This window comes from Oryzias latipes, chromosome 2 (assembly GCF_053564925.1).
Source record: "Oryzias latipes strain Hd-rR chromosome 2, Olatipes_Hd-rR_3.1".
Classification (NCBI taxonomy): domain Eukaryota; kingdom Metazoa; phylum Chordata; class Actinopteri; order Beloniformes; family Adrianichthyidae; genus Oryzias; species Oryzias latipes.
The window spans coordinates 4,417,948-4,541,749 of NC_136238.1; the positions used below are offsets into that span (position 1 = coordinate 4,417,948).

Here is a 123,802-nt window from a genome sequence, read left to right on the forward strand (position 1 = left end):
CAACAGAAACTCATCACTGATAGTTCCAGGTTGAACTTCTGCCACAAGTTCACTTCAAATCTCTTTATTTTTTTTAAAATATTTTTCTTAACACAGATTACAGCTGTTCCTGTAAGAACAAAAGCAAAGAAAAACTAACAAAAAAAGAACAAAGACAGACATGAGTAGCGGGGACCAACTAAGACATTGTTTCAAGTCCGGTCAGAGGGAGCAGAATATTGTGTCCATTTCTTCCATCGATCTTCCAGTTTTTGTGCATCTAGCCTTAAGTAATGCGTTATCTTCTCCATGGAGAAAATGTCCTCCATAATGTCTCTCCATTGCTGCCGTGTCGGCATTTCACTTCTCAGCCAGTTTCTTGTATCATCACCTTGAACAGGTTCTTGTCTTCTGGTCGAATGACGTCCGTCGTTAGGCCAAAGTACAGTATCTGTGGGTCCATATCTCACATCCTAGGAAATCTGAAAGGTTTTGACCATATTTTCCCAGAAAGGAGAAATATTTCCACATGACCAGAAAATGTGTGAATGGTTAACGTTAAAGTCCCCACACAGCCTCCAGCATTGTTGTGAGGTTCCCAGCTGTTTACTCTTTATGTGAGGACTAATAAAAACCCTTGTCAAGTTTTTCCATCCAAATTGTCTCATTTTCTAGAACATGTGGAGCTATGCTGTAGTCCACAGATTGAATGCCATTCATCTTCTGACAGTGAAAATTGGAATTCTGATTCCCACTTTTGTTTTATATACAGAGAGTTATATCCATTACAGTTTAACAAGCATCTGTACAGTTTGGAAACAACCTTTGAGTGTAGCTTCTTATAAGACCCCGTCAGCATTTCTATTAACTTGCTTCCGTCTTGACGAAGATATTTTTTAATCTCGGTATTGTAGAAGTGCCTTAAATGGAAATACCTGAATAGGTCAGCCGTATCCAGCTGATCCTCCTCTTTGAGCCTTCCAAAGGACTTGAACAGTTTTCTAACTGTTAACATGCACACTGCCGTCAATTCTCTGTCACTCCATTTCTTAAAGGTATTGTCCGTCTGTCCCATTCTGAATTTTTGAGCTTGTGAGGGCCAGATAAGTAGTTTGTAATCTCCACCTATGTTGTATTTATTGACCATGCTCCACCAGATCTTTAGTGTCGTTTCAATAATAGGGTTTTGTTCTATGATTTCTATTTGTATTTTCTCCCCCAGTCTTGCTTGTGGTGGACATTTACTGTAGGTCAGCTCCATTTGTTTCCATTTGCAGTGATATTCTGTTGGACACCAACATACTATGTATCTTAACTGGGCTGCTAAATTGTATTCTCTAAAGCTAGGGAGGCCTAATCCTCCTCTTTCTGTTTCTAGTTGGAGTGTTTTCAATTTCACTCTTGGTTTTTTCCCTTCCCAAATAAATCTACTCACTTGTTTGTCCCATTTTATAAATTGATCCTCTGAGATCTGCATTGGTAATGATGAGAAAAGATATAACAATCTGGGTGGCACATTCATTTTTATAACCTCTATTTTGGAGCTAAGGTCCATGAACAGACTGGTCCATTTTGTTGAATCTTTTTGTATTGAATTAGTCATCCTATTATAATTAATCTCATAAAGTTCATCAAGTTTTGCCGTCAGAAAAACTCCTAAATATTTAATATTTACTGCATCCCATTTCAATTTATATCTTTGTCTAATTGAATCTGCTGGTTTATAATTTATGCAGAGTAATTGAGTTTTAGAAATATTTAATTTGTATCCGGATTTACTTCCAAAGTCCTTGAGAATCGTTCTGGGCTCTGCAGATAAATAGTAATATCATCTGCAAAGAGCCCTATTTTTTGTTCTTCCTTTCCTATCGTCACCCCTTTAAACTCGTCACACTGTCAGATATACTGAGCTAGAGGCTCAATGAACAGAGCAAAGAGAGCAGGGCTCAGACAGCATCCTTGTCGTGTTCCAGTGAACAGCTCAAACTTCTCTGTCGAGTTTCCATTTATTTTAATTCTGGCTGTCGACTTATGATATAATGCTTGAATACATTTAATGAAGGGGGGGCTGAAGCCCATTCTCCTCAGGAAAGCGACTAGGAAGCACCAGCCGACTCTATCAAAGGCCTTCTCAGCGTCTAAACTTATTAAGACTGCAGGAACATTGACTTTATTGGCCTCGTTTATGACATTCAACGTGCATCCTATGTTGTCCTGTGTCTGTCGTCCTTTTATCAAACCTGCCTGGTCCTCATCTATCAGATCAAGGAGAAAAGATTCCAGTCGTCTTATTATTGATGTGAGTAATTTATAATCAACTTTTTAAACAGAGATTGGTTGATTATTTTTCTCTTCTTTTAGTAGGACAGAGATAACTGCTTTCTTTCTACGATGGCGGAGTCCTGGCATTTTTAAGTGTCCAGTTAAATGAATCTTGTAGAAGAGGAGCTAGATCTTCTTTAAAGACTTTATACCACTCACCAAAATCTTTGTTGCTTTGGGGCCTGATTCATAAAAATGTGTTTTGTGAATCTTAATTTTTTCTGGAACTCTTGTTCTGATATACTGGACAGCTGTTCTTTAACCTCTTTTATACTTTTCGTCAGATCGTTACTTCTGAGTGTTGCTGTTTCTCTAGCCATCTTAACTGTCGTTCAAGCTTAGTCTGTAGTCATTCTCTTTTTTATAAGTTACGACATCCTTGATATCAGGTTCCCTCGCATCACTGCTTTGACAGTGTCCCGTATTATTATCTGATCATCTTTATTGAGGGTAATGCAGTCTGCAATTTCTATTTTAATTTTTTGCACTTGAGATTCATTATTGAGGATGCTAGTGTTCATTTTCCAAATAGTTCTTCTTTGTCGGTTATCTAAATGTACTGTTAAATATACAGAGTTATGGTCAGATATGTCTGCTGTCCCTATATTACAGTTTACGACCCTGTGTCTGTCCCGGTTATCGATCAGAAAGACATCTATTCTTGAGTGGACCTCCAGAGTAGTGTGTCTAATCTCTCTCTGAGGGGTGTAATACTCTCCACACATCGCATAGACCTGTTTCATTGACAAGAGAGACGACATTTTCTGATTTTATATTCTTATATTTTTTAAGGCTTGTTGTGTCTTCAGATGTGTTTAAGATTGTATTCCAATCCCCTCCACAAATCAAGATTCCTTCATTTATAATAAGAATTTTATCGAATAGTGATTTAAAGAAATTTGGACCCCCTTCTGGAGGGGCGTACACGTTAACACGTTAATGTGACTAGGATACTATTGATTCTTCCTTTAACGATAACATATCTCCCATCTTTGTCTCTATTTTCCTCAATCATTTCAAAATTTACATTATTCGATATTAATGTTAGTACACCCTTCCTTCTACTATTTTTATAAGAGCTGAAAAAACAATTTGTATACCCTAATTTAACAAATTTCCCATGTTCTTCTTTGGCAGATGAGTTTCTTGCATAAATATCACTTGTGCTTTATCTTTCTTAAGTTTTGTTAACACTTTACTTCTTTTAATGGGATTACCAAGGCCATTCACATTTATTGAGAGTCTTTTATAATTTCCTTGCTCACTCATTTCCGTCAAACATAATAACAGTAAACCCCGCTGAAAAACTAAAAAAAAACTGTGAAAAAGCACAACATAAGCCGGTGAATAAGAAAAGCATAAACATTACAAGTACATAAAGGGTACCTGAGACTTCCACGCAGTGGGGGAAGTGTTTCTCCCACCTGGGCCCCGCTGGCAGGTCTACAGTTGTCTCTCCCAGAGGGAGAGGGCCCTATGGAGGATTTGGGGCAACAAAGAGACCCTTCCATCCTTATTGTCCAGCGTTGAAATCCTCACCTGTGCTTCTGGTGCCACCCCGTTAATCCACTGAATTTGAGGAGGCGTGGTTATTAACGTCTTCCAATTATATCACTAATCTTCGTTTCTGGCAAACTCTCTCAGCTTTTCCTTTACTCTTTGCCTGGTGGGGGTCTGCTCTCCGGTAGTGGGGGAGCTGCTAGTTGCCATCCTAGTATCTCCTGCAGACGGGACCCCCCCCCCCTCGTCTTCTGTTGTCGAGACCGGCACTTGCACATCGAAACCCCATCTGCGCAGCTCGAGGCTGGCTGCGTGAGCGCCGCTGTACACCTGAACGCCGTCCTTCCAGTGGATCCGAATACTTAGCGGCTGGGTGGCTCGGTTGGTAAGGTGGGAGGCTACCATGCAGGAATCCAGGGTTCAATTCCCGGAGGGGATAAACAATGGTACTGGGTCAATTACCAAATCAATGGCGAGCAATGAACATCACCCAGTGGGGGTTCTTAGGCAAGACCTTTAACGCTACTGCCTCCCGAGCGCGGTTAGGCTACAGCTCACCGCTCCCCCAGGAGATGGGTCAAAATGCGGAGAAGAATTTCCCCATTGTGGGATCATAAAGTATCAATTATTATTATTATTACTTGTTTGGAACCGTATGCTGCTGTTCTTCAGAGCTTTCTTGATCGCTTGGTATTCTTTGCTCTTCTGGAGAACCTCAGGTGCGTAATCATGATCAAAATAAATGTTTCTGCCTTTTATCTGAATCTGTCCCTTTTTCCAAGCTTCTCTCAATACCTGCTCTTTGGCGGTGAATTCTTGAAAGTTGATGATGATTGGTCTAGAGGGAGCGTTGGGTCCTGGCTTGCGTATGGGGGTTCGGTGAGCCCGCTGGATTTTTAGATCCAGGTCTGAGGGTAATGGTAGCTCCCGTCTGAAGAGATCGATAATGAATTGGAGTACGGACTTCTCTTCCACTCCTTCCTGCACTCCGACCAATCTAATGTTGTTTCTCCTGGATCTTGATTTGAGGTCGGTTAGTTTATTTTGAATGATCCTTTGGCGTTTAATACACTGAAGAAGTATGCCAGTTAGCTCCGTTGATACTTCCTCGACTTCCCCCACGCGAGTCTCCTCTTCGTCCACTCTCTCCGTTAGTCACTGCATTTCTTTACTTATACTATCAAGTTTACTTCTCATCTCTTGACGTGACGAGTTTATGTCTTTTCCTATGCCGTCATTATCCTCTTTCAACTCGAACATGAGTGTTTCTATGGCTCTCAGTAAGTGGCTCGGCGTTACATTAGCGTCTGCGTTCGGATTAGCTTGTTCGGCTGCGTTACTGGTCTTTGGATCTAAACTGCTCTTCTCTTGCGCTTTTAGCATTGTCGGGTCTTGCTTGCCTCTCGTATTTACTCGTTCCCACCCGGTAACGCGTTCAGGGTTTGAAACTGTTGCTGTGTATGAGTTCTGAGTGGGTAGTTTTAATGGTTATTTAAGGAGTGGCCACCTGACACGTCCGTCCTCTGGTTCTACTTCATACAATGTCCCCAAATCTCATGTTAAACTACTTTATTTTTAGGTTTTTGAATCCAAAATATGAACATTTTCCAAAAATTTACAGAAGATTTAATTTTTCAAAAACTTTTCAAGGATCTAGAAATTACATTTTCAGAACTTTTCCAGGTTTTCATGACCGTATGAACCCCATTTAAAGCTGAACTTCACATTCTACTTTATACAGTGGTATGAGAAGGTTTGCCCCCCTGATAATTTTCCAGATTTTTCTTCATAAATCATTGGTTGTTGGCATCATCAATTTCAGTTAAATCTATCATCTAGCGGATGAACATAGTGATATTTGAGAAGTGAAATGAAGTTTATTGGATTTAAGAAACTGTGCAATAATTACTTCAACAAAAATAGGTAAGTGCGTGAACATGAGAAATAAAGAAAACAAACACTAAAACATCTTAAAACACAGGATTTGATTTGATATAGAGAGATAAAAACAATCAAACCAGTACAACAAGACAGCAATAACAGAAGTCTCATGTTGTATTAAAAGCCAGAGCAAATAAATGGGTTTTCAGGTGGGTTTTAATAATGAGCAGTGATGGAGCTTCTCTGATGGACAGAGACAGAGAGTTTCAAAGCTTTGGAGCAGCGACAGCAAAAGCTCTGTCACCTCTGAGCTTCATATGGACCTCGGTACCTCCAGAAGCAGCTGATCAGCTGATAGGAGGTACCGAGGTGGTGAGTAAGGAGAGAGAAGTTCAGGGAGGTACAGCAGGGCAAGATCATGTAAAGATTTAAAAACAAGTAAAAGAATCTTAAAGTGAACTCTAACATGCTCAGGCAGCCAGTGGAGCTGTGCTACAATTGGCGTGATGTGGTCTCTCTTACGACCTCCAACCAGAAGACGGGCAGCTGCATTTGGAACACGTTGGAGACGTGAGAGAGACGACTGGCTGAGTCCAACATACAGAGAATTACAGTAATCCAGCCGGGACGTGATGAACGCCTGGATTACTGTTTCAAAATGTGCAGCTGTTAAAAAAGGTTTTACCTTAGCTAGTTGGTGAAGATGAAAAAAGCTTGACTGCACCACTGAGCTTATCTGCTGATCCAGTTTAACATGAATGTCCAGTTTAAAACCCAGATTGGAGACATTTGGTTTTAAAAAGTTAGTCAAGGGACCCAAATCAACTTGGGACGGTTCACTGAAATCATCCAGACCAAAAACGAAAACGTCCATTTTATTTTCATTAAAACTCCAAAAGCTAAGGGCCGACCAGTCCTTCATGTCCTGAAGACATGACAGGAGCTGCTTCATGGAGACATCATCCTTCTTTTTTTACGGCAGATAGATCTGGCTGTGATCTGCATACAAATGAAAAGAAATGCAGTTCCTCAAGATTGACCCTAAGGGTAACAGATACAGAGAGAACAAGAGTGGCCCTAGAACCGATCCTTGTGGAACCCCATAAGAAACCTGAGTTGTGGTAGATTCAAAACACCCAAGATGACACACATGGTTCTTTCTGCCATGTAAGACTTAAACCAGTCCAGTGCTGTACCTCAGATCCCCACAGAGTTCTGGAGCCTAGATATTAGAGTACTGTGGTCTACTGTGTCAAATGCTGCTGTTAGATCCAGCAGAACCAGGACGACATAGTCTCCAGCATCATTAGCCAGTAGAATGTCGTTGCTGACTCTTAGTAATGCTGACTCTGTACTGTGCAAGGGCCTAAAACCAGACTGGAAGACTCAAAGAATTTGATGTTGGCTTAGGAAGTCCTTTAGCTGCGAGTAGACCACTTTCTCCAGGAGTTTAGAGATGTAGGGCATCTTGGTCTGAAATTAGCTAACAGAGTACTGTCCAGGCTGGGTTTTTTAAGTAGAGGCTGGACTGTTGTATGTTTAAATCAACTTCTTTTTTATTCCCTCTGCACCATATGGGTATAGTGACCCCCCCCAGGTGCCTCCCATTACATCATGATGAACTAAACAAAGTTATAACAGACGTAACATATCTGGAAGAGAATTCAACATTTAATCCTTTCATGACATTATTTCTGATTTATATAAAAATATTCTTCAGTGTTTTTTCTCTATTCAAGTTGATACTAAATGTAGAGTCCTGGCTTTCAGAGTATTTTGTGAATTAGTGACATACGGCGTGAAAGGGTTAAATGATGAAGGTCTTAGTGTAACTATTGATCATCCGCTAGTTAACATCAATAATCAGAGCTAAATAGCTTTTGTCTGTGTAATGAGGTTCAGAGGACTCAATGTTTCCTTCATTCATGACATTTCTGAACATTTTTTATTGACCAACAAAACCAGATTCAAAGTCTTGTAGAGGACCTTAAAATAAAACCTAAGGACTCTAAGGACATTAGAACATTCAGACAAGTCCAGACGAGGACATAATAGTTGGTGTCCTTCAGTTACTGAGAGAAAAGCTCAAAGGTCAAATAAATAACTGGAATACACTATATACAATACATTATATTTAGAAAACACCAGTTTTATGAAGGTTGTGTCTTAAAGTTGGGCGCCGCTGAAGTTAGCGGTTGCTGGAATCCACTTTGACATTAAAGGAAAATCTTCATCACAATGTCTAAATTTAATTAGACTTAATTAATTTTATTTGACAGAGAATAAAGATTAAATCAAAGAAAGTTTCCAACTTGCTGAAAATGTTTCTGATCAGAGGAAACTTGTAAAAAGGACATTTAGAGATTTTTGCTACAGAAAGACTGAATTCAGCAGGAATTTTCCAGTTTAGAGATGTGACCCGACAGACAGGAATATGTCAAAGATTCTTCTGAGGAGGAGTTTGATTTGTGGAAGAAGCTGATGAGGGCTGTGGATCCTCCTTTATCTAGGAACTTGGTGATGACAGCAGCTGGTAGTGTTGCTGATAAATAATAATAATACATTTTATTGATAAGGCGCCTTTCTGGGCACTCAAGGTCGCCGCACAGCATGTATACAGTATAGAATACAATAAACAGTTAAAACAACAACAACAACAATTTAAATACAAAATTAAATAAAAAATATATAAAAAGGTGAAAAGGTTAATGTTAAAGTGAAGGCCATTTGGAAAAGATGAGTTGTTAGCTTTGATTTGAAATGTGGGAGTGTGTCAGTGTTACGGAGGTCAGGGGGGGGTGAGTTCCAAAGCCGGGGAGCAGAGCAACTGAAAGCCCGGCTCCCCATGGTGACAAGACGGGCAGAAGGGACAGAAAACTAGAAAAAAAGGAGCGGGGGGAGCGAGCAGGTGTGGAGATATGAAGGTCAGAGAGAAATGGAGGTGCAAGGATGTGAAAGGCTTTGAATGTGTAGAGCAAGATTTTGTATTGAATGCGGAATGGGATGGGGAGCCAGTGAAGCTGTTGAAGAATCGGTGTGATATGGTTTATGGAGGGAGTGCGTGTGATGATACCAGCAGCTGAATTCTGAACCAGTTGAAGTTTATGGAGGGTTTTTTGTGGTAGACCAAATAGAAGAGAGTTACAATAGTCCAGGCGGGAAGTAACAAGACTATGTACCAGTACAGCAGTGGACTGAGTAGTGAGGGAGGGACGTAGACGTTGGATGTTGCGTAGATGGATGTAAGCTGATCTGGTGACGCTGTTTATGTGAGAAGTGAAAGAGAGACTACTGTCGAGGATGACACCCAAACTCTTTACCTGAGGGGAGGGAGAGATGGTGGAGCCGTCAATGGAAAGAGAGAAATGGTTGGCCTTGCTCAGGGTGGATTTGGTGCCTATCAGAAGAAGTTCAGTTTTATTGCTTTTGAGTTTTAAAAAGTTTGAGGTGAACCATGATTTGACTTCATTGATGCAGTCAACCAGCGCTAATGGAGGCAGTGTGGAGTTGGGTTGGCTGGAAAGATAGAGCTGGGTGTCATCCGCATAGCAATGAAAATGGATGTGGTGTTTTTGGAAAATATGACCAAGCGGGAGAAGGTAGATAATAAAGAGGAGTGGACCGAGGACAGGACCCTGAGGGGACACCAGTTGTGATGGGGACAGAATGAGAAGTGAAAGATTTCAGTTGGATAAACTGAGTACGGTCAGACAGGTAGGAATGAAACCAGGAGAGGACGGTGCCAGAGATGCCAATGGAAGAGAGTCTGTTCAAGAGGATAGAATGAGAAATGGTGTCAAAAGCTGAACTGATATCAAGCAAAAGGAGGATGGATAATAAACCACAGTCAACAGAGAGGAGAAGGTCATTAGTGATTTATAGAAGAGCAGTTTCAGTACTATGAAGGGGACGGAAGGCAGATTGGAAAAGTTCATACAGATTATTGGAGGACAGATGAGATTGAAGCTGAGCAGATACTGTTTTCTCAAGAATTTTTGAAATGAATGGAAGGTTGGAAATGGGACGGTAATTATTGAGGTCTGTGGGATCTGCACCCAATTTTTTAAGTATGGGAGTGACAGCAGCAGTTTTCAGTGCAGGAGGAACTACTCCAGAGGAGAGGGAAGCATGGATTATGTTGGTGATGAAGGGAAAAAGAGAGGGAGCTGTAGCTTTATCAAGGATGGTGGGCAGTGGGTCAAGCTGGCATGTGGAAGGTTTGGATTTTTTAATTAATGTAGAGATTTGACTAACTGTGGGTAGGGTAAATGAAGAAAACGAATCATCAGACGTAAAAGATGGAATGGAAGATAGAAATGGAGCAGAGTAGGGGGTGAGCTGTTGATGGATAAGGTGGATTTTTGTGGTGAAAAATGAAGCCAAGGGGTTGCAGAAATCAGTTGAATAGAGATGTGATGGAAGGGAGTCAGGAGGTTTGATGATGCTAGAGATGAGGGAGAAAAGAATCTTTGAATTTTCTTTATTTGAATTGATGAGATTGGAGTAGTGGGCAGATTTGGTTTTGGAGATGCACTCTTTATAGTGGAGAATGTGCTGTGTGTACATGTCTTTGTGGATAGTTAGTCCGGTTTTGGTGTAGAGTCTTTCAAGTTGGCGGCCTTTTGCTTTTAACTGTCTTAGAGAGGGGGTGTACCAGGGTGCAGTGTAGGTGAATGAGACAGATCTGGATTTTAGTGGAGCAAGTGTGTTGAGGATGTGGTGCAGGTGTGTGTTGTAGTGTGAAACAAGTTGATCTGGAGCTGTAAAACTGTCTGTATTTGGGAGTTCACTGATCAGGGCAGATAAATTCTCCAGGTTGATATCCTTAGCATTACGGAAGGTAATATTGCGTGACAGCTTGTGTTTGGAAAGAAACAAATTGACATTAAATGTCACAAGCATATGGTCGGGAAACGGGATGAAGTTTGATTTACAGTCCATGGGTATGATACCTGAGCAGCAGATTAAGTCCAGAATGTGTCCTTTTGAGTGAGTGGGAAAATCAACAAATTGTTGAAAACCAAAACTGTCCAAACAGGATAGGAAATCATTAGTAAGTGAATTGTTAACATTATCCAGGTGAATATTTAGGTCTTCTAGTAATAAAACACTTGGTGAAAGTGCAGAGATATATGTTAGAAAAGTTGAGAAGTCTGACATAAAATCCTTGTTTGGATTTGGTGGTCTGTAAATAGTGGCAATGATGGTCGGGGTGGATCCAGAAAGCTGACATGCAGTGGCCTCAAATGACTGGAAGGTAGGAACTGTTATAGGAGCTGCTCTCAAACACTCACGGAAAATTAATGCAAGACCACCACCACGACCAGTGACACGTGGTTGGGAGAAATAAACAAACCCTGTTGGAGTGGCATCGTTCAGATCCATGAAGACATTCTTCTGCTGCCACGTTTCAGTCAGGCATAAAAAGTCTAATTTACCGTCCACCACCAAATCCTGGATGAGAAGGCCTTTTTTGGTGAGAGAGCGGGTGTTCAGTAGACCAAAGTTTACTTTTGAGCTGCTGCCGGTGGTTGTGTTCGACGTTCTTGGGACTCGCACCAGGACACGTTCAGCCCGGCGACCCGTGTTTCTCTTTAAGGTGCGAGTAGTGGACCAAAAAGAAGGGATGGAGCTGGAGTTGTCATATTGAAAGTTCCGATGACTGCCCCGATGAATGGGTCTGCGGCGGAAAATGTAGGGAAGATCCAGTCGCTGGAGGAAAGCAGGTGCATTATGTAGGGGTATGTGGAGCTTAGCCTCAGAGGCAGGGTGCTGGAACAGGGCTTTCACTAGGTGGCGAGCAACCCACAGGATGAACCAAAGGAGTACCAGCCACACACAGTTAATCCACATCGCTGTTTAAACTGGTTGCCACTCAAAAGTAAGCAAGCAGTGCAGGCCGGGCTGGTGCTGGAGGTTAGCAGTGCTGGGCACAATCTTGTCGACAGCTCTATGCTCATAGGCAGGAGATGCCTCCTGAAAAGTGAAGTGGACTGAAGCAGCAGCAGGTTAGCAGAGTAGCAGATGTGTGTGTGTGTGTGTGTGTGTGTGGGGGGGGGGGAGTTACTTGTGTTTTATGTTATGAGACATTAAATACGGTCCAAAAGTTTTCAATTGTATGAATTCATCTGGGGTGAGAGTTGTATATTAATGACACGCAGATTTGCCACCAATCCTCAGCTACTAAAAATATTTAGACATCAGTTTTTTTTAACTTCAAGACCTTTTTTCTAACTGGACCTCTTTAAATTTGAGTTGAAGACCCCTGTTATAAACCACCTCATCCCAGAGGGAATCAGCCCCCCCCACCCCCCCCCCACCCCAGTGCAGTCTCCACCGTAAATGTACCAACAGTAGCCGCGTTTACATGGGCAAAAGTAATCAGAATGAACGTCTGATCGGATAGAAAATGCGTCATGTAAACGCGCCGTTCGGAATACTCTGCCCTGATCAGACTCATTCGGATCAGAATTTCTTTCCGACGGAGATAGGTGGGTTATACCGATCGTTTATCCGATCGTGGAGCATGTAAACGGTCATTCCGATCGTGTGTCACTTCTGCTCTGGTTTACGTCACGCATAGACGGTGTTTCACTGAGAGAAAGCTTTGGAGCGCATACAGGACCGACCAGCTGCTCTGCAGACGCCCCGTGAAGTGAAGTGGACTGAAGCAGGTCCCGCAAACCGTTTTTTTTTGTTTTGTTATGTGTGGGAGAATTCAGACTGCGAGCCGTCCCGCCGCTCTGGGTTAGCGGCTGCAGGACTCAGGAGAGCCGCCAGCTCACGCAGCGAGTTTGGGGAAGCAGAAATAAATGCAGCTCAGTCCTTAGAAACTGTTCAAACAATCATGTGGATCTATGTTTCCAGTTGTGTCCCGACAAAATAAAAGCTGATGTTATTCCCAGACATTTACGTGCAGCCAGGATGCAGATTGCAGCGTTTCATGGTCCTGGATTTTGTGTCCATCAGGCTAATGTTAGCCTGTGTTTATAGCCTGTCCTAACCCTTCTTCCAGCACTGATCACACGGATTAAATAAAACGATGAGCGAACAGGCGCTTCATAATATTCATGACATTAATAAAAGCACGTTTGGAAGATCGTCTCGTATATTACCGAGCTGCTGCATAAATGTCTGTGGCAGCTGTTTGTTTACAACGGGACCTATTTCCTCATCCGGGTGATTTTACACTACTGCGCATGCCCAAATGATTCATTCCGACCAAAAAAGTGAGCCATGGGAACGTTTATTCTAATCGGAAAAAGGTTTTCTGATCCCATGTGCACGGGTGAATTTTAACCCGACCATTGAGCTCATCAAGATATTCTGCCCATGTAACCACGGCTAGTGTTGTTCTGGTGTGTGGGTCTGCAGTTGTGTCTGTAGAGGCTGTAGATCAGGGGTCTCAGACTCAGTTTACCTTGGGGCCCCTGAAGGCAGAGTCTGGCTGAGGCTGGACCCTCAGCACACATGCACATGTTTGCAGCTGGTGGGTTTTTGGGAGCCAATTTGAATGAAAAAATCCAGTATTATCAATATATATACATATGTGGGGACAAAGCAGTAATATACATTCTGACTGCTGGTAAATACATGTGAACAACATCAGCCTTTTTTTTTTCTGGACATGATTTTTTCCACGGTTTCACAGGAATGCTTGAAACATCATTTCTGCATTCCTAAGCCGTCCCTGGAGCTCAAACACCGTACTGAAGCCACTTTTCTGCTCCTCTGTTCTCCTGGGAGAGAGTTCTCTGGACTCAGGCAGCTCGCTATGACTGGAGTAGCCAGAAGTCCACAAGTGTCTCTATTGGTTTGTTAGGGAGGATGGTGTTAAACGCTGAGCTACAGTCCACAAAGAGCATCCCTGTTAGCTCTCCTCTAGCTCTAGGTGGGACAGAGCATCATGGAGGGCTGTGGTCACAGAGTCCTCTGTGGATGGACTGCCTCTTTAGGAAAACTGCTCAGAATCCAGACATGGGGGCAGCAGAGACATGAATCCAGCCTTTGGCTCCAAGACAGTCTAGACACTTCAGTGACTCTGTAGACATGGACAGAGAGGTGTTGATATGATCCATTGGTTTGCTGTTCTCCATCTGAACTGTGAACTAGAACATTCTAGCTGTGACATGACTCTAGTTAGTTTGGTTTCAGACAGAATGGAGGTGATTGCTGCTGATTCTCCACAGACTGGACCAGCAGAGCTCAGAGACTCCCAGTGGTCCGTCTGTCCAGCAGCATCAAACACAGCTGGACTCCATCTTTCTGGTCTGTACATGAACAACAACTACTTTCCATCATTCTGTCCACAGTCGTCTCCATGCTGCACTTTGCAGACCAGTGGATTGTCAGAGTGTCCAACATGGAGCTGATGTTTGGCTCCATGACTTCACTCTGATTGGCTCATTCATCTGGAATTCTGTTGCAGCTGCTGGAGGACAACATTGTCACTTTTGTCAAGAAGGAGCTGAAGAAGATCCAGAAGCTTCTGAGTCACAGGGAGGAAGAGGAGGAGCTAGAGGCTGAAGATGAAGAGCAGAGGAGCAGCAGAGAGTCAGTGATGAAGATCACAGTGAACTTTCTGAGGAGGATGAAGCAGGAGGAGCTGGCTGATGGACTGCAGAGCAGTAAGAAGATTTCTCTGAAGGTTTCAGCTGCTGAGAAATGAAGATTTCCTGATGTCTCAACAGGGATTCAAACCCTCATCATTCAGGGCTGCAGAGACTTGATTTACTGTTTGTTGTCTTCATTCAGGATCTGCTGCTGCAGTTTGTCGACATGAAGTCCAATCTGGTCTGAAGAAGAAGTTCCAGTGTGTGTTTGAGGGGATGGCTAAAGCAGGAAGCCCAACCCTTCTGAATGAGATCTACACAGAGCTCTTCATCACAGAGGGAGGAAGAGGAGAGCTGAATGAAGAACATGAGGTCAGACAGATTGAAGCAGCATCCAGGAAAGCAGACAGAGCAGAAACAAGCATCAGACAAGAAGAGCTCTTCCAACTCCCAGCTGGAAGACCAGAACCAATCAGAACCGTGATGACTAAGGGAGTGGCTGGCATCGGGAAAACAGTCTTAACACAGAAGTTCACTCTGGACTGGGCTGAAGGCAAAGCCCACCAGAACCTCCACTTCACATTTCCATTCACTTTCAGAGAGCTGAATGTGCTGAAAGAGGAGAAGTTCAGCTTGGTGGAACTTGTTCATCACTTCTTCCCTGAAACCAAACAAGCAGGAATCTGCAGCTTTGAATACTTCCAGGTCCTCTTCATCTTTGATGGTCTGGATGAGAGTCGACTTCCTCTGGACTTCCACAAGACTCAGATCCTGAAGGACCCTAGAAAGTCCACCTCAGTGGCTGATCTGCTGACAAACCTCATCAGGGGGAACCTGCTTCCCTCTGCTCTCCTCTGGATAACCACACGACCTGCAGCAGCCAATCAGATCCCTGCTGAGTGTGTCGACATGGTGACAGAGGTCAGAGGGTTCAATGATCCACAGAAGGAGGAGTACTTCAGGAAGAGGTTCAGAGATGAAGAGCAGGCCAGCAGGATCATCTCCCACATCCAGAGATCCAGAAGCCTCCACATCATGTGCCACATCCCAGTCTTCTGCTGGATCACTGCTACAGTTCTGGAGGATCTGCTGAAGAGCAGAGGAAGAGGAGAGCTGCCCAAGAGCCTGACTGAGATGTTCATCCACTTCCTGGTGGTTCAGGCCAAAGTCAAGAAGGTCAAGTATGATGGAGGAGCTGAGACAGATCCTCACTGGAGTCCAGAGAGCAGGAAGATGATGGAGTCTCTGGGAAAACTGGCTTTTGATCAGCTGCAGAAAGGAAACCTGATTTTCTATGAATCCGACCTGACAGAGTGTGGCATCGATATCAGAGCAGCCTCAGTGTACTCAGGAGTGTTCACACAGGTCTTTAGAGAGGAGAGAGGCCTGTACCAGGACAAGGTCTTCTGCTTCATCCATCTGAGTGTTCAGGAGTTTCTGGCTGCTCTTCATGTCCACCTGACCTTCATCACCTCCAAACTCAACCTCATGGAGGAAGAACAATCACAGATCTCTCAGCCTGAACAGAGCAGTCCAGTCCAGTTCTACCAGAGTGCTGTGGAGAAGGCCTTACAGAGTCCAAACGGACACCTGGACTTGTTCCTCCGCTTCCTCCTGGGTCTTTCACTGCAGACCAATCAGAGTCTCCTACGAGGTCTGCTGACTCAGACAGGAAGTAGCTCACAGACCAATCAGGAAACAGTCCAGTTCATCAAGAAGAAGATCAGTGAGGATCTGCCTGCAGAGAGAAGCATCAACCTGTTCCACTGTCTGAATGAACTGAATGATGGATCTCTAGTGGAGGAGATCCAACAGGTCCTGAAGTCAGGACGTCTCTCCACAGATAAACTGTCTCCTGCTCAGTGGTCTGCTCTGGTCTTCATCTTACTGTCATCAGGAGAAGATCTGGAAGAGTTTGACCTGCAGAAATACTCTGGTTCAGAGGAGGCTCTTCTGAGGCTGCTGCCAGTGGTCAAAGCCTCCAACAAAGCTCTGTAAGAACTCTCATGAAAATCACCTTCAGTGAACAAATGAATCTGATGGAAACATGAAAGATTCAATAACTGCTGTCTGTCTTTGTTTTCTTCAGACTGAGAGACTGTAATCTGTCAAAGAGAAGCTGTGCAGCTCTGTCCTCAGTTCTCAGCTCTCAGTCCTCCAGACTCAGACTTCTGGACCTGAGTCTAAACTTTCTGAAGGATTCAGGGGTGAAGCTACTGTCAGCCGGACTGGAGAGTCCAGACTGTAAACTGGAGACTCTCAGGTCAGCTTTCATTCAAATGTTGATTCTCTACAGTGTTTTTCAACCAGTGTGCCGTTGGAGATGATCAGATGTGCTGCTGGAAATGACTAATTTTTACTGATCTAAAACATTTACATCACCAGAATATCAGCTCCATGTTCATCAAATAGGTCCATGTTTCACTCTGACGCTTTTGTGGAGCTCTTTGTAGTAGAAATACACTGGATCTCTCAGCATCTTCCATGTCTTTCATGAGGAGACAGAGAAAAACTTTTGACTGTAGCTCCTCCCATACGAGGCAGTAGCTCCTCCCACATGCGGCGGGATTTCCTCCCACATGCAGCGGGAGCTCCTCCCACATGCGGCAGGAGGTTCTCCACATGTGGCAGGAGCTCCTCCCACACGTCACGGTAGCTCCTCACACACGTCACGGTAGCTCCTCCCACACGTCACGGTAGCTCCTCCCACACACGGCGGGAGCGTCAGAATTAGAAACCCACTTTTGGAGGAACGTCCAGCAGCTACTTGGATTGGTGGACGTGAATCTGATGCGGTTAAAGCAAAAGTGGAGGACATGAATGAAGGGGGAAGATGGAGAGGGGGGGACCATGGCACAAATCTGTGTAGAACTGGGACTAAGTTCTGTGTTCTTTAAATAAAACAGGAATCCATCCCAGAAGTGCAGATTTCAATGGACAAACAGTTGCAGCAGATTTCTGAGCCACAGAGCAGCAGCTCCTCATGCAGAGATATGAAGAGGTCAACCTGCAGCAGACTGACAGGTCTTTCCCACAGACCTGGTTCTGGTTCTTCTTCAGAACCCAGCCTGGATCAAAACCAGCTCTTTCATTAGACTGGTTTCTGGTTCTTGTTCCTGGTGCTTAAACAGACACTAAATCTTTGCTGGAGAGCCTCTACAGGTAGTTTCTGGATGAGGCTGGGGGCGGGGCTACCTGGCCAGAGAGGTTTAAACCAGAGGTCAGCAACGTTTGTGACATGAAGTGTCAGTTTGACATTTTCTCCAGAACAACTGTGCCGTCACCAACAAAAATATGAACTCTGATACAAATAAACACAGAAACATTTCCAATAGATCTGACATTTACTGTCATTCACAAACAGCAGGTCAAAAATGTTTGAAAGGTATTTTGGCATTAACTCTAAAAAGTACTTTCATAACAATATCCCACAAGGAAAATAGGTCAAAGTTGAAATAGTACTGCAACTATGTTTGAAACCCAAAGTACTGCATTTGTGTCTATCAGACCTACAGCAATAGGATTGGATACTTCAGAACAAAATAACAATATTTTAAAAACTTCACAACCATTACCATGAAAAAATATGATTATTTAGATGGAGCATCACTGCTCCTGAACACACTTTTCTGTCTCATTGCAGGTTGGAGTTCTGCAGTTTGTCAGAGATCAGCTGTAAAGTTCTGGTCTCAGCTCTGAAGAAAAACCCGTCCAATCTGACAGAACTGGACCTGAGCAGGAACCAGAACCTGCAGGATCCAGGAGTTCTTCATCTGTGTGGTTTTCTGGAGAGTCCAGACTGCAGACTGCAGACTCTGAGGTCAGACTCCATGTTTCAGTTGTGTTCACATCAATATGATCAGTTCAGATGACTGACTGATGCCATGACTACAGAGTGATGACTGACCCCCCCATTCCCACATTACAGAATAATGCAGAAGTTGAATTCTTCAGAGCTTGTTGTGAGTGTGTGTCGAGTCTTTTGGTCTCCCCCAGCTCCTGTGTGACTCGATAGACCATGTTTTCCAAAGGACAGGGAAACAACTCAATCACACATCTACTTTGCTTTGCCTTTGTATTTATTTTGGCAGGTAGCTCTCTGATTTTAGATGGTGATAGGTTGAAAACCTTAAAAGACATAAATCCAAATTTAAATTTAACATTGCAAAACTTAACATGTCAAAAACATCAAAATGGTCAAGAAATTCAAATTATAACCAATAACCAGCATTCAACATAAAATAGATTCTTAATTTAATATCAGTCCAACCAGTTGTGTCTTTGGCTTGGTTTCTGGAGCTGGAGTGGGATTAGACCAAACAAAGATGCAGGTTTAAGTTTTTTCAGTAACGAATGAGTTGAGTTGAGTGTTTTATGTTGACATGGGCATATCTGGCCCGGGTGGAGACTGTAGGTTGGCCCGGGTGCAGACATTCCCAATAACTTTGATGTTGAACATGACAGTATGACCTTTACACACACTCCAATATTGCATTGCTCTGTCATTTCTCTCCATCAAATGTGCCGTTAACTATCTGAACTAGTTCAGCAGCAGTCCTGGTCATGAGTTCTTCAGGGCCAAACCGCTAATCCCAGTTCTTTTGGAAATCTGGACTCATTGTGGATTTCTCTGGAACACAGAGGAGGATTTCCTGTTCTAAAGGTTCTGAACAGGGTTCTGTTCATTTAACTTTGCTGTTGGAAAATTCTACAATGTCTCTTTGACAAGTTTACATGAACCAGCAACTTTGTTTTCATGAATCAGCAACTTTGTTTTCATGAATCAGCAACTTTGTTTTCATGAACCAGCAACTTTGTTTTCATGAACCAGCAACTTTGTTTTCACAAATAAGCAACTTTATTTTCATGAATCAGCAACTTTGTTTTCATGAATCCGCAACTTTGTTTTCATGAATCAGCAACTTTGTTTTCATGGATCAGCAACTTTGTTTTCATGAATCTTCATTCTCTGTAAAATATCTGCAGGGGGTTTAAACTTTCTATTTTCTCTTGATTTGTGTCAGATCCATTAAAATGAATCAGAATCAGAATCTTTTATTATCATTCTGCAGAGCACAATGAAATTTTTTCCAGCAACTCTCGATATAAAAAGGTAGAATAAAATAAAATAAGAATAATGAGCTATATAAGGCATAAATACTTAAATACTGTACAGCAGAGTGGGGTGAATATTGCACGAGTGGGTATTCCACATTAGAATGGATATTGCACATACAGCATGAATATTGCACACATAGTTTAAAATACAGTCAGAGCATTGTCAGCTGTGTGCTGACAGGGGTTAGTGGGTTATGTTAAGTCTGGGGGGAGGGGGCGGTTTCGTTGACCCAGTTGTGTGATGTGGGGGGGGGGGGGGGTGGATGGACCTCACTGCTCTTGGGAAGAAGCTGTTCCTCAGTCTGTTTGTGTGAGTTCTGATGCTCCTGTATCTCTTCCCAGAGGGAAGAGGTACAAACAGGTTATGTCCTGGGTGGGTGGGGTCTGAAGCTATACGACCGGCCTTCCGTTGGACCCGGCTGTCGTACACTGAGTCGAGTTGTGGGAGAGGTCCTCCCACAATCTCCTGTGCGGTTTTCACCACCCGGGCCAAGTCCTTCCCGTCTTGAGCGGTGCAGCTCCCGTACCACACCGTAGCACTCAGACAGAGGATGCTCTCTATGGTTGCCTTGTAGAAGTTCCCCAGAAGTTGTGATGAAAGTCCTGTCCTTTTAAGCTTCCTGAGAAAGAAGAGTCTCTGCTGAGCCTTCTTCACCAGGTGGGATGTGTGCAGCGACCAGGTGAGGTCAGATGTGATGTGGATTCCCAGGAACATGATGTGGTCCACCTGCTCCACCTCCTCCCCGTTAATGAGGAGGGGGGTGTGTGCCACCTTTCTAGTCCTTCTAAAATCCACAATGATCTCTTTGGTCTTGGAGGTGTTCAGGATGAGGTTGTTGTCAGCGCACCATCCTGTCAGGTGCTGAACTTCCTCTCTGTAGTGAGTCTCATCATTGTTGGATATGAGACCCACTACGGTGGTGTCATCGGCGAACTTTAAAACCATGTTTGTGGAATGAATGGCGGAGCAGTCGTGGGTGAACAGAGTGAAGAGGGCGGGACTGAGGACACACCCCTGTGGTGTTCCTGTGCTCAGGATCAGAGTGGATGATGCTGAGTCCCCGATTCTCACCACTTGGGGCCTGTTGATGAGAAAGTCTTTGATCCAGAGGCACAGGGAGGCAGGCAGACCCAGGTTGTGGAGCTTCAGTGTCAGCTTGTCCGGGATCACCGTGTTAAAGGCTGAACTGAAGTCCACAAATAACATCCTGACATAGGTGTCAGGATGCTCCAGGTGGGACAGGGTAGCATGCAGGGCTAGTGAGACTGCGTCCTCTGTCGATCGGTTCTCCCTGTAAGCGAACTGATGACTGTCCAGAGTAGCAGGGATGATGTCCTTGATGTGGTTCAGGATGATCCTCTCAAAGCACTTCATGATCACCGGTGTCAGAGCGACCGGCCGGTAATCATTGAGGCACGAGACGGATGATTTTTTTGGCACCGGCACGATGATGGAGGACTTGAGGCACACGGGAACTGAGGTGAGCTGCAGGGACCAATTGAAGATGTCCAGGAGAACTCCAGCTAGCTGATGTGCGCACAGCTTCAGAACCCGACCTGACACCTTATCTGGTCCTGCGGCTTTGCTGGTGTCGATCCTCCTCAGAGTGGAGCTCACCTGATGTAGCTGCAGGACGAGAGGCTGGGACTGTTCCTCCAGCTGTAATAGAGGACCAGGGTCTCTGCTGCTGCCGGGCGTCTCGAAGAGTGCAAAGAAGGTGTTTAGAGTGTCAGGCAGGGTGGGGTCAAATGTGATCCAGATTTTCCTATTGAAGATGTTTTTTTCCCCCTAATTCAAAGCGATCTTCAATTCTCAATGAACAATTCACTTCAGAATGTGATGATGTCATTTGAAAATGCATTGTACAATTTAGGATTCAAGATGAAGTAATACTTTTCAATTTGACATTTTTTAAATCAAAGCTTTAAATCAAAGTAAAATATATTGGATTTTAAACTCTTATTGTTTTTGTTTCATAATTAAAAATAAAATTCAGCTTAAAATTCAACTTACAATAGTAAGCTTCATTTCATTTTAAAGTTATTTCAAATCAGCTACATTTTTTAATTCACCTTCATGTTTTTTAATTCACCTTCATGGTTTACCAAGTTCCTGGACCTCCAGCTGCATCACTGCTCCTGAACACACTTTTCTGTCTCATTGCAGGTTGCAGTTCTGCAGTTTGTCAGAGATCAGCTGTAAAGTTCTGGTCTCAGCTCTGAAGAAAAACCCGTCCAATCTGACAGAACTGGACCTGAGCGGGAACCAGAACCTGCAGGATCCAGGAGTTCTTGATCTGTGTGGTTTTCTGAAGAGTCCAGACTGCAGACTGCAGACTCTGAGGTCAGACTCCATGTTTCAGTTGTGTTCACATCAATATGAGTCCAGATGACTGACTGACTGACATGACTACAGAGTGATGACTGACCCCCCCATTCCCACCTTACCGTATGCTGCTGCTGAGACTCTGAGGCTCCTTTTTCTCTTTTTTCAGAGGTTCTCATGTAGATCTAGTCTGACAATAATCCTGTCCACAGAGGAATGTTTACAGTCTAACTTTGAATGTAGAAACTGAGTCGGCCTCTCTTCCATGAGCTGGGAGTTTATTCCATAAAACAGGGGCTTGGTGGCTGAACGCTCTACCTCCAAATGTACTTTGACTAATTCTAGGAACCACAAGCAGTCCTGCATTTAGTGAGTGAAGTGTTCTGATTGGATGGTAAGGCACTATGAGGTCTTTGATATAGGACGGGGCCATTCCATGTAAGGCCTTATAGGTTAACAGGAGGATCTTGAACTTGATTCTAGAATCAACTGGGATCCAGTGAAGTGAAACTAACACAGGAGTGATGTGATCTCTTCTGCTAGTTCCTGCTAACAATCTAGCTGCTGCGTTCTGAACAAGCTGGAGACTTCTTCAGGAACTCTTAGGACACGCTGCTAACAAGGAGTTACAGTAATCCAGTCTAGACGTAACAAACGCATGGATGAGTTTTTCAGCATCACTCAGTAGATTTCTGATCTTAGCTATATTGAACAGCTGAAAAAATACAGTTTTCCACGTCTGAGATCTGTGAGCCTTAAATGATAAATCCTGGTCAAATCAAAGCTCTTCAGAACTTCTCACTGGGTAAATGGTCTGGCTGAAGCGCTGATCTCCTCTGCCATCATCAAACTTGCTTCACTTTGTGATTCTTGTTTCCGTCCCATCCGGCCTTCACAGATTCAGGATTTCCAAAAATGAAATGTGCAGTTGGGAAATAAAAAGACACACTAGAGTCTGCATGAATGTTCAAACCTTTAGCCAAAGGGGGGAGGTGGAAAAACACGACCTGTTAGGCTGTATGGCTGTCCACTCTCTCTGTCCTCAAGGCAAAAAGCAAAGCTTTTTTTATTATTCAGTAAGGGAAGATGAAAACATCCTAAATACGTCATTAGAATGGTGTGTTTGTGTCTAGTCTGCATTGCAGGTGTCGTGGTTCCATAAACACTCCAGTACAGAGAGAAAAAACAGGCCTACTGGTGACCTCTGTACATATTATTTGTCACTGAAGGCAGGAATCCAGCATATTTTTGTAATACAATAGACATGCAGTGGCGGTTTTTGATATGGGCGTAGTGGGCGACACCCAATAGGGGGCGGCATTTTCCGTGCCTGAGGTATCTCTCATTAGGTAGAACTTATTCACTGTAAACCCGAACGTTCAGAGTAATTAAATACAATGAGTAGCTAATACTCAAAATTAAAAAAAAACTCTTCTAACTCAATCATATGAAGTTTGCTCAACACATCCCCTGTTTTGAGTATATGTAACTAATAATTTTTAATTTAAAATAAAATATGTTTAAATTAAGTAAATTAAACTTAAAACATAATTAAAGTGTAATATGTAGATTTAAGTATTGCATCCTGGATTTCTTATCTCTCTTGTTTCAGGTGGATTAAACAATTCCTTGCCCCGCATGCTCTCAAATTTTTATTTTCATTTTTCTAAATATTGTAGCAACCTCCAGCCCCGCCTTCAGCCCCTAAGACTCATGGGAAGTGGGAAATCTTGGTGTGAAAACCATGAGTGAGAGGGCTGGAAGCAGAAGTCACATGCATGCTGTTTGGCTGTTTGTGTGTGTTCAAATAAATGGAAGAAGTAGGCAGATGTGAAGGTTCTTTTGTACAACAAAATATGTTGTTTAACAATGTAATTCTTGTAAGAGTAAAATTTACATATGAATTTAAAAGTTTATACCTTTTATAAATTCACAAATATAGAGAAAAGTACTTTCATTAGTTTTATTTATGCATTGCACAGAAAGGAGTGAGTCATTAACATTGTTAGGCAGGTGTTTACAACATTTTGCTGTACAATCTAAAAAGAGGTTTTGGGCTGTAGTTGGAAAGATTAACTTTTTTCCGTTGTTCTATCTTAATTATTTGGTTTCGTGAAAATAAATCATTTTTTGAGTTCATTCAACTTAAAAATGACATGTAGTTGTCTGATGTAGTTATTTCACTTTCAATCAACTTAATTGAATTAAGTTGGTGTAACTTTTGTGTAAATGCACCATGATGTCCTAACGTAAGGCAGCTCAAGGAATTATGGGATACCATTTTCTTTGCCAAACTGGGCAGATTGGGGTTTAAGTGTGCGTTTTTGTCCTTTGTTTTTGTTGTGTAGCTGTTTTACTCTGTTTGAACTAGTAAATTAAACTGTTATTTTTATTTCTTTCTGCACCGTAAGTTAGAGTTTGGTAGACGATGATGACCAACCCCGTAGAGCAGAAAACATAGTATGTCCCATAAATGAAGACCAAGTTCTCAACACCCGAGCTCCTGTCTTGAACTATGAGACATTGCTGGGTCATTCATGTCTTTGATGTGAATAGTTCAAGGTCCAATAGTTGAAACTTTAGAAAAGTGTGCCTATTTAAATTGTTGAAGCAAAATTTATAACATGTTTTTCAGTTAGACCAACTTATCAATTTGAGTTAATTTGCCATAAAAAACTGAGTTGCATGAACTCAATTCAATTAGGTGTTACCAACTGAAGTAATTCAATTAAGTTGGATCAACTTTTTTTCTTTTTAGAGTGTTTTAAGTTACTATTACTCTATTTTTTTAGGCAATCATTTGCCTAAAGAAAATAAGTTTTGAAAAGCATGGTTTTGAGTTTACTGACTCAAACAAATTGATTATCCCTGTACAAGAAGGTAACTAATATATATCGAGTTCTGTCAAGATAAAATTGTTGTTTTTCCCTATGTTTTTAAGTTATGCAAACTTATTCCTGTGGCTTTAAAACTCAAAACTGCGAGTCATTGTAACTGATGACAATTAAGTTGTCTTAATGTGTAAATGTAAGTTATATTTAATGCCAATATTTGACTTGCACAAATTGACACTTTTAATTTAACTGTTATGAAGAAATACAAGTAGCACACAATTAAATCTTTTATGTTATGGAAAACTCAGACTTTTTAGTTAATCAACTCAAAAAAATTGTGACAAATGATTGCCTTAATTTTTTTAAGTTCTGGTAACTTGTTCGGGTTTACAGTGTTCAATGCGGGGCGTCTGCTTTTATTTTGACATGCCTACAGCAGCCTGCATTTCGCGCCTCTACTTTTCCACATCTGACACTGAACATCCACCCATCTCATCATCCTCTCCCCCCTCCACACTTATGGTGCAAAAAAAAGGATGAAATAACTCGGAGTGAAACAACATAAAACAGCCCCATGAAAAGGAATCAGGCGGAAGAAAAACCCAAGCTCAACCCAATTTAGACCAAAGCAGGCAGAGGGGATTATTTCCCATAATTCCACGCTCCAACACAGCAGACCTGACGTGAACGTGACCACCGCCCTCTGCTGCAAGACACTTGTACCCCCACTTCTTTGAGGTGGTCTATGGAACATAAAAAGTAAAAAAATTCAAGAGGGGGGGCAGCTCACCAGTGGCTGGAAGAATCTCACCAACAGGTAATTAGCTGCGTTTACATGGGCAAAAGTAATCAGAATGAACGTCTGATCGGATAGAAAATGCGTCATGTAAACGCGCCGTTCGGAATACTCTGCCCTGATCAGACTCATTCGGATCAGAATTTCTTTCCGAGGAGATAGGTGGGTTATATCGATCGTTTATCCAATCGTGGAGCATGTAAACGGTCATTCTGATCGTGTGTCACTGCTGCTCTGGGTTACGTCACGCATAGACGGTGTTTCACTGAGAGAAAGCTTTGAAGAGCATACGGGACCAACCAGCTGCTCTGCAGACGCCCCGTGAAAAGTTACGCTCCACTCTCGCCCCGCTGGCTCTCCCCTCTTTCACCCCTCATGAGGGAGATGCGGGGCAGGAGGAGCGCTTCGTGCCCCCCGACGCTCACTCGGTCCACTGGCACCTGAGTGAGCAGAGCAGCTAGATTAATAACATTGTGTCTGAGGGGGGGAGGATGCTTGTTACGTGTGCGTTTTGTTGTTTTGTTATGTGTGGGAGAATTCAGACTGCCAGCCGTCCCGCCGCTCTGGGTTAGCGGCTGCAGGACTCAGGAGATCCGCCAGCTCACTGCGGCTTTGGGACGGTCTGTGTGAACCTTTCAGAGCAGAAATGTCGCTCAGTCCTTAGAAACTGTTCAAATAATCACATGGATTTGTGTTTCCAGTTGTGTCCCGGCTAAATAAAGGCTGTTGTTATTCCCACACATTTACGTGCAGCCAAGATGCAGATTGCAGCGTTTCTCGTGTGATCCTGGTTTTTGTGTCCATCAGGCTAATGATGTTAGCCCGTGTTAGCCTGTCCTAAGCTTTCGTCCATCTTAATTCTTCCACAAAACAGCACTGACCACACAGATTAAATAAAACGATGAGCAAACAGGCACTTCATAACATTCATAACATTAATAAAAGCACGTTTGGAAGATCGTCTCATATATTACAGAGCTGCTGCATAAATGTTCGTGGCAGTTGTTTGTTTACAACTGGACTTATTTCCTCATCCAGGTTTTTTTAACACTACTGCGCATGCCCAGATGATTCATTCTGACCGAGTCATGGGAACATTTGTTCTAATCTGAAAAAGGTTTTCTGATCCCATGTGCACGGGTGAATTTTAACACCACCATTGATCCCATCAAGATATTCTGCCCATGTAACCGCGGCTACTGTGAGTCTTTATGTCTAACAATCATCTGAAGGCCGCAGCTGCACCCCCCCTCACAGAGACGGAGTCTGTCAGAAGAAAGGGGGGGGGGGGGCACATATGGCAGGCCATTTTAACATTAAAAAGCTAAGTTTGACTGTCCAGAATGAACATTGTAGAAATCACCAACGTATTTCTGACTAGTGGTAATTCCATTTTGGATAGTTGGAATTGTAATTCTGGATATCTGTGACGTCATTGTGACGAGTGGAAACGACCCATAGAGATATCTATCATGCAGTTTTGACGAGGCCAAAGTGAATGACAGTTACAGATATCTCAAACGTCATCATCACTAGCTCCTCCTCTCCTGCACGGCCTGCAGCATTAAAAAGACGATTAAAAATCGCTTCACCCGCTGGCTGCTCTACGACAGAGATTAAGGGCCACCAAAAAAGGAAAATTACAAGATTTTAAGTCGTAAATTTATGAGGAAAAACTGGTAAATTTACGATATTAAGTGGAAGTGAGCATGCTGAGCAGCAGGTGAACGCCACACAGCAGCAGCAGACCGACTAAACTTTGTTGAAGAGGTGAGCTGAATGTTTATTGATAACGTTCTAAATGTTTGGAAATTCGTTAGTTTGATTTATGATTTATTCATGTTTTATTCATTGATGGGTGGTTTGCAGGATCTCTGCAGCCCGATGAAGCCGTCAGTGTCCCTGCAGATGTCCACCTGAATCCTTTCTTTCTCCATTAAAGACCAGATCTCTACGTTTCTGTGACGCTTCCGTCCGAGGAGAAGCACTTTTTGGCATTTTCAACGTTGTAATGCTAATATAACAGACTATTTTCATTCCTCTTTATTGTTTTATGTTGGATCGGGACGCTTCATCTGGAGGAGAGGTGTATGTAACACTGTTTACTTCAGCATTGGTGTTGGGATGACAGGTTCATGACATAAGGTGACAGATGAACTCTTATCCAGATGAACTTATCTCCTAAATTTACGAGATAAAAGTTGTAATTAAAGAAAACAAGACTTGTTTTTTGTAAACTGGTCCTAAAACCCCGTCGTACTGCTGCAACATGGTGCTAATCAGTGCTAATTACACGTTAGCTGGTGCTATTTGAATGATTAGAACAACACGCTCTGCTCCTCCCCTAAAGTGCGATGCAGACCTAATTTGCATACAGATATCTGTGACGTCATTTCGTCGAAACTCTAATTCAAGATATCTGTAATTACATTTTCCTGAATGAACATTAGAGATATCTAAAGTTTCAGATATCTCTATTCAAATTTCATTTCAAGATATCTGTAACTTGATTATAGATATCTACAATTAAATGACTATTCCTAACTCCAGTTTGAGATATCTACGTCATTTTGACTAGTCATAATTCCAGTTACAGATATCTACATTGTCATGGGAATAATATGTTTGAGGATATCTGAGATTACGATTATGGATAGGAAGAATGTAGTTGCAGATATCTGAAATGTTCTTTTTGACTAGGCAAAACTCAAATAAAGATATCTGCAACACACATCCAGTCTAGCTTTTTAATGTTAAAACGGCCTGCCATAGGCACAGACAGAGGAGCTCAGCCTCCATTACGCAACACCTGGATATCACTGCTGTAAGATCACTCAGCAGCTCATGTCAATGATGTCATTATTTACTAACCATTGTAGATATTTTTGAGACATGTCTTTTCTGTGGTTTAGTTGGGGTCAGTGTTTGATATAAAGACAGCAGGAAAACAGCTGCACTTTATGACATCATAAATAAACTATAAATCATTTTTTATGAATGTATTGAGGTTTTTTTGGAGGATTTCTACTGTTGGTGTTGCACAAAGTTAGGAAAATGCCAAATATTTTTGGAGTAATCCCACTGATGAGTGCTATGATTTAGTTTATAATGTTTGATAAAACCTAAAAATAATATTCACAATAATTTTTTTTTTAGATCCAATCCCTCTGATATGTTTCACAAAGACTCACACAGGACGTCCCACACCAAGAAATTATTGTCCAGCTCTAAAAAATGATAAAATAACAAAGAAAACTGAATGATTTGATTTGTAATTTGTTATTATGAATATTTCAAGGTTTGTTTGTTTTGTTCTGCAGCATCTTCATATTTGTATCATTTTGACAGAATATAATTTTATGGAGAGCAAAATATGACACGTTATGTAAGGCTTAACTTGAGTTATTCCAGATGTTCCTGTTTAGTTTTATTCATATTTATGTTCAGAAAAAGATAAAAGATAAGGAACACAAAAGGATGTTGTCAAATTTTGTATATTTTCCGGGGGGGGGGGCGCGCTGGTGGAGTTACTCGCCCAGCGCGCAAGTTAGTGTAAAACTGCCACTGTAGACATGTATATATAGAATCTATTAAATGCATAATGAAAAGATCATAGAAAATATAATAGAACCCCTGTTCCCCTCCATAACACCCCTGTCTGGATCTCCTAAGACATGTCAAACTCAGGCCCCGGGCTAATTTTGGCTACTACAATTATATTTGGCCCGCGAGATGATTTCAAATATGTATTACATCTGGCCCGCCGGCCCGTTATACAGCGCACGTACCGCTAATACTAAAATTCCCACAATTCTGTCCTTCTTCCCCCACTTCTTGTGTTGACGCTCATTAGCAAACCTGCTACGAAGCACAGGCTCAAATCCAGATCTTGGTGGTAGTAGCAAATATTCAAAGGAGAACTTTGAAGGCCGAAGTGGAGAAGGGTTCCATGTGAACAGCAGTTGAACATGGGTCAGTGGGTCCTAAGGGCTGATGGCCAAACGAGAAATAGAAAACAGAAGCTTTCAAGACAGATGGGAGACCGACTACATGTTCATCGTGGTAAAGGACAAACCTGTCTGTCTTGTATGTGGCGCCAACATGTCTGTCTCAAAAGAATATAACATACGACGACACTATGAAACCAGACCCCATGACAAGTATAAGGATCTGAATGCAAATGAGAGACTAAAGAGGTGGAAGAGATGAAAAAAGGTCTGATGTCACGGCAAACTATGTTCACCAAAGCAAAATCCCAAAGTGAGGCTGCAGTACAGGCTAGTTTTATTGTGGCGCAGGAGATCGCCAAATCAGCCCGGCCCTTTAATGAGGGAGAGTTTGTAAAAATGTGCATGGTCAAAATTTGCGAGGTCGTTTGCCGGAATAAAAACAGGCATTTATAAATGTAAGCCTGAGCAGAAATACTGTAGCCGAGCGTGAATGTGAACTTGCCACCAATCTACAAGAACAGCTGATGAGAAAGGGAGAAGATTTTGTTACATACTCACTTGCTGTGGACGAGAGCAGCCACACCTCCGATACAGCCCAGCTGTCAAGTTTATTCGTGGAGTGGACTCCAATCTTTGCGTTACAGAGGAACTTTTAGGACTAAAATCCATGCATGGCACAACGACAGGAAAAGACATCTTTGAGGAGGTCGATGGAATGAAGCTGCCTTGGGATAAGCTTGTGGGACTGAGCACTGATGGAGCAGCCGCGATGTGTGGTCAAAAGAGTGGATTGGTCAGCAGGATGTGAGAGAAGATGCGGGAAAAGCAGGCAGGCGAGCTTACAGTTTACCACTGTATCATACACCAAGAGGCCTTGTGTGGCAAAGCCTTGAAAATGGATCACATTATGAGCTCTGAATCACCGTCAGTTCAAGTCTTTCCTAGAGGAGTTGGGTGCAGACCAGTGACATGCCCCATCACTCAGAGGTGAGGTGTCTGAGCCGAGGAAAAGTTGTGAAGAGATGCTTTGAGCTGCGGGAGGAAATTTGTCTGTTCATGGAAAGCAAAGGGAAAGACACAACAGAGCTCAGGGATGAAAAGTTTCAATGTGAGCTTGCATTTCTATGTGACATCATGAATCATCTGGACGCGCTCAATCTGCAGCTTCAGGGGCGCCCACGTCATCACAGACGTGTACGACGCCGTGAGGGCTTTTAGAACCAAGTTGGGCTTGTGGGAGAGTCAGATGCAGCAGGGAAACCTGGCTCACTATGTGCTGCCAAGTCATGAAAGAGCAGACCGCTACCGCCGTGACGCCTTTTGCACAGTTCGCTGAAAAACTCATTCTACCTGAGTTTACCCGACGATTTGTCGACTTTGAAGCCCAAAAATGTAGATTTGAACTTTTTAGCAACCCCTTTGTGTTTGATGTGAATACCGCACCAAGCAATCTCCAAATGGAGCTTATTGAGCTACAGTGTAATGACACGCTCAAGTCAAAGTATGACTCTGTCGGTGCTGAGCAAATGCTCTCTATGTTCGGCAGCACATATCTGTGCGAGCAACTGTTTTCATGAATGAAAATGAACAAAACACCACATAGGAGTCGTCTGATTGATGAACACCTTCATTCAGTCCTGAGGATTTCTGACTCCAGAAATTGATGCACTTGCATGTAAAAAGCGATGCCAAGTATCTGGCTTGGACCCATGTGCATCATCAGAGTAAAGGGACAGTGAAAAAAACTGAACTGGATGAATATTATTTTATTTACTGCAGGCATGCTCTGTTCAAAGTTGAAAGAGTGTTGGCCTTGATGGCCTGTGGTGAAAAGATTTAGGTTACAATTAAAATGAATAAAGTTAAAGATATAGAGGCCTGATTTTTATTTCAGTTTTTGTTTTTATTATTTTCTTAAACCTGTTCTGGGTTCAGTATTCAAGCAAAAATTCAATTGTCATATATTAAAATGGTTAGTACAGTAGTTTACTGTATCTCAAAGATAATAAAAACATAAATAAATGAATAAGAAATTGGTTTGGCCCTCGTCAATGTTCTTCTTTTTAATTTTGGCCCTCTGTGAATTTGAGTTTGACACCCCTGTCCTAAGAGATCCAAAAACAAAAATGAAAAACCTAAAAGTAGAAACCCCACCGCACAATAACAACACACACAAACAAACCAACAGAGGGACAAAACAATACACACACAGTACCACCAGTACCACCACATCCCCCTCACCCCCCACCACCACCAAACCCCAGATCCCCCTGCTGCCAACAAGGTCATCATTCCCGTCAATGGAGGAGGAAAGGAGGGGGACGACAAGTGAACCAACAAACTACAACCAAACACACAACAACGAAACAAACACAAAAATCCCAACAGACATCAGGGGGGTATTCCAGAAAGCAGGTTATGCTAGCTCCCACGATAAGTTTGAGGCTAAGGAAGTTGATAACCTCAGCTTTCAGTTCCAGAAATGGAGGTACGTTTCAGGGTAGGTCAAGTTGCCATAGCAACTCATGCTCTGAACATAACCTGGTCTGGAGCAGGTTTAGTTGAAGGTTAGTTTGTTTACAGAGAGGTGAAGCAGCATGGCGTGTCCATTTGAAGATGATTTAGTGGATGAAGAAGCTCAGATAATACTTTTTCCACCATGAGAGGGTGATAAGACCACATATGGATGTTGGAAAGAGAAACTTTTTTTACATTGTTGATCTAGCTTAATTATTTGCTTCAGTTAAGATAAATCATTTTATTTAAGTCAGTTTAAAAATAACACGTAGTTTTCAGACAGTTATTTTCCTTTCATTCAAATTAATTCAATGAAGTAGGTGTAACTTTGGTGCTGCTGTTAGATCGGCACGCAAGGGATTGTGGGATACCATTCCCTTTGCCTGTCTGGATGGATTTGGGTTTAAGTGTGGTTTTTTGACCAAATGTGTTTAGTTATTTAGCTGTTTTACTGTGTTTCACTGAGTTATTTTGTCCTACTGTGCTTAAGTCTCTGCACCATGAGTGAGAGGGAGGGAGAGGATGATGAGTTTATGTAGCACCTTTACAAGCACTTTCTGTAATTACAGTGATGGAAAAATCTTTAATGAATATTTGCACTCCATGCATTGTTTTTCTGTCCTTTTTATTGTTATAAAAATGAGAATATCTGCCGGCTCAAACTTAGACATTTGAGAGTTCAAGAAATATCATTAATTAAGATGGAAAAAATATTAACGGAGCAATATGACATTTAGTTAGATAAATATGTAAATTTGAGTTGTATAAACAATTATTGAGTTTTATAAGTATATAAATATATATTTATAAACTATAATATATACATGATTCAAAGAGGTTCATTGTGTCTATCAAATTATACTGCGTATTTAATTTATTTTTTATCAGACGCTGGTTTGTTTTGTAGCGTAAAACCTTCATCCACCTTTATCAGGGTCGTCATCAGATGGTGGTGTGTGACGTCTTTAAAAACAGCTGATTGTGACTGAGGCGGAGTCACCTGTCAAACTTTGACAAGTGACTCCGCCCCTCGATGTCCGTTTTTTGCTGGAGGATGTTGCTCCAGGTATGAGAGAGCAGGAAGGCCCCCTCATCCCTGTTCATGGAAGTGTCATGTCACACCTGCAATAAAACGTACATCGGAGAAACAGGACGCACCTTCATCACAAGAAAAATAGAACATCAAAAAGAATGTGAAAAGGAAACAAATAAAATACTAACAAGAGCCAGACGACAACAGGCAGTACAAGAAAATATGAAATCAGCCATAACGGACCACTGCAAGCAGGAAAACCACATCATGGACTGGGAAAAGGCCAAAGTCCTCCGCACTGAAGACAACAGACACCACAGATGGATCATGGAGGCGGTGGAGATCCAGAAGTGAGCCCACACCTCCATGAACAGGGATGAGGGGGCCTTCCTGCTCTCTCACACCTGGAGCAAATGAGAAGATGTCTACACTCAGGATGTAGAGGCAGACAGAAAAAAGAAAACACATCAGTGAGGTCAATGCATGTAAACCAGGAGTGGGAGTGGTCCAGTTCAGCCAGGGCTACGTATGGATTAGGATCAGAAACGGTTGAACAGCTCCAAATGTTATATTCAGCGGGTAAATTGGTGGGTAATTTACCGACCCATCATCTGTGGTGCCCTTAGCCCACAGATGAGGTGTCTGTCAGTCAATTAAGGCCTTCATCAGGCGATGGTCAGTCTGTACACGACCATGACGGAGAGTTATCTGAACGTGTTCTAGGGGGGCTGTGTCCTCCCCCAACCATGATGTGATAAGTCTCTGCTATGGGAGAAAACCAGACTTGGGACATCTGGCGCGTTTTAACACTCCACCAAATTCTTTAGACTGATGTTTGGGACGCACTGTGAGGGAGGGGGGGTACTCTATCAGCTGACATCAGAAACCACGCCCTGTGAGGGGGTGTGAGCTGCGCTTCTCCTGTTAATGTCCTTCTGTTAGGTGTAAATGACCTCTAGATTCAGGCTATTACAGTTTTATTTTTGTAAGTCTCTCTTTTTGTATAACGTGGTTTTGGCTTTTATTTTGAAGGAAGTGCTAAACCGGAAGTCGTCAGGCAAGTGAACGTGAAGGCTGCACGTGCTTCATGTCAGCCAAAACGGTTAAAATAGTGTCAAAGTTTAAAAGAAACCATAGTTTACAGCATTCCATAGCACCTGGTTGATGAGGGAACAAGGTTTGTAATATTTTATGTTTTGGTGATTTAGGTCTGTGTTTTCACATCATTTTACATTGTCAGCACATTTTATTTGCCCACTAGGTGGCGCTGTAATGTCAAGCTAATGCTGAATCAGTTTGAAATGAATGCTAATATTAGGATTTATTTTGTTTATACAGAAGAAAACATCATTTTATTGTTAAATAGTTCTGTTAAAAATACAGTTACATTAGTTGATTAGCATCAAAGGTTAAAAATCTTAGAGGAATAAATTAATGTTTTAAAGTAATGAATAAAACTAAAGTCTTGAAATGGTGAATAAACGGTAAGAGATGTAAAATACATTTGTATATTTTGTAGCTTTACGGTGTGTTCACACACACACGGTGAAATAAAGGCTTGTGGACCATCAGTCTGAGAAACCATCTTTTCAACCAGGGGGGGCTACATTAGGGCCTTCCTACCAGGTTTACTCATTTCTATCTGTAAAGAAAAATCACCTGAGGGGGGGTCAGACGGGGAGATGAATGTAAACATTGTCTGTCCAAGCCTTAAAATCTATTTTTTTTGTTTTGTTTAGTCTTATCATAACTATTCATGTGTCTGGAAAAGCTGGGTGTGAACTAACAGCATTTCTCTGCAGTGATTCCAGAAAAAGTTTCCTAACAAATATCAAATTTCTCAGCAGAAATGAAATCATCTGTTGTAGAATCAGAGATTCAGGAGCCTCTAAAACTGCAGCTGTGTGTGTGTGTGTGTGTGTGTGGGGGGGGGGGTCCATCATCCTGTTCTATCAGCAGTTCCCAGACAAACCTGCTTTGTCACACCTCCCTGTCCTAAGTGCATCTCATTGTCCTGTTTTTCTGCCCCCCCCCCCCCCCCCCCCCCCAGAGGGAAGACGTTGTCTTTCTTCACTGCTCTGTCCTGTCAGACATCATCAGATCCTCCTTGCTGCGTTTCATTTGCTTTAGCATACACTGCTTCCCCAATCCCCTTGACCTCCAGCTGTCCCCAGAGACCCCGCTTCTCTTTTTCTACCTTTAGCCATGTCACCAACACAACTCCAACTAAACACAAACACACAATTCACACACACAACCACAAATGGTTTGTTAAAACGCAGACAAAGCAAAGGACAACAGTCCATCACTTTGAACACGATAAAACTTCTACACAAAAGCACAAACTACACAACACAACACTTAAATATCTTAACCCCTAAACAAATAAACTATCTCACTGAAATGAATCCATTAGTATTTTCACCTCCAAATTCTGCACGGCTGAAAAGCGTCTGAAGTGTCTGATTCTTCATCTCTTCTGCTTTCTGGATCTTCTACTCTGACAGAAGAGGGATTGACAGAAAATGCTCTTTGTTCCTAATTCTGCCTCCAAGTGATTCTTTGTTGTGTTGTATGGTGTGCGCTTGTGTAGCTTGCTAGCTGCTATTTTCATCTGTTGTTGTGAGAAGTGGGCAGTGTGTCATCAGGGCGGGTCCCACCTGACTGAATGGACCAAGTTCCTGGACCTCCAGCTGCATCACTGCTCCTGAACACACTTTTCTGTCTGATTGCAGGTTGAGGCTCTGCAGTTTGTCAGAGATCAGCTGTGAAGTTCTGGTCTCAGCTCTGAAGAAAAACCCGTCTAATCTGACAGAACTGGACCTGAGCTGGAACCAGAACCTGCAGGATCCAGGAGTTCTTGATCTGTGTGGTTTTCTGGAGAGTCCAGACTGCAGACTGCAGACTCTGAGGTCAGACTCCATGTTTCAGTTGTGTTCACATCAATATGATGACAAAGTTGTGTTAGGACTGAACTGCAGACATGAGGCTTTGGTCCAAGAGACTCCTTTAAAGCGCGTGCAGAAGCAGCAGCCTCACGTGCACGCTCACATGCACTCTGAGTCCTGCTGTGTTTCAGCAGATGCAGCTGAGAGTCCAAAGGGTTAGGGTGACAGAGTCCTGCTGCAGCTGGATGCTGCTCTGACAGACACATCCTCCACAAACATCCTCACCTTTTCATCCACAAACATCATCACATCATCCATCAAAGCTCCCAGCAGCTTCTGACTCTTCATTCAGAGCTGAAGTCATGCTTGATCAGGGATCAATGTCCAACATTTGCTGCTGACTCTTCCTCATCACTTCCTTCTTCTCTCTGCTTTGATCTGTTGGAGCTGAAAGTCTCTGCTTGAAGGGCTGCAGCAGAGAAGGACTGGAAGATCATCTCCTGAAAACTGGGAGGAAGACTTTCCAGCATCCTGCTGCTGAAATTCTCCCATGATTCAGTGCTGTTTGGAGAAGAGCTGAGCAGAAAGAGGAAGTGGACTTTTTCTGCTGTTGCTGCAGAAACATCAGTTGGTTTGGATGCAGCCACAGGCTGATGTTTGACTTTCACACATCTGGACTTCTTTCCTGAAGCAGCTGCATGTTGTCCTGAATGTTCCTGAATGTTCTTCTTCTCTGCTTCTGCTGGACTCTTCTGATCTGCTGCTGTTGCTTCACATCTTTGGACTTTTTCTAAACTTTCTGATCTTCTTCAGCTCTGAACTCTTTATAAAGAAGTGAAGGATGAAAAACAGGAACTTTGTCTTTAAACTCAACTCTTTCTTCTGGATTCAGGTTGAGGACCTGCAGTTTGTCAAAGACCAGCATTCCTGCTCTGGTCTCAGCCCTGAAGTCCAACCCGTCCCACCTGACAGAACTGGACCTCTGGAACAACAACCTGCAGTCTTCAGATGTTCAGCAGCTCCAGGATCTGGTGGAGAGTCCAAACTCCAAACTGCAGACTCTGAGGTCAGTAGAGGGTTGGAGTCAGTCCAGCTGCTTCCAGATGTTTGGTCCTAAAGTTAGTCTGAGAGCAAAGATGCAGAGTTTCCTGTGAAGCTGCAGCTTCTCAGTGAAGCTCTGAGGAGAATGATGACAGGCTTCAGGACAACAGTCAGCCAATCAGAGCAGCAGAAGCTCCAACAGGTGAAGATGACAGGAAGCTGCTGCTCTGAACAGGACTGAAGCTCCTGCTGCTCTTTCTGCTGCTGTGCTGCATCAAAGACTGACAGACCAGGATCAGGAGACACTCCTTCATCTCTGTCTCTCTACTTTCTCTCTGCAGGTGGAGGTGAGTCTGATGTTCCTCCTGGAGGAGCAGAGAGGAGCAGCAGCAGCAGCTGGTCTGCAGAGATGTGGTGACTGGACGGTGTTCCTGGGAGGTGGAGAGCAGAGTGATGGAGGAATCAGAGGAAGTGGAGATGAGTGTCAGAGCTGCAGCAGGAACTGATCTGAGATCAGCTCCACTGTTTCTCAGTTATGGTGCTGCAGCTCCCCCAGTGGACTGATGGAGAACTGCACTTCCTCTAATTCTAACTTCTCAAACGTCACTATGGGGTCAAATTGTGAAGTTTGGTCTTTTCCTGCAAATAAACTCTGATATGAATTTGTAACAACAACCAGTAAATAGCTGGTAAACTAACCTGGCTCCAGTTAGTTTCCATTTTAAATAAAAAAGTTTCCTCTTGGTTCAAAGTAAACCTGGACGGTTTCTCTAAACTGATGTGGATGGAGGCCCTAGCTCTAGCTGGAAACACTGCTACAACGTGAAGGGGATTGTCATGGATGGTTACCTCTCAGGTTGGACACGCCCCTGACCAGGTGCCAGAGGTTGTATTGATGATTGAGGATCAGATAGAAGAGTTGGAGCAGCATAGCAGCCCCAGTCTGCAGTCTAACAGTGGTGACATCAGGCTGGGCTCATGGGCTGATTTGGAAGAGACAGAAACTGTCAACTTTGTAGGGGAGAGCTGCCATTTTCTGTCAAATCCTTGTTCTCCTGTTTCTTTTAGTGGTCAGACAGTCAGCATGTAGGTTTGGGACTTTTATTTTGTAGGATCTGAGGGAAGTTTGTTTCTCCGTTTACTAGAGGTGTGTTCTGTTTGTTGTGTTCGCCTTGGCTCTCCCTGAATTTAAGATGCTCCTAGAATAAATTCCAGTTATTTTTTATCTCCACTTCTTTGTTTTTTCTACACATTTATCTGAATTATTTCACTTATTTACGTTTTCTAAAGTCATGTGATGCTGCAGCTACTAAATCTGATGGATATAAACCAGAAATCCACAAAAACCAACAGAATCAAACAATAAAAATGTACAAATGTATCTGAAATAGACATAAAAACTAGTTTGAATGATGTTTTTCTGCGTTAAATGAAGGAGTCACCAACGTGAAAAGAGGAAAAGTTGATTGAATCAGTGATGAACAGAAGCACAAATACAGAAAGACATCCTCAGCGGGGGGGTTACCAGCAAACAGCACCTTTAGCCAAAATAGATCCAGATGTGAGAATCAAACACTCCTCTACACACTGAAGCAAGCAGCTCTACAAAAGGTTCTGGTTCTGTTTGGAAGAGGAAAAATCCCAGCAGAACTTTAGTCATCAACAAGTTTAGGAAAACGTCTCTGCTGCAGAACACAGGAGAACCAAACCAACTCATGTGTCTGTGTGGGACTGGAAGTTCAGAAAAGTCCTCATGGCTTTGAGATGCTTTTTGGGAACAAACAGATCCCAGAGTGGAAAGCCCACACCATGACAGCGCCGCCTCCTTTAAGGCTGGAAGCTACATCTCCAAAATACACTTTGGTGGCTGTTTTGGAGCAGATGAGAACTTTTTCAAACGCTAAAAACGTCTGCAGTTAGGAAAGTACAACTCTGTTGGACAACATGCTTTTATTTTGAAAATGACAATGACTTGGTTTCATTTAAAGTAGATTTATACATGTGTGTATTTGTTATTTACAATGATGTTCTTACTGCAAACCTGAAAGTGAATCCTTGAAAATGACATCATGTGAAATAAAGTTTGAATGATTGAATAAATAATTAATAATCAACACAGAGCGCTGTGTGTCTGCGGGATGTTTGTGTGCATTTATACATGCCAACATATCCCAGAATTCCCTGGTTTAAGCACCATCATGTTTTAAAAACAACTTTATTCCACAAAAAAGGAAATAAATCCAGTAGAAAACATCAAACTAAAGCTTGGTGGGTGATGCTAAAGCTGCTGACGCCCTCTTTTTATATTTGATTATTATTGAAATATAATCATTACAAACTCTCAGACACAACCACACAATGATGCAAGGCACAGCTCTACACACACAAAACAACGTATACATGTCTAAAAATCTAGAAATCTTTCAGCATCAATGACATTTCAAGGCATTTAACAATCTGGACTCTAGATCAGTAACTATTCTGGAGCAGATTTCCAAATGTCATCAATAAAGGATTTGAGTTCTGAATCCATTCAATGAGGAGAAATACAGTCTGACTTCAATTTCAAACACAGTCAATTCAGATGATCTGTTTTCATTTGGATGCATTTCTTTCATTTTGGGGACTACGGGCCATTTGATGAATTTCCATAGTTGATCACCTGATGTGTCTGTTATTTTAGATTGATGATACTTTACTGTTAAAGTCATGGTAGAATTGACCTTTAAAGGATTTGTTTACATATTTATCATCACATTTTTTCAGTGAGTTTTATTTCATCTATGACTAAATTTGGTAGTTTAATTTTAACATTGGAAGACAATATTCTATTTCTTCTTAAATGGATTAAAGCAATTGGAATTTCTCTGCAGGTTTTCTGAAATTCCTTGGTTGAACATTAAATATCAAATGGACTTTTGAAGTCTCTTCATTGAAGAATTTCTCCATTTGAATCCAGAACATCGTTTCCAAAATGATCTTGAGGTCAAACCAATTCTGATGAAACATTGTCTTCCTGTTTGTGGTCATTACTCTGTTGTTCCACAGGGGGGCGCAGTGAGGCCAAAACTAGGACTACATAGCATTTTCCACTGGAAAAGTACTTGTTGGGGAAATTCTGAAATCTTTAGAGGAAGTTTGGAAATTTCAAAGTCACATCAACCAAAAATCTAATCCACCGACTTTTTTGAAGATGTTTTTGGGAAAATTAAACCAGAATGAGTCAGGATTAGCTAGAAAGTCTTGAAACATTTGATTCTGAAAGTTCCAACCATTGATTCTAAATCAATCGTCTTCACACCTCCCTAATTATATTCCTGAATTAGTGGAGATTTTCTGATGAAATTGGTCTTAATTCTCCAAATAAATGTATAAATAATTGAGTATTTTTTTTATTCTTTGCATTAATGTAGAGAGATTGTCACGGATATATTAATGTTGAAATTCCTTCTGATTTGGAGAACAAGTTTCCTCCAAAAATGGTTCAATCTCTGATAAACTGCAGCAGCAGATCACAGCAGCAGGTGGCAGACATTACCCATAATAAGCAAACTGAGAAGAGGAGACTTTTTGACGTGGGATTCCAAAGCAGATTTTGGTAGAACGTTTCTATTTCTGAATATTTCAGTGTTTTTAAGCTCAGCAATCACTCTTTTATTCTCAAACACAGTCAGTGTTATTTTAATAAACCACACAAGCCTTCTAAAGCTAAAACATCAAGGAGAATACACACCATGATAGCACCACCACCATGCTTTCACAGAGAATGCTTCTGGAAAGAGACGATGAAGCTTCTCCTTCGTCCTGTTGACTCATTCAAGATTCAAGAACAACTTTATTAATCCCCGAAGGGAAATTTAGTTGCAGTAGCAGCACTAAGGAAAAGGGGGGATAAAGACAAGCACAGACACAAAATATACAGGGAAGAAAGAGGAAAAAATTTGAATAAAATAATAATAGAATAACTGTACACTCTGTAACTCTAGATCTCTCATGTACATCCAAGTCTGCCAGAAGAATTGTGGAGCCTAATGGCTGATGGCAGGAATGACTTCTTGTATCATTCTCTGGCACAGCGGGGGTGTATAAGTCTGCCGCTGAAACTGCTTCTCAGGTTGTCCACCTCCCTAAAGAAAGGATGGATGGAATGTCCATGATGGTCCCCAGTTTAGCCAGTAGTCTGTCCCCCACTACCTCCTCCAGATTGGCAGGCTTGGAGCCAATAACAGACCCTGCTTTTCTAATGACTTTGTTCAGTCTGTTGGCGTCCTTTGCTTTGATGCCAGCACCTGCAGCAAAGAAGATGGTGCTCGCCATGACAGACTGGTAGAACATGTGGAGCATCCTGCTGCAGACATTGAAGGACCTGAGTCTCCTCAGGAAGTAAAGTGTTAGTGTTTGTGGACCAGTCCAGTTTATCGTTTAGATGTACACCCAGGAACATGTAGGACGAGACAATTTCTACATCCGTCCCACCGATGCAGACTGGGGAGGGCGGAGACTTTCTCCTGCTAAAGTCAATCGCCATCTCTTATGTCTTGGCCACGTTTAGCTGCAGGTAATTTTCCCCAGACCACCTGACAAAACGCTCCACGAGGCTCCTGTACTCCTCTTCCTGTCCATCTTTCACACACCTGACCACAGCTGTGTCATCAGAGTACTTCTGGAGGTGACAGAGCTCAGAGTGGTGTCGGCCCCCACCCTTGCCAAATGGGGGGGCCTACTAGATGAAGACTGCAAAAGGTTCAGGACCAGGGGAAGAGCACCACACAGCAAACGCCAGAAAGGATTCAAGGGTTCAATTGCAATTTAATCAAGTAAAAACCATGCAAATCACAGCAAGCCCAGTAAAACACTTAAATCCACAGCAATTCGTTTAAAAAGGAAAAAAAACAATTAAAACCCAATAAAAGAGAACCCTACAAAATTGTGTTGACAAAAATAAAAATGAATGGAAAAACTGTCCATCAAACACCAGGGGGAGGCAGATCCTGCAGGAGGCCACAGTCCTCTCTTGGTCTTCCTGAGCCACCAAAGTCCACTCAAAGGTGCAGCAGGTTAGTCCTTAAAACAGCCACCTGCAATATAAAAAAAGATCCTGCCAGCATCCACGTACTTTGAAGGAGACCCAGCCAAACTTTATGTTACTTTGGGGTGCCACAAGACAGGAGGGCGGTACTCACACTCTGGCAGAGCTGAGGGGCTCCTGTGTTGCTTATCAGGGTGTCAGACACACATGGCAGCTTCTGAAACATTTCTCATCCAAGTGATGGAGATTGATGATCTTCACTTCCTGAAATGACTCCAAACTCCATCCTTTTTGTTTAAGGATGATCTAATTTAGGTTCTCTATACTTTCAATTTTCATTGATTGATGAATATTTGTAGCCTAATAGCATCTTTTTGTTGTCTTTCTGAAAACCTTTTTACTGCTTAACTTCATGCAGCTAAACTGTTAAAGTCCATCAATCATTCATCTTCTTTTGACATTTAACCCTTGCTATCCCAGGATTTATGGTTTAGCTCCTTAGATTTAAAGTTTGTGGAAACAAAACATTTAAAATAGTTTCATGGAGTTGATATGATGGAGTAAATCCTTTGATATTTGTCCATTTTCAAACAGAACATCCTGTGGAAATGTTCTTTCACGTTTTCCTGACATTGTAAAAATGTCTTGTTCTGGGTAAATCAGTGTTTTCTCTGATAACGGTAGTTTACTGCCACTGTTCAACCTTTATTGTTAGAACATTGATCACAAACAAGCAAAGAGGAAATCTGAGGGTTATTGGGACTTGAGGCATGGATTCAAACATTCTGTGGAGTTTACCACTAACCAGAAAAATGGCCTCGTGGGTAAACATTTCTCATCTGTTTGTCTTTTCTCTGAATGAACGCTGACTTTAACAGCTTGGAGGAGCTTGGCTTGTGGTCAATTTCACCTCCAGGATCTTGGTCTGGCTGGTATTTTAAGGGTGAAGATCAGTCTGGTGGTCTTCCTGAAGCAGGGATAGAACAAGGCATAGATGAGGGGATTCATGCAGGAGTTCAGCAGCATGACCCAAGATAATACCACAGCTTTGTGGGGGGGTCTTGGCCTGCCAGGGAAGGGTAGTAGTACGGGCAGAAGCACATGAGAAACACTGCCATCACCATGCCCAGGGTCCGGGCTGCTTTCCACTCCCACCTCTTCACCGTGGGAACAGAAGGGACAGACCTGAGACACGGCCCCCACCAACACCCGGGCGTACAGCACCAGCATGACAGAGCGGGGGCCGACCAACGGTTGTAGAAGCCTTGACTCAGACCGACTCGGACCAATCAGTGCTACGACTTGGAGCAGGAAGTGAACCATCTTCCATGGTGATGTCACACTCTGAAAGCTCTTCATGAACACTTCAAATCATTTCTTGGAGGAAACATTGAAGATCAGGATCATTTCTCCCAAACATGACTCTTCTTGACTCCTCCTTTCTGGCAGAGAATTGGCAGCGCTCCTCCTCCTCCTCCTCCTCCTCCTCCTCTTCCTCTTCCTCTTCCTCTTCCTCCTCCTCCTCCTCCTCCTCTTCCTCCTCCTCCTCCTCCTCCTCCTCTTCCTCCTCCTCCTCCTCCTCCTCCTCCTCCTCCTCTTCCTCTTCCTCCTTTTTCAAAGTTTTCTTGATCTGTGGAGAGCGACGGACACCCATGAACCTGTTTACTGGTCAACATGTTTACTGTCCAGCTGCAGATTCTCCTCTAATATTGCATCATGGATGTCTTTCACTCCTCACATTGATCTGGGACCGGAGGAGTTCCAGGCCAACTAAGCAGTTTTTCCTGATGAGGAGCTCCTCTCAGCCGCTGAGCATCATGGGAGTCCTTCCTGTTGGGTGAGGAGCAATCATTTGATCTGAAAGGGATCACTGTTTAGTTTTAGGACAATGTCTGCGTTCTTTCTGACAATAATAACAGTCATTCATAGATGAATGAATCTTTTTCTGAATCAGAATAAACCAAATTAGTAGAGTTTGACCTTAGTTTAGATTTATGCTAATTCATTCATTTAACCTTAGAAAAGGCACATTTCTAAGACTGTACCATTAATATTTATGGACTATACTATACAATTCATCAAACTAACATAGAATGATTGTTTCATTATTCAGATCATTTTGCTTTTGATTGACAGGCTTCCAAACACAAAGAACTTTGATCAACAGCCGCTTGATGAGAGTTCATAGAGAAAGAAACAAAAATGTCTTGAAAATGTGACATCACAAAGGGAAACCCGTTTAAAAAAGGTGTTTTTTTTACTACATTACAAAAATCTATACCATTTGTTGTAAAAGGGAAAAAAAACATTAAAAAATCTGTTTTTCTGGATGAAAAATGTGCTGAATATGAAGATGAATAAACCAAAATCTCATGTTTGTTGAATGATTCTTCTTGCTTGGTAGATGCTTCTACTGGCTGTGTCTCTTTTGCCTTTGGGTCAAAGCAGAAATCCTTTTCTGTCAGAAACATTGAACCAGCTAGGGTTAAGTTTCCATTGACTTGAGACTTTTTCCAGATCCTGAGATCAGTGAACTGATCCATGTCCTTTGGTTGATGTTTCTCCAAATGTTGAACTGTTGTCTTCACAGCTTTCATTTTAGACCCAAGGCTTTCAATGGAAACAACTGTTGTTTGAAACATTTAGGAAGTTGGTTACCGTTTTCATTAAAGACTGTGACATCAGCAAGTCGCTTTCATTGAATTCTTTGAGATTTTCTAAATGACATTTTTGAAACAAACCTACTTTATTCCTTTCTGAACTGGGAATCTTAGGGACGTTCTTTGTGGAAGGACGGTACTATTGGGAACAAAAACCAAAACAGAAACTGAATTCATTCTATTATTAAATGTTTACCAAATCCCAGAAACTCTAATGTACCAAATATAAACTCCTGTTCAATCAGATCAAAGGCTCAATAGAGTCAATGAACCCCCCTTCTTTCAATTCTATTCAATTTGATTGATGTAGTCCAATATTCCAACAATAGTCGTCTCAATTCTACCGGTAATTGTAGAATAAACACAAAATCCTAAAGAACATGAAGTCATCCAATTCAATAGGTAATGGCTAAACTAAATGGAACAGACTAAAGTGACCTTTGACCCTCCTTCTCATCCAGTCCCAAACCAGTTCCCCTCTGGAGATCCAGGATGTAGACGAGTCGGCTCAGGACGCGTTCACCAGGTTCCACTCAGTTTTTGGAACCATCTGATGTCAAGTGTTCTCTAAAAACCAACAGTGGAATTTACCAATTCATTCAGACCAAAGGCAGTAGAGAAATTGCTGCCTTTTATTGTCTGGATGCATTTTTTTTTTTCAAATATCTTCTGTTTTTACCGTCTCTATGTTGTTTTTTTTCTCTTCAATTGGTGGTGACTCATCACCATGGAAACACGTTGCTGTATTTGTGCATCAATACAAAGTGTTGTCTGGTTCAAATCCCATCAGTGTCTCCAATGTTCATCCAAAAAGCCTTTACTAGGGTTTGAACACTGATTTAGCAATGGTTTTCCATAAGCTGCCACTGAATTTCCCAATCTAAAAAGAAACTCATTTCATGCAGACTGTTGGAGACGGTGCTGCTAATTCAAACCACATATTGATACTAGTGCTGTCATGCCATCCATTTATTAATCAGGACCTAGAATGATTTCATCTGTTTGGAATCTAACCTCATATTTGCTGTGAAAAGCCTCATTTGTAGCTATTTTTGTTCAGATTTGTGAGATTGTTCCAAATACAACAAAAAAGTGTCTTTATGAAGTTTTCATTGGATCACACTTCCAACTTTGAATTTGATAGCAAGTTCAGAAAAAAACAACAGAAATCAGAAATAATAGTGAAAATGAGAAAAAACTTAGACCAAAAAAACAGCAAAATGTAGAAAATGAATATAGTGAAAATGAGATTTTTGAAACCAAAATTAGAAAGACATTGCAGAGAAAAATCTTTGATAAACTCTGGTTGACCACACTTAGAACGTGAGCATCCAGCAGGTCACCCACACACTTTGCTGCTTTGTGCACAATATTGTTGTGGGGGTTGACTCCCAAACAAAAATGAAGAATAAAACTGCTCATAATTGTCAATATTGAAGACTTTCCCAACATTTTGCTGTGTCATGTTTGTGGATAAAGTGAGGAAGAAGAACCAAACAGACTGGTGATAGTTGGAAATGAGTTTTTGGGATTCTGCACAGGAGCGTGGTTCCTCTTCCTCACCACCTCCCGCTGGTTTGCCGTCCGGCTCCATGGGATCTGCGTCATCTTCATCCCCATCACCACCTTTGGCGTCCTGCTGCTCCCAAACCCTGAGAAACACTGCTGGTCTCCACCAGAGGGCGCCACAACTTCTCCTTTCTGTTTCCTCCTCAGAACTGGACGTGCCACTGACCTACGCCGTCACGCTGATGGGCGTGTTCCAGTGGGGCGTGAGGCAGAGCGCCCAGATGGAGAACATGGTGAGGAGCAGCGCAGACGGCTGCACAAGCATCTGCAGACGTTTGGCTCCGCCTGTGTTTGCAGATGACCTCTGTGGAAAGAGGACACCCATCTCCAGAGCGAGCCCCCCCCCCGGAAACCCAGAAGCAAAGGTTTGGTGACCTTTGACCAGGTCAGCTTCACCTACAGTGAGGACAGCCGGCCAGTGCTGGTTTCTTTTGGATTTCATTGGTAATCTGAGATTAGAAGAATAATCTGGCCCAATAAAACAGAGCTGCTGTTTTACAAAAAGAAGAGGTTTTTCATGGTGGCGTTAATCCACTGAAGATGAAGATTGACACCTGGGAGGATCCAACATGTGGAAAGGCTTTGAATGAAGAAATTCCAAAATAAAAGCTTCTGTCTCCACGGGAACTATGAGGAAGAACCTGGATCCTTTCCACCAACACTCAGATGAAGCTCTGTGGAACGCTCTAGACCAGGTCAGAGGTCAGAGGCAGCTGCTGTGTTTGAGGAAGAACCGCATCGTCATCATGGGCGAGGCCGCTGCCAACGTGGACCCGAGGTGCAGCGGGACTCCGGGTCCATTTGTCCAAAGGCGGCCCACCTGCTCCTCACCGTAAGCGCTCTGTGTCCCCGCAGGACGGACCAGCTGATCCAGAAAAGCATCCGGGAGAAGTTCAGAGAGTCACGGTGCTCGCCATCACTCACCGCCTCAACGCCATCAGCCACCGCAGACTGGTGAGCGCCGGCCCATCCAAACGGCGCCAGACGGCTCATGAAGTTCTGGACTTTAGGCTTTCTTCCTATTTTCCAGAACTGTTAACTTTTCAGTCCAAAGTCAGAAAGTGAGAATCTGGACTGAAACAAACGGGATTCTGGGTAATTTCTCTGGAAACTGTTGCTAAATTCCCTGAAACTGTGTGTTTGCGTGTGTGAACATGAGTTGGATGGTGGACATGCCGACTTGTCTGGATGTGAACATTTTTGGAGCCAACAGGTATGTTTCCAACGTTTGAGTATGTGTGGACAAGCCCCGCCCCTTCTAGATCTGGATTAACCCTTGTGCTATCTTAGATGACCCCCCCTTCCATTGACGTGTTCTCCCTACCATGACAAAGGTGGATAAAGGTGGAAAGATTTCATGGAATCCATGGACACCAGTGAAGATCACAAATCATTGAAGAAAAAAGGTTCAGCCACAAAGGAGGAAATGAGAGGAAGAACACAAATGTGGTCAGTTTCCAAAGGGAGCATGGGGGAGAAGATGGGAGGAGATAGAGGGAGGTGTGTTGAGAAAGTTTATAACCTTCCCCCCCAACCCAGATATGTTTTAGTTTATTCTAAAAGCTAAATCTGCTCTTATTCTTGTACCTTTTTTCCCTTTCTTTAGCCTGTGTCTTCCTCTCTCTTCCTCCCCCCAGAGGGGCTGGTCACATGTTTCTGTTGTTTTCCATGTTTCTTTTCTGTGACCAGCCCCTCATCCTTCCTCCTTCACTCCATCTGTGCTGCTCTTCTCTATCCTCCAACCTTTTCTAGCATCTGCTGCTGCTTTCTCCCATTTCCTTGACCTTTGCCAACCAGACAAACTCCACTGACCTTGATTGACCTTCAGTCTGACAGAGGGAAGTTACTGCCTCTGTCCCAAGTCTGGAATTGAACCCTGCACTCCCACCCATAATAGCCTCTTCTCTACCACTGTGCTATACTTCCTAGACCAGAACTGCAGCTCCTCGTTCTGATGAGGTGAAGATGTTAGACTCTCTGAAAAAACTTGGAGGGTTTCTTTCCAAATCCATGCGGTGGGATTTGAACCCTCACTCATCTGCTTGTTAGATCAACTCTACAACGCTGAGCTGTTCTGCTTGTGTCAAATCAGCAGCTGGTCTCTCATTTAAGGTGAAGATGTTCTCCACTTTGAAGAAAATGACAGAGATACTCAGTGGGATTTGAACCCTCACAGTTGGGAATTGAGGTCAGGCATCATTTCCCTGAAGCCATCAGTCTGTCTTAGAGGAGCGGCTGGTGGTTCTGATGAGAGAAGATGTTCCACACTCTGAGAAATGTTTGAGATGAAAGTTGGGATTTGAACCATCAAGCTGGTGTTTAATGGTCAGGTGTGTTTTTCCTGAATCCTATTGTCTGAACCAGACCTGCAGCTGGTGGTTCTGATGAGGTGAAGATGTTCCACTCTGAGAAAAAATGATGATCTTCTGAACAAAGACTCTCAGTGGGATTTGAACCCTCACCCTTCTGCCTGTAGATCAAGTCACTAACACTGAGCTGTTCTGTCTGCATCACATCACTGCAGAAAAAGCAGCAATGATCATTTTAGAGTCCAGAAAAGCACATTTACTGATTCATAGCTGAGAAAAAAACTTCTACTGTCAAAAATACCAACAGAATCAAAACATGAAGTCTGTGACAGAGATGAAAATATTTGGGTCTAAAACAAACAAAAATACTCCAAGTTTCTACTTTACAGAGTTTTTGGGGCTCACTACAAACTTGTGCAGGTTGGTGGCCATTTTGACATCTTTTCTGTCCAAAGCTTCATATTTGGAAAAAATAAGTCATAAAAAAGGATTTGGATAAATGGTTAAAACATAGAAGCAGAAATACATGACTTAACATCAAACATTTGAACAAACATTTGAACTCCCACATTTTCATGTCATGTCCACCTGCTGCCTCTCCTCCTCGTTCTCCAGAAGCCCCCCATAGGTGGCGATCTCCAGGTCCAGGCCACAGTGACTTCATTGATGTTGATGTGTGACAGACCTCATCCTTTTCTTCCTCACCTTCTTCCTGTTCAGCTGATCTACTTCCTGCTTGCTGCGATCTGCTATTTCTGCATAATGAGCCTCAAGGGATTTGATGATGTTCTCCAGGTCCAGGGAGCGTGTGTTGTGTCAGAGATAACCCTCTTCTCATTCTGGACCTGAGACTCCAGCTCCTTGAGTTCCTGAAGGTCAGACGCACAGAAAGGTCATCTGGGGGAACGTCTTTGTTCTACAGAAGCAGGAATGGAACCTCTCTGTACCTCATCAAATCCAGCTCTGAGGAAGTTCAGCTTATTGTTCAGAATCCTCTTTTCCACCATCCAGTCAGCTTTTGTCAGCCATTCATGCTCTAAAGCCTGTTGCATTTTTTGAAACATTAGATTAGGCACAAACAATTCAGGATGTTGGTTTGACCTTCTTGCTGGTGAGAAGTGTGTTCTCCTCTTTAGATCTTTTATTCTTCTCTTCCTTGTACCTGCAAGCGTTTCCATGGTTACCGTGCTGCCAAACACTCAGAGCTTCAGAACCAGAACCTCTGCTGACCTCCTCCTGGCGTCCTCCACCTCCTTCTTCTGCACGGACAGCTCCTCCTTCAGCTTCTCCTGGTCTCTGAGGAAAACTTGAAGCTGCTGTTCCAGCTCTTTCTCTGCTCTCCTCACAATCTCTTCCACCTTCCAGGTGTGGACGTCCCTCCACTTGAGGATCTTCAGTTTGTCTTCCAGCTTTCTGTTCTCAGTCTCACATTGAATCACCTGGAACACACAGACACAATTGAATTCAATTCAATTTTATTTGTATAGCCCAAAATCACAACAACAGTCGTCTCGATGGGATTCGAAGTAAAACATGAAATCAAAAGGATCACGAATAAAAAGAGTTCAATAGGAAAATACTAAAATGAACTAACAAACTGACTAAGCTATACTGGCATCCCTGCCCTTTGACACCCCTTCGCGGTAAGGAAAAACTCCTAAAAAAAACGGATTCCGGAAAAAACGAAGAAACCTCAGGGGTGTCCACATGAAGGAGGGATCCTCCCCCAGGACGGACAGGCGATTTACCAGAACTCTTAGAGAAGAATTAACTTATCTAAATCTACAACTACATATATAAAAGTCCAGCAGACGAGCTTCATCCAGCCGTGGTTGTGGGGACAGTCAAAGGCGCGAGTCGAGCCAGAGGCAGGAACCACAGCCAGGTGTAGGAGCAGGAGCAAAGGCGAGGTAAACGGTCAGGAACTGGAGCACGGATGAAACAACTGGAGTCTGGAAGCACTCAAACCCCCCAGGAGGGGAGAGGAAAAGAGGGACAATACATGAATGACTGCACCAAACAGAGGCATGGAGAACTAAATGATAAATTATGATCAAGAATAGAGGAGAGGAAGGGTAGAAGTAGAAAAGAAAAGAGGACAGAACCCCAGAGCACCATAGTTACCCCAGCTTCAACTTCTAGCAGCCTTTTAAAAGAAATAGTTATTAAGTTTAATTTAAACAAATTAACATTAAGTTAAATAATCTCTGAATACTAACTAGTCTGACAATAATCCTGTCCAAAGAGGAACGTTTTCAGTCTAACTTTGAATGTAGAAACTGAGTCGGCCTCTCTTCCATGAGCTGGGAGTTTATTCCATAAAACGGGCGTGGTGACTAAACGCTCTACCTCCAACCGTACTTTTACTAATTCTAGGAACCACAAGCAGTCCTGCATTTAGTGAGTGAAGTGTTCTCATTGGATGGTAAGGGACTATGAGGTCCTTAATATAGGACGGGGCCAGTCCATGTAAGAACATCTACCTGGAAGAACATCCACCTGGAAGAACATCTACCTGGAAGAATATCCACCTGGAAGAACATCTACCTGGAAGAACATCCACCTGGAAGAACATCCACCTAGAAGAACATCCACCTGGAAGAACATCCACCTGGAAGAACATCCACCTGGAAGCATTTCCTCCAATCCAATGGATGACACCCCCCCCCCCCCCAATAAAAGGTTGCTTTACAAACAGCTCTTTTCATTTTATTTACTTCTCCAGGTGAGAGAGAAAAACAAAACACAGAATGGAACCACATAGAACCGCTCTGTTAGATTTCACATGTGGAGACCTCCAGCCGTGGAACCTGCAACCCAGCTGCAGCTGGACGCTGTTCTGGGAACTCCACCGGGGTTCCACCTCTAACCAGATCAGCAGATGAGAGTTTGGGGGAACTGCTGGTTACCATGGCAACAGGACAGGAAACTGCTTCATTCTGGTTTAGTGAGATAGATGGAAATGTTTTAGAATCTTTTACATCCACTGATTACTACAGGAATACTCCACCAGGGGGCGCACCACTCCAACAAAGGATGTTTCTGTGTCTGATAGACAGACAGGTGCTTCTTGTATGCCTGCCTGCCTGCCTGCCTGCCTGCCTGCCTGCCTGCCTGCCTGCCTGCCTGCCTGCCTGCCTGCCTGCCTGCCTGCCTGCCTGCCTGCCTGCCTGCCTGCCTGCCTGAATGATGAAGCTTCCCTTCGCTGTCTGGCAGCTCAGAATCTGGCTGATTGGGCCAAACATCTAGTCTGGATTGAGTATGCCCACAACTCCCATGCTTCCGCATCATTGATGGAGCTCCGGCGTTCACTGTCTCCCGTATCTTGGATATCTGTTGCCGTGGCCGAGACGGGCACGCGCAGTTGAAGAGACGGCGGATCGCAGGTTTTAGGCTGTTATAAACTCTGTGAAATAATAGATGATAGTTAATTGATAGTGGTGCAGATTTATTTTCTCCAAGCACCACTACTACCACCCATCCCCCTTGGCATCGCATCGCACCTGAGAAGGACTGGTCTAATGAAAAAAAAGCATAATTAAACATTTGTCTGCGAGCCACATGTGACCCTCAAAAGAGCCATATATGGCTCGCGAGCCATAGGTTCCCGACCCCTGTTCTAGAGGCTTTTCTAATGTCAGACGGCATTTATTCAAACCCATTTAGAGCTGAAAGTTCTCCTCTATGCTGATGACTCTTTGCTGTCTTCAGCTAAAGTCATCAATCATGGAGACTGGGAGAAGGTCCTCTGTCTTTCATCTGGAATGAGGAGATCAGGAGACTTGGTGGTGGAATGAAGACGTTCAGGAGTGTGAAAAAGTGAGAGAGGACAGAAGACATGTGTCCTCTTCACAAACAAACTCAAACTCTCACAGATCAGACGTTTCTTCTAGTCGTCCTCCAGGTTTGCTCACATCTCAGGAGGATCTTCTTCTTCTTCTTCTCAGATCTTCTTCATGGTTTCATGGAGACTGTGATCAGATGGGTGGAGAAAGTCGTCTCCACCCTCCTGGAGGAGAAGCTGCAGAACCCGTGCTGTGATCCTAGAACCTCCAACAGACTCCCAGCTGATGAAACAGAGAGCAGAACGTTGATCTGATCTGTTGGAACCCACTCCATCCTGAAGCTGCATTGCTCAGTTCCTGTCCACCAGGGGGCAGCACTCCTTCATTCCAGCTGCAGGAAACCTTGATGTTCTGAAGAATCTGCAGCCGTTCAAACACTTCCTGTTACTGAGGAACAAAGACGTCATTCAGGATTGTGTTTCTGAGAAACACCTGAAGATCCTGATCCTTGGAGGGAAAACAGAGATTTGGAGCTTTGGAGAGATCAGTGGGACTCTTTTTCTAAACTTCCTGCAGTCATCAAAGTGTCAAACTAAAGTGTTTTTCTGCTCCTCACATCTTTCTCTCTGTTGGAATCTGTCAGAGTTTTTCCTGGAAGCTCTGACAGATCTGGAAGATCCACACTCTTTCACTTTGAGGTTTTTTTTGGGATCAAATCTCTGCCTTCAACAGCTGTTACGACTTGTTGATCAGAAGGAGCTGTTTCAGGAAATAGTCAGGCCCCTCCCTTCAGCTCCATCAGGAGTTTTTGCTTTAGAGTCAGTAGATGACAGATGAGGGGGGGTCATGCACGTCTGGAAGGAGGAGAACAGAAAGCAGAAGGTCACATGACCTTCACTGACATCAACTATCTGTCAATCTGACAGCTTGAAGCTCCGCCCCTCCTCCCAGTGACTAGCAGGATTCTGGCTGAACTTGTTTCTGTCTTTAGTTTGTCTAAACATCCTGCTGTGTTCATGTGATGTTTCTTCCTCCATCTTCATCTTCTTAAAATTCTCAGGTCACTTTGTAAACATCCTGCAGCTCCTGACAGTCATTTCACCTCCAACAAGAAGTCCCGCCCCCTTTTTCCTGTCCACGGTGTTGATGAGTGTCAGGATAAAACCTGATCAGATCCAAGGGGGTGTTCCAGAAAGCAGGTTCTGCTAGCTCCCACGATAAGTTTGAGGCTAAGGAAGTTGATAACCTCAGCTTTCGGTTCCAGAAACACAGGTATGTTTCAGAGTAGGTCAAGTTGCCATGGCAACTCATGCTCTGAACATAACCTGGTCTGGAGCAGGTTTAGTTGAAGGTTAGTTTGTTTATAGAGAGGTGAAGCAGCATGGCGTGTCCATTCGAAGATGATTTAGTGGATGAAGAAGCTCAGATAATACTTTTCCACCATTAGAGGGTGATAAGACCATGTATGGATGTTGGAAAGTTTTGTTGGAAACTTTTTTACTTTAATCTAACTTCATTATTTGCTTCAGTTAAGATAAATATTTTTTGTTATGGTCACCTTAAAATTAACACGTAGATTTCAGACAATTATTTTCCTTTCATTCAAATTAATTCAATAAGTAGGTGTAACTTTGGTGCTACTGTTAGATCGGCACCGCAAGAGATTCTGGGATATCATTCCCTTTTTCTGTCTGGACGGATTTGGGTTTAAGTGTGAGTTTTTGACTAAATATGTTTAGTTGTTTAGCTGTTTACTGTGTTTTGCCGAGTTTTGCCGAGTTATTTTTTCCTACTATGCTTAAGTCTCCGCACCATGAGTGAGAGTGAAGGAGAGGATGATGAGTTTTTATAGCACCCTTTCAAGGTAGTACTGTACTGTCAATGATGGAAAGTTCTTGAATGCATTTTTGAACTCTGTGCATTTTTTTCCGTCCTTTTTATTGTTCTAAAAATGAGCATATCTGCCGGCTCAAACTTAGACAAATGAGAGTTCAAGACATATAAGTAATTAAAATGGAAAAAGGATTAATGGAGTAATGTGACATTTAGTTAGATAAACACGTAAATTTGAGTTGTATAAACAATTATTTAGTTTGAATAAATGTAACTACATTATTTGTTACCAATAGAAGTAATTCATTTAAGTTTACAAGGGAAATAGAAACAAGATCAGAAACTCTTGCGTTTACTTTGTCTGTTATTTTTCTCCAAGCAGAAACTCTTTCTTTTATGATGCAGCCGTGTTACTTTTATGATGGACGTATAATCTTTATACGCCATCATTAAAATCTCAGACTCCGTCTCACTTCCGTCTCAAGTGTCGCGCTCTCTTTTTTTTTTCTCCACGCGTTTCCATGGTGACTCCAGAAATGGGCGATCCATTGAGAATGTCTTTATGTACTTGCTGTGCACGTGCATTAACCAAGTGGAGCGTAATTACACTAACTCATATCCGGTCTTTTGGAACCGACATACCCAGAGTAAGCAAGTTCAGGCGGATTTCAGCCAGAGTTCAGGCTTAAAGTCAGGCTAGTTTAAACATGCTTCCTGGAATACCTCTGGCTGTGGTGCAGTGGGTGTCCACTTGGTAGACAACAGGCAGGTTGAGGGTTTGATTCCAGGAAGGCTGCTCCACCTGCTGCCCCGCCCACCTGTGCTGCCCCGCCTCCATCCAGGTGGACTCTTCCTGGTTGTGAGTCAGTGATCAGTGCTGCAGCTGCGTTGACACGGTGAGGGAGACTCTTCTTCCTCTTCATCTCTTTGCAGAAACTGAAGTGAGTTTGTTTCTGGAACTTTGTCTTCACTAACTTGACTGTTTGTTTCTGAATGTTTGGAGAAGATCTTCTTCTTTCTCTGCAAACTCTCCTCCCTCTGCTGTTTCCAAAGCTTCATCATTGTTGGATCAACAACATGGAGGACTCTTCTTCATCACCTCAACAACAATCAGCTGATGCTTGTTGGCTTTTTTCATTTCTGACTCCAAACCTTCCTGTTCTCCTCCGTCCAGTCTGTGGGAGAACTCCTTCCTAAAGTAATAGATTACAGTTCCAGGTAACAGAGTCCTATTTCCTCCTTCCATGTTCAGGAACTCTGGGATTCCATCAGACCAACAAGCTAGAATAGAAATGTTTGGAGCAGAGAGACCATGAGGCCTTAGTGGATGAAAACAAAGATTTTTCTGCTTTTCTTCAACTATCAATTCTATTTTTCAGATCATCTTCAATGATTTTGCTGTTAGTCTTCATAGACTCTAAACTTTAGTTGTTGTCTTCCTCATGGTGTGTTTTGTGTGTTTTTGGACAGAGTTGTGTGTCTAGTTTTTCTAGTTCAGTCATTTGAACTTTAGGACAGAGAATTGGAGCCACCATCAAAATAACAAAGAAATACATTTATCAGGATTATGGGTAATAGAGTCAACATTTTAGAATAAAAGTTATAATTTCATAAGTTATGAGTTGAGAATGAAAGTCTTCATTTATAAAACAATAGTCTGTTCACTAAGAACAGTCTAGGTGACAAACAGGAACCAGTTTGGTGACAGACGAAGAGCTTTTGTCTGTCATTCAGAATCAGTTTCACTGATAAGGAAATAAACTCTGGGGGGTATTCCAGGAAGCATGTTTAAACTAGCCTGACTTTAACCCTGAACTCTGGCTGAAATCGCCTGAACTTGTTTACTCTGGGTATGTCGGTTCCAACAGACCGGATATGAGTTGGCGTAATTATGCTCCACTTGGTAACCCTGGGTTAATACACGCAGACACATAAAGACATTCTCAATAGATCGCTGATTTCTGGAGTCACCATGGAAACGCGTGGAAAAAAGAAAGCACTATACTTCGGTGAAAGAGTCTGAGATTTTATTGACGGCGTATGAAGATTATACGTCCATCAAAAAAGTAATATAGCTGCATCATCAAAAGAAAGAGTTTCTGCTTGTAAGAACAGAAAAGGAAACGCACAAGTTTCTGATCTTATTTTCTTTGTGACGCATATATATATATATATAACTTATCCAATTTTGCCATCTTAAATGAATTACTTCTATTGGTAACAAATAATTTAGTTAAATTTAATCAACCTAATTTCTTACGTCCATAAAACTCAATAATTGTTTATACAACTCAAATTTATGTATTTATCTAACTAAATTTCATACTACTCCAATTCAATTAATATTTTTTCCATCTTAATTAATTATATTTCTTGATCTCTCATATGTCTAAGTATGAGCCGGCAGATATGCTCATTTTATAACAATAAAAAGGACGGGGAAAAAATGCACGTTGCACACAGATTCAATAAAGAATTTTCTGTCGTAGACATAGCAGAAATACCTTGAAGGGGAGCTATATAAACGCATCATCCTCTCCTTCACTCTCACTCATGGTGCAGAGACATAAGCACAGTATGACAAAATAACTCAGTAAAACAGCTAAACAACTAAACACATTTGGTCAAAAAGCCACAATTTAACCAAAATACGTCCAGACAGGCAACGGGAATGATATCCCAGAATCCTGTCTGAAAAGAAGTCTGAAAACTGCGTGTTATTTCTAAACTGACTTAACAAACAAATGATTTTATTTAACTGAAGCAAATAATAATAGCTTATTAAAGCTTATTAAATAATAATAAGTGTGAGGAAACTGGATTCTCTAGAAAGGACTGTATTAAATTTTAGTTCGTAACCCCGTCAGTTTCTTACACACAGAAATAATGAATAACGACTCAGAGACAGTTACTTAGCTTTTGTGGAGGTTTTACTTCGCACAAACACGAAGGGGACAGACATATGAACATGGTACATTCAAAGTCCGAACCAACGAGCTCAGGGATGGGCTTTGGTATAAAAACCCTGCATTTGCATATTCAGAAGATCGTCCGATGGACCTCGTGTGAAAATCACGCCCACAGGTTACTGCTGGAGAGAACCTCCAAGGCTAAAGTGAAGATAAGTCTGAGGCCTGCTCAGCAGAAAACATATGCACAGAAAAGAGGGAGTATGGGAAGAAACTGTTAGAACAATAGCTTGGCTGTGCTTTCTTCAAATGTAATATAATTTTGAGATGACAATACATGCTCAGTGAATTAAGTTTAAACCATTAGTGTAATAAAGGTTAAAGGCAGTTTCTAAATATTCTTCACATACCCCCCTGTTTGTCATATCAAAATTATATATGGAAAGTCAGCAGAACTCCTGTCATCATCAACCAAACACCAATTCACGAAGACTTTCAGTATAGGCAGCATATCGGCACTGCATCGAAAACAAAAGTGTAGAGGTACATGTAAATACAAAAGAAAACATAAAACCAACGTGAATAAATGAGCACATCAGAGGTGGTAGGTGATACATGAGTGTTGATGCGAAAACCTCCAGGGCTAAACTTATACCATCTGTGTGAGACATTCATTGAGCAGTCAGGGAGGGCAAAACTCATCAACGGCTCTGTGCCCCTCAGCAGTCATCACTAAGGATACGCATGCATCACCAGTCCAGACCTCGGCACAATTTCGTTAATTAAAGTTACATACTACAAGAAACATATTAAGAAATAAAGAAAATAAACAAATTGAAATCAAACAAAAGAAAAACAATAAAATAAATCTGTAAAGACCAGTTTCAACCACGAGCGGATGCGAATTAGGTTAAGTGTAGGCATAATGCTGATAGAGTCGGCCTGACAGCGATCATTCATTTGACACATGGAATCAAACAGGTGACGAATAGAAAAAAGAAAAACAACACACAGAGGACCGGAGTGACTAGTTTTATCAGTACACTCCACCAGAAGTAAACCAATAAAGTGGGGACCCAGACCAGTAGGTGTCAGTCATCTGAGAAGAAATGTGTGATTTAAGGGCCTTGACCTCACTGATGATGTGAGTGAGATTTCCAGAGGAAAAGGGAATAAAAGTACAAGATGAAACCACGAGCAACAGCTGGACCCATGTTAGCTGGTTCGAAGCTCACTGTAGCTGGAAGAGAGCAGCGCTAGAGGAAACACACCAGGGAACGCTCCTCTCGCCAGGAGCAGTGTCACACTGCGGCGGCTCCGTAGTTGGACTTCAACCAGGGGTGCGTCTCAAACTGTCAGTCTCATAGGCTCACAGCAATTTACAGTGGCTTACGTGAATCCAGGAGGGTCGTTCAGCAATGTGTACTGCGGTTGGCATGGTGAGGAGAACCTTGAAGGGTCCTGTCCACCTGGGTGTGACCAATCAGTCCGTTAAATGGTCTTCAGGGTAAAGCAGGTCACCGACAGAGGCCTTCTGGTCGGGATTCAGAGTCTGTGGGGAGGAGAGAGATGGAGGCAGACTCAATGTTTCCTTTGTTCTCACAGCTTTCTTCAAACAATCATGTAAATCATCAATGGTGTCAGTAGAGCCAGGCATGAGAGTAAAAAAAAAAAAAAATCAGGAAAAAAAATAAAATAAATAAAAATTAAAAAATAAAAATTGTGAAAAAACACATTGAAAGTGAAACAGACAAGAACTGCGTCTCATTTCAACAGCAGCATGAACAGGCTGATAACAGTTTGACTAATGGTAATGCTTGGACGGAAGGGAGTGGAGCACACTGCATGTGATTCTGGAGAATTCGCACAAGAGAATCACAGGTGACATTGTTTCAACTATCAGCCGCACAAGCAGCTGCAGCTTACAGCGAGTGAGTAAAGGTGGGGGGCTGATCAGATAAGGTGGTGAGGTCCAGGGAGAGAAATAATTTTTGCTAGAAACAGAAACTAAATGTCCCAAAAAATTTAACCTGTGCTTGGGCCAGCTGGAGTTTAGTTTTACCACACTTATTGCCCTGAGAGTTAAAACTTAGAAAGATTAGCAGACATGTCCAAAAAAAAAAAAAAATGTAAGGACGAGTTAGTGAACCAGAGATCCTCAGGAATGCTTTTAAGGGGTCAATCCTGATTTACAAGCAGAAATGCAGGGACCTGATAAGTGGGGTCAGCAGGCTGCAATCAAACTTTTTTATGAGCAGGGGAAAGTGAACTAAAAAAAGGGAAGGCTGCACCAGCCATCCGAGTCTGATCATGTTTATACAAGTGGGAGGTGTGTCCTGCACAAACAGATCCACATCTACTTTGTAAGAAATGATAATTTCTATAGCTTTTTCTGAACATCTACCCTTGTCCATGTCCTAAACACCAAAATACACACTAAAACACGTCCTATCATTATTCGGAGAGCAGAGAAAGCTGTTATATCTGCTTACAACAGAGAAATCACCCCTCCTTTCTGCGAGTTCTCATCAGCCTGTCTGCAGGCTCGGGCACGCGCACTCTGATCTGTGAAGCTGTTCCCCCCTCCTTCTGCTCTGTCCTGCACTTTGAGGCTGCTTAACTTTCCATGAAATCCATAATCTTTAACCAATTTATCCAAATACTTGATTAATGTCTGATCCTGACTTTCCACATACTTCCAAACTTTATGAAAAGCTTTCTGGACCTGAGCAATGTGCCTTCTTACTTTTTAGTGAGATTTTGTGAATGAGCCCCACCCATCTTTTTGAGGTTTTTGATCGACGATCAGCCACAACGTTCTCAATTTCAATCACAAACCAGAGTTCCCACCCAAATAACCCGTTTTATGGATTCTCCAGCGCTGAATCTAATCAGCAGAAAAAGCTTAGAGAATCAGAAAAGAAACCTAATTATTTGTCAACTGAGTAACTATTTTGTTTTAGAACGCGGCATTAATCAAAGCGAGCACACACCACAGGAGCTGTCGAAGAGAGCACACTCAGACACAGACAGAGAGGCATGAGAAGCATCACACACACATAGTTTCCCCGGAGCTCCGTTTATTCCCTGTGCGGCCCACACAGGACCTTCAGCACAAAATTTTGGACACACAGTCCTTTCGTTGGACACACAGTCCTTTAGTTGGACACACAGTCCGTCCTTCGTCTACACAAGACGTTTAGCGCAAAATTTGTGGACACACAGTCCCTTCGTTGGATGGACACACAGTCCTTCCTTCGTCTACACAAGACGTTTAGCGCAAAATTTGTGGACACACAGTCCCTTCGTTGGACACACAGTCCTTCCTTCGTCTACACAAGACGTTTAGCGCAAAATTTGTGGACACACAGTCCCTTCATTGGATGGACACACAGTCCTTCCTTCGTCTACACAAGACGTTTAGCGCAAAATTTGTGGACACACAGTCCTTTCGTTGGACACACAGTCCTGTCGTTGGACACACAGTCCTTTTTTTTTTTTTCGGACACACAGTCCTTTCTTTGGACACACAGTCCTGTCGTTGGACACACAGTCCTTTTTTTTTTTTTCGGACACACAGTCCCTTCGTTGGACACACAGTCCTTCCTTCGTCTACACAAGACGTTTAGCCTACAGAAGGCTCTATTAGTCGGTACACGCGGCGGTACCTACACTTCAGACTCGGGCACGCGCAGCACCCTGACTGCAAGCGCTGCTCTGTTCAGCGTGCCCGCGCAGCAGTCAGGCTGCAGCCGTGTCTCTATTCTTCCCCCAAAGTTGATGCACGCACACACAAAGACACAGACACAGTCAAAGTAAGGCCCTAACAAGTAAAGAGAGGACAGACTTTCTGTGTGGCATACTCACTTCAAGCAATGAACCTCGTTATTTGCTGAGGGTCTGACGACGCCGGGGGCACCACCGGATCCAAAGGGCGAGGGCCGCTGATCCTGAAGGCGGATGTGTCAATGCTGAGGCTGTGATCTCAGACCGCTAGCGGTTTTCAGGCAACCCCCCCCCCAGGGGCTCCAGCGATGTCCAGGGCGCGCGCCGGCCGGCTCAGAAGGACCAAATGTGAAGAAACTGGATTTTCTAGAAAGGACTGTAAAATAGGAATATTTTTAGGTTCGTTACCCCGTCAGTTTCTTGCACACAGAAATAATGAATAACGACTCAGAGACAAAACTTATCTTTTGTGGAGGTTTTACTTCGCACAAACACGAAGGGGACAGACATGAACATGGTACATTCAAAGTCCGAACCAACGAGCTCAGGGATGGGCTTTGGTATAAAAACCCTGCATTTGCATATTCAGAATATCGTCCGATGGACCTCGTGTGAAAATCACGCCCACAGGTTACTGCTGGAGAGAAGTTCCAAGGCTAAAGTGAAGATAAGTCTGAGGCCTGCTCAGCAGATCACACATGCACAGAAAAGAGGGAGTATGGGAAGAAACTGTTAGAACAATAGCTTGGCTGTGCTTTCTTCAAATGTAATATAATTTTGAGATGACAATACATGCTCAGTGAATTAAGTTTAAACCATTAGTGTAATAAAGGTTAAAGGCAGTTTCTAAATATTCTTCACAATAAGTTAGATCAAAGTATAAAGTTTCTCTTTCCAACATCCATATGTGATCTTATCATCCTCTCACGGTGGAAAAAGTTTTATCTGAGCTTCGTCATCCACTAAATCATCTTCAAATGGACACGCCATGCTGCTTCACCTCTCTGACAACAAACTAACCTTCAACTAAACCTGCTCCAGACCAGGTTATGTTCAGAGCATGAGTTGCCATGGTAACTTGACCTACCCTGAAACATACCTCCATTTCTGGAACCGAAAGCTGAGGTTATCAACTTCCTTGGCCTCAAACTTACCGTGGGAGCTAGCATAACCTGCTTTCTGGAATACAACTCAGGACTCATGTTACAGTTTTCAGAGAGTAATCCTGCAAGGTAATGGATTGCTTTAGAAAAATTACGCTGTAACTCTTTCCAGTTCAGAGGTTCAACAGTGGAATCAAAGTCTCTGTTGGAGCTTTGAGAGGAAGAATTCATGTCTTTCTTTCTTTTCTCCTCATTCTTTGATTTCTGTCTGTTTTTCTTGATTCTTCATGTTTCCTGAAGTGTAGAAACAGGAAGTTTGTTGTTTCTGTGTCAAAGTGACTGAATGGAAATGTTGCTGCTGCAGCTCCATGTCTCCACCTGCTGGAGGGAGAGCAGAAGTGCAGCAGCTGATGGCAGCTTCCTCTGATGATGAGGAGGGTTTCCTCTGCAGGTGAAGGTGTGTGTGAGCTGATGTGGATCCAGTGAATCCAGCAGCATGGGCCAGGGGGAGGAGCCACAGGAGGGAGCCCCTCCCTCTAAAAGCAGAGATGGTAACCATGACAACCAGAGCAAAGCTCAGAGGTGAGATGAACATCTGCAACTGTCCATGATCTTCTCCATGTCAGAGCTCAGGACTCACACCAGCAACCTGCATTCTTCACAGGAACCAACCTGGACCTGGACTTGGATCTGGATCCAGCAGTGTTTCTTTCAAGAGTGACAGATCAAAGCATCTTAATCCGAACTTCAAGGACATCCATCCAGGACTGGAACAGTAAGTGTTTGTCAGAGTTAAAGGATTCTGGATTCTAGTTCAGATGATCTGTAGTTTTCAGATGAAGGACTTGAGGTCTGGTTCAGTTCTGGATCTCTCTGATCAGACTCACTTGGAGCATCATGTGTGTGATGAGATCTTTTCAGTTGAGTCTTCTGAGAGTCTCTGAGAGACATCAGAGATGTTGGAGAAGAAAACATGTTGACTGCTGACTCTGACTGACAGCAGCTCCAGTCTGATTCCAACCAAATCAGGAGAAAAGTTCCAGTTTTCTCTGCTTTGCTAGATTTTCTTGGTGAAAATGTCTGACTTTGGTTTCATAGTGTGGCTGATTTCTCCAAGTCTGACAATTCCACTGGTTTCTTTTTCTGGAGAAGATTCAGATGAACATGTTCTCCTCAGTCCAGAAATGCTTGAAGAATCTTTTTTTCTCTGTAGAAAAACCTCCTCATAAATGTAGCTGCTGTGCTCCAACAGCTAAACCGTGTTGATCTCCATGAATTAGATCAAGTGTTCAGATGTTTCAGACTAAATCTAACCTTTCTGGATCTAGATCTAGTCTGCTTTGGAAAAACCTCATTCTGATGATGAACTAAACAAAGTTAGAACAGAAATGACATTTCTGGAAGTGAATTCAACATTTACTCCTTTCATGCCTGACATTATTTCTAATGATATAAAATATTCTACAGTGTTTTTTCTATTCAAGTTGATACTAAATGGAGTTCTGGATTTCAGAGTATTTTGTGAATTAGTGACATATGGCATGAAAGGGTTAAATGATGAAGGTCTTAGTGTAACTATTGATCATCTGCTAGTTAACATCAATAATCAGAGCTAAACAGCTTTTGTCTGTGTAATGAGGTTCAGAGGACTCAATGTTTCCTTCATTCATGACATTTCTGTACTTTTTTTATTGAACAACAAAAACCAGATTCAAAGTCTTGTAGAGGACTTTAACATACAACCTAATCTGCTCTAAGGACAGTAAAACATTCAGACAAGTCCAGACGTGGACAACATAGTTGGTCTCCTTCAGTTACTGAGAGAAAAGCTCACAAAGGTCAAAGAAATAACTGGAATCTGACAGAAGTCCTAAGAAATCAAGTTTCTCTAAATCAGTGTTTTTCAACCAGTGTGCTGCGGCACACTAGTGTGCCGTGGAAAATTGTCCTCATTAACTGATCTAAAAACATTTCCCATCTCCAGGATATCAGCTCTTTGTTCATCCAAACAGGTCCTGAGAAAACACTGAGTAGTTAGGAATATGAAAGATCATAAAATACTTTTTTCTTTGTGTTTATTTGATTCTATTAAAGACATTTTGATAAGAATGACGGTACCACGATTTAGCTGCAGCTATAACATCATAACTAAATAAGTAAATCCAGCAGCAGTTTCAACAGTCCTAAACTGTGTCATTCTATAGTCTACTGTTGTTGGGACAAAGGACCTCCTGTAGTAAATTATATATCAAAACAACCAAAGTTTATTTTATTTTTTAGAAAAATTCATTTCTACACATTCAAAACTCACTTGTGCTCCCTCTAATGAAGTTACTTCATCAATATGGTATGGAGGCCATCAGCCTGTGGCTCTGTGAAAATGAAATGAAAGCTCAAGTTGCTATGAAGTTCATTAGAATACTGAAGAAGTTTTGAGCATTAAAAACTTTTTTTAAATATTTAATTTTTCTGAGGTACATAACTTTTCCCCCTGTAAAATAAAGTCTTCTGCTGTGGTACAGAGGTGAGAGGTTGACCCCTTATTGGAAAAGTTTAGAATTTAGAGTTTAAACTAAATCCTTACATTGTCAAGAAAAAGTCTTAAGTTTTTTTTTTTTTGATTTGAAATGGTTTATTTCAAGCAATCAAATAGATGTTATACACAGCAATATAATCATCAGTTATACATTCATACAGTAACTAATCAAACTTAGGATAATTAGACATAATTAATAAATATTGCTTGAAAGGGAGTGGAAGGAAGCGAACTTATATAATTCCACCCCGTTATACTATAACCATTTTATTACATGATTTATCAATATCCGGTTCCTAGGTTTTATCAGACAGAATTAAGAATCATGACTTTTTGAGTTCTTCATATTCCTGGGGTTTCTTCGGGGGCATGGTCAGCTCTCTTTTTTGGAGAAAAATCAACTTTTTAAGTAATTTGATGATAGTTGTAATCGCAGAGAGGCACGCCACGCGTCCTGCTGCTGTAACCCGGAACCGGAAGTTCTCATGTGTCTTTTGAGATGAGATATTTGACTAAAACTTTTCTTACATTCTTTACACGAAAAGGGCTTTTCTCCTGTGTGAGTTCTCATGTGTCTTTTGAGACTAGATCTGCGACTAAAGCTTTTATTACATTCCTTACAAGAAAATCGCTTATCTTGAATTATTTTTGAGATTTTACCAGACCTGATAGAGGAAAGTCTCTCTTCTTTTGGAGATTTTTTGTATTTCTTACCCAGATTAGTCTTCTTGGGATTTTTTCTAACATCTGTGTCACACTGACTTTCTGACATGTGAGAGCATGTCCACACTTTGGACATGTCTTCTGTCTCTTCTCTTCCTCTGATCTATGTTCTGTGGGTCTGTCTCTTCATCTGTAGTTGATTTTGATTCTGTCTCTTCATCTGTAGTTGATGTTGATTCTGTCTCTCCATCTGTAGTTGATGTTGATTCTTCATGTTGGTTTCCTTCTTCATCCTGACTATCAGTTACATTAAAGCTTTGCTGATTGTTTGGATCTGCTTCACTGTTCTCATCTTCCTCATAAGTAGGAATCTCCATCAAGGTATCAGTCTCCTGCTTCAGATTAAGCTGCTCTTCATCCTGACTGATGCAAAGTTCCCCTGCTCCCCTTTAATCTGTGGATGTTCCGGTTCCTCATGTTCCACTCTGAAGTTCCTCTGCTGGATGCAGAGATCTTCCTCTTTAGTCATCCAACACTGGGGGAGGACAACAATGTCTTCCGTCTTTTCAACTGGAAGGGACAGAAGAGACTCTTCCAGGACTCGCTGTTGATGGACTGGACTTGGAGAGCTCGAAGCTCAAGATAGAACCGTTGTTGAAGTGAACATACCGATAGTGTGGAGATGAAGATCAGAGTCACACTGACCTGCTGACATGTGAGAGTTGTCCACACTTTGGACACGACTTCTGTCCCTCCTCTTCCTCTGATCTCTGTGATGTTTACTTTTATTTCCACTTTTTATTTCTATTTGAATTTTTACAGACTATATGTTCTTCTAACTGCTATATTTCTTGTTTGTCTGCTGTAACAACTGAAATTCCCTCCGGGTATCAATAAAGTCTTGTCTTGTCTTAAACAAAAAACAAACAAAAAAAAACTGTTTTCTGAAAAGTCCCGCAGCTTTTACTGTCTCCACGACTCCACCAATCATTCTTAAAGGCTAAATCACATGTCATCAGTCTGACCAATCAGAAGTGTTTAAAGTCTTCACTTCTTTGTTCCGATACTTCTCATAAAGTCTCTCAGTTCCAAAAAAAGAAACATACCAGCTAAAGCTCGTCTTTAGCGGTGTAGCTTTCCACAGAAACCGGTATCAGACCGTGGAACAAGAGAACAAAACAATGAAGCTCAGAGACGCGAGTCTTTCTGCCGTTTTCTCGCAGTATTCACACTACATCTCCCATTATAGCAGTTGAAGTGTTACCGTAGTGGTTTATTTAGACACCAGAGGGCGCTCTGCCGCAGTGCTACCTAAAACGTTTAATTATTTTTCTTTAATTTGTAGATTTAAATATTTGTATTTTCTACATTTTATATCACACTTATGAAGCTTAAGGAGAAGTAAGATTTAATTTTGAAGAGTTTTTTAATGTTTAGATTACCTGAGTTCAGCCACAGGTTGTAAGAGGCACTTCCTGTTTCCTATAGAGCAGCACATGCGAAGTCAGCACGACAGACGGCAATAAGAGAACAATTAAGAAGATTTTTTGTGTTTTAGTTCACCGGTTGGTTCATTAGCAGGCCAAAGTGTTCTACGGATGTTGATGCGGTGTAAAGTTTAAAGAAAGGAACACCACATTAAACAGCAGTACAAGGAACTCGAATGCCTCTCGTCTGTGTGAAAAAATGACCAAGCCGGCACAGTAGAACACTTCACTGCCCCGGAGAAGGCAAACCACTGTCGGGACTGAAGCAAGCTGCAAGCAAGAAGCTACAAAACCAAGGTAAAGTTATCAAGTGAGAGCTAGACAAACAAGAACCAAAGTGCATTTTTTGGAGCAGAACAAACCTAGCCAGCTGCATGTGAAAGCTAAAGATAGAGAGCTGAGGCATCAAAAGGTGAATGCATATCAAGCTTAAGACAACTGCAAGCTACAATTTACACTCAAAATGGCAGATAAGGAGAAGGATACAGAATGGCGCAATAAGGAAAACGGTGCAGAATGTAAAACACAAGATGATGATAATGAGCAGTCAGATGGAGAAGAAACTCTGCAAACATCAGTATCAGCTGAAAGTAAACAAACAGGAGTTCGCAAAAGTCAGAGCAAACGCACACTTACTGAAAAGGGAAAATCTCTGCAAGAAGCTCACCTGACTGATTTAACAAAAGAATTTGAGTGTCTATACAAAAAGTGGAAATATCACATAAACTGTTTCAGGAGATTTATGAGAGGTAAAGACATAGAAATAATCGCTGAAGCTGTGGACACAATAGACACGTTTCAGAAAGACATCTGCAATATCTATGATGCAATAAGACAAATTAGAAGTCCAGACATTGAAATAAGAAGAAAATGTGACATGTGCTATACGATCAGCCACACAGCCAAAGCTAAAGCACAGCATTTACTCGAACAAGATGGCAATCCAGAAGATATTCCATGGCCAGATTCTGAATCAGTGTTTCACAGCAGTTCAAGTAGTACTTCTTCAAGCATGTCTTACAAATCAAAGGTCATGTCTGATATGTCAAAGCGGTCATCTTCTGACACAGTACAAAGACAACTAGCAGCAGCTGAAGTAGCCGCCTCAGAAGAAGTCATCAAAATAATGAAAACCCAACATCAACGTGAAGACGAAATCAGAGAACTAGAAGTTGAAGATGTGAAAAAACGAGCACAGTTTCTAACAGAAAGTGCAACAATAAAAAATAGGTTGGAGGAGAAAAGAAAAGAAGTGGAACTATTAAAAGAGATGCAAAAGCATAATGCAGCACAAGCAAGGTTAAGAGTTTACGCTGAAAGTATTAAAGATGAGGATGAAGAAAAGCCTCTTATGCACACACAAGTAAAAGAGGACACTTCTCTCCTACTACCAAGTTTCCTTAATGTGCATTCACGGCCTTTCATCCCATCTAAACCCATGATTCCTTCAAGCTGCCATGCTCCTCCTCAAGCATCTGTAACACAAATCGCAGCTTCTTCTTCTCAACAAGTGGCTTCCATGGAACATGTAAAGACACTCGCTGAAGCTATCACAGCTAACAGAATTCCAATACCTGAACCAGCAGTGTTTACAGGCGATCCGCTGCAGTATAATGATTGGAAGCTTTCCTTTCAAACATTAGTGGACCGTAAAAACCTGCCCATACATGAAAAGCTCTTTTTCTTAAGAAAGTATGTTGGAGGTTCAGCAAAAAAGGCTGTTGAAGGTCACTTTTTAGTTGGAACAGACACAGCATATCTTGCAGCCTGGGACACACTTGAAGATCGATTTGGAAATCCTTTTGTGATAGGCAAGGCATATCGAGACAAGATTCAAATGTGGCCAAAAATAACTAAAGACAGCAAAGATCTATGTGATTTTGCAGACTTTTTGAGCAGTGTCGAGTCCGCAATTCCGTACGTACAAGGCTTACAAGTGCTGAATGACTGTGTTGAAAACATGAGAATCGCAGCAAAATTACCAGATTGGCTGACTGCGCGTTGGAATAGAACAGTGACAAAATTCCTGGACGAACATAAAGTGTTCCCTGATTTCAGTTATTTTGTCAAGTTTCTGAACAAAGAAGCAAGAATCGCATGCAATCCTATAACCTCACTGCAAGCACTAAAGCCATCTGACAAAGAACAACACCACTTCCTTAGAGACAAGCCAAAAAGAAGTCACGCTTTGAATACTAAAACTCTGAGTACAAGTGCCAGTGAAAAGCTAAATAAGACGTGTCTTTTCTGTAAGAAACCAGGTCATTCACTCCACAAATGTCGGAAATTAATGGAAAACCCAGTTGAAGAAGTTTGCAAGCAAGTTTGTGCAGTCTGAGAAGTTGTGTTTTGGTTGTCTCAAGTCAGGCCATAACTCCAAAAGCTGTTATTCCAGAAGCGTGTGTGATAAATGCCAAAAGCAACACCCAACATGTTTACACCAAGAAAGAGAGAAAAGAGATGAAGAACAAAATCCAAAAACAAATCAAGAAGCTCTAAAGACTAATCAAGTGAAAGAAAATGTGTCTAATCCCCGGGAACAAGAAATCAAGCAAGAGTCTAAGGAAATCACATCGAACAGAGTGGTGCAACAACAGTTACAAGGTTGCACTTCCTCAGTCATTCCAGTTTATATCTCCACCAAAGACAACCCACAAGAGGAGAAGTTGGTGTATGCATTGCTTGACACTCAAAGAGATACAACTTTCATTCAAAAGGACACAGCAGAGTCACTCAATACCACATCAGAGCCAGTCAAGCTCAAGATCTCCACAATAACATCTAAAACTAAGGTTGTGTCCAGTCACAATCTGAATGACCTACAAGTACGAGGCATGAACTCAGAATTGAGAGTCAAGTTACCAACGACCTACACCAGAGACTACATTCCTGCCAACAGATCTCATATTCCCACGAACAAGACAGCAGAGAATTGGCCCCATCTAAAGCATTTGCCATAGTACATGGCTCCCAAGCTTGATTGTGAAGTTGGCTTGCTCATAGGATATAATTGTCCTCAAGCGTTACTTCCCATAGAAGTGATCAGTGGGGAAAGAGACCAGCCTTTCGCACAAAAGTCTCTCCTTGGTTGGAGCATTATTGGTTACAGCTGTTCTGCAAGCGACTATGAAGATGAGATTGGAGTCAGTCATCGTGTTATTGTAAAACAAGTTTTGCCAGTAATTGAGTTATCTCCAGAAATTAAAACTCAAGTCCACTTTGTGAAGAGAAACAAAGTAAGAGAAATGATTGCTCCAGCTGAGATAATCAAAGCATTGGAAAAGGACTTTGTCGAAAACATGGCTGAAGAAGAATCAATGTCACAAGAAGACATGATGTTCTTGTCTAAAGTAAAGGAAGGCATAAGGCAAAAAGCAGATGGTCATTTTGAAATGCCGTTACCCTTTAAAGAAGAAAGACCTGACCTACCCAACAACAAGGCTTGTGCAGAACACAGACTGAAGTGCTTAGAAAGACGTTTGAGAAAGGATCAACATTATTACAACGACTATGTGGCGTTTATGCAAGACATAATAGTCAGAGGAGATGCTGAGAAAGTTCCAGAAGATGAAATAAACAACCTACCAGCTTGGTATATCCCTCACCACGGCAGCTATCATCCTCAGAAGCCGAATAAGATCAGAGTTGTTTTTGACGCATCAGCCAAGTACCAAAACACATCACTGAACGAGCAGCTCTTGACAGGACCAGATCTAACAAACACTTTAGTGGGAGTTTTGTGTCGTTTTAGGAAAGGACGGGTGGCCATCATGTGTGACGTCGAACGCATGTTCCACCAATTTCATGTTGCTCCACAAGACCAAGAGTACCTTTGTTTCCTGTGGTGGGAAAACGGCAACATGGAACATCCACCATCTGTGTTTCGCATGAAAGTCCACTTGTTTGGTGCAGCCTCCTCACCTGGATGCGCAAACTTCGGGCTCAAGCATCTAGCCACACAGGGAGCAAGCAAGTTTAGTCAAGCTGTTGTGAAGTTCATACAACGTAACTTCTATGTAGATGATGGTTTGGCTGCTGTAGACTCAGAGCAAGAAGCGATTCAGCTTGTGAAAGAAGCCAGAGAACTTTGTGACACAGGAAAGTTGCACCTGCACAAGTTCATCAGTAACAGCAAAGAAGTGGTTGCCACGATCCCCAAAGAAGAATGTGCCGCAGGAGATGCTGATCTGGACCTGGCTTTGGGAAAACCAAAGATGGAACGGGCCTTAGGAGTCCAGTGGTGCGTAACTTCTGACACATTTAGCTTCAAAGTTGATGTAAAGAACAATCGCTTCACTAGAAGAGGAGTGCTCTCCACAGTGGCATCTAAATTTGATCCACTTGGATATGTCGCCCCATTCATTCTGGTAGGCAAAATAATTTTACAAAGGATGTGTCAAGAAAAGCTGGGTTGGGATGAGCCGCTCCCTCTAGACCTCAAACCACAATGGGAAGCCTGGCTCAAAGACCTCCAGAACTTGCCCAGCATAAACATACCCCGATGTTACATCTCCTCAACATTCAAACAGGTTCAGCAGTGTGAGCTACACAGTTTTTCTGATGCTAGTGTATCCGGTTACGGCGTGTGCTCATACCTCAGGACTGTGACTAAGACAGGAGAAGTACAGTGCACCTTCATAATGGGAAAGGCCAGAGTAGCTCCGACAAAGGTGACAACCATCCCAAGATTGGAGCTCACAGCTGCAGTAGTAGCTGTCAGAACTGCAAGCTTCCTAAAAAAGGAGTTGGACATTCAAGATCAAAAAGAATACTACTGGACCGATTCCAAGGTTGTCCTTGGTTACATTAACAATGACGCCAGACGATTCCATGTATTTGTTGCCAACAGAATACAGAGAATCAGGTCAACTACTGAACCAAGTCAATGGCAATTGCCTCTGAACAAAACCCTGCTGATAGGGCATCTCGAGGAGAAATGACAAAACAATTAGCGGAGTCTAATTGGTTCACAGGACCAAGTTTTTTATGGCAAAAAGAACTGCCTCAAGAAGAAGTTGAAATGAAAGAGATCAGCTCAGAAGATCCGGAATTCAAGGTCACACAAGTCTTCACAGTTGAAGCAAGAGAAGAGAAGTCAGTTGTTGACAGACTACAAAGAATTTCTGACTGGAAAAGAGTTGTGAAAGCAATAGCAAGATTGAAGCGACGAGCCAAATATGCAACAAACCACAAGGCAATGTCCAATGAAAGTAGCACGCTGGAAGAAAGGAAAGAAGCGGAGGAGTTCATAATACGCTCTGTGCAGAAGGAAGCATTTGACGAGGCAATCAAGTCTTTAAAGCAAAATAAAGAAGTGGAGGGTTCTCACTTCAAGCTTCGTCAATTAAGCCCATTCCTCGACGAGCACAATGTCTTGAGGGTGGGAGGAAGACTCTCGCAAGCATCACTCCATCCACACGTCAAACACCCAGCCATACTTCCAAAGGGACATCATGTGTCACGTCTACTTATTTATAAAGTACTTCCATGAAAAGATTCATCATCAGGGAAGGGGTATGACGGTCAATGAAATACGTGCTAATGGCATTTGGATCATTAGCTGCAGTAGTGAAGTTGCATCCTTTATACGCAAGTGTGTCAAGTGCAGAAAATATCGACAAAACAGTCAGGAGCAGAAGATGTCCGACCTGCCATCAGAAAGAACGGAAGCTATGTCTCCATTCACATACAGCGGAATGGATTGCTTTGGACCATTCTATGTGAAGGAAGGAAGGAAGGAGATGAAGAGGTACGGACTTTTGTTTACATGCATGTGCTCCAGAGCTATTCATATTGAAGTCCTGGACGATCTCAGCACAGATTGCTTCCTCAATGCACTACGTTGTTTCATTTCGATAAGGGGCAATGTCAATCAACTCCATTGTGATCAAGGAACTAACTTCGTTGGTGCCAAGAATGAGTTCTTGAGCTTAACGCAAGCTTCTAAAGAGAAGGCGAAAGAGTTGGGTATACGTTTCATCTTTAACCCACCTGCTTCCAGCCACATGGGGGGTGTCTGGGAGAGGCAAATTCGGACAATAAGAAATGTTTTGAGTTCTATTCTTGATGAGTCTGCATCAAGATTAGATAATTCATCACTGAGAACATTCATGTATGAGACTATGTCCGTGGTGAATAGTCGACCACTAACTGTGGAGTTCCTCAACGATCCTGTTGGACCTGAGGCGCTGACCCCGAATCACATCTTGACGATGAAATCAACAGTAATCTCACCACCACCTGGAGAATTCGTTAAAGAGGATCTCTACTTGCAGAGAAGATGGAAAAGAGTGCAGTATTTGACAAATGTGTTCTGGACTAGATGGAGAAAGGAATATTTGTTAAATCTGCAACAAAGAAGTAAGTGGAACCAGTGGAAGCTCGCCAGAGTCATAGAAGTCATTCCAGGAGCCGACGGCAAGGTCAGAAGAGTAAAACTTCTTGGTGACTCTACTGAAGATAAAGGAGGAACGCGTACCAACAAGACTGTTCTAGAAAGACCAGTCCACAAGACTGTTCTCTTACTTGAAGCAGAGTAGTATTTGTTAATGTTTGTTTATAGTAGTAGCTTCTATTCAGAATCACATACTGTTAGTATTGTGATGGTGGGAGTATAGCAGTTGATGTGTTAGTAGTTATTTAATTTTGACAGCAGAGGGCGCTCTGCCGCAGTGCTACCTAAAACGTTTAATTATTTTTCTTTAATTTGTAGATTTAAATATTTGTATTTTCTACATTTTATATCACACTTATGAAGCTTAAGGAGCAGTAAGATTTAATTTTGAAGAGTTTTTTAATGTTTAGATTACCTGAGTTCAGCCACAGGTTGTAAGAGGCACTTCCTGTTTCTTATAAGAGCAGCACATTTGATTTTTTTTTTTTTGATTTGAAATGGTTTATTTCAAGCAATCAAATAGAAGTTATACACAAAAGCAATATAATCATCAGTTATACATTCATACAGTAACTAATCAAACTTAGGATAATTAGACATAATTAATAAATATTGCTTGAAAGGGAGTGGAAGGAAGCGAACTTATATAATTCCACCCCGTTATACTATAACCATTTTATTACATGATTTATCAATATCCGGTTCCTAGGTTTTATTATTAAGAATCATGACTTTTTGAGTTCTTCATATTCCTGGGGTTTCTTCGGGGGCATGGTCAGCTCTCTTTTTTGGAGAAAAATCAACTTTTTAAGTAATTTGAAGATAGTTGTAATCGCAGAGAGGCACGCCACGCGTCCTGCTGCTGTAACCCGGAACCGGAAGTTTTCATGCGAAGTCAGCACAACAGACGGCAATAAGAGAACAATTAAGAAGATTTTTTGTGTTTTAGTTCACCGGTTGGTTCATTAGCAGGCCAAAGTGTTCTACGGATGTTGATGCGGTGTAAAGTTTAAAGTAAGGAACACCACATTAAACAGCAGTACAAGGAACTCGAATGCCTCTCGTCTGTGTGAAAAAATGACCAAGCCGGCACACCCATGATGCATTGGCTTAAAGGGACAGCGCCTCAGCGTACAATGAGTCGTTCTTGTTACACGTGTTGAAATCACAACGAACATTCAGTTTGTATGTGACTTAACTTAACTTTTATTACATCTTTTAGAAAAAACATCTGCAACTTCCTGCTTTTTCTGCCACAATTATCACAAAAATGCACGTCAGATTGCCGGGGGAGGGGGGGGGGGGTGTAGATCAAAACAGACTGAGTTTCTGCTTTTTTGTTTTGTTTATGGATGCTGGTGTGCCGCGGGATTTTTGTCAAGGTTAAAGTGTGCCGTGGCCCCAAAAAGGTTGAAAAACACTGCTCTAAATCATAACCAATCTAAATCAGACATTGCTCTACAACCACACTGACAGAATTCTTTCCTAAAATCAATCCTGAATCTTGTCATCAGTGGATGTATCTGCAGTAAATAAAGGGAAACAGGAAGTCACTGTTTGCTGACATGCTGTGTACCACACTCAACATGGATCAGAGTAAGCAAAGGAAAGACTTGTTCCAGGAAATCAGAAGCAATGTCTAATCTGGAATTGTTCATCTGTAACTGACCTGCAATGAGAATTTCAAAAAGCATAAGAAGGAGCAAAGATGAACCATGAAAAAAATGTTTTTCAAAAAGTACTAATGGAGACATTTGCTGTAAGAGGATTCTGGCAGTTTTCCAGGTTTTCTGTTTATTTACTGAACTTTAATGTAGTTTCAACTCGTTTCTAAAAGTATATAAATGAAGGTCTATTGCCTCCATTTACTGCAGTGAATGAGACATTTGAACCAAACACTATCAAACACACATCTGTGTCATCTACATAGAATATTAGGTCTGAAATGTTCAACAGGACAAAGTTGAGGTGATGATTGAAAGTCATTCAAATAAATTACATTTGGAGATCAGATTAGTGACACATTTTTATTTTAATAATTGGTCACAATGGTGAGGATCGTTTACAGGTGGGCAGTCGTCCCATGATTGTAAGATTGCAGGTTTGATTCCCGCCCTGCATGCCCATGAGTCGAAGTGTCCTTGGGCAAGACACTGAACCCCACCTCTAGCCTCTGGTGGTAGGAGGGGGCCTGTGTTTGGCACCAGTGTGTAAATGAGTGTGTGAATGTGTGTGACTGGGTGAATGGGTCCGTGACTGTAAAGCGCTTTGTCCTTGTAGGAAGAAAGGCGCTATATAAGTATACGCCATTTACCAGGTGAGACACCGGCTCACCTGCCCCACTGACCGCACGTTCCTGCTGAGATGTGTTTCAATAGGAAACCACTGAACCGATCTCATAATGTCCATCCCACCCCCACCCCCCCAAAAGCAATTTTTACCCACAAAGCTGAACGTTTACAAAATCAATGCAAAAAGACGTGTTTGGAAAGTTTCTTTGTGGAAAAAAGAGCCGGTGAGGAAACTGAAGAGCCTTCACCTTCAAAGAAACATAAAGCTGCTGTTTCCAGACAAAACCTGGAGTCGCTCTGCATGATCTACTCCAACTGACTCATGAATGTTTTACATGATCTCATAATAATAAAGATGTAGACACGATGGATTCACCTTTGCATTATATTTAGAAAACACCAGTTTTATGACGGTTGTGTCATAAAATTTGCGCCGCTGAAGTTAACGGTTGCTGGAATCTACTTTGACATTAAGGGAAAATCTTCATCACAAAAAACTATTCCAAAAGTTTTCAATTGTACTGAATTCATTTGAGATGAGAGTTAAATATTAATGACATGCAGATGTGCCAACAATCCTCAGCTATTAAAAATATTTACACAAAAATATTTAGACATCAGTTTTTCTTAACTTCAAGACCTTTTTTCTAACTGGACCTCCTTAAATTTTATTTGAAAACCCCTGCTATAAACCACCTCATCCCAGAGGAAATCAGCCCCCCCCCCCCCCCCCCTCCCCACTGCATTCTCCACTGTAAATGCACCAACAGTGTTGTTCTGGTGTGTGGGTCTGCAGTTGTGGCTGTAGAGGCTGTAGATCAGGGGTCTCAGACTCAGTTTACCTTGGAGCCCCTGATGGCAGAGTCTGGCTGAGGCTGGACCCTCAGCACACATCATGGAGGGCTGTGGTCACAGAGTCCTCTGTGGATGGACTGCCTCTTTAGGAAAACTGCTCAGAATCCAGACATGGGGGCAGCAGAGACATGAATCCAGCCTTTGGCTCCAAGACAGTCTAGACACTTCAGTGACTCTGTAGACATGGACAGAGAGGTGTTGATATGATCCATTGGTTTGCTGTTCTCCATCTGAACTGTGAACTAGAACATTCTAGCTGTGACATGACTCTAGTTAGTTTGGTTTCAGACAGAATGGAGCTGATTGCTGCTGATTCTCCACAGACTGGACCAGCAGAGCTCAGAGACTCCCAGTGGTCCGTCTGTCCAGCAGCATCAAACACAGCTGGACTCCATCTTTCTGGTCTGTACATGAACAACAACTACTTTCCATCATTCTGTCCACAGTCGTCTCCATGCTGCACTTTGCAGACCAGTGGATTGTCAGAGTGTCCAACATGGAGCTGATGTTTGGCTCCATGACTTCACTCTGATTGGCTCATTCATCTGGAATTCTGTTGCAGCTGCTGGAGGACAACATTGTCACTTTTGTCAAGAAGGAGCTGAAGAAGATCCAGAAGCTTCTGAGTCACAGGGAGGAAGAGGAGGAGCTGGAGGCTGAAGATGAAGAGCAGAGGAGCAGCAGAGAGTCAGTGATGAAGATCACAGTGAACTTTCTGAGGAGAATGAAGCAGGAGGAGCTGGCTGATGGACTGCAGAGCAGTAAGAGGATTTCTCTGAAGGTTTCAGCTGCTGAGAAATGAAGATTTCCTGATGTCTCAACAGGGATTCAAACCCTCATCATTCAGGGCTGCAGAGACTTGATTTACTGTTTGTTGTCTTCATTCAGGATCTGCTGCTGCAGATTGTCGACATGAAGTCCAATCTGGTCTGAAGAAGAAGTTCCAGTGTGTGTTTGAGGGGATGGCTAAAGCAGGAAGCCCAACCCTTCTGAATGAGATCTACACAGAGCTCTTCATCACAGAGGGAGGAAGAGGAGAGCTGAATGAAGAACATGAGGTCAGACAGATTGAAGCAGCATCCAGGAAAGCAGACAGAGCAGAAACAAGCATCAGACAAGAAGAGCTCTTCCAACTCCCAGCTGGAAGACCAGAACCAATCAGAACCCTGATGACTAAGGGAGTGGCTGGCATCGGGAAAACAGTCTTAACACAGAAGTTCACTCTGGACTGGGCTGAAGGCAAAGCCCACCAGAACCTCCACTTCACATTTCCATTCACTTTCAGACAGCTGAATGTGCTGAAAGAGGAGAAGTTCAGCTTGGTGGAACTTGTTCATCACTTCTTCCCTGAAACCAAACAAGCAGGAATCTGCAGCTTTGAAGACTTCCAAGTCCTCTTCATCTTTGATGGTCTGGATGAGAGTCGACTTCCTCTGGACTTCCACAAGACTCGGATCCTGAAGGACCCTAGAAAGTCCACCTCAGTGGCTGATCTGCTGACAAACCTCATCAGGGGGAACCTGCTTCCCTCTGCTCTCCTCTGGATAACCACACGACCTGCAGCAGCCAATCAGATCCCTGCTGAGTGTGTTGACATGGTGACAGAGGTCAGAGGGTTCAATGATCCACAGAAGGAGGAGTACTTCAGGAAGAGGTTCAGAGATGAAGAGCAGGCCAGCAGGATCATCTCCCACATCCAGAGATCCAGAAGCCTCCACATCATGTGCCACATCCCAGTCTTCTGCTGGATCACTGCTACAGTTCTGGAGGATCTGCTGAAGAGCAGAGGAAGAGGAGAGCTGCCCAAGAGCCTGGCTGAGATGTACATCCACTTCCTGGTGGTTCAGGCCAAAGTCCAGAAGGTCAAGTATGATGGAGGAGCTGAGACAGATCCTCACTGGAGTCCAGAGAGCAGGAAGATGATGGAGTCTCTGGGAAAACTGGCTTTTGAGCAGCTGCAGAAAGGAAACCTGATCTTCTATGAATCCGACCTGACAGAGTGTGGCATCGATATCAGAGCAGCCTCAGTGTACTCAGGAGTGTTCACACAGGTCTTTAGAGAGGAGAGAGGCCTGTACCAGGACAAGGTCTTCTGCTTCATCCATCTGAGTGTTCAGGAGTTTCTGGCTGCTCTTCATGTCCACCTGACCTTCATCACCTCCAAACTCAACCTCATGGTGGAACAGGAGAAAAAATCATTTAAGATTCTCAAACAGAAACCGATCTCTCAGCCTGATCAGAGCAGTCCAGTCCAGTTCTACCAGAGTGCTGTGGAGAAGGCCTTACAGAGTCCAAACGGACACCTGGACTTGTTCCTCCGCTTCCTCCTGGGTCTTTCACTGCAGACCAATCAGAGTCTCCTACGAGGTCTGCTGACTCAGACAGGAAGTAGCTCACAGACCAATCAGGAAACAGTCCAGTTCATCAAGAAGAAGATCAGTGAGGATCTGTCTGCAGAGAAAAGCATCAACCTGTTCCACTGTCTGAATGAACTGAATGATGGATCTCTAGTGGAGGAGATCCAACAGGTCCTGAGGTCAGGACGTCTCTCCACAGATAAACTGTCTCCTGCTCAGTGGTCTGCTCTGGTCTTTATCTTACTGTCATCAGGAGAAGATCTGGAAGAGTTTAACCTTTGGAAATACTCTCGTTCAGAGGAGGCTCTTCTGAGGCTGCTGCCAGTGGTCAAAGCCTCCAACAAAGCTCTGTAAGAACTCTCATGAAAATCACCTTCAGTGAACAAATGAATCTGATGGAAACATGAAAGATTCAATAACTGCTGTCTGTCTTTGTTTTCTGCAGACTGGATAACTGTAATCTGTCAGAGAGAAGCTGTGCAGCTCTGTCCTCAGTTCTCAGCTCTCAGTCCTCCAGACTCAGACTTCTGGACCTGAGTCTAAACTTTCTGAAGGATTCAGGGGTGAAGCTACTGTCAGCCGGACTGGAGAGTCCAGACTGTAAACTGGAGACTCTCAGGTCAGCTTTCATTCAAATGTTCATTTTCTACAGTCTTTTTCAACCAGTGTGCCGTGAGAGATGATCAGATGTGCTGCTGGAAATGACTCATTTTTACTGATCTAAAACATTTACATCACCAGAATATCAGCTCCATGTTCATTAATTAGGTCCATGTTTCACTCTGACGCTTTTGTGGAGCTCTTTGTAGTAGAAATACACCGGATCTCTCAGCATCTTCCATGTCTTTCATGAGGAGGGCGAGGAAAACTTTTGACGGGAGCTCCTCCCACACACGGCAGCAGCGTCAGATCTAAAAATACACTGTTGGAGGAGCTCTTTGATTGGTGAACGTGAATCTGACGCAGTTAAAAAACAAAATTAGAGGACATGAATGAAGTGGGAGGAAAGAGAAGGGGGGGGGGCATGGCACACGTCTGTGTAGAACTGGGGCTAATGATCTGTATGGATCAACTCATTTAGTTTAAAATTATTATTAAAAGCTGCAACTTCAAATGTTTTGAGGCTCAATTATTAAAAGAAATGCTGGTGAGATCATGGAGGGACTGTACATCAATACAGACCACAGAGATTCTCTTTTTAGTTTTGGTTGCTGGTGTGCCGCAGGATTTTTGTCAAGTCAAAAGTGAACCTTGACTGAAAAAAGGTGGAAAATCACTGATCTACAAAAAGTTGTGTCTGGTTTTCTGTGATTTAGGAGAAAGTGTCAGATAGACGTCACTGATGAAGAAACAGCAACAGATGAGACCAACCCCAGCTGGGTCTCATCTGATGACCTTTTTTCTGGCATGTTTTTCCACACCAGACTAAACAGGAGAACCTAAATCCATCCAGGGGTTGATATCCGGGAGAAGTTCATGTTCTGTGTTCTTGAAAGAAATCAGGAATCCATCCCAGAAGTGCAGATTTCAATGGACAAACAGTTGCAGCAGATTTCTGAGCCACAGAGCAGCAGCTCCTCATGCAGAAATATGAAGAGGTCAACCTGCAGCAGACTGACAGGTCTTTAGACCTGGTTCTGGTTCTTCTTCAGAACCCAGCCTGGATCAGAACCAGCTCTTTCCTTAGACTGGTTTCTGGTTCTTGTTCCTGGTGCTTAAACAGACACTAAATCTTTGCTGGATTACAGTGAAGAACCTCTGCAGGTAGTTTCTGGATGAGGCTGGGGGCGGGGCTACCTGGCCAAAGAAAGGTTTAAACCAGGGGTCAGCAACGTTTGTGACATGAAGTGTCAGTTTGACATTTTCTGCAGAACAACTGTGCCGTCACCAACAAAAATGTGAACTCTGATACAAAGAAATACAGAAACATTTCCAATAGATCTGAAATTTACTGTCATTCACAAACAGCAGGTCAAAAATGTTTGAAAGGTGTTTTGGCATTAACTCTAAAAAGTACTTTCATAACAATATTGCACAAAGAAAATAGGTCAAAGTTGAAATAGTATTGTTTGATGTGCATCTCAGACCTACAGCAACCATTATCATGAAAAAATAACAGTATTTAGTCTGATGTATCTTATGTTCCATTACAAGACAGAGGAACTGAATGTCAGTTCATTCTGTCATGGTGCTTTTATTGCATGAAAAAATATGTTTTTACTTTTACTTAGTTTGATCATCATAGTTATATTATAATATAGTTATATACATTTTCCACAATAGGGCAGAGTCATTATTATTATTATTATTTTGGAGTGGTGATCAGTCTCAGTAATCATTTTAAAACTTGTTGACATTTGTCAGAACAGACAGAAAGTTTGGGTTTAACCTGCTACACCCCCGCATGTCTCAGTCTGTTTATGGTGGAAAAGTGGTGTAAAAATGGTTTTTAAGTCTTGTGTTGTCACAAGATGGGTGTAAAAAAACAGCGTTTTATCACGTACAAACTGCACGTCTAAAACGGCGTTCTGATGCGTCACATATGGGCGTCAAAAAGGCTGTAATGTTAATGAATCCATAGTTGTCTGCTATGGTCTAGAGGTTAAAGCAGCTGAACTTTATGTTTAACTCATGTGGAAATTGTGAGTTTGACTCCAAAAGATACACAAATGTGTGTTTCTTTTTTTCTTTTGCTGTCTTTTAGTGACAGAATTATAAATATTTGTAGACACTAAACCCCACCCTGCCTCTGGTGGAAGGGGGTTGCCAGTGTTCAGCAGCAGAGGCACCATCAGTGTCTGAATGGGAATGTGACTGGAAAGAGCTTTTTTCATGTTAGAAAGAATAGATAGAAGATAGAACCCCACCTCTAGCCTCTGGTGATAGATAGAAGACATTTCTAAACAACCCCCCCCCCCCCCCCATGCATAGTTCATTTTCATGTCATCACGATTTTTCCTCCAAAATCTCTCCTGAAAATGTCATCTGTCAGTGTCTCATCAGGGCGGGTCCCACCTGACTGAATGGACCAAGTTCCTGGACCTCCAGCTGCATCACTGTTCCTGAACACACTTTTCTGTCTGATTGCAGGTTGGAGAGATGCAGTTTGTCAAAGATCAGCTGTGAAGTTCTGGTCTCAGCTCTAAAGAAAAACCCGTCTAATCTGACAGAACTGGACCTGAGCGAGAACCAGAACCTGCAGGATCCAGGAGTTCTTCATCTGTGTGGTTTTCTGGAGAGTCCAGACTGCAGACTGCAGACTCTGAGGTCAGACTCCATGTTTCAGTTGTGTTCACATCAATATGATGAGTCCAGATGACTGACTGATGACATGACTACAGAGTGATGACTGCCCACCCCATTCCCACCTTACCGTATGCTGCTGCTGAGACTCTGAGGCTCCTTTTTCTCTTTTTTCAGAGGTTCTCATGTAGATCTAGTCTGACAATAATCCTGTCCACAGAGGAATGTTTTCAGTCTAACTTTGAATGTAGAAACTGAGTCGGCCTCTCTTCCATGAGCTGGGAGTTTATTCCATAAAACAGGGGCTTGGTGGCTAAACGCTCTACCTCCAACTGTACTTTGACTAATTCTAGGAACCACAAGCAGTCCTGCATTTAGTGAGTGAAGTGTTCTGATTGGATGGTAAGGCACTATGAGGTCTTTGATATAGGATGGGGTCATACCATGTAAGGCCTTATAGGTTAACAGGAGGATCTTGAACTTGATTCTGGAATCAACTGGGATCCAGTGAAGTGAAACTAACACAGGAGTGATGTGATCTCTTCTGCTAGTTCCTGCTAACAATCTAGCTGCTGCGTTCTGAACAAGCTGGAGACTTCTTCAGGAACTCTTAGGACACGCTACTAACAAAGAGTTACAGTAATCCAGCCTAGACGTAACAAACGCATGGATGATATGTCACATATGGTTGGTTCCAAGATGGTTGCCGCACGTCCAGATGGAGTTTCATGCACTCTCGACGACTGTGACCCAGGACATTGCCAATTTAAGGAAACTGTTCAGAAACGTAGACTGGAGCTCAGAGAAAAATCTGTTCTGATAGAGAATATTCTCTCAGTATCAGATTCCCAGTCTAAGTACATCCAACAACTGCAGCTTTCCATCAACACCAACCGCTCCCTGTCTCAAACCCTTCCGTGGTTTGGAGAATTTCCTGCTGAACCCCATTCCACCGCCACGGACAGCAACATCATTCAAATATGTGGCCGTAAAAACAACAGGTGGGAGCGTTGGGACTCCGCCCCCTCTAACCCTCCCTCCCCCCCTTGTTCCATTATCAGACACAGATCAGTTTTGACACAAGTTTCTTGCAAGGAATGTGTCAGAATTCAGAGCGCAGTTGTAGCACACTTGTGATTTGCGCCAGCAGATTTGAGCACACGCAGAAGCACATTTGAGCAGTTGGAATCACAGATTTGAAGTTGTAACTCTAAATGAACACATGCAAATGGAAATTTGTCAGTTCACAGCAGAAGATTTTTACACACAGATGCAGATTTTTTATGCACAAGTTTTCACATTCTATATTACAAGTTCTCACATCAAATCTACAAGTGCGTTCTTTTTGGAACCTTTTTACCTTCATAGTTCTCATGCGTCCGTCAGCTTCACATTTGGTTAAAAACATATTGTCATTCCATAAGCATTCCATACGTTGATAATTTTACAAATTTTTACAATAGACCATACCTCTTCAAATCAGACGGTTTTCATCAAAACCAATAGTGGTTCCCGTCTTCTCAGCATGAACATCGATTTCACCCTCCATTCTTTCAATACTAATCCCAGCTGACGGTTGAACCAGGACACCCACACCCCTGACTCGTCATTCTCTGCCATACAGCATCACATACCAGTTCGTATCACCATTAGACTCTCAAATCATTCACTATAATATCCAAGTGCCACGCATGTTTGTTGTCTCCAACCAATTCACACATCAGTCAAAAAACCCATGACCTGCAAACATCAGATTAGATGAGTCTGTGTAATATTTTAAATTGTTTTTCTCTATGTGAGTTTGAAGTTAGGAGTTTTAGCGTGTTCTCTATCAGATGGGTCCACTCATTGTCACTTATTTCTTCTCCTAAGTCAGTCTGCCACTGTCTTTTGAGGTAATCTGTAGAATGTGTAATGTTCGAAGAATAGTTTCTGTAAATGTGGGAAATAAATCTTGTAGTTTGGGGTTGTGTAAGAATGCGTTCTAAAAATGTTAGTTTGGGGGGATGTTTTGGTTTGGGTATGTAATGACTGATCTGCAAGTACCGAAAGAAGTGGGACTGGGGCAGAGACTATTTATTCTTTAAGGCTTCGAAGGATTCCAATGCATTCCCACCATAGAGTTTGGCAAGCTGGTCTAAGCCCTTTTCATGCCAGAGTTTGAAGCCAATGTCTTGACATGATGGGATGAAATCTGGGTTCCTAAATGTGGGGGCTAATACAGAAAAGTGTTTTTTTAGTTTAAAGAAAAGTAACATTTTGTACCATGTATTCAAAGTGTTGGAGACAATAAAGTTGTTTTGTATTTTTTTAATTTAACCTTATTGTAACATATAAAGGGACAATACTTTAATGTTACAATTCCACAATTGCTAGATTCCACATCAATCCATGAATTTGAGACAGTTGGGTTCACCCATTCATGTATATATCGCATTTGCGCAGCCCAGTAGTAGAAACGGATATTTGGGACAGCTAGACCCGCTTGATCTTTACTTCTCTGTAATTTGCTTAGTTTCATTCTTACTTTCTTCCCCTGCCAAAGATAATGTGTAAATATTTTATCCAAATCCGAGAAACAGCTATTTGGAATTGAGTTTGGCAGCATCTGTAATGGATACATGAGTCTAGGGAGGATATTCATTTTCAGCACACTTATTCTTCCAAGCCAGGAAACGGGTAGGCTTTTCCACCGTTCTAAGTCCTCCCTAATACGTTTAATTTTTGGTTTTAGATTCAATTTGAGCAATTTATTAAGAGAGGGGCTCACTTGTATTCCGAGATATGTTATTATTTTCGGGGACCATTGGAAGGGAAACCCCATTGGGGGAGCAGATCCAGTCATTGTGCCAATAGGCATAGCTTCTGACTTCGATAAGTTTACTTTAAAACCTGAGATATGGCCAAATTGTTTCAAGAGGTTGAGTAAGTGTGGGATGGTGATGTCTGTTTCGACTAGATACAGTAAGACATCATCTGCATATAATGAGATTTTATGTTCTGTACCATCAATGAAGAATTCCTTTATACTCAAAGAAGTTCTGATGAGCTCTGCATAGGGCTGTGACGGTGTTGAATTTTTCATCACCACGGTGATGAACCACCAGGGGGCGCAGCCCCCCCCCCCTCTAAAAACACAAAATCACCCGGCGGCCGCATCGGAAATAAATACAATTACAACGTACTATTGTTTATTAACAAATAACAGTAACAACTAACTACTACCTATCTAACTGGTGAACTAACTATAGCTGTTGTAGATTGACTGTGTGTGTGAGCGCGGAGCGTCTTGTGTAGGAGTAGTAGGAAGGTGTGCACACGTGTGTTGGGGGTGCGTGTTGATTCTTCTGGAACGGACCGCTCTGGAGCTGCACACGAGTTTCACCTGTGCTCTCTGGAACAGACATCTTCTCAAAATATTATGTATTGCCCAGTAATAAGCAGACTGCAGACACCTCGTTACCTTTCTGGTAGCCGTGAAGCCTGACACCCATGAAGAACTCGGGGCAGGAGGCTCTGCCTTTGTTTATACAGACACGTAATGTTACGCTGCAAAAAATAGTTCCAAAACAAAACATGTAGTGATATTCATGGAAATCTAACAGCGCGCGTTCATGTTTGGTGTTATGGAGTGAAGGACAATAGTAATACCCCCCCCCCCCCCCCCAACACAAAATCCTCCGGCGGGCGGCCGTGTCGCGCACTTAAGAACGCACGCAGTAATGGAAATGAATACAATGGAAATTAATTATTAGAACGCAGTAAATTTGTCGTATTTCCTTGCAAGACGGAAACGTCTGTTGTAGAATAAGGATGTGTGCTTCTGAAAGCGCGTGCCTGTTTGTGTAACTGTAAAGGGAGTCGCGTGTCACGTGCAGTGCAGAGGCAGACAGTGAGAGCGCAGGGGCAGACAGTGAGAGCACGCGCGCGGTGGGAGAAAAGGAGGCAACAGTCTGAAAGAAAGAAGGAAAGTCTGAACACAGGACTAGCAGAAAAAGGAAATTATCAGCAAAGATGAATGCGTTTAATGTGTTTATTATAGTTCCAAACACGCAACTATGCAAAAAGTAAAAAAAAAATAAGTGCGTAAAAAAAGTGCGGTGATGCGGTGATGCGGTTATCGTCACAGCCCTAGCTCTGCAAAAGGTTCGATAGCCAGCGCAAACAAGAGGGGGCTCAGGGGACATCCCTGCCGTGTTCCACGTTCTAAGGAGAAGTAGTTAGAACAGTGAGAATTGGTAATAACAGCTGCTTTAGGTGAAGAATACAACAGCTTCACCCAGTCGAGAAAGTTGGCGCCCAATTTAAACATATCCATGGTCTGAAAGAGATATGACCATTCAACTCTGTCGAATGCTTTCAGAGAGTCCAAAGAAACAAGTAAGCCCTTCATTTTTTTATCTTGAGCTTGCTGTACAATGTTCAGAAGTCTGCGGATATTATGAAATAGCGACTCGTCGCATTTTCGGGCAGACACTCTGCAGAATTACAGGTTACTCCCCTAGGGCGAGTCAGTCAATTAACTTACCTGCTCAGCGTCCTATTTAAGTCAGTTGTACAATTGTTCATTCTCTCTTACCTTCAGCGCTCATTCTTTGCCGGTCTTCGTGCCCGCGGGTCTCCTTCTTTTTCGGCGTCTTGCTGTATTCCCCCCGTCCTTCGGATGGATGATCCCCATTTTTCTGATGTGGGGTTTTCGTTTCACCGCGTCTACTCTCCTTTTGCGGTGATCAGCGGGCGGCTAACGGCGCCCAGCGCGTTAATGTCGCCGCGGTCGCGTGCATTTGCAGGGGGTGTGCTTTCCGCGATGTCCGGGTTGTCCGTGGCCCCTGATCAGGAGCAGTCCGGGTCTTTTCGTCTGCCGTGGTCAGCAGAATATCTACGGTGAGCGGCATGCGGTTCTTTTCCCGTGTTATCTTTTTTCTAAGGCTACTTGCTTCCTGATGGTGATGGTGACGTCACGCCCCTAAGGACCCTGGGAATTGTAGTTTTTAGACTCATGGTCCACTTCATGATGCACTTCTGATTCATTTTCTGCTGTGTAGTTCTCCGGTTATTGTTTCAGGGGTTGTGGGGTCTTTTCTGTGGTGTGAAGGCTGGCGGTCCTCGTCTGGACAGGTTTCTCATGCTGGCTGAATTTTTTGTGGCTTTTAGCATTTTCTCTGTTGCTGTTTTGTTCTTTTGGAGCTGAATGTGAATCTTGACTATCTTTAATTCGATGCTGGCTTTATTATTATGGCGGCTCTCTGTTTATTTTCTCCGTTGTTGTAGCTGCTGGCTAGTCAGAATGTGAATCAGTCTCTCTTGGACCCGTCTCTGCTCCATGGACATTTTCCCTATGATTGGTCTCTCTTATGCAGAGTCTATGGCTCATTTTATTCACTTGGCGATCCTCGTTCATTGCCCCGCACGTTCTGCATCTGTTCTGCTCCGCCGCATTGGTGAGTGTGTCAGTCTCGTTGCTGCCTTGTTTTCTCGGCTGGACAGTTACTGATGCTTGGCCAAGTTGTATCCCAAGTAATAACTACAACCTGCCTTTTAGATCCCATTCCCACTTCACTTTTTAAAACATTTTATGGATTCTTTGAGTCAGAGCTTTTAAATATAGTAAACTGCTCTCTTCAGATGGGGTTCTTCTCTTCAGAGGGGGGCCTTCCCCTCTGCCTGTAAGACGGCGGTGGTGAGGCCCCTTCTGAACAAGAGTCAATTAGACCCGAAAACTCTGGATAACTACAGACCCTTATCCAACTTACCATTTTTAAGTAAAATTATAGAAAAGTTTTTAAAACTTTTAAAAACCAATAAAATTTTAGAGAAATATCAGTCTGGGTTTAGGACAAACCATAGTACAGAGACGGCTCTTTTAAAGATCGTTTATGATCTTAGAATAAACTATGACTCACAGAAACTTTCAATTATGGTGCTACTGGATCTTAGTACCGCTTTTGATAGAGTAGATCACCAGATTCTATTAGACAGACTTAGGAGTCTCTGGAAATGTTCAATTCAATTCATTTGTATTTGTATTAACCAAAATCACAACAACAGTTGTCTCGATTGGCTTTGTATCGGTAATTGAAAAAGTGAAACATGAAATCAATAGGATCATGAATACATAAAGTTCAGTAGGAACAAACTACAATCAAGTGACAAACTGACTAAGCTAAACTGACATCCCTGCCCTTAGACCCCCCTTCCCAGTAAGGAAAAACTCCTAAAAAAACGGATTCCGGAAAAAACGAAGAAACCTCAGGGGTGTCCACATGAAGGAGGGATCCTCCCCCCAGAACGAACAGACGATATACCAGAAGTCTTAGAGAAGAATTTACTTATCTAACGCCACAACTACATATAAAAAGTCCAGCAGACGAGCTTCATCCAGCCGTGGTTGGGGGGACAGTCAGGGGCGCGAGTCGCGCCTGAGACAGGAGTGTAGAAGCAGGAGCAGAGACGAGGTACTCGGTCAGGAACAGGAGCACGGATGAAACAACTGGAGTCTGGAAGCACTCCCACTCCCCAGGAGGGTAGAGGGAAAGAGGGACAATAAATGAATCACTGCACCAAACAGAGGCATTGAGAACTAAATGATGAATAATGATCAAGAATAGAGGAGAGGAAGGGTAGAAGTAGAAGAGAAAAGAGGACAGAACCCCAGAGCACCATAGTTACCCCAGCTTCAACTTCTAGCAGCCTTTAAAACAAATAGTTATTGTTATTAATTTTAATTTAACACATTAACATTAAGTTAAATAATCTCTGAATACTAACTAGTCTGACAATAATCCTGTCCAAAGAGGAATGTTTTCAGTCTAACTTTGAATGTAGAAACTGAGTCGGCCTCTCTTCCATGAGCTGGGAGTTTATTCCATAAAACAGGGGCTTGGTGGCTAAACGCTCTACCTCCAACCGTACTTTTACTAATTCTAGGAACCACAAGCAGTCCTGCATTTAGTGAGTGAAGTGTTCTGATTGGATTGTAAGGGATTATGAGGTCCTTAATATAGGAAGGGGCCAGTCCATGCAAGGCCTTGTAGGTTAACAGGAGAATTTTGAACTTGATTCCAGAATCAACTGGGATCCAGTGAAGTGAAACTAACACAGGAGTGATGTGATCTCTTCTGCTAGTTCCTGCTAACAATCTAGCTGCTGCGTTCTGAACAAGCTGGAGACTTCTTAAGGAACTCTTAGGACACGCTGCTAACAAGGAGTTACAGTAATCCAGTCTAGACGTAACAAATGCATGGATGAGTTTTTCAGCATCACTCTTAGAAAGTATATTTCTGATCTTAGCAATATTCCACAGGTGAAAAAAGGCAGTTCTACATGCCTGAGATATGTGAGCCTTAAATGATAAATCCTGGTCAAATCAAACCCCAAGGTTTCTAACTATGGAATTGGGGGCTATACTTATGCCATCCAGGGAGACTATCTGAGCAGACAGAGCATCTCTGAGGTTTTTAGGACCAAGTATAATGACCTCAGTTTTTTCTGGGTTCAAGAGGAGGTAATTAATTGTCATCCAGGTCTTGATGTCACTGATGCAGGCGTTCAGTTTCTCTATCTGGTCATTCTGGTCAGGCTTCATGGATAAATACAACTGCGTATCGTCGGCATTACAATGAAAATTAATGCTGTGTATCCTGATAAACAGGATGGGTCCTAAAACTGAGCCCTATGGGACTCCATAGTTACTTGAATGCACTGAGAGGAGTTTCCATTCACATTAACAAACTGATACCTATCGGACAGATTGGATTCAAACCACTGGAGAGCCGATCCTCTGATCCCTATGTCCTGCTCTAGTCTATGGAGTAAAAAACTGTGGTCGATAGTGTCAAAGGCTGCACTGATATGGTGTCAAATTAGCGTCTAAAGTATTGCGCATCAAAACAGTAAAACCGCACATCAAAACCCCAATTCTGCAAATCAAAATGCATAAATTGAGAACCAAAACCCACAATTTGCAACCAAAAGCTATAACCCAAAGCACAATCCTATTTCTCAGCTGCCGATTTGTTTTCTCGCCTTTCTGAAATCCTGTTTTTGAGTTGCAGTTTTATTTTGAAATTATCTTTTTGAGTTGCGCTTTTATTTTTTGAGTTGTGCTTTTATTTTTTGCGGTTTTGATTCTAAAACCTGTCGACACGTAAAAACAGCGACATGTCAGTCAAGGGGAGGGGAGGCGGGACATCCCTGATATCCAGAAGCTCATTGGCTGCCAAATAACACCGAGTCTTACGTCAACAGACCAGTTTAGAATGTGCCGGTAAGTTTTTCACGTTTTTCATATCTTTTACTATATTAAACGATCAAACTTGTACTTTATTTAACCAGAGGACACCAGCACAGTCAGATGAGGAGCTCCACCAGTAGCTGCTAGTGAAAAAAGATGTTAGAAAGTTAGATGTTGCATGACAAACTATCACCAGTGTTCTCCCGTGTTAGCATGCTAGCTAGCTCAATGCTAGCGGGGTTTCCAGCTCTTTTCATGACTTCTATGGATTAAACAAAGTCGATATTTTACCACAGTGTTAGGATCGGTCATGTCAACCTGGGAATAATTACCCGTGAATTGTCACTAGGGTTAATCAAAGATGTTATAACCTATTAGGTTTCTCAATATTTTTCAGGGTTACAGACAGAGGGAATTATTGAACAGAGCAACAATATTGCTGTGCCATATTTACAAAATGTATGCGTCTGCACTATGGAGACTAGCAGAATTCTGGTATGAGTGAATCAGAGCAGAGTAAATTGTAGCAGACCAGCAAAAACGTGCTTTATTCCCCTTAAAATTATTCCAGTATTAATAATCAATAGAATTATTAGTATATTTTTATTTAGGTGCTGGTTTTAAAATTGACTATTGCTCTATGTCTGTTGTTTTCTATAAGGGCCGTTGTTATGCATGCTATAACAAAAAAGGCAGGAATACTGAGGCAGCTACGACGTGGATGTCTACAACTTCTTTAAGGTAACGAAAACAATTTTAATCTTAATTTTTTCTCTCCTTTTTTTGGTTAATCAACTTTGCTGTTTTAGTTTCTTTCCAGATGCAGGCCCCAAAGACGTCCCAGTGTGATGCAAAGGCAGTCTGGCTGGTTCACAGACATCTCCTGTTAACTGAAAGAGAAGCATTTAACATAGTTGTCCATTTTGACCATGATTGCATTGACAACATGCCCAGGCACACTGTCTGCTTCCCATTTCTCAGTGCCTGCACGAAAACAGTGACTTTTCCACCTCAAGTCTTTTGAGGAGTTTTCAAAACAGTTATTTCAATTTCTCTGAATTGTGGTTCAGAATTTCACAGAATCTAATGCACTTGACTCTGTGTTCAAAGATCTTTGCAAAACCATCAGTCTTTTGTACAAAACACATTTAATGGTCAAACATTAAAAAATGAAGCTTTACAAAATACCAGTGGTGATTATTAGCCATTTATTTTCTTAAGGAGGGCAGTATTTTGTAAGGCAGATGAGATCTGTTCACATTGTTAGTTTTTGTTACATCCTGCTGTGATGACATGCATAGATCAGTACATAAATCTTAATGCCTTGGCCAAGGTTTTCCGATGTCCCACAAGGGTTGAACAGGTCTGAGAGGAGAGAGGACAAGCCACAGAGGGAACAACTACTCCAACAGTTTCCTGCTCTGCCTGGTTTAAGTTAGTCTGTCATCCAATATCCACAGCATCCTGCACACAAAGAAAAATGTGTGTGTGTGTGTGTGTGTGTGTGTGTGTGTGTGTGTATATATATATATATATATATATATATATATATATATATATATATATATATATATATATATATATATACACAGACACACACACCTTAAATGATACTCAGTAGCTGCATATTGTGAGAGTTAACTTCCTGTGTGAACCTGCAATCTTTAAGGTTGAGAATAAAATGGTTTGGGAATACAGTTCAGAATCAGAAAAACTTTATTGATCCCACCCGTGGGAAATTTGCTCTGGTACCTCAAATAAAAATTGTGTTTCTGAATCATAATTTTACTTTTGTTTATTTTTTTAAATAGGGATTAACTTGATCCCAAACTATAAAGGAAAGGTTTCACTTTCTTGCAGCAATATGTTGCTTTGTTGTTCAATCCATCTGTAATCCCGAAGGAAATATTGAGAAACCTTATAAATTTTACATGAATGAATGTACTTCTTAAAAAACTATTTGATTAACCCTAGTGACAATCCACAGGCAATTATTCCCAGGTTGACATGACCGATCCTGACACTGTGGTAAAATATCGACTTTGTTTAATCCATAAAAGTCATGAAAAGAGCTGGAAACCCCGCTAGCATTGAGCTAGCTAGCATCCTAACACGGGAGAACACTGGTGATAGTTTGTCATGCAACATCTAACTTTCTAACATCTTTTTTCACTAGCAGCTACTGGTGGAGCTCCTCATCTGACTGTGCTGCCGTCCTCTGGTTAAATAAAGTACAAGTTTGATCGTTTAATATAGTAAAAGATATGAAAAACATGAAAAACTTACCGGCACATTCTAAACTGGTCTGTTGACGTATGACTCGATGTTATTCGGCAGCCAATGAGCTTCTGGATATCAGGGATGTCCCGCCTCCCCTCCCCTTGACTGACATGACACTGTTTTTACGTGTCGACAGGTTTTAGAATCAAAACCGCAAAAAATAAAAGCACAACTCAAAAAATAAAAGCGCAACTCAAAAAGATAATTTCAAAATAAAACTGCAACTCAAAAACAGGATTTCAGAAAGGCGAGAAAACAAATCGGCAGCTGAGAAATAGGATTGTGCTTTGGGTTATAGCTTTTGGTTGCAAATTGTGGGTTTTGGTTCTCAATTTATGCATTTTGATTTGCAGAATTGGGGTTTTGATGCGCGGTTTTACTGTTTTGATGCGCAATACTTTAGACGCTAATTTGACACCATACACTGATGTCTAACAGGAGCAGAATAGAAAGTAGTCCCTTTTCTGAGGCCAATAACAAGTCATTAGAGACTCTAACTAGTGCAGTTTCCGTACTGTGGTGGGGTCTAAACCCCGACTGAGAGTCTCCAAAGTGGCTGTTGTCCTGTAGGTGGCAGTAAAGCTGCTTAACTACAACTCTTTCTAGGATTTTAGAAATAAAGGGCAGGTTTGATATCTGTATATAGAGGGCGAATATGCTAGGATCCAAACTGGGCTTTTTCAGAAGAGGTTTAACAACTGCACATTTAAAAGACTGTGGCACGTAACCCGTTTCCAGAGAAGTATTTATCATTGTTAATATAGGATCATTAATTAGGGGAAACGTTTCTTTAAAAAGTGTAGTGGGCAGGGGTTCCTGGGCGGTTGCCTTCTGGGCGCGGAGTAGGCAGTGCGGCTGGGTGCCGTGCTGGGTGGCTGGTCGCCGTGGCGGGGGCTGGGGGGGGGGGCTTGGGGTTCTGGGGCCTGGGGTCGTCTGCCCATGGCCGGTGTTTCGCCCGTGGCCGGTAGTTGGCGCGTGGCCTGGCCCCCCGGGGGTCGACGCCGCATTCACAGCAGGGGTTAAGGTGTTCACTTGGGTGGGTTTATCTTATTATTATTATTATTATTTATTCTATTATTATTATTATTTAATTTATTTTGGGGTGTTTTTTTTTTTGGGGGGGGGGTGTGTGCTAGTCCTTAAGGAGGCCAGGGTATGGATGGTGGGGCTGGACCCCCTGCCCCTCCGTTCTGGCTCCGGGACCCTTCCTTGCTGGCTGTCTCTCTCCGCTACGAGGCCCTGGCCTCCAACTGCGACTGGGTTGCCGCTTTTTGGCTGCCTGGCCGGGAGGGGGGGCACCTACCGCGCCCGGTTGGGGGGCCGGTCGCTCGGGGGAGCCTTCTCCCCCGGTTATGCCCATCCGCCTGCTCCTCCCCGCTCTCACCCAAACAAATACTGCACACAGGCACATAGGGCTCCGGGGGCCCTGGCTTCGTCCTTGGCCCTTGTCTCGGTGTCTGGCGCCCGGTGGCCCCCATGGCTGCCGCCTGGAACGGCTAAGCGCTCCTGTCCTGTGGCCTGGGGGCTGGACACTGGGTTCGCTTATGCCTCTGGGCACTGGGGGGGCCCCTGTAGGGGTGCCCTCTCTGTGCCTGGCTGGTGGGGTGGGCGGTCCCCTCCTCCCCCCCTCCCGGGCTGCCTGGGTCCGGATGCAGGGGGCGCTCCTGGCCTGGGGGGCTCTCCTCCCCTCTCCTGGTCTGGCTGGTCTGGCTGGGTAGGATCTGGTTCCCCTTATGAACACACGGTTCAAGTCGGCAGCATGCATGTAGCTCCACCCCCACGTGCACGTGCACACTGCCCCACTGCTCCCTGTCTGCTTCATCCCTCCTCCTTACCTACAGTGTATTGATGGACAGATATTTTTCGCTCATCTTAGTGTCAGATTTTCACCTTTGATTTAACATTTGTCTTTCCAGCAGATCTGGTATAATTGTTACAGCTTAATATAATAACTTATTCAAATCAGTGCTTGTATCCCCCACCTTTTCACCTTTCTTCCTTTTACTCTCTTCCACCCCCCCCCCCCCCCCCCTCACATTCTTTCCTTCTCCCTCCCCACACACACTAAATGTGACAAATAAATAAAAAATAATACGACAAAAAGGGGTTCATACAAATCTACACTCTAGTTTCTCGAAGCTATATAACCTCTTTTTGTGATAATAAAACCTGTCCAACACAAAAAGCCTTCAGCTCTAATCTGTTTGCTCAGCTATTGGACAGAACAAGGGAATTTGGTCTAACAGACAAGTTGAGGATTTGGAGGACGTAATAAATAATGTTATTTCCACTTGATCCACAATAGTGAAGCAGTCTAATGTTACAGAGGTTTCTATGGATGCCTCCACTTCAACGGCTTCAGCTCACTCTGCTCACTCCAACTGGTAAGGGAGGGGCAGTGGCCGCATGGGGAAGGCAGGGTGTGTCTCACTAATTGCCTTCCCTGCGCAACAGGTAACCGTGTGGAACAAATTTTCTTATAAAATAATTGGAAGATTAACAAAATATTTATTTACATACTGTGTTAACTCCAATTAAAATAATTTCAAAATTAAATAATCACTGAAGTTTTGAGAATGTTCATTTAAAAAAAAAAATTTTGCTACATACTCCCCTCTGAATTTCTCAAAACCGTTGCATATCCCAAAAAACGTAATCAAATTTACAATATGCAGCATCTACAGTGACTCAGACCTTTTCATTTACCTTACAAAAAAAAACTTCTTACAAATCCAGAAAACAATTCACGTGCTTGTGTATCTTTTTTCTGTGTCATGTTTTGTATTAGTCTAACTGGTTTGACAATTCTGGCAGCCCTGGTTCTGATACGATTTACTTTATCATTTTGGAGCCTATCATCCTGTCTTGTAGCAACTGCTTCTCCATTGGTTTCCAACTATCCATGTGGGAGACCTGAACCTGGGCCTTTTAGAGCAGTTTTTATTGCTTTCCATAAGACTCTCAGCACTAATCCTATCTGATTGACAGTCCATGCCACAACTCTCAACTTCATGATGATCGGCAGAATCCAAGGGCACAGTATTTGCCACCCAGTCAGCTGTTCGGTCCAACTCATCACATTCTGAGTTCACAACTGAAAAATCCTGATCAGCACTGTGTACATCACTCAGATCTGGAGTGGTACTGAATGAAGACACCGACCCTTGCTCTTGATCCAACTCAATTGGCAGGAAGTTCACCAATAGGAGCAAGTTACGGTGGACCACTTTCTCCTGTCCAGTGGCGGTGTTCCTGATCCAGTAAATGTGACACTTGGAGTCTCTGGACACAACGGTGTAAATGGTGGAGCCCCAATTATCGGCAAGCTTCCTTTTGCCATGCACACACTTGTTTGCCAAGAGAACATGGTCTCCCTCATCAATGTCCTTTTGTTCTCATGTTGTATAGACGGGCCAGACGTTGCTGACTGGTTTTGGTGTTTGCCTGGGCCACGGCAAGATCCTCTTTAAGGTTCTCCCTGATTCTTTCAACGTAGCTGTTATAGTCAGTGATCTCATCATTTCTTTCCACATGGTAAAACATGACGTCCACTGGGAGCCTGGGAATCCGACCTAACATGAGGTAGAAGGGTGCGTAACCAGTTGACACATGGACAGTGCAGTTGTAGGCAAACGTCAATGTTTGCAACATCTGAGGCCACTTGCTTTAGTCTAGGGGTGGTAAGGCTCTGCTCATACTGCCCAATGTTCTATTAAACCTTCGGTTGGGCCATTACCCATGGGATGATATGGTGTGGTCCTTGATTTCTTGACTCCTGCTACCTGCAACAACTCCTGAATCAACTCACTCTCAAAGTTCGCACCCTGGTCTGAATGGATTCTTTGTGGGAAGCCATAGACACAAAAGTATCTGTCCCACAACTGGTGGGCCACCTGCTTTGCTGACTGGTTGGAACACTGAAAGGCGTGCGCCATTTTGGTAAAATGATCGGTTACCACTAAGATGTCTACACACTGACCCTTTGGATCATCTGCGGACCAAAAGTCGAGACACACCAGTTCTAAAGGACTTGTGGTCTTAATGCTTTCAAGCGGAGCTTGCCCCTCAGGCTCAGGAGTCTTGCTCACCACACAACGCTTGCAGCATTTTACATACTCGCGTACACCTATTTCCATGCTGAGCCAAAAGAATCGCTGCCTAGCTAAGTGTAATGTCTGACTTTGGCCTTGATGTCCTGCTTTGTCATGCACACCCTGAAGCACTTGACCAACTAGAGACACAGGTGTTACATACTGATGTCATTTTCTGCCAGTAGTCAAGTCCTTACATACTCTGTACAGGATGCTATCGAGTATTTGGAGTTTGTCCCACTGTTTCAGGACTTTCAGGGCTCTAGGAGATAAACTGCACTTTTCTCTCCGTGACGGACGTCTACCTCGCATGACAAACGTGACAACAGCAGCTATTGTGGTGTCATTTTGCTGCGCCTCCTGAAGGTCTTTGAGGGAAAACACAGGTAAGGGAAGTTGACCACTTGGCACAAGTTGCTCCAGGTCTTGAACGAGCCAGGTGAGTACTCTTTGCTCAGGACCATGTTCCCATTCTACATGCCCTGACAGGACAGCAGATACATCATCTTCACTCATTGACATGTTCTCTGAATGTTGGGAAGACTGAAAGTCCTCGACCACTTGATGGTTGGCACTGGCCATAAAAAGCTCCTGAACTGTGTCCTCTTGTACTTGCTGAGAGTCCTCCAACAGGGCTTTATAGGGCTCCACTGTCAGCCTGTGAGAGACACAGCCTTTGATGATAGGCTGCCGGCTCAAGGCGTCAGTGACTACGTTCTTACTGCCTTGTATGTACTGGATGTTGAAGCTGTAAGGTGACAACTTTGCTACCCATCTTTGCTCACAGGCGTCAAGTTTAGGTTTGGTGAGGATATATGTTAGTGGGTTAGTATCTGTCCATACTGTAAATGGATTCCCTCTCAGCCAGTGGCTAAATTTATCGCAAACTGACCACTTGAGTGCCAAAAACTCCAAACGGTGGGCTGGGTATTTGCTTTGAGCACGGGTGAGGGCTTTACTGGCAAAAGCCACTGGCCGTGCTTTTGTCTCACCTTCTTGAACTTGTGACAGCACCCCACACAGACCATCAGTTGAGGCATCCGTTGAAAGGATGAATGGGCGATTGAAGTCAGGATGAACAAGGATGTTTGACTCTGAAGGAGCAGACTTTGTGAAAACCCTGCACTGATCCCCCAGAGTACACCGGACCCCCTTTTAATTTTGTACCTTTCACCATTCAGGAAGTGCACAAATCCCTGAAAGCTCTAGATCAGGGGTCGGGAACCTTTTTGGCCAAGAGAGCCATAAACGCCCCATATTTTGAAATGTAATTTGGAAAGAGCCATACAATAATGTAGCGTCCCTTTCCCACACTGAGGCACGGAGACTTAAGGTCCTTTATTCTGGTTACTGCAGACCGCAACAAACGCCGTACAATTAATTCAGCAACTCCTGAATCTCTCCCGCCGAGACGAGAGCGATTCTCCCAACTTTATATTCCCCTGCTCCCGCTCTAGCCCTCCCATTTCCCTTATACGGCCCATGGCTGAACCCCATTGGTCCAAACTACCTAACAACAGGCTGAGCGACAGAACTGAGGGCCAATCAGATCTCTGCTTGATGCGATCAATGAACTCCAGAACTTTTAACGCGGCCCAACAGCCACCCAGTCCAACTCAGACCGCAACAATATGTTTAAAACTAAATATACAAGTGAATGTGTGCATTTGATATAATTTCAACATTTTTAAAGTACAATAAGTGTGTGGATTCTTTTTAATAACATTGTTATGCTGTTGCTAATAAATGATGAGTATTTCTCGTGGTAGTTCTGCTGATGGTCTAGCCTGGTTGATACGTGGTGAGTTTCTGCTTCATGCAGGCGTTGAGACTTTAAACGTGATCTTAGGTCTGAATGTTCTGTAGATGTGAGACAGACTGCTCACATGCAGACGCGGAGCCAAACACACACTCACACGCTGCAGTGAGTGACGGGCAGCGGGTTTCACGTATTTACAATCCCTGCGCGATTCACCTGCTGCCTGTCCCCACAACACCTCAGCCCCACCCTCTGCTTTCTCCCTCACACATCCCGTCCCCGCATCTGCGCGCTCTTTCTCAGAGACAGGAGCGCGCAGTTTTAGGCACGGCAATTCACAGGTTTCCGGCTGGTACAAACTCTGTGAAATAATAGATAATTGTAAACTTATATTGCTGGCGCAGATTTTTCTCTCTAAGCACCGCTACTACTGCGCGCCTCTGGCATCGCATCGCGCCCGAAAAGGACTGGTCTAATGAAAAAAAAAAAAGTATAATTAAAGATTTGTCTGCGAGCCACATGTGACCATCAAAAGAGCCATATATGGCTCGCGAGCCATAGGTTCCCGACCCCTGCTTTAGATCATAAAAAATCTCCTGGACCTGACTTAATAGACCCTTACTTTTTGAAGTTAGCAGCTGATTTTGTCGCAGAACCTCTGACAATTCTTTATAACCTCACAGTCGAAACCAAAGAAATTCCCTCCATTTGGAACCAGCTTTTGTTCTCCCTTTATTAAAAGGAGGTGACCCAGCAATTTTAGCTAATTACAGACCTATATCTAATCTATCAGTATTGTGCAAAATTCTTGAATCTCTTGTAAGTGAGCAATTAAAATACTTTTTATTTTCCAATTCAATCTTGTCAAAATATCATTCAGGCTTTAGAAAAAAAACATAGCACTGTTACAGCTGCAATGAAAGTGATGAATGATATTATTGTTGCTCTTGACAAGAAACAATATTGTGCTTCGCTTTTTATTGATCTGTCAAAAGCATTTGATACCATTGAAAACCAGGAAATGACGGTACTATCGCTGGATGCTGAAAAAGCCTTTGACAGAGTTAATTGGAAGTTCCTTATTGCTGCCCTCCATAAGTTTGGTTTTGGAGAAGCATTCATCAATTGGATCAAAATATTATATCACAACCCCAATGCATCAGTTAGAACTAATAAACAGACTTCAAACAGGTTTTTTCTTGGAAGAGGAACCAGACAGGGCTGCCCACTCTCTCCTTCTCTTTTTGCTATATTCATTGAGCCTTTAGCTGCAGCAATAAGACAGATTGAGAGCATTATAGGAATAAAAACCAAACACAGCCATCATAAAATTAGTCTTTATGCGGATGACATATTACTGTTTTTAAGGAATTTACAATCTGTAAATGAAACAGCAATGATCATAAATGAATTCTCCTCCATATCAGACTATTCCATTAACTGGAATAAGTCTGTTTTATTACCACTCAACAGGAATATGGAACAAAGACTCACAATTCCAGTTAAAACAGGAAATATCAAATATCTGGGTATCTACTTTTCCCCCAAACTATCAGAACTGGTGCAGCTAAACCACACCCCATTACTGAAAAGCATACAGGACGATCTAACACGCTGGACCAACCTGCCTCTGTCCCTTATGGGCAAGGTAGCCACGGTTAAAATGAAAATCTTACCCAAAGTTAATTATCTCTTCTCAATGATTCCCACACAACCGCCATTAAAATGGTTCAAAACATTAGACTCATCCATATCAAGCTTTCTATGGAACAACAAACCTGCAAGAATTAGTCTAAAAACTTTAAAATCTGCAAAAAGCTGTGGAGGATTAGAACTACCTAATTTCCACAAATACTTTCTTGCAAATAGATTACAATATATCTTAAAATGGTTAAAAAATAATCCAGAAACCAACTCATGGTTAGACTTGGAACAGGCGTTATGTGGAAAGATCAACCTTTCACAGCTACCATTTATTAGCCAAACAGTTAAAAAACAGGATTGTTTCAAAAGCATTAATATAAATGCCACCTTAACAGCCTGGTGGGAATTTCTCAAAATATCAAAATCATCAATTCAACCGTGCAAAATGACACCCATCTGGAACAACCCGGACATCCTTATTAACAAAAAAATGATTCACTTCCCAGCTTGGCAAGCAGGGGGCATAAAACAACTAGAGCACGTAATTATTGATAGAAGATTCATAACTCCCCAGGAACTTCAAGACAAACATGGAATAAATAACTTCTTGGAATATCAGCAACTTAAATCAGGTATTACTAAAAAGTATAAAATTAAAGACGACGATTTAAAGCTACCTGATGTAGTTACCACTCTGATTAATTTTTCAATGAATAGAACTCTCTCCAAAATATACAAACTTTTATGTAATTTAGATAACAATATTGCCCTTCCAACAAAAAAATGGGATGCAGATTTGAGCATCAGCACAGATGAAAGCTTCTGGTCAGAACTCTGTCTAAACACCTTTAAACTGACAAAAAGTCCAAATCTGCAGCTAATCCATCTCAAAACTCTTCACAGAATTTACTACACTGGACAAAGGATGTTCAAGATGGGTCTCAGTAACTCAGACATTTGCGAGCACTGTGATAATAATCTACCCGACAGCTACATGCACGCACTGTGGTTCTGCACTCCTGTCCAGGCTCTCTGGCAGCAGGTATGTGCCGATTTATCAGTCTGGCTTAAGGTTTCAATCACTGCCTCACCGTCACTTTGTGTGCTTGGTGACATGAGTGCCATCGATATAGAAGAAGGATTAGCATCTATCATTTTCATAACTCTTTGTATTGCCAAAAAAACTATTTTAATAAATTGGAAAAACAAGAAAAATATAAACATAAGTCAACACAGAAATCTGCTGTTTGATCATATCAGCTTGGAAAAAATGTCAGCCCAAAGCTCAAGTAACTTTGAAAGAATTCAGTCTCTCTGGTCTCCTGTGGTTGACTCCATGACTTAGGGGGTGGGGGGCTTGGTCGTCGCTGCTCCTTGCCCTTCTGCCGTGGTTTGGGGTGGGGGTCGGGGCTTCCGGTGCCTGGCGGGGGCGGTGGGGGGCTCCGTTGGTCGGGGGGTCGGGTCCGGTGCCTGGGTGGGGCGGGCTGGGGCGCTGCGTGGTCCTCTGGGCTTGGGTGTGGGGGTGCATGGTGGGGGGGTGGGGTGGTGGTCTGGCTTGGCTTGGGGGGGGTGGTCCCTTTGCCTGTGCTGGGGGGGGTTGGCGGGGGGCCCTGCTCGGGTGGGGGGGGCCCAGCGGCGCCGGATGGGCTGCCCATCTGCACCTGGGGCTGGGATCGGCCCTTCCCTGGTTCTGGGGCGGGACGGGACAACCCTCTCGGGGCCCCCGGTCGCTCTGGGTGTCACCCGCTTCGGCTGCGGGGTCTGGGGTGGGGTGGGGTGGGGGGCTTGTCGGCCCTGTCCTGTGGGGGGGCGTTCTGGGGGGGAGGGGGGGCCCATTATTAGTACGGGTCGGGGGGGCTAGTGGGTGGGGGTCTCCGCTGAGGCAATCAGTGGTTGCCTCGGCCGGTTGGCCTCCTCGATCCCGTCGAGGCCTGACCAGAGCTCTTCTAGGGCCGGCGTCTGGGGGTGGGGGCCTGGGCTTGCTCCGGGGGGGGGCGACGCTTTCTGGCTCCTCTCTCTCTGTGTGGGGCGGGTGGTGCCGGGCCTGGGGTGTCGGCGCCTCCGGGGGTGGGCCCCTGGGCTGGGTGGCCCTGGCCCCTTTGCTGGGGGTGGGCTGGGGGACGGCTGTTTGACCACCGGGGGACAGTTTACCAGCTGTCCCCAACTTACCCCCTTCCTTATATAACCTCATATTAGGGTGAGGGGGTGGGGGGTCTAGCCTGCGATGCGCCTTGGGGGGGGGCTACTTGGGAGTGGCCCCCCTCCTATGGTTGCCGTATGGAGTGGGCCACCCCTCTTTCGGTTTTATTTGCACCTTAGACATGTAGGGTCCTTGGTAGGGGGGGTGCTTGGACATCACTGCAAGCAAGCAGCAGATGTCCTCCTGGCACCCTACCCGCCAATTTTAACCGCACCTTAGACATTTAGGGCCCCTTGGTGTGGAGGGTGAGGGGACATCACCAATTTTAACTGCACCCCCCTTAGTACACACACGCCTCCCCCTTCAATATATACATTCAAACATAAACACACACACGCATGCACACAAACACCCTCTCAAGCACCCATACACGCACACACATTTTACAAGGAAGGTGGGACCTGGGTCCATCTGTCCCCTACCCCTTCCCTGGTGGGGGGTGTGGGCCTCTTGGCGATGGCGGCCGTGTCCCTTGGGTGCCGGCTCCCTGGGCCCGGCGGTGCTCTCTCCGCGCGGTGGGGGGGTTCATATTACACCAGAGCCGGGGGTGTTCGTGTCCCTGGGGGGTGGGTCCTGGTCCTTGCCCCTGGGCGCTGGGCCCCGCCAAACTTCCAACATGGCCGAGCCTGGTCGGGCCATATTTATAACACCCCTTGTGGGCCGCCCTTTTTTCCCCGGGGTTCCCCCCTCCTGGGCGGGGGCGGCGAGCCCCTGCCTTGCTCCTACCTGGACCAACCGTGGGCCGGGTGGGTGGCTGCCTGGAGTGCGGAGCGGGTCTCCCTTGGGGGGTCCTGGCTCGTACCTGGGGTCGGGGCGGGGGGATGCCCGGAACTCCTGGGTGGTGGTGGGGTGCTCGTCTGGGGCTGTGGGCGTCCCTCTCCGGTGGGGCCCTGCGTTGGGCTCTTCCGGCGCGGCGGGGGGCTGCTTTCCTGGCTGGGCTGGGGCGGCGCTCTCTTTCCCTCTGCGCCTCCCTGCTCTCTGGCTCTGGGGGCCTCGCGGCGGTCCTGCTGGCCCTGGCCTGGGTGGCGGTCTTGGTCGCCCGGGGGGCGGTTGTTCCCTGCCTGTTCCTGTGTGGCGTTGGGGGAATTCCGGCTGCCGCTGCGGCGGGGGTGTGGGTGTGGGGGTGGCTGGGCGCTCCTCCTCCTCCTTTTCACATTCCACCATCCATTTTAGAAGAACATAAACACTCACCTGAGCACAGGTGTTGGCTCACCTTTGCACTAATAGTTTGCATGATTGAATGAATGAAAGATTTCACACTAGTTGGTTTAAAGGCATAGGTATGCGTTCGTGAACACTATCTGTTTTGTGTGCATGTTGACATGTGGACATTTTTGCGGCTAGCAGGTGTGTTGATAATATTTGAGTGTGTGTGAACAGGCCCCGCCCTTTTTGTACTACATTTGAACCGTACCGTAACGATAAACAACCAGTAAGTCTGTCTGCTCTATGCTGCTTCATGGTCTTACCCCCTTTCCCCTCCGATTATCACCCTCCTACCCCCCCCTCTCTCTAACGTCCCTCTCTCTTCTTCCCCTCTTTCCTTTTCCGTCCGGTCCAACACCAAAGATTTTCAAACATGATTGAAATTAATAAAGTTTGGCCTCAATTACAAAAGGGGTTTATTCAGACATACCTTTGGTTTGTCTGAAGATGAATAACCCCTCTTGTTAAAATAAAATATGTCCAACACAAGAGGCCCTCAGCTCTCATCTGTTTGCCTAGCTGTTGGACAGGACAAGTTAAAAAAAAAAAAAAAAAAAAAAAAAGCATTTGATACTGTCGATCATGGTGTTTTAAAGATAAGACTTCTTCGGTCAGGATTGTCAGAGCAAGCAGTTGATTGGTTCTCTAATTATCTGAGTAATAGAACCCAGTGCATTAAATATGAGGGTCTATGTTCTGAATGTGTTACTGTCCACAGGGGGGTTCCACAGGGTTCTATATTAGGCCCCCTCCTATTCATTATTTATATCAATAATTTGGGACTAAATGTATCTGATGCTAATATGCATTTTTATGCTGATGATACAGTTATTTATTGCTGTAAATCAACTCTTGATCAGGCCATTGATTCCCTGCAGAAAGCCTCTGGTGCTGTCCAGCAATCCTTACTTAAACTCAAATTAGTTCTCAATTCTGATAAAACCAAGCTTATGTTGTTTTCTAATTGTAAGAAGATGCCTCATACAATTCCCACAGTGTCCACTCTTGAAGGAAACAACATAGAGGTGGTTCATAAGTATAAATACCTCGGTGTATTGATTGATGACTCCCTCACTTTCAAACCTCATGTGGAGAATCTTGTCAAGAAACTGAGACTAAAATTGTGTTTTTATTTTCGAAATAAGCTGTGTTTTTCGTTTGAAGTAAAGAAGCGACTTGTAGCTGCGACTTTCCTCTCTGTGTTGGATTATGGAGACCTGTTTTACATGAATGCTTAAGCTCAATGTCTTCGAATGATTGACACGGTTTATCATTCTTCTCTGAGGTTCATCACTAACTGTAAAACAATGACACATCACTGTGAGTTGTATTCTCGAGTGGGTTGGCCTGCCCTGGCCATACGGAGGAGGATTCATTGGTACACTTTCATTTATAAGGCACTGCTTGGACTACTGCCGACCTACATCTGTTCCTTACTGTCACAGAGGAGCGCTGATTCTTATTCTCTTCGTTCATGTGATCATGTGTTGCTCTCTGTTCCATTTGCTCGCACAGAACTGGGCAAAAAGGCTTTTTTCCACTCTGCACCTTATGCATGGAACATGTTGCAGAAGGACTGGAAGTTGACAGAGTTGATTTCCTTGAATGCTTTTAAAGTTAAACTGAGAGATCTCGAAGCTGACTCCTTAACATGCACTTGTTTTTTATAATCGGTTTGTTACTTCCTGTTATTTTGCTCTTTGTAATTGTGTAACTGTATTTAAGTTGCTGCTGCCGCTTGGCCAGGACTCCCTTGAAAAAGAGGTTTTTAATCTCAACGGGACTTTCCTGGTTAAATAAAGGTTAAATAAATAAATAAAATGACAGATTCCAGAAGTGCTGACTTCACTGTGTTCTTGTTTCCAGTCATTGGCATGTAACTTTCTGAAAGCAGCAGCACCACGTGCATTTCCTTTCCGTCCCTCTGGGGCAGCTGTGAGTGCAAAACGGGGTCTGGCTATGCTGGAACAGCCTTGAATGAACTGCTGATAGTACATGACCATGCCGAAGAATGACTTGATTTTCTTTTGGGAAGGTGTTATTCCGTCCTCCATCATGAGGTCCATAACAGTCATCGCTCTTATGGCTTTGACCTTGTCGGGGTCTGTTGAAACTCCCTTGCTGTCCACAACATGTCCGAGAAATTTAACACTCCTTCTTAGCAGCTGACATTTTTTAGGGGCCAACTTCAGTCCATGGGCTCTTAATCTGCCAAAGACCATTTCCAGTCCTCTCAGGGCCTCTCCCTCATTAGATGCGTAGACCAGCACATCATCCAGATAACAGAGGAGTGTCAGGAAGTTCTGGTCGCCAAATGAGGTGCATAAAACTTGCTGGGCTATTGCACACTCCTTGTGGTAGTCTGTTGAACTCATAAAGCCACATAGGCGTTGGAAAGGCCGTTAGGTTCTTGTCCTCTTCAGCCATGGCAATGTTTTGAAGCTGGAAGTAAGGTCCATTGCACAAAATTTGGCGTTTCCTCCCAAAGCTGCAAGACAGTGTGTGGTAAAAGATGATCATCTTTTATTGTGCGAGCATTCAACCAGCGGTAATCCACGCAAATCCTGAGATCTCCATTCTTCTTCCAGACAAGGACCAGTGGCGACACCCACTCACTTTTTGATTTATGGATTATCTCAAGTTTTTCCATCTCCTTTAGCACTTGCCTTAGTTCATGGTATTGCCCTGGTGGAACGCGGCGGTATGGCAGCCTGAAGGGCCTGGTGTCAGACAGGTGAATCCTGTGATCTATGTCCTTAGCTGACCCACAGTCAAGCTTGGTCTTTGAGAAGACATCTTAATACTCTTGAAGAAGCTGCAAGAGCTGACCTTTCTAGTAGGGGGACACCTCACAGGAATCGATATCCAAGCTCCCGAGTCCAAGCTTGTTTAAGGCCTCTTGGTAATCTGTTGGGGCAGGGCTTTGGGCATGGTCTGCAGGTTCATTATGCATGGTCTGATTTTGCTCCTTAATTGCATTTAAGTTGGGGGCCTCATCCAAATCCTCTACAGCGATGCAGGCTGACACCTTTGCCAACTTCGTATTGCGCCGGAGGGTGACTGCTTTGCTGGACATGTTTAGCACCCTGACTGGGATCCATCTCTCACCAATCATGGTTGCCACAGACCTACAAACGATCACATCATTTTTATGGCCCAATCCTCTCGACGTTTCAACCAGAACAGCACTGCCTTCAGAAATGGCTGAGGTGGCTGGCAAATTGCTCACACAAGATGTTCCTGCTTGGGTAGTAAAGTCACAGATTGGGTCAACTTAGCTGTCCCATAACATCAGGGATGGTTTCACCTCTCCACCTGTTAATGCCAGACAACATGTTAAGGAATTGCATTATCTCAGGCAATCCTGTTGACTCTGGCTTATTTAAGACCTGCCAAAACTGTGGACTCTGTTTAAAGTGTTTAAGGAGTTGTTTAATGACACTCGTCCCCAAGATGATCTGGTCTCGCTGTCCAGGGATGACTAGGGTCGGGACCTGAAAGGTACAGCCGTACACTTCCATCTTTAATTCGTAAATACATTTGGGCTTGACTTTGACTCCACCACAGCTAACAAGCACAACATCAGGGCAGATGTCATGGGATGTGGGCACTGAGCCAGCACTGCTTAACAGTCGTTCAGCCTTTTACTCATAGTACATGACATTGAGCCTGTGTCAAGCAAAGCTTCGAGGGAAACCACATCCTCCACCTGTGCATTTGTGTAGAATAAGCTGTCAGCTTTGCCAAGCCTGGCAATGTTTTGGAACAGTACAGTTGTGTTAGGTGGTGAGGTCTGAACACACTCAGAATAAATAGATTGTGCATCATCATCGAGTTTGAGGGCTTCATCATTAACACTCACACTATCCCCTCCAAGGTGTGAGTACATTAGTTTCCCTGATACTGAGTATTGCTCAACTGGGCTGTGGGAGGCTTTGAACAGTCTTTTCTTTGGTGCCCAACTTCTAGGCAGCCCAAGCACCTTTTCTCCCTCATACAGTGAGTACGTGTCGAATGTGCAGCTGTGTTTAGCCTGACCCAGTAGTCTACTGGTGTTTCTTTTACTGTTGGTCGAGTGGCATAAAAATCAGCCAATGGTAGACAAGAACCTGCAGTCTCACTGAAGTAGCGTCTCAAAATTATGTATATTGTCTCTGGTGTCACTGGGGTGCTGCTAGCGGAGCTACTTTTCAACCCCACTTTAACAATACTCTTTGCTCTGCCAAGAAGATGGCTTAAAACCTCCTCTGCTTGTTCACTCTGGGGGAGATTTTTTTTGTACATGTATGTTTCCACAATTTCAATCCACTCCTGAATGGAGTACTTGTCCGTCCCGTCACCACAATACATGGGAGGATCTTTGACATCAGGTTTAACAATCAGACTCACTTTTGAGAGGTCAGTGGTTGCATTAAGCATCTCAGTTCTAGATGGCTTGGTGTGAGGGGACTGTGAGCTGAAAGACGGCTGATTGGCCATAAGGCGGCCATCAATGGACTCGCCTATTTGATTTCCTAATTCACCAATACGTTCACAAAACTGATAAGTGGTACTCTCACTGGAATCAGTGGGTGTAGAATACAGTGGTTTGTGTTTCTCATGAACATCATCTAGTCCAAAACAGATTTTTAGGTATAGCCCCTGAAGTGTCCCTGACAGACGTTTTCCCAAGACTAAATAAACCTCTTCCCCTCCCAACAGCAGGTAAAACCACAAACTTTTCCTGGCTGTCTTCTGCCATAACTTAAAAGAACACAACCAAATATAAAATGTATAATGTAATATGGTGAACAGAAACAAAATTCACAAATAACAAACCAAATATGTTTTGTCTTAATACTATTCACAAAAGGTTATATAGCTCAAACTTTATGTCTACTCAAAATGACTTGCTAAAATGGCGACCACGAATGAAGTCCACAGACCCACTTGTCAACCAACTTGAACTTCGGGTGTCACGAGCACACAGCAGAACCTCGGCGATCGGCGGCGGCTGATCAAGGGATCCGGATCACGGCACTAGTTTTATGTAACAGATTCGGTTTGGTCGCCGATGCACAATGAGGAGGGTGAGAATCAACTCTGGTCACTGCGTCTTTAATTCTTTAAAACAGCGCAAAAGAAAATAGCATCATTGGACATCACAACTGCAGCTCCCAGCTCAGACCGCTCACTCCAACTGGTTGTTTACATTCATCCAAAAAGTTTAATAAATGTACAATTTTCAGAATAAAATATACTCAGACACAATGCCATACAATAATAAAACAAAAAGAAAACACATTTGGTAAATACAGCATTTAAGATAAAACATTGTTAAACAGAATAAGACAAAATGGCGGAAACCAACCTTTAAAACAGCGCAAAAGAAAATAGCATCAGTGGACATCACAACTGCAGCTCCCTGATCAAAGGAAAAAGAGCGCGATCAAAACTGGCACCAAAAACACATAAAAATATAGTTAAAAGTAAATGTAAATTATTCTAGAGCAGTTTGTTGTCAACTGCATCCATTTTTAAACATATTTAAGAAACTAATACCCGTTTTTTTAACAGCTAACCAAAATATTGGGAGACTGCAGAAAACGTGACTCACCAGCTCAGACTACTCACTCCAACAGGGAAGGGCAGAGGCCGCATGGTGAAGGCAGGGTGTGTCCCACTAATTGCCTTCCCTGTAACAGGTAACCATGTGCAGTGGCGGTTCTACACTAACTTAATCCCTGGGCGTGTAACCCCACCAGCGCCCCCCCCCCCCCCCCCCCCCCCGCACACATACAAAATTTGTGTTCCCTATCTTCTATTTAGCCATTTTACACAAAAAATGCATGAATTTTCTAGACGCGTATTACAGGGGGGTCAAACTCAGTCACACAGGGGGCCTAAATTAAAAACACGCTTAAGGTTTTGGGCCGAAGAAGATAAATATTTACTGAACACACTAAAGCTAAACTTTTAAACCTTTTAAACTGAACTTTTTGACCATAAATATGAATAAAAACAGGAACACAAGTTAAACCCTAAATAACTTGTAATATTTTTCTCTCCGTAGAAATATATTCTATCAAAATTATACAAATATGAACATGCTGCAGAACAGAACAAAGGAAGCCTGGAAATATTAATAAGAAATTACAAATCAAATAATTCCATTTTTTTTACTCTTTTATCATTTTTTAGAGCTGGACTCCTGCTTCAATTTTAGCAATAATCTCTTAATGTGTGACCTGTGTGTGTCTTTGTGAAACATATCAGAGGGATTAGATCTAAAAAAAAAAAAACTTATTGTGATTAATATGTTTAGGTCTTATAAAACATTAAAGACTAAATAATAGAACTCATCAGTGGGATTACTCCAAAAATATTTGGGATTCCCCTAAATTTGTGCAACACCAACAGTAGAAATCCTCCAAAAAAAACTCAATCCATAAAAAATGGTCTGCGCCCACCAATTTGCTACATCTCCGCATGAGACCGGGCTTCCCCCAATCACGCTCCAATTATCCACAAAACCAACACCGTTTTCTGGGCACCATCTAGAAATCCAGTGGTTAAATGATGAAAAGCAGCTGTACATTTCATCATTGACTAAGATCGGCAGGGGACCAGAGAAAATGACAGTGTCGGACATCGTCTCAGCCAGTTCACACACCGAAGTTACGTTTAACTTAACCACCTCTGATTGTCTCCGTCGGGCATCATTACCGCCTGCGTGAATCACGACTCAATGGAACCTGGACTTACTCTGAGCTAACATCCTAAGGTTCCCCTCGATGTCACCAACTCTGGCCCCCAGATAACTCCTGACTGTAGTCACTGGGAGCTCCACGTTTCTAACTTCAGAAGAGCCTATAACCAGAGTTGAGTGTTCAGCGGGTGTGTCGCTGAGGGGGGAGAACCTCTAAGTTTTTGCGTTTAGCACTAGGTTTCCTGCCAACTGGTCCAAACCCCTGACGGTTTCCCGGCTGCTGGGAAAGCGCTGGGGTGCTAACTGGTTTAGCCCAGGCAGCGCTGCCCGCGCTACGAGTAACGACCTGGCTAGCCGGCTTAGCTTCCACTGTGCGGAGCCGCACTTCTAACTGCTCTAGCCTGGCCTCCAAGTCTAACACAAGACTACACTTAACACACCTACCGCTATCTTCACTAAAGGAGGCAGGATCCTCACTAAACATATGGCACATGGGGCAGGAGAAAGGGGGAAAGGTGGAAGGAGTGGTGGCCATGCTAGGTTCTAAGCTAGGCTAGTGATGTTTAGGTAAAGAGAAGTGGTTTATTTAGCGAACTGAGAGAAATGAACAGCAAGCAGTTTAACAGTAGTGTATTCGCTACTAAAAGGTGCTAGATGTGAATGTGAATATTAAACCAGATAACATTTAAAGTAAGCAATAGTATTCAGGCTAATGCTAAACAAGAGAGCAGGGGTCAAACACGACTAACGCTGGAATACGCTCACCCGGAAATGACGTCACAGGAAGCCGATGACCCCACCCTTACATTGACGTGTTCTCCCTACCAAGACAAAGGTGGAAAGATTTTTCCACCTTTGTGGAAAAATTAAGTGGTTTTACTCTTACCTTACAGATGGACACTTTTATGTAAGTATGGATACGTGCTCTTCAAGAATCCATGAAATAAGTTGTGGGGTTCCCCAAGGGTCGATTTTAGGGCCAATACTTTTTATTTTATATATGTTGCCTCTCGGGGAGGTCATCAGCAGACATGGCGTTAACTTTCACAATGCTGGTGATACACAGCTTTACATCGCCGAGTGTCCTGATGACCTTGAACCCGTCAACACTCTTTTAAATTGTTTTTTAGATATAAAGTCATGGATGGCAGAAAACTTCTTACAGCTCAACCAGGACAAAACTGAAGTTTTAATAATCGGTTCTGAAGACAAGAGAGAGATGATTTTACCACATCTTCATTATTTTAAACCTTCTCCATGTGTGAGAAACCTGGGCGTACTTTTTGACTCTGAGCTAGATTTGATCCCACACATTAAAAATGTCGTTAAGACAGGATTTTATCATCTTAAAAAAATTGCCAGAGTCCGCCCGTTCCTCTCTCTTGCCAGCACAGAGGTGCTAATGCATGCTTTTATTTTTCAGTCGTTTAGATTATTGTAATGCCCTGCTCTCTGGTGTCACCAAAAAGTCTATTTCAAATCTACAACTATTACAGAACTCAGCAGGACGAGTTCTGACGAGGACCAGAGGGCGGGAACACATTACACCGGTTTTAAAATCGCTGCATTGGCTCCCTGTGCGTTTCAGGACTGATTTTAAAGTTCTTTTAATGGTTTATAAATGTTTTAATGGTCTTGGGCCTTCTTACTTAAATGATATTCTTTTAAAGTATGAGCCCTCGTAGACCCTGAGGTCCTCCGGTGCTGGCCTTAGTTGGTCTTAGTTGTTGTACGGTCCTTAACTGTGGAACAGCCTGCCGGACAACCTCAGAGCCGCAGAGACTGTAGAGGTTTGTAAGAAGAGGCTCAAGACTCACCTTTTTAATTTAGCTTTTAGTTGATTTCAACTGCTAATTTATTCTATTAGTTTTAGTAGAGGTTATTTTATGTACAGTAATCCCCCTGCTGGGGTCACGTTTCTCACCCCCCCATGATGTGTGCTTTCTGTTTTTAATGTTAAAGCGCTTCAAGCTAAAATGCAAAATGCATGAGAAGCGCTATTTTATAAATAAAGTGTGATTTGATTTGATGAGTTTTTCAGCATCACTTTTGGAAAGTATAATTCTGATCTTAGCTATTTTGAACAGGTGAAAAAATGCAGTTTTCTTTTTTTTTTTCTCCTTTTTAACTTGTTCTGTCCAACAGCTGAGCAAACAGATTAGAGCTGAAGGCTTTTTGTGTTGGACAGGTTTTATTATCACAAAAAGAGGTTATATAGCTTCAAGAAACTAGAGTGTAGATTTGTATAAACCCCTTTTTGTCGTATTATTTTTTATTTATTTGTTACATTTAGTGTGTGTGGGGAGGGAGAGGGGAAGAATGTGAGGGGAGGGTGGAAGAGAGTAAAAGGAAGAAAGGTGAAAAGGTGGGGGATACAAGCACTGATTTGAATATGTTATTATTTTAAGCTGTAAAAATTATACCAGATCTGCCGGAAAGACAAATGTTACATCAAAGGTGAAAATCTGACACTAAGATGAGCGAAAAAAATCTGTCCATCAATACACTGTGGGTAAGGAGGAGGGATGAAGCAGACAGGGAGCAGTGGGGCAGTGTGCACGTGCACGTGGGGGTGGAGCTACATGCATGCTGCCGACGTGAACCGTGTGTTCATAAGGGGAGCCAAATCCTACCCAGCCAGACCAGCCAGACCAGGAGAGGGGAGGAGAGCCCCCCCCCGGCCAGGAACCCCCCAGCATCCGGACCCAGGCAGTCCGGGAGGGGGGGAGGAGGGGACCGCCCACCCCACCAGCCAGGCACAGAGAGGGCCCCCCTACAGGGGCCCCCCCAATGCCCAGAGGCATAAGCGAACCCAGTGTCCGGCCCACAGGCCACAGGACAGGAGCGCTTAGCCGTACCAGGCAGCAGCCATGGGGGCCACCGGGCGCCAGACACCGAGACAAGGGCCAAGGACGAAGCCAGGGCCCCCGGAACCCATGAGCCGTCCACCACCCGACCGGCGCCCCGTCTCCGCAAGCCAGCCGAGGCACGCGACCTAAGCAAGGATCGCCACGCACACACAGCCACCCCCCATAACCCTACAACCCTACACACTACAACCCCCCCCCCCGCCATAATATCTGAGCCCCCATCCCCAACCCTCTCAGTGCCCTCCCCTCTCTGTGATGGGGAGGGAAAGCCCCAGAGGGTGCCAGCGAGCCAGCCCCCAGGTCCGTCCCACCCATGCACTCACGCACACATACTCACAATCATCTGGTTACCCTCCCCACCCCCCGTCGCCACGCAGTAAGCCCCCCCCAGACGGCCGACCCCCAGGGCCGTATGCCCGACCATTCCCGCAGCCGACAGGATACCCATAAGCCCGGCCGCCCCGAGAGGACCAGGCGGGTGAAGACCGCCCCCCCCCCCAACCCCAACCATGCATGGAGGTGTGGGAGTGCTGTGTGTGTGCTGCAGGTAAAATAGGAGGTCCCCAGTGTGGGGGGCCCCACCGTTGCCAAGCCGCAGAGCCCCCCACTCCGGGGTCCCTTTGTGAGTGGTGTGTATTTGCTGTGTGTGTGCTGCTAGCATGCAGTGTGTGTCTAAAGTGGAAGTTAAAAATGTGAGTTAAAAATGCAGTTTTCCACGTCTGAGATCTGTGAGGCTTAAATGCTAAATCCTGGTCCAATCAAAGCTCTTCAGAACTTCTCTCTGGGTAAATGGTCTGGCTGAAGCGCTGATCTCCTCTGCCATCATCAAACTTGCTTCACTTTGTGATTCTGCACGGCTGAAAAGCGTCTGATGAAGTGTCTGATTCTTCATCTCTTCTGCTTTCTGGATCTTCTACTCTGACAGAAGAGGGATTGACAGAAAATGCTCTTTGTTCCTAATTCTGCCTCCAAGTGATTCTTTGTTGTATTGTATGGTGTGCGCTTGTGTAGCTTGCTAGCTGCTATTTTCATCTGTTGTTGTGAGAAGTGGGCAGTGTGTCATCAGTGCGGGTCCCCCCTGACTGAATGGACCAAGTTCCTGGACCTCCAGCTGCATCACTGCTCCTGAACACACTTTTCTGTCTCATTGCAGGTTGAAGTACTGCAGTTTGTCACAGATCAGCTGTGAAGTTCTGGTCTCAGCTCTGAAGAAAAACCCGTCCAATCTGACAGAACTGGACCTGAGCGGGAACCAGAACCTGCAGGATCCAGGAGTTCTTCATCTGTGTGGTTTTCTGGAGAGTCCAGACTGCAGACTGCAGACTCTGAGGTCAGACTCCATGTTTCAGTTGTGTTCACATCAATATGATGACAAAGTTGTGTTAGGACTGAACTGCAGACATGAGGCTCATCAGCTCTGCTCTGTGTCTTTGGTCCAAGAGACTCCTTTAAAGCGCGTGCAGAAGCAGCAGCCTCACGTGCACGCTCACATGCACTCTGAGTCCTGCTGTGTTTCAGCAGATGCAGCTGAGAGTCCAAAGGGTTAGGGTGACAGAGTCCTGCTGCAGCTGGATGCTGCTCTGACAGACACATCCTCCACAAACATCCTCACCTTTTCATCCACAAACATCATCACATCATCCATCAAAGCTCCCAGCAGCTTCTGACTCTTCATTCAGAGCTGAAGTCATGCTTGATCAGGGATCAATGTCCAACATTTGCTGCTGACTCTTCCTCATCACTTCCTTCTTCTCTCTGCTTTGATCTGTTGGAGCTGAAAGTCTCTGCTTGAAGGGCTGCAGCAGAGAAGGACTGGAAGATCATCTCCTGAAAACTGGGAGGAAGACTTTCCAGCATCCTGCTGCTGAAATTCTCCCATGATTCAGTGCTGTTTGGAGAAGAGCTGAGCAGAAAGAGGAAGTGGACTTTTTCTGCTGTTGCTGCAGAAACATCAGTTGGTTTGGATGCAGCCACAGGCTGATGTTTGACTTTCACACATCTGGACTTCTTTCCTGAAGCAGCTGCATGTTGTCCTGAATGTTCCTGAATGTTCTTCTTCTCTGCTTCTGCTGGACTCTTCTGATCTGCTGCTGTTGCTTCACATCTTTGGACTTTTTCTAAACTTTCTGATCTTCTTCAGCTCTGAACTCTTTAGAAGAAGTGAAGGATGAAAAACAGGAACTTTGTCTTTAAACTCAACTCTTTCTTCTGGATTCAGGTTGTGGGACTGCAGTTTGTCAAAGACCAGCTGTGATGCTCTGGTCTTAGCTCTGAAGTCCAACCCGTCCCACCTGACAGAACTGGACCTGTGGAACAACAACCTGCAGTCTTCAGATGTTCAGCAGCTCCAGGATCTGGTGGAGAGTCCAAACTCCAAACTGCAGACTCTGAGGTCAGTAGAGGGTTAGAGTCAGTCCAGCTGCTTCCAGATGTTTGGTCCTAAAGTTAGTCTGAGAGCAAAGATGCAGAGTTTCCTGTGAAGCTGCAGCTTCTCAGTGAAGCTCTGAGGAGAATGATGACAGGCTTCAGGACAACAGTCAGCCAATCAGAGCAGCAGAAGCTCCAACAGGTGAAGATGACAGGAAGCTGCTGCTCTGAACAGGACTGAAGCTCCTGCTGCTCTTTCTGCTGCTGTGCTGCATCACTGACTGACAGACCAGGATCAGGAGACACTCCTTCATCTCTGGCTCTCTACTTTCTCTCTGCAGGTGGATAGGAAAGAGCTATTGACACTGAAGTTCCTCCTGGAAGAGCAGAGAGGAGCAGCAGCAGCAGCTGGTCTGCAGAGATGTGGTGACTGGACGGTGTTCCTGGGAGGTGGAGAGCAGAGTGATGGAGGAATCAGAGGAAGTGGAGATGAGTGCCAGAGCTGCAGCAGGAACTGATCTGAGATCAGCTCCACTGTCTCTCAGTTATGGTGCTGCAGCTCCCCCAGTGGACTGATGGAGAACTGCACTTCCTCTAATTCTAACTTCTGAAACGTCACTATGGGGTCAAATTGTGAAGTTTGGTCGTTTCCTGCAAATAAACTCTGATATGAATTTGTAACAACAACCAGTAAATAGCTGGTAAACTAACCTGGCTCCAGTTAGTTTCCATTTTAAATAAAAAAGTTTCCTCTTGGTTCAAAGTAAACCTGGACGGTTTCTCTAAACTGATGTGGATGGAGGCCCTAGCTCTAGCTGGAAACACTGCTACAACGTGAAGGGGATTGTCATGGATGGTTACCTCTCAGGTTGGACACGCCCCTGACCAGGTGCCAGTGGTTGTATTGATGATTGAGGATCAGATAGAAGAGTTGGAGCAGCATAGCAGCCCCAGTCTGCAGTCTAACAGTGGTGACATCAGGCTGGGCTCATGGGCTGATTTGGAAGAGAGAGAAACTGTCAACTTTGTAGGGGAGAGCTGCCATTTTCTGTCAAATCCTTGTTCTCCTGTTTCTTTTAGTGGTCAGACAGTCAGCATGTAGGTTTGGGACTTTTATTTTGTAGGATCTGAGGGAAGTTTGTTTTCTGCGTTTACTAGAGGTGTGTTCTGTTTGTTGTGTTCGCCTTGGCTCTCCCTGAATTTAAGATGCTCCTAGAATAAATTCCAGTTATTCTTTATCTCCACTTCTTTGTTTTTTCTACACATTTATCTGAATTATTTCACTTCTTTACGTTTTCTAAAGTCATGTGACGCTGCAGCGACTAAATCTGATGGATATAAACCAGAAATCCACAAAAACCAACAGAATCAAACAATAAAAATGTCCAAATGGATCTGAAATAGACATAAAAACTAGTTTGAATGATGTTTTTCTGCGTTAAATGAAGGAGTCACCAACGTGAAAAGAGGAAAAGTTGATTGAATCAGTGATGAACAGAAGCACAAATACAGAAAGACATCCTCAGCGGGGGGGTTACCAGCAAACAGCACCTTTAGCCAAAATAGATCCAGATGTGAGAATCAAACACTCCTCTACACACTGAAGCAAGCAGCTCTACAAAAGGTTCTGGTTCTGTTTGGAAGAGGAAAAATCCCAGCAGAACTTTAGTCATCAACAAGTTTAGGAAAACGTCTCTGCTGCAGAACACAGGAGAACCAAACCAACTCATGTGTCTGTGTGGGACTGGAAGTTCAGAAAAGTCCTCATGGCTTTGAGATGCTTTTTGGGAACAAACAGATCCCAGAGTGGAAAGCCCACACCATGACAGCGCCGCCTCCTTTAAGGCTGGAAGCTACATCTCCAAAATACACTTTGGTGGCTGTTTTGGAGCAGATGAGAACTTTGCTAAAAACGTCTGCAGCTAGAAAAGTACAACTCTGTTGGACAACGTGCTTTTATTTTGAAAATTACAATGACTTGGTTTCATTTAAAGTAGATTTATACATGTGTGTATTTGTTATTTACAATGATGTTCTTATTGCAAACCTGAAAGTGAATCCTTGGAAAATGGCATCATGTGAAATAAAGTTTGAATAAATAATTAATAATCAACACAGAGCGCTGTGTGTCTGCGGGATGTTTGTATGCATTTATACACGCCAACATATCCCAGAATTCCCTGGTTTCAGCGCCATCATGTTTTAAAAACAACTTTATTCCACAAAAAGGAAATAAATCCAGTAGAAAACATCAAACTAAAGCTTGGTGGGTGATGCTAAAGCTGCTGACGCCCTCTTTTTAGATTTGATTATTATTGAAATATAATCATTACAAACTCTCAGACACAACCACACAATGATGCAAGGCACAGCTCTACACACACAAAACAACGTCTACATGTCTAAAAATCTAGAAATCTTTCAGCATCAATGACATTTCAAGGCATTTAACAATCTGGACTCTAGATCAGTAACTATTCTGTAGCAGATTTCCAAATGTCATCAATAAAGGATTTGAGTTCTGAATCCATTCAATGAGGAGAAATACTGTCTGACTTCAATTTCAAACACAGTCAATTCAGATGATCTGTTTTCATTTGGATGCATTTCTTTTCATTTTGGGGACTACGGGCCATTTGATGAATTTCCATAGTTGATCACCTGATGTGTCTGTTATTTTAGATTGATGATACTTTACTGTTAAAGTCATGGTAGAATTGACCTTTAAAGGATTTGTTTACATATTTATCATCACATTTTTCAGTGAGTTTTATTTCATGTATGACTAAATTTGGTAGTTTAATTTGAACATTGGAAGACAATATTCTATTTCTTCTTAAATGGATTAAAGCAATTGGAATTTCTCTGCAGGTTTTCTGAAATTCCTTGGTTGAACATTAAATATCAAATTGACTTTTGAAGTCTCTTCAGTTGAAGAATTTCTCCATTTGAATCAAGAACATCGTTTCCAAAATGATCTTGAGGTCAAACCAATTCTGATGAAACATTGTCTTCCTGTTTGTGGTCATTACTCTGTTGTTCCACAGGGGGGCGCAGTGAGGCCAAAACTAGGACTACTGAGCATTTTCCACTGGAAAAGTACTTATTGGTGAAATTCTGAAATCTTTAGAGGAAGTTTGGAAATTTCAAAGTCACATCAACAAAAAATCTAATCCAGCGACTTTTTTGAAGATGTTTTTGGGAAAATGAAACCAGAATGAGTCAGGATTAGCTATAAAATCTTGAAACATTTGATTCTAAAAGTTCCAACCATTGATTCTAAATCAATCGTCTTCACACCTCCCTAATTATATTCTTGAATTAGTTGAGATTTTCTGATGAAATGGGTCTTATTTTTCCAAATAAATGTATAAATAATTGAGTAATTCTTTAAATTCTTTGGATTAATGTGGAATCAAACCTGCAGGAGGCACAGCAGCTGCAGTTACCAGTGACTACCACGAGAGGGCGCCAAACAGCTGCATATTCAAATGCAGCCTGGAACAACGTCAACACTTTCCATTCAACGACCGACAAGAAGAGCATTTCAAATCTATCCAAATACCTTCTGGACTGAGAGACTGTGGTGGTTGTGAAGTAATTTTGAGAAGGGTTTTTTTTTTCTACTTTTTTTATTTAGGTTCTATCAATTTGTAGGTAGATAGAAGCCTTGGCTTCACCAGACACCTTTTTCTGTTCATGTTGTTCAATGTTTATGTTGATGTTTTAAGTTTGTGTGTTTAACATAACCAACATAAATGTCTCTCTCTCTCTCTCTCTCTCTAAAAATGTTCCCGCCTTTCTGCCTCACACAATCAGAGAGGATTTTTCTGCAGCGTGTTGATCTTGAAACTATTTTATTTTGAAAAAACAGACATGCTTCTTAATTCTTTGTTTTAATGTGAAAGTCCTGACCAACATGCTTTTTAATGTCTGATCATTAAACTGTATTTCAAAAATGTCCATGTCCTTCATGTTGAAAGTCTTTCTCTGTCATCAATTCACTTGATTTCTGATTTCATGCTCAACATTTCAAGCTGATGTCTATGTGTCTCAGCCTCAAGGGGGGGTATTTCTGGGGGGTATTCCAGGAAGCATGTTTAAACTAGCCTGACTTTAAGCCTGAACTCTGGCTGAAATCCGCCTGAACTTGTTTACTCTGGGTATGTCGGTTCCAAGAGACCGGATATGAGTTGGCGTAATTACGCTCCACTTGGTAACCACGGTGAAAACACGGCAAAACACGGTGAAACACAGTAAAACAGCTATACAACTAAACACATTTTGTAAAAAACCCACACTTAAACCAAAATCCGTCCAGACAGGCAAAGAAAAAGATATCCCAGAATCCCTTGCGGTGCCGATCTAACAGCAGCATCAAAGTTCCACCTACTTAATTGAATTAATTTGAACGAAAGGAAAATAATTGTCTGAAAACTACGTGTTATTTTTAAGGTGACCTAACAAAAAAATGATTTATCTTAACTGAAGCAAATAATTAAGTTAGATCAAAGTAAAAAAGTTTATCTTTCCAACATCCATATGTGGTCTTATCATCCTCTCACGGTGGAAAAAGTATTATCTGAGCTTTTTCATCCACTAAATCATCTTCAAATGGACACGCCATGCTGCTTCACCTCTCTGTAAACAAACTAACCTTCAACTAAACCTGCTCCAGATCAGGTTATGTTCAGAGCATGAGTTGCTATGGCAACTTGACCTACCCTGAAACATACCTCCATTTCTGGAACCGAAAGCTGAGGTTATCAACTTCCTTAGCCTCAAACTTATCGTGGGAGCTAGCATAACCTGCTTTCTGGAATACCCCCCAGGAAGCATGTTTAAACTACCCTGACTTTAAGCCTGAACTCTGGCTGAAATCCGCCTGAACTTGTTTACTCTGGGTATGTCGGTTCCAAAAGAGCGGATATGAGTTGGCGTAATTACGCTCCACTTGGTAACCCTGGGTTCACCTCTCAACATATGCGTTTCAGTCCAGATAACGCTGCGGCATTCCTACAGGCCGACCACAGCGTGTTGTTTTCACAGGGCTGTTGACACATTCAGTGTTGCCAGTCATTGTTTCTTGCCTCTGTGGTCCAGTGAAACCATCTTGAGTTGAGCAGGGTGAGTCAACACTTGGAACTGTCTCTGATTCCACCTCACAGGTGTTCTCTAACAAAGTATCCTGTGATGTCTTGGGAAATGAAGTCTCTTTGGTTTGAAGCAAGTGTCTGCGGTTCCGCCTGTACACTTGTCCACTTGGTGTTTTGACTATGTAGGATCTTGGCAGATTGTGTTTATTTATCACAGTGACTGCTTCCCACTTGCTGCCTTGCCTAATCCTCACATTTTCCCCATCTTGGAGTTCAGACAGTGTCCTGGTTCTCTGATCAAATGATTGTTTCTGTCTTTCCTGTCTCCTCACAAGGTCACTTCTGGCATTTTCATGAAGAGCAGGTTGTAACAATGCCTTTGACACAGGTAGTTTTGACTTGAGTCTTCTCCCAAGGAGTAATTGTGCCGGTGAAAGGCCAATCCCATCTAGTGGCGTATTCCGGTATTCCAGCAAGGCTAAGTATGGATCACCACCACTGTCTTGTGCTTTCTTCAACAGGTTTGTTACTGTCTGGACCGCCCTCTCAGCCTGTCCATTTGATTGTGGGAAAGTGGGACTGGAGGTGGTGTGTTTGAAATCCCATACAGTGCTGAAATCCTCCATCTCCTGGCTCACCAGCTGTCTGCCATTGTCTGAGAATAACTCATCAGGCACCCCAAGTCTTGCAAAAATGGACTTGAGTGCAATGCTGATGTGTTTGTTTGTGGTTCCACTCAGTTTGATGATCTTTGGGAACTTTGAAAAATAATCCACACACAGTAAGACCTCAGTATGATTGAAGTGAAACAAATCCACACCTACTTTTTCTCATGCTCTTTCAGGAACTGATGTGGCATAAGTGGCTCTTTGGGATTATTGTGTCTGTGTGTGTTACATACAGACACAATGAGCCACAACTTCCTCTATCTGCTTAGCCATACCTGGCCAGAACAGTACATCTCGGGCTCTTTCCTTACATTTAACTATTCCCAAGTGTGATTCATGGACTTTTCTGAGCATTTCACTTCTCATTGTGTGTGGAACTACCAACCTTGAGTTCTTGAATATGAGTCCATCCTCATAAGACAGTTCTCCTCTAAATGTCCAGTATTGCTCAATCTTGTCTGGAAATTGTCTCCGCTACCGCCTGTTCCAGCCCCTGCCTCTCGGCGCCCCCTCGATGCTCTTAGCTGAGTGTCCCGCGGTGTCCGAAGCGTTTACTTTGAAAAAATTAGAATAATGGAATAGGATTCCGGTTCTATTTTGTGGGTTTTTCTTCTGAACTGGGGCCATGATTAAGAGGGACGGCCGGGGGCATTCGTATTGTGCCGCTAGAGGTGAAATTCTTGGACCGGCGCAAAATGGACGAAAGCGAAAACATTCTTATCCATCTCTTCATCTATGAGTGTTTCTTTGTGTTCATTTAGACACGCTCTGCTTAGTGCATCTGCAACATGCATCTCCTTTCCTGGTTTGTATTTAACCTCCAGACTGTACTTTTGCAGCCTCATGAGCATTCTTTGCAGTCTAGCTGGAGCACTGAGGAGTGACTTTGAATCACTTCTAGTGGCTTATGATCACTTTCTTTTTCTTTTTCTTTTTATTTTCTTTTTTTAACTTGTCCTGTCCAACAGCTAGGCAGGCAGATGAGAGCTGAGGGCCTCTTGTGTTGGACATATTTTACTTTAACAAGAGGGGTTATTAATCTACAGACAAACCAAAGGTATGTCTGAATAAACCCCTTTTGTAATTGAGGCCAAACTTTATTAATTTCAACCATGTTTGGAAATCTTTGGTGTTGGACCGGACGGAAAAGGAAAGAAGGGAAGATGATATATATATATATATATATATATATATATATATATATATATATAACTTATCCAATTTTGCCGCCTTAAATGAATTACTTCTATTGGTAGAAGTAATTGAGTTAAATGTATTCAACCTTATTTCTTAAGGCCCGTACACACCGGGACGAATTTCCGCGCGCGATATTTGCCGACGTTTAACGCCTCGTGACTAAACAAAGGGCACCAATGTGAGTGTGCACACCGACGCGAAAAACGCCACATGTCAAAGTGCCACTTTTTAAAAAACGCCTCGGGTTCTATACGTTTTGCAAACCTGTCTGGAGCTTCTGAAGTTACAGTAAAACACAACTTGGGGGCGGTAAAACACAAAACTGCCTTTCTGAGCACACATACCAGCGAAGAAGATAGACGCCAAGTAGCGTCTACACTGCCACGAAGAAATAAGGACGGACATTCTAAAATATCCCCAAAAACGCTCATGATACATTTTCTGCTCTTGTACCAGTCGATAAAACTCCCCATGTTCTTCTCTTCTCGTAACTATGGGATGTACCCAAAATCTGCGTCTTTTCCGCTGTCTTTCATCATTCAACAGAACAGAAATTTCTTCATCTCTGGAACTGGAGCTGGAGCTACTGGTGCTGGAAATATTCATGTTTTGTTTGTTTGATTCTGACAAGCGCGTAAATACTTGCTCTCTTCTTCTGAGTGAAAAGCGACTTTAAGAAGCATAAAGTTGCGCAGCGCCACCTTTGTACAGGAGTATTTCTGTTTTACATTAAGAGCCATCTAATGTCAGGGAATGAAATTGCATGTTCACTCGGCTCATCGTCAGCGGAAATCGCCTGGGTGTGAACACAAGAAACGTAGCGAAAAACGCCTGGCGAATAACGCCTGGCGAATATTAGTCCCGGTGTGTACGGGCCTTTACGTTTATAAAACTCAATAATTGTTTATACAACTCAGATTTACATATTTATCTAACTAAATGTCATATTACTCCAATTCAATTAATCTTTTTTCCATCTTAATTTATTATATTTCTTGAACTCTCATATGTCTAAGTTTGAGCCGGCAGATATTCTTATTTTTATGAGAACAAAAAGGACGGGAAAATAATGCACGGAGTGCAAAAAAAGCATTGAAGAATTTATCATCATCATTCATCAATCATTATAATTACTACAATTGAAGGTAAGGGTGCTATATAAACTCATCATCCTCTCCTTCACTCTCACTCATGGTGCAGAGACGTAAGCAAGTAGGACAAAATAACTCTGCAAAACACAGTAAAACAGCAAAACAACTAAAAACATTTGGTCAAAAAACCCACACTTAAACCCAAATCTGTCCAGACAGGCAAAGGAAATGATATCCCATAATTCCTTGCGGTGTCGATCTAACAGCAGCACCAAAGTTACACTTAATTGAATTAATTTGAATGAAAGTAAAATAACTGTCTGACAACTACGTGCTATTTTAAAGCTGACTGAACAAAAAACTGATTTATCTTAACTGAAGCAAATAATGAAGTTAGATCAAAGTAAAAAGTTTCTCTTTCCAACATCTATATGTGGTCTTATCACCCTCTCATGGTGGAAAAATATTATCTGAGCTTTTTCATCCACTAAGTCATCTTCAAATGGACACGCCATGCTGCTTCACCTCTCGGAAAACAAACTAACCTTCAACTAAACCTGCTCCAGATCAGGTTATGTTCAGAGCATGAGTTGCTATGGCAACTTGACAAACCCTGAAACATACCTCCATTTCTGGAACCGAAAGCTGAGGTTATCAACTTTCTTAGTCTCAAACTTACCGTGGGAGCTACCATAACCTGCTTTCTGGAAGACCCCCCAATAGGTTTCAGCACCACCATCTGGACAGCTCCCACTGCATGTTCTCCTTTAAACCCAGCCGGGCTCCAACCAAGAGTTTGGGAAGAAATCAGGAGAAACTGGAGAACGGAGGAGGAGATCTGAGGATCTCTGCAGAGAGAAGGTGTGGAGAAAAGACAGACGTGCAATGTAGCCAGTTCTCTGACCGAGTCCTCATGAGAGACACGC

General features: G+C 43.1%; 4 protein-coding genes and 2 long non-coding RNA genes across 7 annotated transcripts in view; 5 read left to right on the plus strand and 1 right to left on the minus strand.

Annotated features, from left to right (window-relative positions):
* LOC144990523 (NLR family CARD domain-containing protein 3-like) overlaps nt 1-17,372 on the plus strand; it is an 18,596-nt gene extending 1,224 nt beyond the window's left edge. Inside the window, exons 3-7 of the mRNA XM_078944047.1 lie at nt 13,872-13,950; nt 14,111-14,309; nt 14,437-16,228; nt 16,324-16,497; nt 17,366-17,372. Of these exons, the coding sequence (XP_078800173.1) occupies nt 13,872-13,950; nt 14,111-14,309; nt 14,437-16,228; nt 16,324-16,497; nt 17,366-17,372 (2,251 nt within the window). The remainder of the gene's footprint in view (nt 1-13,871; nt 13,951-14,110; nt 14,310-14,436; nt 16,229-16,323; nt 16,498-17,365) is intronic.
* The window catches only part of LOC144983676 (NACHT, LRR and PYD domains-containing protein 3-like), a 121,804-nt gene extending 82,947 nt beyond the window's left edge, over nt 1-38,857 (plus strand). For both annotated transcript variants that reach the window (XM_078930711.1, XM_078930715.1), the window contains exons 11-12: nt 35,544-36,762; nt 37,079-38,857. In XM_078930711.1, the coding sequence (XP_078786837.1) occupies nt 35,544-35,916 (373 nt within the window). In that variant the 3' untranslated portion in view covers nt 35,917-36,762; nt 37,079-38,857. The remainder of the gene's footprint in view (nt 1-35,543; nt 36,763-37,078) is intronic.
* A 17,977-nt stretch (nt 38,858-56,834) lies between these two features.
* Nucleotides 56,835-61,535, minus strand: LOC144983697 (uncharacterized). The gene is made up of 2 exons (XR_013647457.1): nt 60,699-61,535; nt 56,835-58,383 (listed from the first exon to the last, which is right to left on the minus strand). It is a non-coding gene; the product is annotated as an uncharacterized LOC144983697 (long non-coding RNA).
* Nucleotides 61,536-61,757: 222 nt separating this feature from the next.
* Nucleotides 61,758-76,782, plus strand: LOC144982270 (uncharacterized). Its single transcript, XM_078930233.1, has 4 exons — nt 61,758-61,789; nt 62,325-62,435; nt 76,210-76,288; nt 76,449-76,782. Exons 1-4 carry the CDS (start codon nt 61,758-61,760, stop codon nt 76,686-76,688), a joined length of 462 nt encoding a protein of 153 aa, XP_078786359.1. The 3' UTR covers nt 76,689-76,782.
* LOC144982286 (NLR family CARD domain-containing protein 3-like) lies at nt 76,781-78,919 on the plus strand. The gene is made up of 3 exons (XM_078930234.1): nt 76,781-78,593; nt 78,689-78,862; nt 78,910-78,919. Exons 1-3 carry the CDS (start codon nt 76,849-76,851, stop codon nt 78,917-78,919), a joined length of 1,929 nt encoding a protein of 642 aa, XP_078786360.1. The 5' UTR covers nt 76,781-76,848.
* Nucleotides 78,920-113,573: 34,654 nt separating this feature from the next.
* On the plus strand, nt 113,574-116,068 carry LOC144983710 (uncharacterized). Its single transcript, XR_013647479.1, has 2 exons — nt 113,574-114,849; nt 115,166-116,068. It is a non-coding gene; the product is annotated as an uncharacterized LOC144983710 (long non-coding RNA).
* Nucleotides 116,069-123,802: the final 7,734 nt, after the last annotated feature.

Excerpts from the sequence above, each read along its gene's own strand:
- LOC144982270 (XM_078930233.1), top strand. The coding sequence starts at position 61,758 with ATGTTACAGTTTTCAGAGAGTAATCCTGCAAG. Across the intron at positions 62,436-76,209 it reads ATCCATCCAGGACTGGAACA|ACTGGACCAGCAGAGCTCAG; the intron begins GTAAGTGTTTGT and ends GATTCTCCACAG. Across the intron at positions 76,289-76,448 it reads AGCTGGACTCCATCTTTCTG|CTGCTGGAGGACAACATTGT; the intron begins GTCTGTACATGA and ends ATTCTGTTGCAG.
- LOC144982286 (XM_078930234.1), top strand. The coding sequence starts at position 76,849 with ATGGCTAAAGCAGGAAGCCCAACCCTTCTGAATGAGATCTACACAGAG. Across the intron at positions 78,594-78,688 it reads AAAGCCTCCAACAAAGCTCT|ACTGGATAACTGTAATCTGT; the intron begins GTAAGAACTCTC and ends TGTTTTCTGCAG.